This window comes from Drosophila suzukii, chromosome 3 (assembly GCF_043229965.1).
Source record: "Drosophila suzukii chromosome 3, CBGP_Dsuzu_IsoJpt1.0, whole genome shotgun sequence".
Lineage (NCBI taxonomy): Eukaryota > Metazoa > Arthropoda > Insecta > Diptera > Drosophilidae > Drosophila > Drosophila suzukii.
Window position 1 is genome coordinate 64,406,429 of NC_092082.1, and position 117,297 is coordinate 64,523,725.

At 40.7% G+C, this 117,297-nt stretch overlaps 5 protein-coding genes across 5 annotated transcripts; 3 read left to right on the plus strand and 2 right to left on the minus strand.

Moving 5' to 3' along the window:
• Window positions 1-36,406: 36,406 nt before the first annotated feature.
• On the plus strand, window positions 36,407-38,095 carry LOC118878027 (uncharacterized). The gene has a single exon (XM_036819153.3). It carries the CDS (start codon window positions 36,461-36,463, stop codon window positions 37,415-37,417), a length of 957 nt encoding a protein of 318 aa, XP_036675048.3. The 5' UTR covers window positions 36,407-36,460; the 3' UTR covers window positions 37,418-38,095.
• A 41-nt stretch (window positions 38,096-38,136) lies between these two features.
• On the minus strand, window positions 38,137-115,217 carry dpr11 (defective proboscis extension response 11). The gene is made up of 8 exons (XM_017082645.4): window positions 114,765-115,217; window positions 85,319-86,050; window positions 63,302-63,600; window positions 59,927-59,997; window positions 47,735-47,895; window positions 42,223-42,431; window positions 41,354-41,459; window positions 38,137-40,773 (listed from the first exon to the last, which is right to left on the minus strand). Exons 2-8 carry the CDS (start codon window positions 85,437-85,439, stop codon window positions 40,658-40,660), a joined length of 1,083 nt encoding a protein of 360 aa, XP_016938134.2. The 5' UTR covers window positions 85,440-86,050; window positions 114,765-115,217; the 3' UTR covers window positions 38,137-40,657.
• On the plus strand, window positions 52,314-55,427 carry LOC108016049 (golgin subfamily A member 6-like protein 25). Its single transcript, XM_017082643.4, has one exon. The coding sequence runs from the start codon at window positions 52,319-52,321 to the stop codon at window positions 54,935-54,937; it is 2,619 nt and encodes an 872-aa protein (XP_016938132.4). The 5' UTR covers window positions 52,314-52,318; the 3' UTR covers window positions 54,938-55,427.
• LOC108016053 (dynein regulatory complex protein 10) lies at window positions 77,033-78,980 on the minus strand. Its single transcript, XM_036819005.3, has 4 exons — window positions 78,691-78,980; window positions 77,680-78,277; window positions 77,457-77,606; window positions 77,033-77,394 (listed from the first exon to the last, which is right to left on the minus strand). Exons 1-4 carry the CDS (start codon window positions 78,764-78,766, stop codon window positions 77,076-77,078), a joined length of 1,143 nt encoding a protein of 380 aa, XP_036674900.3. The 5' UTR covers window positions 78,767-78,980; the 3' UTR covers window positions 77,033-77,075.
• Window positions 102,168-103,663, plus strand: LOC108016054 (uncharacterized). Its single transcript, XM_017082647.4, has 3 exons — window positions 102,168-102,295; window positions 102,382-102,396; window positions 102,458-103,663. The coding sequence occupies exons 1-3, from the start codon at window positions 102,288-102,290 to the stop codon at window positions 103,401-103,403; spliced, it is 969 nt and encodes a 322-aa protein (XP_016938136.3). The 5' UTR covers window positions 102,168-102,287; the 3' UTR covers window positions 103,404-103,663.
• Window positions 115,218-117,297: the final 2,080 nt, after the last annotated feature.

Genomic DNA, 117,297 nt, shown 5'->3' on the forward strand with positions numbered 1-117,297 from the left:
CATTGGCAACATTGCATCACGACTTCTAGCCCTTTTCGGTCTCAAGTTTGCCAAAACTCAAAAGTAACTCATTTGGTTTGTGCTGCAAAATTACGGAATACTGTCACGTATGTTTTGCTTTTTAGAATATTACCGCAGCAGAAGCCAGAGGACAAGAAAATGCATATCAAGTCGAAACATAAATTTGGGTCAAAAAGTTTAATTTAAACAAGTGTTGTTGTCGTCTTCGGTCTGCTGTGTTGATACTCTTGCCTTCTTTGTTGTTGCGGGCAGAGGAGCCAACAACATCACGTATACGCAGTGTAACACAAAGTACAAATAAATTAGTTGCACTCAAGGCGGATGGGATTGGCGAGGACGTAGAGATTGCTGGGGCTGGCTTGTTTTGGCTTGGCTTGGTCCTGCTGCGAAAAACTTGGCAAACGAATGCCAGAACGGAAATTTACTAATTTCAAAGTTTCGCACGCATTAACCTCGAAAATCTGTGTGCAACTTGAAGACACTTGCAATTGCAGAGACACCCCGAAAATCGAGGGAGTCTCCATCTTTCGTTTCGCTGTGCTTGTGCAAATAATTTGGGTCACGAGCTGAGCAAGCAACAGGGATAAGGATTTGGATAACCGAGGGGTTTTCAGTAGGGTGACTCGATTTCAAAAGGTCACAAAAAATCTAAAGAGCCCTAACCCAATCTTAACAAATTACTGGAAGCTTAGTTTAGCTTAATGGAGTAAATTGCAAATTATACCATTTACAGAAGTAAATCAGCATATATTTTAAAAAATTATGAGAGGCAATGCCCAGTTAACGACCAAAAATCATTTTTAACCCAAGTTTGAGTCACCCTAGCAAGGAGTGTACACTGTACAGCAGCTGACAAGTTAACGCTGCGTATACGTAACCCCTGAACAGGGCCGGGCTAAAAACGTCTAAGGAGAACAAAGACACGGGTGAGCGGCAGCCGAGTCGAGTTGAATATTGTCAAGTTTTAACCTCGATATGCAGCGATGTAAGATTAGGCGTCGTCTAAGCCGCACCCCTCCGCCGACCCCTTTTCCCACGCCGCCCATGGAATGCAGCGCCCTGGGACAAAACAAAAATAAGTAGCAAAATGCCAGGCGAACTGAGCAGCAGCAGGAGCAGCGGCTCACTGTCATGCCAACGCACGGGAGTTGAGCATGGTCATGTGTGGTGTGGTGAGGGGTTGGGGTGCTCCAGGAGGTGGGCGGTGACGAGGAGCGGCTCGTGTAATCATGCAGCGACGCCGACGACCCCTTGAGTGCATTACAACAATTGAAATTGCCGGGGCTGCGACTCAGACTGCGAATGGGCTGCTGCTAATGTGGGCTTACGTGGGATCAGATGGCGAAAAATATCTCAAATAAAGTGGTCTTTAAATGGGCCTGCAAAAAATATACATATTTGTGAAGGGCTCTTAGAAAGCGCGAAATGACCTTAAACTAGATTTCTACATTACTTTAAAGTTCCTGAATATATTATTATTATTTTATATTTTGCATGAAGCAGAAATATTTCTGTTTATAAGGACGTAATGTTTTTGCCATGTAAAATTAGTAGATACAATTAATGTGTAATAAAAACTGTTTATCAAAATAATACCCTTTCTAAAAAACTTAATTATTAAAATTTAATAATTTATTTATTAGTATAGAAGCAGAAAATGTAAATGAAAATATTCGAAATATGATGGATATAATCCGAGAAATCTCTTCGGATGAATTTCTTACGTTTTTTAACACTTAACATACACATATTTCTTTATCAATTCGAATGTTTAAAACCCTTAGCACTCGTTTCTTTCGGTTTTCCTAGTTGCCTGCCCATTGTCACCCTTTGACTGCAAACCAGGTTGAGGCTGCTGATGGGTGAGAGGTTCGAGGTCGGAGGTCTGAGATGAGGACGACTCGACCCGCTCGCTGGCCTTTTTGTGCGCATTCATCATTATTGTGCGCCCGCTCTTAAGGCGTGGCACCCGCCCAACGCCCATCCATTACAAAGCCCTCGACAAGTGTGTCAGGTCCAAATGGCAGTCGGCGGTTGTTTCGCGGCGTACAAGTTCAAAATCAACTATTCTTGGCTGAGTTTTCAGGCCACACAAGGAACCTGCACATTTTCCCAGCTACTGGGCTTTAATGGAACTAAATTCCAAAACGAATTTCACTTAATTTCTGGCCCAAGCTGCAGCTCAGCTAATGCAACAAATGGCTATAAATAAACTAAACCCATGACCCCATTAAAAAATCAGAACAAAACTCGAGTAAATAAACCGAACAACTTTAGCTGACCAACGAAAAAGTTGGGAATAAACTACGAGCGAACTGCACTCAACTTGTAATGAAGTTTCAATATACAAATCAATAAGGACCAAACCGGCAGGCCAACCTCCTTGAGTCCAGGACCTGCAGGCTGCACACCGCCCGGAAAGTACGGACAAAAAGCAAACAACTTGGACGTCGAGAGGCGGAGCAACAATCTGTGAGATGCACAGATGAGGCCCACTGATGTTTGGGTCAGTTGCAAACTTTTTAGACTCCTTATTCCCGTAGACGGGAAATCAGGGGCGTTGAGAGGGATGGGTCTATGTCTATGTCTATGGTTGCCATCGGCAGGAGAAGTTAATGATGTCACTTCCACTTTTACCCAGAGGCCGGAGGCATCAACCCAACCGCCTTCGATGCGAGCTGAGGCAGACCGAAGTGGAACGTGTGAAAAATACGAAACTATTAAACTGTCGCTGGGCACAGAGACACAGCCACAGAAACCGCCCAAGCCGCAAGGATAAGGGCACCATGATTGGAGGTATCATCTGATTGGGTACACGGAGCCAAAATACGCTTTCCCAACTTTCTCTTTCTATCTGTGCATCAGAGTATTACTAGCCTAGAGTTAAAGTCATTACATAAAAAAAGATTTCATTATTAAAACAAACATATAACAAGAATTTCAAAAGTATTATATTATAACTTTCAATAAAGTAGATTTTATTTTAACTAATTGTTGTATTAAGTAAATAATAAATATGAATATTATGTATTAAATAAATTTGTTTCAATTATTATTACTTTAATTATTATTTTATGTTAGTTAAGAATATATAAATAAATTAAACAATAAATGGCTATACTTATTTTTTTGAACCCAATGTTTTTTCTTTCAAATTCCCCACATTTAAGCCATGTTTCTTAAAGTAAACAAATTGAGCTCTTTAATTTAAAGTAATCAGGAATGCCGATGGAATCACAAGCTTGCAACGATTCAGCTATCTGATATCAGCGATTCTTTGTTACTAAAAAAAATCCCTAACTGCTGGCAGAGCCCTTAACTTCTTTCATATTTGTGAAAATATTCCTGCTAAGTGCTCGACCCTTTTGATGTAATTATAATCTTACTTCAACATTTGGCTAATTCTACGAGTTAAAATACGAAAACAATTACATCACTCAAACTCAAACGGGGGATGGGGAATAAGACCGAGAAGAAACACCAATAATCGCGCAACGCACTTAGCCAAATTTCAAGCAATTAAATCTTTAATTCGCGCTTAAAAGCTGTTTTACCCCACAGATTCCCCCCAGCTACCATTTTCCCTATTTTCCGCGGGGGGCAGCCAACTAATTATAAAACGGATGCGCCGCATTTTCCAACCCGAAGCCCCCCGTCTCCCCCTTTTTTGGGGAGCGCTTTGTTTAAGGCCGCAAGTCCCAACCAGAAAAGGGACAGATAAATGCGACGGTCTGCTCCTAAAATAACAGTATTTTGCATAATTGTTGACCCAGAAAGTCCGAAAAGAAAGCAGCAACAAAACAGGGGAGCGATGCTGCAAAGAATGTAATTTCTTTTTCTTATTTTCCCCAGCATTTTCCCTCGGCGTCGCTGTGGGAACCGCCAGTGATTTGTAATTAGGAAACGGCCGCCAACTGTCGCCTTGGTTTTGGCCAGGCTCGGACGATGCCACGCCCCATTTGCACCGCAAGGGAGGCGGTGGCAGTAGCAGCGGCAGCGGCTGGGGGCATTAGCGAACGTTAAATACCCAAGTGCCATCTGCTAAGGGGAAAGCGGCTACAGAAAAAAAGGTGACCGGGAAAATTAAATGAATGAAAAGTGCTAGAAGAAAAGTGTAAAGCAATGACGGCGACGCCTGGTGCCTGGTGCCCCCTGAACCCCTTCCCCACACTCCCTTTTGGCCATTTTCGCAGTTTGCGGCTTGGCGGAAAAAGAGGGGAGAAAACGCTAAAGGGGTGGTGGAAAACTGTGGCAAAGATTCCACCCATTTGTGTGCGTAGTTGGCGAAAGTTTATTAAACATTTAAATTCACTCATTTCGCTTTGGGACTGCTCCTTTCTTTTTGGCTGGGGAAATGACCAAAAATTGAAATTATTTCATGTCCGGTGTCACCATTTTGGGCTTCCGTTTTGGGTTCGACTTTGGGTCGGGGCCCTCGCCGAGCAGCCTTTTGCTTAAAAATAAATCCATTGATGCAGAACTTCTGAAACTTCATTTTCAACGGAAATTTATAAATTTTGGGCCAGCGGCCTTGGACGGTCCTTGTTTACTCATGTCCTGCATGCTTCCGCTTTCCTCTTTTCCATTTCTCTGCCTTTTGGGCTACCGGAAAGGACCTTTTCTTTCTGCATAATTTCGGGAAATATGTCTGCAGCAGTTGGTGATATTTCGGTAAAAGTTTGGGCCCATGAATTATGGCGGTGAATTCCTTGTGAAACGAGGAAGGGGGAGCCCTTTCTATAGAACATGTTAATACATTCCAAATGATTTTATTATTTATATTTCTTATCAAAAGCCTTTGAAGTAAAGCCAGAAAAAACGCACCTGGTTTATGCAAATTGTAAATATAATTACGAAAAAACCTAAAACAAATAGTGGTAATTTTCAATGAAAATTCTAATTGTTTTCGTTTAACATTGACTTTGTGGAAAAAATAATATGAAACCGATTTAATTTTATTTTGCTTGCACTCATAGTTTATTTAACAAAATAATATTTAATATAAGTTAAAAACTTGCCTTTTTTTTCCCCTCATCACTTTAAAAAGTTAAAATGTATATACATATTTAAAAATTTATTATTTTGACATGTATATTAAACAAAGTAAAATGGGCCTATAAAATGTGTTTATGATGGCCGTTATTAACATATAATTATCCAAAAGTAGATTTTATTCCATACTAAAGCAATAAGCCTATAGTATACAATGAATGCGTTGTGGTAAATGCCTAATGCTAGGAAATGGACAAATTTTAGCTCTCATTTTTACTAATATATCTTAAGCCTAAGACCACCTGAAGGGGACTGAAAGCATCTTAACAAATGTTGGCAAATGACCAACATCCCTGCGGAGGTCGAAGAATACTCTCGATGAGAATATATCCTTTCTGGTAATAAAATCGCTTTTAAACATAATCCTTTGCCAGCGCAAATCCCATTCAAACCGCTCGGCTTGGCTTTGATTCCGAAAGCCCCGAAAACTTTTGAAAGGAGTTTTTGTTGTGCCCGTGTGTGTGGGTGCTCGTGGCTAGGCTCTTTGGCATTAGCCACCCACCTTTGCTCCTTGAGCCACCTTTCAATGGCTCACCTTGCGAGGAGGGCACCCACAATGGGCCCTCACACCCACACTTACACCCACCCAGCCACATTCAGGTGCTCACTTATTAGAGGAAAAGCAGGTGAAACCCATCCTTGAGGCGGTGACGTTGCACTCGGAAGTCAGTCTGAATTTGCGGCCCAGAAAACGGCAATAATGAAATCAAAATGTGAATGCCCTTTGCATTTCCTACTTACAGTTTGACCCTGTTACGGGCCTGGGCCAAAGCAAACGAAAGAGCTCCGGCTTCAGCTGAAACTGAATCTGAGCCTGGTCAGCCTCCAGGCATTTCCTTCGCCTGCCACGCCCCCCGTGAATGAGCACTCATTAGTTCCCTTCCCGAGAATTGTGCGGCTTCTCTGCTCCGCTGCTGCATAAAATTTGCATTTGAATGCTGCGTTCGAAAAGTTGAGACAAATCCTTGGCGGGCATGCCCGTTAAGCTGCGGCTGCCGTTGTGAGGCTTCGTTTTGGGCAGCAGGTCAAAGCTATTTTAAAGAAGCTTATTCAAATTATCAGAATTGAATTTCTGGGGGCTCCTTCAAAACATTCATCTAATAAAAACCAGAGTACCCAGTATAGTATAATTTCCTGAAAAATACTTCAAAATTGTAGTTTAAGACAAATCGAATAAATCTTTTTTTTTAGTAAACAATAAATTAACGGAAAAGTGGTAGCCCAAAAATATTAAAAGGTTTTTACACCCGTTATTCGTAGAGTAAAAGGGTATACTAGATTCGTCGGAAAGTATGTAACAGGTAGACGGAAGAGTTTCCGACCCTATAAAGTATATATATTTTTGATCCTGATATTTTTCTATCGATTCTTTTCAAGGTTTTTCGATGTTTTTGTTGATATTTATGTTAACCGATGCATCGATGTTTGACGAAACATCGGTTTCTTTGATAATTCAGGGTTACCACCACTTGACAATAACTCTTTAGGTCGCGAGTCTGATAGTTCCGAAAATAGTCAAGGATAACACAAATAATTGCCAATTGGAATCTACAATTTTCTGGAAGGGGTTCTTTGTCTATAGACGATTTCCTTTACCGTGTTGAGGCTGTTGCAATGCAAACTTTGAATAGTGACTTCCACTTACTAACTGGCTTTTCTAGTAATTTATTTGACTGAACAGCAAGTAAGTGGTATTGGCGTTACCATGAGAAGGTACGCGGCGTTAAATGGCAGCCCCTAAGCAGAGCTCTAAAGGCTCAGTTTAAGGACTCGAAGGCCGATCGGAATTTACGATCAGAGATTGAACAACGCAAACAGCGATCTATCGCCGCGCTAGCCGATAAAGTTACTGAACAGTTGTCCGAACAGCCCTGGTCGAAATTCTCAGAGCTGAATTCCTTCCAGACATTCAACACGAAGTACTGTATGAGTCAACAAGTACAGTTGTTCTTAAACGAGAAATCTTTATGAAAACTCTACCCAAGTCCCAACCTCACTTTTCTCGCCTTGTTCGTTGGCCTTTGTTAAGGTTGTCTGTTACCAGTAGGTTGCTGTTGATTAAAGAAAGTAAGTCTTACTATTATTTCGTTGAAAAACGCCGATTCTCATAAAACATTGCGCTTAATAGATACATTCTTGGAAGTCGAGTATACTCCTTCACGTTGCTTACGGCCCGATCCCTAAGTCAGAGAAATTTCTGCCCAGATTATCGTCAGTATTTTCATCAGCTTTTCAACATACACCCTAAAACATCAATCTACAAATTTAATCAAAGAAATGAATATAAAGCAGTTAAAATTTCAATCAGTGTTGCCACCTGGCGTCCACGCAGAAAAATCTTGTGAAATTTAACCTAAACATAGCTGTGCAAGTTCATGTTCGTCCGTCCAAGTTAGTGAAAGACTCTATTCTCAGTGCACCCTTTGGCACACATATGTACATACAAACAACATATTGCACTCTTGCACAGACATACAAACAACATAGTGCACCACATTGCAATTTTATAACAAAGTGTACCAGTTCTCTATCTTCTATAGTTTCTGAGATATCCGCGTTCATATTTACGATATTTTGAAGTTTGTGGGCGTTAAAGTGGGCGTTTCAAACTTTTTTTAAAATTAATAATAGGTATTGATGAGGGGTCGGAAAGGCTTCCTTCTGCCTGTTACATACTTTCCGAAGAATATAGTATACCCTTTATGACTAAAATACTTGCTCACTAATTAAATTAAATTTAATACTTGGCAATAATGTTTAAATTCTATTTAGCTTGCTTTATATGATAACCAACTTTGTAACTTTAATGATCACCTTTGTTAGAATTACTTTTCTTATATTCAACATATTATAAACATTTATTGCTACATTTTTTCCAATGAAAGCTTGCATCAAGGAAGGTGATTAGGAGTTAGGCGTGTGTCGAAAAGATCACCAACCTGTGTCAGGTTATGCGGCTACGTTGATCATAATAGGGTGGGCAATGTCGCTGCTGACACCGACACACACTCATCAACTAGTCTGTACTGTAAAACCATCGGCTGCTGGTGCCATCGATTGCTTCTTCTACCATCGATACATCAAGTGGTGGCGCCATCACTATTTAAAGAAGCGTTGTCAACAATAGTAGGAAAAAGAAGAAGATAAAAATGTACAAGTTTCTGGATACAAACCAGTTGCTGCTAGACTGTGTTAGTTATATCCTTTGTATAACTTAAGATTGATAATATCTTTTGTTATTAAGTTTTCTTGAAACATTTTTAATAATTTTTTTTCACAAACTATCTGATTCTTTTAAGCACATTATGTAAAAAAAAACAAAAAACATTTTTTTTTTGCTTTTGTACCATGCGCTGAGGTTGATCTATCGAAGCTACTTTCAACTCCATAGAAATACACGTGTAGGAAAGAGACGGGAAAAAGTCGCTACAACTCGCTGCAGTGGGTAATGGGATCGATTCAGTATTCTAGTGTTTTATTCAGTATTTTTTTGTACGAGTTTCGGGATTTTTTTCAGAACGAAATGCATTTGAACTGCAATGGCTCCGTTTTAAGGAAATTGTTGTTTGTGCAGAATCACGGAACACTCCAACGGTTCGGAACACAGCAAATTATCTCATCTTGAAAATAAATATTGCTATTCTATTGGTAATGGATGAAATCTTAATGGCCCTTCCTGGAAGGGCCTTCCACTCTTGATCACCTTAGGGTTTTTCATGGCGCATAGAGCATAGTGTCATTTTTCGTTTAGAAAAAATTACAGCCTCAGCTCAGTTTTTTTCATATGAATGGAGAAATAAATCGTACTGAACTGACAGGCGTCAAATTTTGCCACTACTCTAAAGGGCTGCTGCGTTCTTCTTGCTCCTGTGGCTTGTTGAGGGTTCTTCGTGGCTGTTTGGAAATGCACTTTCATCCTCACCTACATCCAAATTAATCTCCTTGAGGGTCAGATTTGTTTCTTCTTGCGGTGAGGCGCATGCTCTTCGCGATTTAACGGAGTATCTTTGATTTTTACCTGACGTGGCATTTTTCGATTAGAAAAAATAAAATAAATGTCTACAGCCTCAGATCAGTTTTGTTAATATGCACGGAGAAATAAATCGTTCTTCTGCGTTCTTCTTCTTTTTACATTTGTAGACGGCACTTTCTAGGTGTTTCTTCTAAGGAGGTCGTCGCAAAAGTGATGTATGAAGTATGTTACAAGAGTTGGGGGTATACAGCATGAGGGAGTGAGACAAGCATAGTGTTTCTTAAGAGTAACAGGGTTGACCTAACTTAATGTAGTATGTATGAGTTAAAAGTTTTGATAGTATTTTATTTAAAAAAAATACAAACTTTATTATTTGAGTTCAGATTTACAACTAACTTTTCTTATGTTAATAATTAATAATGTAACCTAGGTGCTGCTGCCGTTTCTGCCGCTGCTGCTGTTGCTGCTCCTGCCTCTGCTGACGTTCTCTGCTATCGTCATTGAACATCGCTGCTGTTGTTGATGTGGTCGGTCCTAACTGGTTGTTTGTCGCTGATATTGCTGCTGCCGCGGTGCAGTTGACCATTTCTTATTCTTATTGGTCAACTTAATTCGGCAATAATTGTTGTTGCCAAATGCACTCGGCGTTGAGTTCAATCACCCAGCGTTGAAGCTTTCCCACGATCGTAAGGTGGGAAGTGCAAGCTCAGCGCACGTGGCTGCTGAACTCAATTGGGGGCCTATTGGGCAACGTTCTGGCCAGTATAGGTTTACTGTTGGGAAATTGGTGCCTATGCTTTTCTCGCGCTTATAACCAATCTGTTTTTGTTTGGGATTTTGCGCGTGTGGCGATACTCTTAATTGAGCATTTAGCATTCTAGGTGTTAACTCCTCCCCCCTTAAACGCGACTGTCCTCGGTCGCAACGTAGAAGAGTACAGATCCGGAAGGGGATGGCTCTTCAGTTGTTTTCGCTGGAGCTGGCAAGCCTTCTGTTGGTTTGCGCCTTCGCATGAATCGTATGATCAGTCCTAGGGTAACTACAAATAGGATGATGGCGGATCCATAATTCAGGGAAGAATCTATAATTCCTTCGCTTCTGAGTTTCTCTAGTACTCTTGTGTTGTTTATGTTAAGTTCCTTGACCATTTGTAGTGACAGTACTTCATCTATTTTCGACTTTTCCGCTGTTAATTGAAAAAGTGGGGGTTCCGGTTCGACCGTGCTGGTTTCTTTTGACTTGTAGATGTTTTCTCCAATTGTTACTGTAGAGTTCCTGTATTGGATTATAAATGAGCCCTGTAGTTTTAAGAGTTTTTCGTCCAACGATACAAGTCCGCTAAAGTCGTTCAGCAGTAGAGTTCCTGGCAATATTTCCTCGACATCGGGAATGTGTTGATTGTTGACCCTTTTGCATACTGGTTCCATAAGGTTGAGCAGAGCATTTACGCAAGTATCGTTACTTAAGTCTAGCAATTTTTCGGAATTACAAATAGTTTTATCGTTATGTGCCTCGCAAGGTTCTGTTATTGCGAATAGCTGTTTCTTACATTCTAGTAGATTTTCATATTTTAGATCGTTAATTATATGGGCTTTTTTTAGTGCTTTTACTTTTAATGTTCTGCAAGTATCTTTATTAATTGTTGGTAGGCTAATAATGTAAATGAGTTCGTGGCCGTTGGTGGCAAGTTTGACTTTAGCAAATTCTAAAAGTTCTTCTATGTCGAAAAATAAACTGTTTCTTCTTTAAAAATGTTTTCTACAATGTTGGTTTCTTTTGCTGAGAAAATGAATGAATTCACTGTGTTAGATTTTGCCCAAGTTATTGCGTACAGAATGTTTGTAATTTCTTCTTTAATTAGTTGTATTTTGTATTTTAAAATATTGGCTTTTTGGTCTATTATTCCTTCCGAGCTTTGAGTAAATTTTATAATTGCATTTGTGGCATTACTGAGTTGATTTATTTTTTCGTTAATTAGCCGGCTTATTACTACTTGTCTGTTATTATTTTCTAGCTGTTCATTTATCTTATTTTCTACGACCTCATAATCATGGTGATCTGGTGATCCTGCCAGCCACTTCCATGCTGTCCCTATTGCTTCTATTGCTCTTTTTGGTCTTTTTTGTGTTTGCAATCTGCGTAAGTCGGATTTGATTTGTTTTAGTTCGTACGACAGATATGGTTGAAGCGGGTGAGATGAAGTAAGTGATTTAAATGATTCCTCTAAAGTTGTAAATGTCTCTTCGTAGCTGGTCAAGTTGAAAATGTGGATGATTTTAAACGTTCCGTCTTGTTTGGCTGCTAGTCCGGTTTCAAGTAAAATGAGTTGGGAGTTTGAATAGTCGAGGACCGTGGTAATACCTAGGCAGGTTGGTAAAAATAGTCTGAAAAATTATGTTTTAATATTATTTTTATGAATTATTTTTCCGCTTTGAGTTTTAATGGTAGTGTTTTTATTTTCTGCTACCTTTTCTTTTTTATACCTAGGTGTTAGTTTTGACCCTAATCTTTTGTCGATTTTAACGTGTACAATTTCGCCTGGCCTGAAATGTTTTGGTAGGTTCTTGTTTTTGTTGTGGTATTCTAAGTCATAAAGTTGTTTCTTTTGAATTTTTTGTATTATTTCCTCTCGTTGATTTCTTATATCTTCTGGTGTATTAGGGATTGTGTTTCTAAAAAAAATGTCTATGGGCTTTTCTTTTGTTACTGAATGTATTGATTTATTGTATTCCTGGACCGCCTGAAAAAGTAAATCTTCAAATACCATGCTCCCGTTGTCTTTTTTTAATCACCTTAAAATTTCGGATAGTGTCGAATGGAACCTTTCTACTTGTCCATTACTTGTTGATGCGTATGGGGCAGTGGTGTGCACTGAGATTTTAAGTTGGTCTTCAAGCATGAATTTTATAGCTGCAGAACTTAAAGAACGTTCGTTATCCATTATTATCCATTTCGGCATACCGAAAGCTATAAGCATTTCTCTTAAGGGGTTTTTAATATCCTCAGCTGCTCTTGACTGTAAAATTTTTACTTGAGCGTATTTGGAAAATTTGTCAATACCTGTTAATACGCTGTTTTTTTCTGTGATATAAATATCTACATGGACTATTTCTCCTGGATATTTGGGGATAGGTGTTGGTTGAATTTCGCCCTTTGGCGGATGCCTATCGTATTTAGATTCTTTACAGGTCTGGCAGAACTGAACTATTGCTTGAATTTTCTTTTGAGCTTGCGGGAAAAAATATTTCTTAAGTATTTGTATTTTATTTTCTTTCGCATCTCTATGCGCTCTCTTGTGTTCTAGAGTTATTAATTCATTTTGTTGTAATTCGGACGTGCCGTCGTCTACTTGTTTTCGCGTGAACCTTACTTTATATGAACTGAAATATGTGGGATAAATATTTTGTATTTTTCCCATTACTTCTTCGGAAGTAAAAATTCCGTTTATTAATCTGGGATCTAATCTGCATGCTAGGATTGCTATTATTTGTTCTTCTGTGTACACTCTTCTTTTTACTATGTGTCTATGGTAGGTCGGGAATGGAATTTCAAAAGTATCTGAGACCGTTTCGTCCATGAGTAGGAATAATTGATTTTTGAAAACATTAATGGGAGCTTCTACAGAAAATATAAGATTGTGAGATGAGCTTTCGTCGCTATATATGGTTGCTGTGGAGCTGAGTGAATTTATTTCGGCCGGGGCCCTAGAAAGTGCGTCAGCTACTACATTAGCTACTCCTGGCTTGTATTTAATTTCGTGATTATATTCGCCAATAAGGTCTCTCCATCGTTTTAGTTTCGCGTTATGGTTATTGACACTATTTGAAAAACTTAGGGGCTGGTGGTCTGTGTATATTACCACTTTCGAATATCCGTAAAGATAATGTCTTAGGCTTTGAAGTGCCCACACGATGGCTAACATTTCCCTTTCGTTTGTTGCGTAATTTACGTGAGATAAATGTTATTGGTCTATGGTTTTGTTCTAAGACTGCGCCTATCGCATAACTTGACGCGTCGGTTGTAAGCTGAAATTCTTTTCCAAAATTTGGGTATGCTACGGTGACGTCTCGGGAGATAAGTGTATTTTTTAATTTTTCGAAAGCATTTATTGCTTCCTTGTCTAAGTTAATAGCTGTCCTGCTTGATTTATTTTTTGATATGCGACCTTCTTCTCCTCTGAGGAGAATGGTTAGTGGTTTTGCAATTTTTGCATAATCTCTAATAAATCTTCTATAATACCTTGTCATGCCTAAGAAAGATCGTAGATCTTTTAACGTTTTCGGAATCGGAAATTTTGCAATTGCTTTTATTTTGTCACTATTTGTCTTAACTCCGTCTTGTGAAAAAATTACATTTCTCTATTTGTACCCTCATGTTGGCATTTTGTAAGGTTGAAAATACTTTTTCGAGGTTCTGACCGTGTTCTACTTCGTTTTTGCTAAAAACGATTATGTCGTCCACGTACACATAGCAAATTTTCCCTATGTATTCCCTCAAAATGTCGTCCAAGGCTCTTTGGAAAATAGATGGCGAGTTTTTTAGACCAAATGGGAGCCTGGTGAATTCATATTTTCCACCGTTTACTGCAAAGGCTGTTTTTTCGATATCCGTGTCCTTTAATGGGATTTGATGAAATCCACTTTTAAGGTCTAACACTGAAAAGTATTTATTATCCCCTAGCTGTGCGATAATTTCGCCAATCTCTGGGATAGGGTACCGATCAGAGATAGTGACGTCGTTGAGTTTCCTGTAATCTATTACTAGTCTATATTTTTTTTCTTCGGACTGACCTGACTTTTTTGGAACTACCCAAACGGGTGCATTATACGGAGAACGTGAAGGTCTAATAATGCCATCTTCGAGCATTTCGTTTATTTGTTTTTCTACTTCCTGTCTTAGTGAAGCTGGGTATGGGTGTGTTTTCCATAGACTGGGGAGTCTGATGAAGTTCTTATTTCTCCTACTACTTTAGTTGTGTATGCTAATTTTGTGTCTGGGTCGGCGAATAAGTTTTTGTGGCTTTGTACAAGGTTTTTTATAATTATTTTTTGTGACTCGGTCATATGACTGACTTGTGGTCCTATTGTGTTAACGGCTTGTGCGGCTAATTGGTGAATTTTAATTTTCCTTTTGTTTTCAAGAATGAGTGTATCGTTTTTGACATCTATAATTGCGCCTAGTATTTTCATTGTATCGTTGCCTAATATGCCATGGAACGTTTTTAGTGTATCTAGTAGAAAAAATTTCATTGGTTTATCTGAGATATTGGGGAGTTTAAGAATCGTGTGTTGTGTAATATTATTGTTGCCTCCCACAGAGCTAACTGAAAAGTTTTTCTCGTTTGGTTTTGGGTTTGGTACCAGTTGTGGTTGGATGTAATTCTGGTTTGAGCCTGTGTCTATTAAAAATTTTAAAATTTTTCCGTTCCCCGTCGTTACTTTAAAATAAGGTAGTGAGGAACGATTTATTCTAAACAAGGAAGAACGCTATAGTCGAGTACCTCGACTATCAGATACCCGTTACTCAGCTAAATGGAGATATGCAAGCAGCAAAGCGAGATTAAAATGCGCCACCTACCGGCGGTATACAGATTTAAGCGTTATGGGCGTTAGAGTGGGCGTGGCAAATTTTTTTTTTGGATCAATCGATAGGTATTGACGAGACCAATACATTTCAGTTAAAATTTTTTATCTAGCATGAAAATTGTGGGCGTCACAGGTTTTCGCGGTTTGTGGGCGTTAAAGTGGGCGTGGCAAACTTTTTTTTTGGATCAATCGATAGGTATTGATGAGAACAATACATTTCAGCTAAAATTTTTATTCTAGTATCAAAACTGTAGGAGCCACAGTTTTGGGCGGTTTGTGGGCGTTAGAGTGGGCGTGGCACTGTGCTGAAACAAACTTGCGCTGCGTAAGAAGCTCAGGAATCTGCACGCCAAATCTCAATAGCCTAGCTCCCATAGTTTCCGAGATCTCAGCGTTCATCCGGACGGACAGACAGACGGACAGACGGACATGGCTAGGTCGACTCGGCTAGTGATCCTGATCAAGAATATATATACTTTATGGGGTCGGAAACGCTTCCTTCTGCCTGTTACATACTTTCCGACGAATCTAGTATACCCTTTTACTCTACGAGTAACGGGTATAAAAATAGAGCTCGGACATGTCAATGTATTCTTGTTGTTCTGTATCAGTTTGCCAAGTAAATTCTTCTTGAAGTTCGCCTATGTTATTATGTTCTGCCATTTCGTAATATTCCTGCTCTGCACTAGTTGTATCTTTTTGCGTTTCCTGTTGTGTAGTAGTTTCGGACTCGGTTTGAATATGAAATTGTCTTGGCATCTTGCTAGTGTTCTGAATATTAAAAGTGCTGAGAGGTCGTTTCCCAGAATAATCGTTGTTCGCCGGCTTATTCATATAGTTAATATGACGCGATCGAATTGATTGATCAACTTCCATAGGTACTGCTTTTGGTTGGGGTCGGGGGGGCGGTGTCGGGGAAATATAGGGTGTTAATTGTCTTGCTTGGTCTGAATTAGCTTGATTGTAATAATTAGGTTGGGTGGTTTGTGTGAAGGGGAATTTCCCGGTTGCGGCTACTACTTGCATCTGTTTAGGGTTGTAGTATAAATGGGGATGAAAATTTTGTTTCGCTCCTACCATTCGGAACGGTTGGTGAGTTCTTGGTGGTAGTGTAGGCGGTTTTCCTGAGTAAATGTTTTTAGGTGTTTGATTGTTTCTAGTGGTCTGGTTCTCAAGCAAACTACATAGGTGTAGTGCGTGCCCTAAGTCGTGCGGTTCTTTGATTGCTAACAGTTGAGCTAGATTTCCGTTTAGGCTTCTAACAAAAGTGTCTAGAGCTTTTTCCCTGTACATAGTTGTTAAAGATTGTATGGTTTCTTGTGAAACGTCCATGTTACTAACTTGGTTCAGGATGAGGGATAGCTGTTGGTAGACTGTTTGGTAGAACTCGACTATAGTATTGTTTCCTTGAGCGAGGGCATAGAGCTGGTATTCTAAAGTTTTAAGGTCTCGTTTGTCGGCAAAATGCGATGTTAGGCATTTCGATATAGCTGTCCAGTCGAGTGGGGTGTTGTATGATTCTAGCACTGCGTCTGCCTGTCCAGTAATTTTATTGCGGATTGCTAAAATAATTCCGTAATATTTTGGTGAACCAATTCTCCCTTCATAGATTTTTAAAACTCGTGCTACACTCTTTTTCCATGAGGAATATTCACTTTTGTTTCCTGAAAATTCCCTAAGCGATCGTACAATGTCCGGTATTTTGTCTAATTCACTAAGGTTGTGTGCTAGTTCTCGTTTAATTGTTTGGTCTGTATATTGCGAAAAATCATTATTGGGTTTAATTATTTCTTTCACCAAGCCACTTAATTTGGTTTCTAAGACACCTTTTATTATTTCTTCGATATCCCTCTCGGTCATAAGTCGCGCATGGGTAGTTGCGGAAGGGCCTGTAAGGTTTCCTAGTCTGTCTGCTAAATCTTGTTCGGGCATTTTAGTTATTTTTTTGTGCTCACGATATTTGAACAGTAGATTAAAAGGATGAATTTATATTTAAAAAAAAAATTTCTGATAGTTACTCAGAATTCGGAATGAAAATAATTAATTATTTCGTGCTGTAAAAATTATAAGGTTTGATTTAGAGCTTGGTATTTAAGTGCTCTGTGTTTTCTTAATTCTTAATATAGATTTTTAATCCTTAAATATTTTTCTTTAAATTTGATAGGTAACGATTATTTTGTAAAAATTTTTGCGATCGATTTAATTTAATTTTAAAATTCTTTGATTCTTTGTTTGTCAATATAATTATTCGTTAGTTATTTACTTTTCCTTTTCACGGAATTTGTTTGTCGCTTGACAATTATTGTTTCCTTTTTTTTTGTTTGGAATATTTGCTTAATTTTATGCTTACAAAATAATCATATCTCGGTGTGCTCTCGTGCCGGTAATCTTGATGTTTTCCTTTTTGTCCCACGTTGCAGCGATTTCTCCAGAATGCGGGTCTACTGGGGCACCTCCTTTACACCTTTGTTTGCACGTTCCCACCGAACGGAACCACAGCGATAAAGTTTGGCCTGATATGTCCACCAGGTACAAGTCCTTTTTGCAGGAGTGTCACTTTGTAGCGTTTTCTGGAACGGCACTTTAATTGTGGCACTTCCGGGCTTCGGTGGTCGGGTTTTTTCGTACGGATTAGGCAGGCATTTAAAAAAAATACAAACTTTATTATTTGAGTTCAGATTTACGTCAGATATGCCAGATTCGTGGGGTTGTACCGAAGTTGACGATGATGACATGCTCATCGCAACATACGCCGACGACACAGCGGTTATGGTCAGGAGTCCAAGCATAGACATTGCAACCTTGGGCCTGCAGGAGTACGTATCACGTTTTGAAAAATGGACAACTGAATGGAATATAGGCATAAACTGCAGCAAATGTGCTTGCGTCACATTCTCCACAAGGCCAAAGAACTGCCCAGGCATTTCCATGTTCGGTTCTGTACTTCGACACGAGTCCTACTATAAGTACCTTGGTGTGATTTTGGATAGAGGACTCACATTCCAGAGGCACACAACCATGATCAAGCAGTCAGTGCTTTCAAAGGCAGCAAGTATGTCCTGGCTTCTCTCGTCAAGAAATAAGCTCTCTTTGTCCCACAAAGTTCGAATTTATAAATCGATTCTCAGTCCAATCTGGAAGTATGCGTTACAAGTCTACGGCATAGCGTCTAAGACGAATCTAAACAAAATACGAGTAGCGCAAAGCAAGATTATAAGATCGATGTGTAATGCCCCCTGGTACATGCGAACCAGAGATATTGAAAGAGATCTCAAAATCCCAAAGATAGGCGATGTTTGTCGTACGCATGCTGAAAACTACTTCAGACGCCTTGGCTCTCATCCTAACTCCCTGGCAAAGAGGCTAATTTGGAGACCAACAAGAAGAAGACTGAAAAGAAACCACCCACATGACCTTCCATTAAGATATATTTAACACCTAGTCTAACTAAATATCAAATGAAAAGAATTAATGTATAATCTTGTATACCAACACTTTGTTATCCCCTATATTTACAACCTGCTCAAGCTGCCACATAGGTAGCAGTATACCTGTTAATCCTGAATAAATATACACTTTTACAAAAAAAAAAAAAAAAAAAAAAAAGATTTACAACTAACTTTTCTTATGTTAATAATTAATAATGTAACCTAGGTGCTGCTGCCGTTTCTGCCGCTGCTGCTGTTGCTGCTGCTGCCTCTGCTGACGTTCTCTGCTATCGTCATTGAACATCGCTGCTGTTGTTGATGTGGTCGGTCCTAACTGGTTGTTTGTCGCTGATATTGCTGCTGCCGCGGTGCAGTTGACCATTTCTTATTCTTATTGGTCAACTTAATTCGGCAATAATTGTTGTTGCCAAATGCACTCGGCGTTGGGTTTAATCACCCAGCGTTGAAGCTTTCCCACGATCGTAAGGTGGGAAGTGCAAGCTCAGCGCACGTGGCTGCTGAACTCAATTGGGGGCCTATTGGGCAACGTTCTGGCCAGTATAGGGTTACTGTTGGGAAATTGGTGCCTATGCTTTTCTCGCGCTTATAACCAATCTGTTTTTGTTTGGGATTTTGCGCGTGTGGCGATACTCTTACTTGAGCATTTAGCATTCTAGGTGTTAACTTATGTATAACAGCACCCTTTGGCACACATATATACATACAAACAACATAGTGCACTCTTGCACAGACATACAAACAATATAGTGCACCGCATTGCAATTTTATAACAAAGTGTACCATTTCTCTATCTTCTATAGTTTCTGAGTTATCCGCGTTCATATTTACGATATTTTGAAGTTTGTGGGCGTTAAAGTGGGCGTTTCAAACTTTTTTTAAAATTAATAATAGGTATTGATGAGGGGTCGGAAACGCTTCCTTCTGCCTGTTACATACTTTCCGAAGAATATAGTATACCCTATATGACTAAAATACTTGCTCACTAATTAAATTAAGTTTAATACTTTGCAATAATGTTTAAATTCTATTTAGCTTGCTTTATATGATAACCAACTTTGTAACTTTAGTGATCACCTTTGTTAGAATTACTTTTCTTATATTCAACATATTATAAACATTTATTGCTAAATTTTTTCCAATGAAAGCTTGCATCAAGGAAGGTGATTAGGAGTTAGGCGTGTGTCGAAAAGATCACAAACCTGTGTCAGGTTATGCGGCTACGTTGATCATAATAGGGTGGGCAATGTCGCTGCTGACACCGACACACACTCATCAACTAGTCTGTACTGTAAAACCATCGGCTGCTGGTGCCATCGATTGCTTCTTCTACCATCGATACATCAAGTGGTGGCGCCATCACTATTTAAAGAAGCGTTGTCAACAATAGTAGGAAAAAGAAGAAGATAAAAATGTACAAGCTTCTGGATACAAACCAGTTGCTGCTGGACTGTGTTAGTTATATCCTTTGTATAACTTAAGATTGATAATATCTTTTGTTATTAAGTTTTCTTGAAACATTTTTAATAATTTTTTTTCACAAACAATCTGATTCTTTTAAGCACATTATGTAAAAAAAAACAAAAAACATTTTTTTTTGCTTTTGTACCATGCGCTGAGGTTGATCTATCGAAGCTACTTTCAACTCCATAGAAATACAGGTGTAGGAAAGAGACGGGAAAAAGTCGCTACAACTCGCTGCAGTGGGTAATGGGATCGATTCAGTATTCTAGTGTTTTATTCAGTATTTTTTTGTACGAGTTTCGGGATTTTTTTCAGAACGAAATGCATTTGAACTGCAATGGCTTCGTTATAAGGAAATTGTTGTTTGTGCAGAATCACGGAACACTCCAACGGTTCGGAACACAGCAAATTATCTCATCTTGAAAATAAATATTGCTATTCTATTGGTAATGGATGAAATCTTAATGGCCCTTCCTGGAAGGGCCTTCCACTCTTGATCACCTTAGGGTTTTTCATGGCGCATAGAGCATAGTGTCATTTTTCGTTTAGAAAAAATTACAGCCTCAGCTCAGTTTTTTTCATATGAATGGAGAAATAAATCGTGAACTGACAGGCGTCAAATTTTGCCACTACTCTAAAGGGCTGCTGCGTTCTTCTTGCTCCTGTGGCTTGTTGAGGGTTCTTCGTGGCTGTTTGGAAATGCACTTTCATCCTCACCTACATCCAAATTAATCTCCTTGAGGGTCAGATTTGTTTCTTCTTGCGGTGAGGCGCATGCTCTTCGCGATTTAACGGAGTATCTTTGATTTTTACCTGACGTGGCATTTTTCGATTAGAAAAAATAAAATAAATGTCTACAGCCTCAGATCAGTTTTGTTAATATGCACGGAGAAATAAATCGTTCTTCTGCGTTCTTCTTCTTTTTACATTTGTAGACGGCACTTTCTAGGTGTTTCTTCTAAGGAGGTCGCCGCATAGGTGATCTTTATTGCACAGATTTGTACAGGCTTAGCCTATGTTACAAGAGTTGGGGGTATACAGCATGAGGGAGTGAGACAAGCATAGTGTTTCTTAAGAGTAACAGGGTTGACCTAACTTAATGTAGTATGTAAGTTATATGACACATTATTTAGGGGCTCTTACCCAATTTATAAACAACTTTGAGCCGAGAGCTAATTTCCAAATAACTCTGACAGACCCGAGATAAACCCGTGGTCAGCTATTTCTGCCAAGCAGGCCTCCAAATCATTCCCACCCAGATCAATTTCACGCAGTCCGAATCAAACGGATGCTGTAAACATCCGAACCGATATTGTAAACAATCGGAGCCCCAAGCGAGCCCTGAGTCCGCTAACGTAAACAAAAGATCCCCAAAGCGGTCCCTAAACTCCGCTAATGTAAACACCAATTTCCGGCCAAGATTGGACTTCGAATTTAATTGGCAAATTGCATCATCCTATTTTCCGACTCTCTTGAGTCATTCTCTTTATCAATTTTTGGGGATAAAATCTCTTAAGCCGAGGTTTGATTATTGATCATTGAACTAGAGAGCAGGCAGTCCGTTTTTGAGATCCGAATCGAGCAGAACAAATATTCGAGAATAAATACAAGAGCAGTGAATTAAATAAGTTCGACCTATTGTAAAATTGTAATAGTGAATAAGTGATTGTAAAAAATAAAAATAAATTTTTTTAATCAATTCACTAGTGAGAAACTTAATTGGCGCCCAACGTGGGGCCGTGTGATTAAAAAATTCTAAAGCAAAGCTTTTAAATAAACCCCAAAAAAGTTTAAAAGTGAAAAAGGAATTTTGCGCGGCCAACAACCCGATACAACCGACGAAAATATAAAGCCTGTGTTGAAAAAAATAAGGTGGAAATTAATAAATGCAATAATCCCCTTAAACTCTATACAACCGGCAAAAAAATAAAAAGTTTGTGTTGATCAAAAAATAATAAGGTGGAAAATAATTAATGGAATAATCCCCTTAAAATCTCACATTACAAAATAGTGTTCGTAACATAAATTCACTGCTCGGACAAAATAAAAAATTTAAAAAGTGACAACAAAATTCATCGAAACAAATAACCATTGTGAAAAACAATTTAACTAAAAAAATATTGCAAACAAATCTTCGAAATCATCAACAAAAAGACATTTAAAGAATAAAGGCTGAAGGGCAATCCCTCGCCAAGAAATAAACACTGAAGAAAGAAGGAAGACACCAATTTAAAAACCCGAAGAAAGAAGGAAGACCCCAAGATACAAAAAAAGGAAGGACGACCCCAAGCAGGATCATCACCCAAGAAAAACAACAACCCCAAAAACAACGACAAGAAAAATAAGGAGGACGATTCGTGAGCGATATAATCCTTTTTTTTTATTATTATTATTATTTAATAAGAAATTTGTAAAAAAAATATAATTATACAAAGTGGAAGAATTAATTTCTGATTTCGAAAATATTCTCAAAATGTCAGAACCTTCAACAAGCCAGAACGGAGCAAATAAAAGACTCCACATAAGTTCGCCTCAAGAACATCATCAGGCGATAACAAACAATACCATGTTAAATGTAGGAGATTTAATTAAACAAATTGTAAATTTTGAATTGAATCCATTAAAGGAAGAGATCGTTAACTTAAGATCGCAGCTTTCTCATAAAATTAAAACGGTTGAAGATTATCAGATAGAGATTATAGATCCAAATATAAAGTGCGACACATCTTATGAGATCATCAAATCTGTTATAGAATATAAAGGAGAAGAAGATAAATATGTAAGCTGGAGAGAATCGGCTGAAATAGCCATGGGGCAATATGCCAGAGGGAGTGAAAGATTTTATTCCGCCCTATCGATATTAAGAAACAAAATAACGGGAATGGCAAACGATGCCTTAACCCATAACGGTACGGTATTAAATTTCGATGCCATAATGGCCAGACTTGACTTTGTCTTTAGCGACAAACGTCCTATTCATATTATTGAACAGGAACTAAGTGTTTTGAGTCAGGGAAAATTATCAATTATGGATTATTATGGTACAGTTAATAGAAAGTTAACTCTACTCATTAATAAAACAATTATGACCTACGGGAGAAACAAACCGATAACAGCAGAAATGAATGAAAAACATAGGAAGACTGCTCTTAGAGTTTTCATTACCGGCCTAAACGGCCAAATTTCAGACACAATTTTCTCAATGAATCCACCTGACCTACCGAATGCAATGGTCATAGTTCAGGAATTGGAAAGCAACAACATGAGGGCGCATTTCGCAAATAGTTTCTCAACCACTCAGAGAAAAAATAGTGAGCCAAACTCTGGTGGAAATGGCCAAACACATTTCAACCAAAAGCAAAGACAACAAAACAACAATTACAATAACCATCGAAATAGTAATAATTTAAGGTTTAGTCATGACAACAACCAGAACAAAAATAATTATGGTTATTATAATCAGAATAAAAATAATTCCTGGAACCAGGGTAGATTTAATAATAACCAACAAAATCAGTGGAACACCTATAGGCAGCCACAAAATAAGCCAGAACCAATGGAGGTAGACGAGTCTATCCAGGTTCAGAATAGGGCTAACAACGGCTATAATCAAACCTATAATAAATATCAAAATAACAATTATAGCCAGAACAAGTGGGATCAAACAAAAAAGTTTGAGACCCAGAATACTCAGCAAGGACAAGCCCAAAATAAAAGGGTACCAACTGGAACTGTTAACCAACCGGCTAACAAGACAATGAGACTAAACAACATTGAGGAGAACCATTTTTTAGACAAAAGTCAGGAGTAGGCTTACCCTACTTATTTAGAAATGACCCGAAAATAAATAAAAAATTAAAAATATTAATTGACACTGGGGCAACCTCGTGTTATATTAGAACTGGAGTTTACAAAAATAAGAATGAGCTTCCAATATACAAAAGAGTATCCACAGTGAATGGATATTCAATAATTAAATATTATCATATAATAACTATTTTGGATACACGGTATACTTTTTATGAAATAGAAGGGCTAGACTCAGATCTACTGATCGGCTATAACCTATTGAAAAAAATAGGAGCGGTGATTGATACAGCTAAGGGAGTTATCAAATATAACGGAATAGAAGAGAAATTAAATTATGACAACGGAAACAATTTAAACCAACATTCTTTAACAGAAGAAAACACCATTCTTCCATTAAAAGAATTTATATTAAAAAAATACTTTGATGAAAAGGCTCAAATCAGATCCGAATCTGAAATGGGTAATCAAAGCGAATTTAGTTTGGGATGTACAAATCCTGAACACGCCGTCGTTGAAATATCCGACAAAAATAAAAGTTTGGAATTTAAAAATTCCGAACACGCCGTCGTTGAAATATCCGACAAAAATAAAAGTTTGGAATTGAAAAATTCTGAACACGCCGTCGTTGAAATATCCGACAAAAATAAAAGTTTGGAATTGAAAAATTCTGAACACGCCGTCGTTGAACTATCCGACAATCAAAAAATAAACAACATAAAAATATCATCTGCAGATCAAAGAAAAGATCTGGAGAATGAAATATTAAATATTATAAATGAAGAGCATTCAAAAATAAATATGCAGATTCCTTTTAGGACAGATATACGCGGTGAAATAAACACCGTAAATGATAGGGCCATTTACAGCAAACAATACCCTTATGCTTTATCAGCTTCAGATTTTGTAAATTCTGAAATAAGTCGAATGCTAAAAGAAGAAATTATAAGGCCAAGTAGAAGTCCTTATAATTCCCCAGTACTAGTGGTACCAAAAAAGGGTTTCAATGAAGATGGAACTCCAAAACTAAGACTCGTAATTGACTATAAAAAACTAAATGAAAATACTATACCTGATAGGTATCCAATGCAGGACCCTTCAGTGATTTTATCAAATCTCGGAAAAGCCAAATACTTTTCAACAATTGATTTGGAATCTGGATTTCATCAGATTCTCATGAACGAACCTGACATACAAAAAACCTCATTTTCAATAAATAATGGGAAATACGAATTCCTAAGAATGCCTTTCGGTTTGATAAACGCTCCTAGAATATTCCAACGAGCGATGGACGATATTTTGAGAGAACAAGTGGGTAAAACATGTCATGTTTATATGGATGACATAATCATATTTTCAAAAACAATTGAGCAACATTACAAAGACCTAATTGTCATTATTAAAATTTTGCTGAACGCAAACATGAAAATTTCGATTGAAAAATCAAAGTTCTTTAAATTAGAAACAAACTTTCTCGGTTACGTTGTTTCTCACAATGTGATCAAAACCGATCCCGAAAAAATTTCAACAATTGTAAAATATCCGATCCCTAAAAATATTCGAGAGCTTAGAAGCTTCCTAGGCCTTACAGGATATTACAGGAAATTTGTGCAAAATTACGCAAAGATAGCTAAACCATTAACAAAATATTAAGAAGGCCAAAACGGCAAAGTATCTAAAAAAGCATCACGTAAAACTTTAATACAGTTTGATGATTCAGCTGTAAGAGCTTTTAACGAGCTCAAAGAAAATTTAATTGCACAAGTAGAACTAGTACAACCGGACTATAATAAAAAATTTACCCTAACAACTGACGCGTCTGACTTAGCAATTGGTGCGGTTCTTTCTCAGGAAGGAAAACCAATCACATTTATTTCAAAAACTCTAACCAAAACTGAACAATTATACGCGACAAATTAAAAGGAACTTTTAGCCATAGTATGGGCTTTTAAAAACCTTCGTAATTACTTATATGGGGTTAACAACATCGAGATCTATACCGATCACCAACCTCTTTCATTTTCCATTTCTCAAAAAAATCCAAATATCGAAATGAAAAGATGGTATTCTTTTATTGAAAGCTATTCACCCAAAATAATTTATAAGCCAGGAGCAACAAATGTTGTTGCGGACGCTTTATCAAGGATACAAATTAATAACTTAACGGTAAGTAATGAATCGGTCTCAGATCAAAATACTCAGCATTCAGCAGAGAGTAGTTTTGAGAATGTTATACAAGAAACCCGAAAACCCTTAAACCAATTTAAGCAACAATTGCTAATAGCAACGGGGAGGTATACAATACATGAGTCGATTAAAGTATTCGGAAATACTAGACATATAATAGAGTATGATACTCCAGAAAATTTAATATCAATATTAAGAGAATATATTCCACCCAATATAACAATAGGAGTTCACTGTACTCTAGAAGATTTTTATAGAATTCAAAAACCACTTAAAGACAATTTTATAAATACATTTTTATACACTAAGACATTTGTCCAGGATGTCGAAGACGCTGAAGACAGATCCGTGATTATCACAGAAACTCATTGTAGAGCTCATAGAGGACTTGATGAAAATTATAAGCAAATAACTAGACTCTATTATTGGCCTAATTTATACAAAAAGCTTAAGGAATTTATAAAGAATTGCACAATCTGCAATCAAAACAAATACAACAGACACCCAGTACAGATTCCTATCGGTCAAGCGCCTATTCCAGAAAGAGAAGGTGAAAATTTGCATCTTGACATATATTACGCCCAAAATCTTATATTCATTACTTGTATAGATTCCTATTCGAAATATTTGGTCGTAAAAGAAATCCCTAACAAACTAAATATAGAAAATAAAGTTTCAGAAATTTTACAACAATTTCCATTAGCCAAATCTTTGATGATAGATAACGAACCAAGTTTCTCTTCATCCCAATTCAAATCCTTTGCTCAAAGAAATGGGATATCTCTATTCTTTGCAGATCCTCGACATAGTACGTCCAACGGACAAATAGAAAGGGCACACTCTACTTTAACAGAAATTGCTCGCTGCATTAAAGATGAGCTTAATTTAGTTGATTATTCCGAAATTATTATTAAAGCAGCACAAAAATATAATTTAACAATTCACTCAATAACCAACCAACGACCTTTTGACATACTATTTAATAAAATCAAACACGAAGATATGCCTAAATTATTGCAACAAGCTCAAGAGAAAATGTTGCATTCCCACAATAAAGATAGACAAAATAAGAATTATCACGTAGGAGAGGTAATTTACGAAAAGAAACATGGGGAAAGAAACAAGCTAAATTCTAGATATAAAAAACAAGTAGTTAAGGAAAATCTCCCTAATAAAGTTATTGTAAATAACAGAAACCGTACGATTCATAAAGATAATATAAAATAATTTGTTTCAAATTACAGATAATGATTTCAATAATGTACTTATTACTGCTGGTAGCTATTGTACAACCAAATCCGAAATTATGGATTACACGAACCATGATTTCCTTCTTTACAAGGATACCAAAGATGTTCTTATTTATGAATCATACGCAGATTTATTTCATATAACTAATATAAGTCTTTATAGAGATATAATTAATCTTGAAACAGAATTTCTGAAGAGTCACGACAGCAACAATTTTCTTTGGGAAATATCCCACGATTTAAAAATTATCCAAATACTTATCTCCCAAATTATACCCAGTAGATCGAAAAGAGGCATTAATGAAATAGGCACTATTTGGAAATGGATAGCGGGAACACCAGATCATGATGATTTCATAACTGTTCAAAATAAAATCGATGATTTAATACAAAATAATAACGATCAATACGTTATTAATTCTAAAATATTTAAAGAGATAAAATCTTTATCTGAAGAATTCAAAACAGCCTTTAAAGATCAAGAAATTCCGCTTAGAAAATATCGTCTGCGTTCGCTTACTTACGATCTTATGAATTTAATGGACACAATTACACTCGCCAAAATCGATGTATTTAATACTAAAATTCTAAACAACGACGATATACAAGAAATTTATAAACACGAAAATAGACCTGTAGTTATAACAGACCTTTTAGATATATCTGAATTTAAAATCGCTTTGCATCAAGATCTTATTATAATTTACATAAAATACCCTATTATTACCGATCGCTGTGACGTTTACAATTCAAGATCCATTTCACATGATGATGGAAAATTATTAATTGATAATCACGTCGCAAAATGTAGAAATAAGTACTATGTAATGTCTAATTTTAAGACAGAAATATTTAACAATTATTGCACACTTAACCCAGAAGGTTCTTGTTTCACCAGATTACTAAATGAAGAAAAATCTTTTTGTAACAAAATCAGAGAAAAAAATAAAAAAGTAGATGTAATCCAAGATGGAGCCATTTTTGTAAATGGAGAAAATACGGTTAATGACACTCATTTAAATGGGTCATATTTAATTACTTTTAATGGCACCTCTATAATTAATAATATTTCCTACCCCAATGTAGACAATAAGATATTTGAATACATCACAGCTCGAAAACATACAGATTTTTTAATATCCGAATATATTATATCTAATGATTCGGAACTCTCATTTGATAATATTAACGTACTAAATCCATTTATTCAAATTAAACAAACTCAAATACCAGTTACGTTAATATTAATCATATTAGCATTAATATATTTAATTATTATGATTATAATCAAATTCAGAAAATTTTTAATATTCAAACCATGGCAAATTCGTATAGAAATCGAACCAGAAAGCAATATTTCCGATATTGAGATAAATAATACACCCGACAATGAAAATACCCTAGAAGAAAATATCATTGTCGAATTAACCAATCAATTACATTCAATATACCCAACAGTTCCAATGAATCGGGACGATTCAATTTAGAATGGGGGGAGTTATATGACACATTATTTAGGGGCTCTTACCCAATTTATAAACAACTTTGAGCCGAGAGCTAATTTCCAAATAACTCTGACAGACCCGAGATAAACCCGTGGTCAGCTATTTCTGCCAAGCAGGCCTCCAAATCATTCCCACCCAGATCAATTTCACGCAGTCCGAATCAAACGGATGCTGTAAACATCCGAACCGATATTGTAAACAATCGGAGCCCCAAGCGAGCCCTGAGTCCGCTAACGTAAACAAAAGATCCCCAAAGCGAGTCCCGAGTCCGCTAACGTAAACAAAAAGATCCCCAAAGCGGTCCCTAAACTCCGCTAATGTAAACACCAATTTCCGGCCAAGATTGGACTTCGAATTTAATTGGCAAATTGCATCATCCTATTTTCCGACTCTCTTGAGTCATTCTCTTTATCAATTTTTGGGGATAAAATCTCTTAAGCCGAGGTTTGATTATTGATCATTGAACTAGAGAGCAGGCAGTCCGTTTTTGAGATCCGAATCGAGCAGAACAAATATTCGAGAATAAATACAAGAGCAGTGAATTAAATAAGTTCGACCTATTGTAAAATTGTAATAGTGAATAAGTGATTGTAAAAAATAAAAATAACTTTTTTTAATCAATTCACTAGTGAGAAACTTAATTTGTATGTATAACAGCACCCTTTGGCACACACATGTACATACAAACAACATCGTGCACTCTTGCACAGACATACAAACAACATAGTGCACAACATTGCAATTTTATAACAAAGTGTACCAGTTCTCTATCTTCTATAGTTTCTGAGATATCCGCGTTCATATTTACGATATTTTGAAGTTTGTGGGCGTTAAAGTGGGCGTTTCAAACTTTTTTTAAAATTAATAATAGGTATTGATGAGGGGTCGGAAAGGCTTCCTTCTGCCTGTTACATACTTTCCGAAGAATATAGTATACCCTTTATGACTAAAATACTTGCTCACTAATTAAATTAAATTTAATACTTTGCAATAATGTTTAAATTCTATTTAGCTTGCTTTATATGATAACCAACTTTGTAACTTTAGTGATCACCTTTGTTAGAATTACTTTTCTTATATTCAACATATTATAAACATTTATTGCTAAATTTTTTCCAATGAAAGCTTGCATCAAGGAAGGTGATTAGGAGTTAGGCGTGTGTCGAAAAGATCACAAACCTGTGTCAGGTTATGCGGCTACGTTGATCATAATAGGGTGGGCAATGTCGCTGCTGACACCGACACACACTCATCAACTAGTCTGTACTGTAAAACCATCGGCTGCTGGTGCCATCGATTGCTTCTTCTACCATCGATACATCAAGTGGTGGCGCCATCACTATTTAAAGAAGCGTTGTCAACAATAGTAGGAAAAAGAAGAAGATAAAAATGTACAAGTTTCTGGATACAAACCAGTTGCTGCTGGACTGTGTTAGTTATATCCTTTGTATAACTTAAGATTGATAATATCTTTTGTTATTAAGTTTTCTTGAAACATTTTTAATAATTTTTTTTCACAAACAATCTGATTCTTTTAGGCACATTATGTAAAAAAAAACAAAACACATTTTTTTTTGCTTATGTACCATGCGCTGAGGTTGATCTATCGAAGCTACTTTCAACTCCATAGAAATACAGGTGTAGGAAAGAGACGGGAAAAAGTCGCTACAACTCGCTGCAGTGGGTAATGGGATCGATTCAGTATTCTAGTGTTTTATTCAGTATTTTTTTGTACGAGTTTCGGGATTTTTTTCAGAACGAAGTGCATTTGAACTGCAATGGCTCCGTTTTAAGGAAATTGTTGTTTGTGCAGAATCACGGAACACTCCAACGGTTCGGAACACAGCAAATTATCTCATCTTGAAAATAAATATTGCTGTTCTATTGGTAATGGATGAAATCTTAATGGCCCTTCCTGGAAGGGCCTTCCACTCTTGATCACCTTAGGGTTTTTCATGGCGCATAGAGCGTAGTGTCATTATTCGTTTAGAAAAAATTAATTAAGGGCAAATGTTTACAGCCTCAGCTCAGTTTTTTTCATATGAATGGAGAAATAAATCGTACTGAACTGACAGGCGTCAAATTTTGCCACTACTCTAAAGGGCTGCTGCGTTCTTCTTGCTCCTGTGGCTTGTTGAGGGTTCTTCGTGGCTGTTTGGAAATGCACTTTCATCCTCACCTACATCCAAATTAATCTCCTTGAGGGTCAGATTTGTTTCTTCTTGCGGTGAGGCGCATGCTCTTCGCGATTTAACGGAGTATCTTTGATTTTTACCTGACGTGGCATTTTTCGATTAGAAAAAATAAAATAAATGTCTACAGCCTCAGATCAGTTTTGTTTATATGCACGGAGAAATATATCGTTCTTCTGCGTTCTTCTTCTTTTTACATTTGTAGACGGCACTTTCTAGGTGTTTCTTCTAAGGAGGTCGCCGCAAAAGTGATCTTTATTGCACAGATTTGTACAGGCTTAGCCTATGTTACAAGAGTTGGGGGTATACAGCATGAGGGAGTGAGACAAGCATAGTGTTTCTTAAGAGTAACAGGGTTGACCTAACTTAATGTAGTATGTATGTATAACAGCTGTTATCATCTAGATGCTTAGGGATATGTATGTGTGTGTGTCTGCTTGCTACACATTTTTTACTTGCTCTTCGTGAGCTTCATGTTCCGGTGCCTTGTTGAGGGTTCTTCGTGGCCGTTTGGTAATGCACTTTCATCCTCACCGTCATCCGAATTGATCTTCTTGAGCAAATGTTTCATGATCTTCTCATGGTCTTCCTCAACTGAATTTGAGTCAGATGAATTCATGAGAGAATCTTTGATTTGATATAGACAAGTGTCTATAGGCTCAAATCAGTTTTATTAATATAAACAGAGAACTATATCGTACTGAATTAAAACATGAAGAGCAATTGTAATGCTGTGATGCAACTAAAGTTGGTGGTCAGTGGATGTTTCTTTTAAGCAGGTATTGTTAGGGCTGCCACTCTCATCTGAAGTGCATTGGCCCTGAAAATAAGATTGTCTTGGCGTCCAAAATCTGGGGATTCCTTTGGGAGTATGATGTCCTTCACCGGAGTTCCCTATACAAACGTCCTTTCGTCCCGCCAAGGTGATCAAGAGCGGAAGGGTCATTATGATTACACAGGTACACGCCAAAATTTTCCACGAACGATTTCCAGTTTTCGATGAAAATTGGATCATCCTGAGTAAAAGTCCCATACGAACTTGTTCCATCACCTACAGGTTCAGGCTGGACAAAAGGGAGAAATTGATTAAAATAAACTAGACGAGCACTCTACTCTCTCCTAGCACCGGCAGCGCTTTTTGTTTTGCCGCGCAGTATTTACACACACACATGCATAAATACATTTGTTATTGTCTGGCTCTGACGTCATTGCTTTTCTTCTTGGGAGGCGTTAGAGTGGGCGCGGCACATCAGCGCAATAAACTTGAGCTGGGTACGAAGTACCAACCCAATATCTTTGATAGTTTCCGAGATATCAGCGATCATATTGATTTTTTTAAGCTTGTGGGCGTGGCAACATTTTTTTGGTCAATCGATGGGTATTGACGGGAAAAATACATTTCAGTTACATTTTTTTTCTAGCACTTAAACTGTAGGAGCCACAATGTTAGGCGTTAGAGTGGGAGTGGCACATCGCTGAAATAAACTTGCGCTGCGTAATAATCTCTAGAATATGATAAGCATGCCTAATCCCAACTTTTGTAGTTTCCGAGATCACAGCGTTCATACGGACGGTTCGATCGACTTGGCTAGTGATCCTTGTCAAGAATATGTATATACTTTATGGGGCCGGAAACGCTTTCTTCTACCCGTTACATCTAGTGTTCCCTTTTACTCTATGAGTAACGGGTGTAATAACGGTATAATTATTTTAGCGGCCTCTCAACGTGAACTAAGTGCCAATGGTTTTTGCGAGGACAAAATGGCGGGATCTGATTGGCAATGCTTTCATTTATACCACCCCTGAACGAATTGACGAAAAATAAAAGATTTAAATGGAAGGTAAACATAAAGATATTCAGATTTAATGTTAAAAATGACAAGTGTACCGCTTATGTGTCTGTTTTAATTTTCGATTGCATTAAGTTGATAAGTCTAACGAAAGAGCTGTTTATTTTAGAGTTTTACACAACATACACTTTTACTCTTTAAGCGACGTAAATTAAAATAACAAGATAAATCAAAGAAAAAAACTAAATTAAAAGTTAAGTGTTCTCTTTATAAATGAAAATTTGAAATTTTATAACGAACATGTATATCGGTCTTCTCAAGATGAATGCTTTACCTTGGTTCCATTTAATTAATGTCCTCAGATTTCAAGTCTTGAACCAACGCCGAGTTTTCATTTATTACGATTTTCTCGATGCTCCCCGCTTTGATTTAGTGGCCAGACACAATTCGGCCTGGTAACAATGGTTGGACATCGGCCCTAATGGAAATTCGCAAGTAAAACCTTCAATTCTTTCAATCACGTTCGTCCTTGATGCTTAGCCTGAAATTAGACAACAAGTTGACCTTGACCCGATGACCATTGGCTGGATTAATTTGGTGCTCCTGTACTCTTTGACCAACAGAAGTTTGCAGTTAAAAGAAATGTCAATTTTCAATGTTCGAGTATTTCTTTCATTTTATTTTTCAATTTCTGAGAGCGTGCAGCTATACTTCGACCGAGCTTTTTTGCTACCCCAAAATTGGCAGGTAGAAGCACTTCAAGCATGTTCGGATCGGCTTCGTCTAAGCGCGATTTGGCGTTGCTATTTCTGGATAATTGAAGATATACGCGGAATTCTGAAAAATTATGGATGGATTTGCCGAAATGCGGGTGAAATCGTAACATTTTTTTTATTAATCCGAAGTTCAAAATTATTAAAAAAAAGAATAGCCAAAATGTTTTTAGTTTTTGTTATATTACGTCGCAAAGGACTTATAGCCTCTGCACACAGCTTGTTATACACTCATGGACAATATAATAGGTGTGAAGATTTTTTTTTTTAATATCGATTTAAATCAATAGAAACATAACATTTAATATGGAAGCGATACTTTTTAATATGGTGACACTGTTTCGGTACGAATTTGGTGAGTTCCCGGAATTTATAAGCTTCTGGGAAAAATTGTGGAATGTTTTATTGCTGAGACTGCAATCTCGGCTGGTCAATGAAATAGGTGTATTAACCAAATCATTAACCTGTTACTTATTAGTACAATTATTTGGTTGCACAAGGTAAGGTATTAGGAAAATATACCTAAATAGTGCAGTGCGGAGGAGAGAAGGCTTATTCGACGACTCCGAGATGAAGGAAAAACGTATAAATCCATTGCCATGCTAAAGAAACGTTCTCAAAACTTCGTAACCAATGCCTTAAAACCGGAAAAAATAGGTGAAAGTCGGGGAGCACCTAGAAAATCATCATCTAAGACCGACGATCGCATTGTTCAATTGGTTAAACGCGACCCGTTCAAGTCTTCCAGGACGATTGCCAATGAAATTGGGAATGCTGCTTTTCATGGTATGGTGTTGGTCCGATTCATCGCATTGACGGAATAATGGACAGATATGTTTACAAAGATATACATATTGGAGACGGTGATGCTACCATATGCCGAGGATGATATGCCACTTTTATGGAAGTTCCAGCAGGATAATGACCCGAAGCACGCCTCTCGAGTAGTAAAGGATTGTTTCCGAGAGCAAAATGTGGATGTTCTTGAGTGGCCAAGTCAATCCCCGGACCTCAATCCCATCGAGAATCTCTGGGGTGAACTCAAAAGAGAGGTGGGAAGACTTTATGTCAAAATAAAAGTCAACTTTGGGATATCGTCCAAAGAGCATGGTACAATATTTCAATTGGAACATGTCGCAAGCTAATATCCTCCATGCCAAGACGAATGGATTAATTCCTGCAAAATAATGGCGGATATACCGGCTATTAGCTGCCAGATACTTAGTTTAATATAAAAAAAGACCAAACATAGTGAAATATTGATTTAATTTAAACATTTATCTTTGTACACCTATTATTGTGTCCAGCCAAAATTGGAGGATTTAAGGAAATATTTAATTTAGTTGTTTATGAAAGGGTTTGTGAAACCTTTGTTACTTCTTGTTTAAAGACAATTAATATAAGTTTTGAAAAAAGTTTGTTTTGTTGAGATTAGAGATGATAAGAATTAGAAATAAAAAGTTAAAATGAAAAAAAACACACCTATTATATTGTCCATGAGTGTATGTAATATATATTGTATATTAAGGGCGTAAAGTGGTGACGTGCAAATAACTTATCTTTGTATAATGTGAGGTGGCAACGCCAAGCTGAAATAAAAACTTTAAAATTAAGCGAAATTAAAGGATGGTGTTGGTCAGATGCCGAGGAAACCAAGCTGCTTCCGCCTAAATCAGAAGAATCGGGCTTTAACTTCAATTAGCACGGTTAAGATTTCAATTCTTTTATTAAAATGGCTGTTACTCTAAATAAAAAATGAAAATTGTGTTCCAATTTTAAACTACCACTTAAGCTGGAACAGAAAAGTAATCAAAATCAAATAGCCGCACGTTTTCGACCCTATAATATACAGTGGTAACACAAGTTTAGCTCACCATTCATGCTACATTTTCTCTTAGGATATCTCCTTTACCTCTTGCCTTTTCGTCTCTCTCTCTTCACATAAATTTGATCTATAAATAGAACAACTTGCTCAGTTAATCTCGCCGCTCTAGCTTTTACCATTCCTTCTTGGCACTCCTCTTAGTGAAATTAAATGCAAATTAGTTTAGTCACAAGTTTAGCACACTATTCATTATCTTACCGTTTGCTCCAGACGAATTAGTTTTTGGTTCATTAAATGATCTGACAATTCTTGTTGTAATTGAGAGAGAAGAAAGTGTTGGGCTCACGATGGCTAAAGGACGCATAGAGAGAAGTCGTCCAGATCCTTAAATCATCTGGAAAGACTATAAAGGAGATTTCAAAGGAGTTGCAATGTTCCCGTAAAATGGTTTACAATGCTCTGATAAAAATATAAAAAGTAATGAAACTGTAAAAAATGTCAGAGGATAGAATTATTGAAAAGATTGGTTTATGGACCCTTTTAAGTCCTCCAAGATGGTCAGAGATCAAGTATTACCAAATTTGGCATAAACGTGTCCCCCAGGAATATAAATATAGCGAGTGAAAGGGAATTCCCCAAATGACAATATCATAAGACAGCATATTTTGCAGATTTAGACATCCGATCGGGCACGCGCTGTCACTTTGGTCAAGGTACGTATGTACATATGAATGTATAAAAAAAGACTTAAAAAGATTAATGTTAACAACTTTTACCTTAAATTTTTGCAAGTTTTATCCGATCGTTTCTATGAGAGCTTTACGATAAACATAGACGTCCGATCGGGCCGACTTTAAAACTTGATCTGCATTCACATATTTCAGTATGGCTGTAAAAGTTGTAGATAGCTAGGTTTTAAACTGATCTCGCAAGCGGTATTGAAACGAACGGACAAGGCTATATCGATTTCCTTAGTGATCTTGATCAAGAATATATACATATACTTAATAGGGTCGGGGACGATTTCTTCTCTGCGTTACAAACTTCAGACCAAAATTATTATACTCTCTGCAAGGGAATAGCCAGATTGAAAATAAAAGTACCACTGATTCTTTTATGAACATCTATAGGTTGAGTGCCGCAGTTGTAGTCGGAAAAACTACGTTACCATCGTTTAAATCGCCTCGCTTAATAAACACTACGCGGCTTAGGAAATTAGTATCCTGCTTGCTTTTGACGATTGTACAAAAACAATTAAGGTTTGTCAATCGCGCTTTCTTTTTTCAAATAGTGTGACCAGACTAAATTACCTACTTTTAGAAATCAGTCATCCCTGCTAAATGAAATTAAATCATTTTTGTATCTGTATCGCATAATCGGGGTCTATTTTTATTTTACGTTTTTGAAAATTCGGTACGTTATGTATGCTTAGCCCTTTCTACAGTTTAGAAGTCCACTCTGATGCCAATGTAAGTGCGAAAACAATTATTCCCGAATAACCGTCAGGACAGCTTATCGATAGTTGCAGATAAATAATCGGTTTTGCCATCCCTGTTAATTCCGCGTCTTGGACAATAAGTAAATTTTAACATGTATTCTGCCATGGCTAACAAGTATTATAATAGCGAGAATTTCAAAAACATTACGGGTGACCAAGACGAGAATAATGAAGACCTTCTGGATGTCGATGAGGATCATCTAATAATCGCAGAGGAGGAGACGAGCAACAAAGCTTCTCAGATCGAAGGAGAGGGGTCTCCGGATGAGGATTCCCAAGACACTGGAGGAGGTCTTGCTGTTCTGAAGGCAGCTATTGACTCTTTCAAAACACCAAATGGATGTATTTCCGACGATCCTTTTACCCCAGAGCCCGAAGAACCAGCAGCTGATTATGCGGGAGAGAGTTCATTTGCAGAATCCGGAATTTTTGCACGAGGCAATAACTTCGAACCAAGCTATCCCCCTTACAACGTTATAGCCACTGAACGTTTTTCACATACTTCTGAAGAAGTATCCCTAGTGTCGTGGCTGATCCGGTTTTACAACCAGAATATCGTTTACCAGGCGTACTCGCCGCCCTCGATCCCCGGATTGCATGCCTGCAATTGCTGCCGCCGACACAGCCGCATCCTGCTGAACTACTTCGGGTTCGATTTGGTCGAAGTGGCCTGCATCCTGCTGAACTCGGCAGCTGCTCAAATGGAACCGCCTGTAGTCGTGGACGACGCTACGGTGCAATCCATAGCTAGCGGTCTGTTCGCGGCCATGGACTTCACGGCCGAGGAGGGGACTCCCCTGATCGGACGCCAGGGCGTCGGTCGCCTGGTGACCTCCATTATCTTGGACAGGGAATCGGGCGTTCTTTTGGCCTACGCCGTGGCCCAGTTGGTGCCCCAGGCTTTGGTCGATGACAACACCGGGGACATTGTTGGCATGATGCTCCATCAGGTAACTCGCGGATTCGGCATCAACGAAAACTGCCGTATGATCATCACCGAAAACACTGGACCCGTTCTCTTGGAGGTGAACCAAATTCCAAACGAATAGCTTCCTTAAAACGCGTTAGACAGATTTTAACTGTCTGCTTACTTAAATAATTATTGAAAGCCAATATGGTTCAGATTAGCTTTGCCTTCTGCTTTAAAACTCATTAGTGAAGAATGTTTGTAAAATAGGTCCTATAAGAAAGATTTTGGTATTTGATAAGTATTGGATCGACTAAAAGTTTTTAGCTTTGGTATTCTTTATTTTTAATGTAATAAGCTTTATTCCAGCCAAAAGTTTTCCAGTGACAATGGATACTATTGTATTTAAAAGACGAAATACTTGTTACATAAATGTAAATTTTACAAGTTTTAATTCAGATTATTACCAGAATTTTATAAAAATAGACCAAAAAAAGCATTGTATACCATATGAATTTCGCCGACTGAGTCGTTGAAAGGTCCTATTGAAGTCATTAAATTATATTATGTTATTTCAAGCTGTAGTTTCAATAACTTATTGGATAAACGTGCTGCAGGACATAATTTAAAAAGTGGATGAAGAAAAAAATAATATTGATACGACAATGTTAAAGTATTCTGAGTGATAATGCCAATCGTTAATAGTATTTTACAAACTAAAAGTTGGCATAGTACCTAATTAACCAACTTATCTATAAAGAAGAAAAGGACAAATATAATTTGTCTCATTTTATACTTACCGTAAACCCCAAAATGATTTTCCCAACAGGGCCCACAGGTTTAGTCGTGGAAAAGACCTCATTAAGTTATTCAATTTTATTATTTTATTGTATGTAATGCAATAAATTTGTCAGTTAAAGTTTCACATAGTTCTTAGTTTCGTTTACATATGTATGTGTAAGTATTTCCTTTCGTTATTAGTCGGTACTTAACAATAAACTTTGCTATATCATGAGTACACGTGAGTTCGAGTGTCTGTCTTTAAAAAGTAATGTCCACACCTCGCTGCGATTCCGGGACGTTTGCGTGTAATGCGATTTATTTACAATTATTCGGGGTGTTGATAATTACACGTATGGCGTCTATACGTTAATCGATTTAATGAAAAACACTTAAGAGCTTAGAAATGTATTTTGATTTCGATTTGTATAGTACTTGCTATGGTCATATACGCCGCTTAAGTCTAACAAAGTTTCATTGTTTCCACACTCAGTTTTATGGGGTGTCCAATGGGTTGTTGGTGGCTTTTTGGCGGGCAAATAAAAGGCTGAAAGTTAAGTGTCAGGGGATGGGTGGAAGTGTGGGTGGAGGGCTCAAAGGCGGTTAGCCGCAGACCGCGAGCGTTTGATGCATGCAAGCCGGAATGTGTTAATTGTCCACACCCGTGAAAAGAATCCCTGTTAAATTAACCCCCTCCTGCCCTCCCCCGCTGTAATATTGACCGCAGAAATTTATTTCCGTGGCTTTTTTCTCGCCCATCTGCAGAGAGTGTTTGCGTTTGCATTTGCTCACAGCTGCTTGCGGTCTACTTGGCCCAGGATCAATTCGTTAAACGCTCAAAGGCGGGCGCATCAAGTATACGCAGGGTGTGACAAACGGCGCCTTGGGAGATTCGCACACATAATTAATGCCGCTTTGAGGGCATTGTTTGGGCGGGAGGATGGGTGTGTGCGGCCTGCACCTAATTGCAATTAAGTTGACGCTGCAGCCTCAATTTCCACGTCGCAGCAGAGGGAGCAGGGACAACTTTAATTAATTTCAGACGATTTTTATGGGATTTGCCGTGGATCGGGAGTGTGTGTAATTAAAAAGGACGTTAAGTGGATAAATAAATACGAGCCGGGCCTGCGGGTTCGCGATGCACACGATGTTTACATTTTGTCCGTTTGATTTCGTTTTATTTATTTCTTTGGCCGCCTTCCGCCTTTGTCTCCTGCCCGCCTGCTATTTGTTTATTTATTTTATATATTTATTTGTATCGTTTAAATGCAATTCATTAGTGTTTGGAATACGTCTCTGGTTGGATTCTGCCATTTATATTATTTGTATATTCAATTAATTTACATTTTGTTGAACGATTTCGCAATAGAGTTATATACAGTTCGCGATTCAGTCCGCTCAATTCAATAAATTTACTTTCGTTATCAATTAAATTGTTTTTGTTTGCATTTCTGTTGTTTTCTGCTGGATGTCCGTTCCGATCAATGCATGTATTTGCTATAATTTTTTGTTCCTTACGCAATTATTTACTTTATGAATTTTGGTTTTTCCCGCATGTTTCGAGCTTGTTCGTGAGATAAGAGCACATAAAATAGAGTTCCATAAATTGGCTATGCAAATGTTTGCGATGTCGCCCATACATACATCGGAAAGTTCATATTTGTGGGTGTTCTGTTTGCCAAAGATAATGTTAAATAAACTCCTTGGAAATCATACAGAACTTCTCCGAATCCGGGGACGGCCTATTCGGGGGTATACAAATTTTGGGCGAACTCATCGGCAAAGGAAGTTGGATGTTCCTCGACCAGAAACGAGGTCACCGACCAGAGTCCAGTATTTGCTAAAAATAATAAATATTCAAAATCGTCCGGCATCCGTGAGTGAGAGAGAGGGGAGAAAGTGTGCGAGGAGTGCGGAGATATGGCTAATTGAAAAGTTCAGGATGTCGCCACATAGGAAGGAGACTGCAAATGTTGTCCCAGACTCAAATTGCCATGCAAATGCATTCGAGTTGAATTTTTCCAAAAACGCATTCGTTTGATGGCAGGAATTTCCCAGACCCCGTCGGTTCCCTCTTCCTTCCCGGGTCGCACATGCGGTCCGAATGGATTCAGGATATCGACGCAATTTCACATCGGACTGCATAAATATTTACGGTTATGCATTTATGCAAACTTACTCGGTATTTTCCACAAAACAGAGCCCCGCATCCAAAACGAAAATCCCAAACAAAAACTACATAACAAAGTCAGTTAGGAGTCTGCCTAAGACTAGGGGCTTACTATCTAGTTCGCTTAGAGCCGGTAGAGCTTACGATTAGCTGGGGTTCGGGGTTCTCGAAACTGACAGCGGTAATCCGGGGATTACGGAATCATCCTCTATATGTATTGGTTATTAGTTAGTGGATAAAATCAACTAGCTTACAACATGCACTCAATTATTACGTTTATCTCTCTGTTCATCTCGCATTTGCTATTGGGGTCTATCAAATTAATTTGGTTTTATACTTTTACGTTGGCAGAGTGTTGGGTTTCCCATCTTCTCACTTTCTAGTAGCTGCTGTGGCGCCTGTCCTTCAGTTCGGCTTGGTGGCAGTGACATGTCATGTGCGGTGGCCCACTCCGATGATGATGACGCTGAGTAGGAGAGCCAGGATGCTGAGGGCGTAGGCCCGGGTGGTGGCTGCCGATGAGGTGACAGCCGAGGCCGACGATTCGCCTACGAAAATTCAGACAAAAAATCAAACATTGTGGCGAGTGGTCTCCCCTACACAGTAAGAAACTAAATTCATAATAAAAGGATATAAAGGAAAATCTAAAAGTAACACTTTATATTTAACACAAAATATTTCGCGAATATTTGGACAGAAAAAAGAGCGATATTTGATTTATCTATCATTATTTCAACCCTCTCAAAGTGTTGAAAAGCATAGAGCTAAGAAAAAATTAATTGGAGGGATGTATTACAAATAAGTTTTATGCCACAGCAATTTTGTAATGAAAAACTCAATATGTTTAAGTGTCGAAAAGCATAGAGCTAAAAAAAATAATTAGGGTTATCTAACCTTAATAAGTAATGAAAAACTCAATTTGATTAACATTAGAGAATAGTTTCGATGTAATTTATTATTATCTTATCGCCATTTCTAAATGGTAAATGTCCATAGTTATAAATACCATGATCAATTCATAATTATATAAACTAATTTCGACTTAGTTAAAATGCGAAAGTAACACGGCTTAAATTTCTTTAATATTTGTATATTTTTTTGCGTGGAAATTCCCGCTCTGCTACTCACCATTTATTATGTTCAGCGTTACGGTCGCACTGGGGCTATTCGACGGGCTACATGTGTAATTGCCAGTATCGCGCTTCTTGGCCGACTCGATGATTAATGAGCCAATCTGCAGAAGAAGAAAAACACAGGCTCGTACAGTCGGACATGGACACACGTATTCCAAATATTGGGCATGTGCCGGAACTGACTTTTTGCGGCGTTTCAGGGGAACAAAGTTATGGAGGCAATTAGCCGAAATGCGACAAAACTGAAACTTTTGGGAAGCAATATTATAATATATCTTGCTTGCCTGCAGCAGTCAAGGACCCATTGGAAACTGAGAGTAATTAAATAAAAATCAACAAGGGAGTTTTTGGTCTTGGCTAAGTAAAAGAAGCTCTGAGATACAGAAAAAGGAAATGTTTTTAGCTTAGAAGTAGTATTAGTACTAGTATTTATGACAAGATTTAAAATAAAACAAAGATCAATTTGACCATTATGATTTTTAAAGACTAAAAGTTTTGTAAATTGTATGTGTTATAAAATTAACAACCCAAAAGTTTTGCCACTAAAAAAGTTTGGCAAGTCTCCAACAAAAAAAAACAACATTGGTTGATTTTATTTATATTCAATGTTATCTATAAAAATATTAATATTTAAAATATATTTTGAAAACAAATGAGCACAAAATTAAAAATTTAGTTTATTGGCAAGAAGTGCTCTGCGAAATTCAATGTCTTATGTTATGAAAGAGATAATTTCGTTTCAAGTTCTGCTTTTTAATGCATATCAATACACACTTAAATGGAAAACGAACTATCTTTAAATTTAACTTGATAAATCAAATAGATAACTCCTTAATTACTGCGAATTTTTCGCTGTGCACTTACCGTGCTCTGGCCTTCTCCGGAGGCCTCCGGCAGGTTGGGATCCAGTTGCGTGCGGTGGCGGCGGGAGTCGGCCGCCAGTTGCTCGGCGCCGTGGTACCACATGATGAACGTGGGTGGCTCCAAGGCGCCGCGCACGATGCAGCGGAGCACCACGTTGCTGCCCGCCTTCACGTAGCGGTCCGGTTCTCCCAGGATCTCCGTGCGGGGAACTACAGGATGCGGAGGGGAGCAGAAGAGGGAAACGGAGGATACATAAGTGGAAGTGGCGAATTCGGCGCTACGAAATTGTGTCATTTCGCTAATCTATTGAATTAACAGCTGCGAGTCACGTCGCACACGTAAATCTGGCAGTGGCAGAGCGGCACTCCGCCTCCGAAGAAAATCCACTTTTCAATTTTTCACTTACTGATTCCAGCATGAACTACCCCCCAGACGTTCCGCCGACCCGGGCCCGGGTGATTTTTTGGCCAGCAGACACGCACATGCATAACAAACTAAGAGTTGTGTCAAACAAAAATGGAAGAAAGCAGCAAAAAAGCGCCGAATAGAAAGCACACACAACGAACAAGTTGGAAATGTTGGCGCATACATTTTCACACGACCTTCCTCCGGAAAAGTGGGGAAAGCCGGGCGTCTTCATTTGCTAGGGCGACGTGGAGCGACGTGAGCTTTGAAATTTGACAAAATCACGTATACGGCGAGTTTTCACTGCTGTTACACAAAAATGTGCAAAATGAGTGCGCCGAGAATTTACACAAAATGCCCGACTATGCCCCAGAGTATCTGTGTGGGCCTCCAGTTGTGTAGTAGTACTGCAACTGTGGAACACGCGCCACGTTTTGGTTTGACACCAAACTGTGTCAGCTTGTCAAAATCGTCATGTTGTTGCATGTTAGTTTTCCAGCTGCTTGACTGGAGATTCGCGACACAGCAGCAAAAAATATGCAAAAAGAAAAAAGTGGCAAAAATACATATAGCAGCTGAAGCAGCAGCAAGTGCAATGTTATTAGCAACCGTTCTACTTTATCACCCACGCAACTTGGCTCTGGGGATATCACCGCCCGGTGAGAGAATAATTTTCCAGTCAGCAAATTGTGACACGCATACGGTTCTAATTAAGTCTACGAGGGGTGAAAATGGTCTAAAAGTATGCAACGTTAAATTTTAAGCTCAGAAGTACGGTGAATTCTTTCAAAAAAGACGATTATGTTTTTTTACTGCATACTTTTAGGCACTAAATGTGACATTTAAAAGTATTTTTAAAACTCACGTAATTGGTGTGATTCTCTACTACATTTTGCTCTTTAAAATATATAACTAAATAAAAAAAAGTATATTTAAAATGCGCTTCCTGATTAATCGCCTATGCTTTGTTCACTGCATACTTAAAAGTAATTTCAAAACACAAGTGATTTGTGTGACACCCTAGTAAACTTTGCTCTATAAAATACTCAATTTAATTAGAAAGTTACATTTAAAAGGCGCTTCCTGATTAACCGCAGCCTTTAGCAATAATTTACCTTCGCCATTCGGAAACCAAACCCCAGTAAAAACCTCAATTCGGTATCAAATAGGCAATCGCAGGGACGCATTTTCAAATTAATTTAATTAACAACATCGATTCCCGAACTATTATGCTTGGACCTTAGAAATAATTCTGAAAAGAAAGCAGCTGAATGAAAACCGCAGAAACAGAAACCCCAAAACTTTGCGAGAAAACTAAAGTTGACCACACTTTCAGCTAATTCGCCGAGCACAAAGGGGAATGGCATTGGTTAAGAGTGTCAAGCGAATTGCAGCAACTTAAATTAATTGAGTTTATGGCGAAATGCTTTTAGGGAAATTAGTTGAGGGGAGGTGCGCAGACATCACAGGGAATATTGTCACTTTTGATGGTGAGATAAAGTGCGATCCCAAAAAAAATAATAAAACCAGAAGAAAACCCCAAAATTGGCTTTGGCCAACAAGATTAGCAGCAAATTAAATAAGCAGACCGAGCCATCCGAGAACGAATACGAAAGCAGGCAGGGAATGAAAGGCCCAAGCCCAGGAGATGAGATGAGATGAGCTGAACAGAAAGCGAGTCTCATAAAACCAAATCTAGTTTGTCGTTCAATGATGCAGAAAAAAATATATTCATTCATTCGGCATTCATGTGTGCGTGGCCACCGTGGGTGTGAATGCCTCTTTTCGGCGCGAAAAGCTCCCCCATTCAAGTAATAAATATAAATCTGCCCAGTTGCCCGGGAAAAGTTTAAAAGATCATTGCATAAGTTTGCAGCTAAGCAGACTTGATGTTTTTCGGGGCATTAACAACGATTTGGCTCCATTGTTCTGCCCATTTCGGTGACCTAGAAACTTGAGTAAATGAACCAAAACCAAAGGAACTGACATTTTAACCAGCAACAAAGCAAACAAGAATCTCCATCCCGGTTCCCAGTTCCCCAGCCTCTCCATCGCCCCGCCGCCCCTGTTAACATAACAAATTGACCGAAAACTACGAGCCTATTACCCCATCTTTGGCTCTGCACCCGAATATGGCCCAGAAATCAAGCAGCAGGCAGGCAAAGGCCAAAGCCTCAACATAAAATCCATTGCCAAAGACTCGGAATCGAATTCATTCAGTGCCAACGGGTGGTGGTGGGTCAAGGCGGGTGATTTGGGTGGTTTCGGGGGTGATTTTGGGGGCCTAGAAGTGGGTGGTGCAAAAATCGACAACATGCAAAGGGAGTTTAGCCGTTTGCACAGACAAAACGATGCAATAAATACAAATTACATGGCAAAGGCACAAAATCAGCCAAGCAGCGAGACACCAAAAGGGGAGTGGGAAAACTGGCAGGAAAAACTGCTGGGAAAAACTGGCAGGAAAAACTGCAAAGGGGTGGTCAGGGGCGGGGGCGAATAGGTGCTGCCGATAATGGTTATGGTCAGCTGAATTGGGAGAAAAGGAGCAAAGGAACCGGAAGGACCACGCACACCCGAATTCAACTTCAAACAAACAAAGGCCGATTGGACCACGACGGGGAAATGGAAATGGCAATGGATGAAGGCCAAACGACTGCAAATAATGGTTATGCAGAAGCAGTTGGGGCACCGGGCGAGAAAGAGACGGATCGCCGAATCCCTGCCGGGCATGAATAGAAAGCCTTTTCGCTTAAACTTGTCGTTAGATTAACGCAAATGTGGCCGCGCATACGAAATTCAACTGGGCGAATATTTTTGGCTCCAGATGGATACCTGTTGGCTGCCACGTCCTCCGCCCATTCCCGGTTTCTCCAAGGAAACACTCAAAAAATTAGGTTTTGAAACAAAGAGTCAATTAGATGTATAACAAGAAAGGAAGCTAGCTTTGCCAAGGCGAAGTTTCTGACCCCTTGCAGGCCGTTCCTCTGGGAGAATTGTTTAAACATAGCTTTCAGATTTTTAGAAATCTAAAAAAAAATATTTACAGAAATATTAATATTAATATTAATAATAGAACATTGTCTATTTCAATTTTCTACCGTATATGTTTTAATTAAAACTAAATAAAACGGTCTTTGTATTAACTTGACATTAATGTTCCGATCCTTCCTATAGCCGCTATATGATATAGTTGTCCTATTTTTATTACAGAAAATTCGTAATAATTCGTAATTATTATTATTAATTATTCGTAAATATTCTATATAACGAATATGATCGAGAATAACGAAACTATAACTATTTTCCTATTATTTAATTATTAATTATACAATTGTTCCTATTTCCGCTAAATGTTATAGTTGGCCGATTATTTTACAATTTTATTTGACATACTATAAGTATGGCATTTCTAAGAGTAGAAGTTAATATGTCAAAAAGCACCCTAGTTATAATTTTATTAATAAAACAACATTTTTTTTGTTCCCTCCTATGAAAGTTATAGAATATAGTTGTCCTGTCCTACCTCCAAAAGAAATACGAAAGGTTTCATCGCGATAGCTTTATAACTGAGAGACATGTTCCCGTTGAAATAGACGGACGGAGATGGCTAGATCGACTCGTCTGGGGTCGAAAAGGGTCACAAAAGCTCATTAAAACGAGACCCTATAATCCCTGGTTAATAAACACTCGGACTTAGTTCTGATTTTAATATTTAATTGGCAACCTTAATATTTTTGTACACCTATGTAACCATTTTCTTCTTTCGAAGCATCTACATTTTCTGTTCCCTCGTACTGTGATTATAATTGACTGTAGAATACAAATTTCGTACAAGAAAACAGATTATATTAACATATTTGAAATTTTAAAATCATTTTAGTTTAGAACTGAGTTAAACAAGCTAATAACGATTTTTATTCCCAGTGCACACGCACACATGAGGTTTTGGCACACATGCGCAAGTGTTTAGCATACAAATTAGCTGAGCCGGAAATGCGAAAATCACTTTTTGGCAACACCATTATCCAGTCTATTGCCCTCGCCCTCTTTTTTCCCTGTCTTTCCCCAGCTCGGCATGATGTGTCCTTTTTGCCAGCAGCTCCTTTGGCTGGATCTCCATAAAACCAAAGTGTTAGTTGGATAAAAGAAAATTCAATTTGTTGGCTTCAAATGCAAATTGACTTTTTACTTTCACTGCCTGGCGCTCTCCTTTTCGTTGCTATCTGGGCCGGGCTAAATTGACCTTAAATTGTCAAAGAATTCGAAATGATGGTGTAATTCCCGGCCCGAACTGTTTGCCCGGCCCGAGGGCAGTGTTTTTTGCCGAGCGGGATTCGCTGTAAAACCAACCTCAACCGCAAAACGGACAGATATGCTGGTGAAGTTGCAACTGCAATCGTTTCAAATGAATGCATCCGTGTCATAGATAAAATCCGAAATCCAATACCCGTGGCCAAAAAATATTCGCACTGATTTCTGTGTCGTAGCCCCAAGCAATGCGGTTGTTATTGTGCCGGCCAGATAAATAATGTGAGCCAGAGCCAGGGAAATTTCATATCAATTACAGGGCCCAGAACATCCTCCGATGCCCTCGACTGACATTTACATTGTTCATTTGGCCTGCTGCTGCTGTTTCTTCCGGTATGCAAACATGAAATTTAATTAACTTTTTACTCGGTGCTCGGTGTGTGTCTGTGAAACCAAAACGAAACCAGAACCCAGCACGTAAAAGTTTTCTCGTTAAAAAACTTGACCGACCAAAGAAATTTTCCGTCTGTTGGTGCAAGTGTGTGCTCTCCTTCTTTTTTTTTTTGAGTTTTCGAGCAATTCAATGGGCAATGGTCAGCAGCCGCAATTTGAATGCAATTTAGTGAGTAATTTGAAATGCAGTAGCCGCATGAAAGATGCAAAGATGCCGGCCCATGTGTGGCCCTGCCCTTTGTGAGAGTGCTGGAAAGTTTTCGCATTTGCTGCCGCTTGACCTTTGCCCTCTGCCGCCCGGAAATTACACGCTCCAACACATTTGGAGGCGAGTGTCTGAGTGCAAACTCATATTCATAAGCCCAGGCATTCCATGTTCACGGTCTTGGTCTTGGCCCTGACTTACCCACAACTTGCAGCTGGACACGCGCGCTGACTTTGGGCTCCGTGGAGACCTGGCACTCGTAGGACCCGGCATCCCGGGCCTGCACATACTTGATCTGCAGGGTCCAGTACTTGTCCGGCTGCTTTATGGCCAGGAATCGCTGGTCGGCTATGAAGACAGCCCTGCAAATGGAGAACAAAATGCCATTAGTTACAAATTATAACCTTTAATTTGATTTAAGCGATGCGAGATAGAATGGGAAACTTATATATGTTTGCCCTGCCTGAACTTTTTAAATTTTTGAATGGGACCATTGTGAGCGTTTATATACTACGGAGGTATGATATGAATCTGGACAATATTTCCAAATTCGATTTTATTACCCAATATTTTTGAATATTTGATAATCAACCCTCTGTTAGCTTATAGTTTTAGCTTTAACATAGCATTAGGTAATAATAATAATAATAATTTGATTGTTTGAGCAGTGGCCAACTATTCCATAAGTTTAATAAACACTACATTTAGCATAGCTAGAAGAGGTGCTTAACTAATATTTAAGATGCTCTTGCGGAATATATTGGAGTATTCACCGTTACTATGCGTTAGAACTAGGGTAAAGAATCTGACAAGTTTATCCCAGAGAACTGGTCCATTATTACTCGTTTGAATACTTCAGGTAGCTAAACTCCGCTAACCACAGGCCATTCGGACTGACTTAAAGCGCACAAGCTACACAAGCTATATAGCATGAATTCTAAACAAACGAACAATGGCGGCAGACCCACTTAGTGGAGTCCTCGCTAAGCCCGCTACTAATGGCCACTCAAAAGACACTCAAAGTTATTTAGTTGCGGCATTTAAGCGGCAACTAGAGGGGGAAAGAGTTGACAACAAAGTTGCGTGTTTGGGGCAGGCGGCATGCAAATGTTTTTGTTGGCAAGACGAAGGGAAGGGGCAAAGTCAGTAGTAAAATAAGTTGCGTTTAATGTCATTGTTGCGATATTTTTGTTCCTTCTTCCTAGTTGTTCCCTTCCACCACTCCACTCCACTCCTGGTCCCCCAAATTGCCCTCTGCACTTTGCCTAAAGTGCAAAAATGTTTCCGTCATTTGGCTAAAATGCAGCGGAATGGCCACGCCCACTGCACACATGCGTTGACATTGCTTATTATGTGCCCTAAAGCCGCCTCTTGGCTTGGACCCTCCCCTCCCCACTGCCACCCCCCTCACTAACAAGTTTTGATGCTAAACCCAGATTAGACCCTTGCGTTTTGCACTCGTAAAACTCGACATTTTATGACTTTTGCCATTTCCTCGGTGCCCCGTTTTTCCTCCACCTAAACTGTACACCCCCAGCTCTATTCCTTATCAAGATTTTGTAGTTACTTTATAATTTTCATTTCATTTTAAAGTTTTCCCAGCGCGCTTGACTCTTCCTCGATTCTTTTTCCCGCTTCCCGAGTGCTCCGTTGTCCCTTATTTGCCATATATTTCTGCTTTTGGCTTGCTCCTAGTTTGTGGCTTTCTGCGGTCTCTCCGCTCGATTCTCAAGTACTGGGAAGTGACCCGATCCGGCATAAGTTTCCGTCTGCAATTTATTGTTGTGGAAGAAAATTCTGTGTGCCGGCCCTCCTCGCTTTTCTGTGATATTAGCCACTGGGTTGGTACGCCCTAACCGAGCAAAAAATATTCCTCGAGTGGGATAATCAAATAAGTTTTCCGTCATTTTGAACGGAGCATTAGGGCTTACATAAAAATATATTTTTACATAACGCGTACAAAATTTGATATTTAAATACTTAAAATAATTTGCGTTTATTAATTAATTAAGTAATTTAGTTATTCTTTGTTGAAAATTATTTGTGACGTCCCGTAAAAATTCCAAATAATCGTGGTCGATTTCTCTTATCGTGCCGACAATGTATTTACAATAATATTATTAAGACTTCGCGTAGTTTGTTCGTGAGATAATTTCACTAAAAAGATGGACCAAAAATTGAAAATCTATTCCATTAAATCTATTCCATTAAAGGTGCCAGAGCTAAGATTTGTGGAAAACCAAGTCAGATAAATATACACCACTATTAATAAAATAAATTAGCAATAGTTCCTGGTACTTTATGTTTTTTTTTTTTTGCGCCTTATTGAAGTGCCCCCATCATATTTCCAACTGTACTTTGTCGGGTATTGTGACGAACATTTCATCAAATCCTCTCTTTACCCTTCAACTTTTAAAAGTGAAAGGGTATTGGTTTACGTCAAGGGCTGTAGTATTTAACGCTGCTGGAATTTTACTATAGAACATTTACAGGAAAGGGCTCAATAGATGTCAGCAACTTTCTAATATTCAACTTTAAAAATATATTAATTTTTGGGAAAGTGACATTTTAAAAAAGGTTCGTTCGTTACTATCATCTTCTTCTTAAAATGTAACTAAATCTATGTGATGACATCTAAACTGTGCTTCATGACTTAATAAAATGGACTCCCGACGAGAAGTCTATATTTACATTTGTTGGCATCTTTTAGTCTCAGTTTTTTTGGCTAACAGGTTTTATACTAAGAAATGCCATTTATTTCTTATTGCATAAACCATCTAACTTCTTTTACATTTGACCACTACAATGCTCATGAAATCAACGAGGTCAGGCAGTTAGCCAATATCTTCCTTATTTTTCGTCTTTTTACGCAAACTAGTCTCTCAGTTTTAAAGCTATCGGGAATTTTGGGATTAAGCAAGCAGATTCTTAAGCTTCCTGCGCAGCGTAAGTTTGTTTCATCGAAGTGCCACGCTCACTCTAAAGCCCTCAGGCAGGTAGTATATAAGTCGGTAGCAGCCGGATCGGACAACTATATCTTATAGCTCCCATACGAATAACCGGAAAAAAAAATTTAAAAAAATTATATCTTTGGTGTTTTTCAACATAAGCTTGGAAATAAAATTTTTAATTAGTTTTGAATTTCGAATTAAACTTTATCAAAATCGGACGACTTATCGTATAGCTGCCAAAGAAACGATCGGAAAATTGGTGGGAAAATAATATGAAACAAATTATAGCTTCGGTGTTTCTTGACATATTATATTTGACTATTGGGAATATAATTTATTGTATTTTTAAATGTAATAATTAAAACTGCAAGGGTATACAAACTTCGGCTTGCCGAAGTTAACTTCCTTTCTTGATAAAGATTTTTTTGGCGTACACTACACTACTACACTGGCGTACCATTAATCAAAAACAATCGCAAAATGATTTAAAAAGTTTTGAATTACTTAGATAAAACAAAAGAGAGAACGCTATAGTCGAGAGTCACGACTATCAGACACCCGTTACTCAACTTTTAAATTGAAAATTGATACTCGGTATGTTAAAATGTTAAGATGACCGCTTTAAAATTGTAACACACTTCGAAGAGTTAGTCGTAGACTAATGGGAAAACAGAAATATTTACAGCGCTGTCAACGTGTTTATTGGAGAGAACTGCCGCGCAGTTTGGGCTGCAACTATTTACTCACACACAAGCATAAATACATAAGTTATTGTCTGGCTCTAACGTCATTGCTTTTCTTCTTGGGAGGTTTGTGGACGTTAGGGTGGGCTTGAAAAACTTTTTTTATGTCAATCGCTTGGTATTGACGAGACCAACACTTTTCAGTTAATTTTGTTCTTTTAGCATCAAAACTGTTGGCGCCACAGTATTGCGTGGATTGTGTGCGTTAGAGTGGGCGTGGCAACATTATTTTGGGGTTTATCGTTCGGTATTGGCGGGAATAATACATTTCAGTTAAAATTTTTTTCCTAGCACTTAAACTGTAGGAACCACAGTTTCGGCGTTAGAGAGAGCGTGGCACATTGCTGAAATAAACTTATGCTGCGTAATAATATCTAAAATCTGCATGCCTAAACCAAACTTTCTAGCTTTTGTAGTTCACTGCGTTTATACGGACGGACTTGTTACATTCTTTCCGACGAATCTAGTATACCCTTTTACTCTACAAGTAACGGGTATAAAAAGGCCTGTAGTACCATATCAATACGCTGGGTGGCTGCTCCAAAAGATAAGCCATGGAAAATTATTTTAAAATTGGTCAACAGCTTGAAGTTAGTTAGCTGAGTAACGGGTATGCACTTAACTATAGCGTTCTATCTTGTTATCTCAGGTTTTTATGATTAAGCATTTTCAATGATTGCCGGGTTGTAGCTCATAATGTACTCAATGTAGTATACTCATTTAATTAAAGGGTAACCTTACAGTTGTAATTTAAATCATATATCATCTAAATTGGTTAATTGCAATTCGAAAAAAGAGCAAAACACGAAGATATCAAAAAGTTTTGTTGACTTATTTGCACATCTCCTTCGCACTCGGTAAAGCTGAGTAACGGGTATCTAATAGTCGTGGCCGTCGAGTATAGCGATTCCTCTTGCTTTAAACAAAAGTTTACATCATTTATGACCATATGACATTAGAAAATGTAAAAAAAACAATGGGTAAAGCGATTGTTCCGGCAAATTAGCCCTTAATGAGATATGCCAAACGATATTGGGAATCTTGGCTACGTCAGCAAGAAAACTAGAATCAGTTCGATATACAAACTTAACATGTTCAAGTACGCCGCACATTTTGTGTGCGCGTTACTTTCATGGGGTGTTTGTAGAGTCATAGCTGAAAGCGAGAATCCTCAGTGTCCCGAAATTCCAACGTACGACCCACTAAAGGATCGCGAAGAAGTGTGTCTGGTGGAACTATCTCCAGTGCTGGAACATATTGCCAATCAGAAGAAGCTGAAGGGGAGCACCATCGACTCCCGCATATTCAATGAAACGCAGGCAATGCTGGACAGGATTGAGAGTCACCAAGGAGTCAGAGATAAGCATTTGAAAGCCCTGCAGAGTAATATGGAAGGTCAGTTAAAGGTGCTACAGGCTAAGATAGCTCAGAATGTTAGTATAATATCCCTGGAAAAATCATTGCTACAAGCACAGAATGCACTTCAATGTTCTCTGGATTCCAAAAAGCCTCCACCATCGGGTCACACGTTGATAATCAATGTGAAATTTGAGAAGATGGGTAAAAAGTTAATTTACATCGAGAAGCATATTAAGCAGAATTGGTTTAGTGCAGCAAGCAAATGTCGTGAGATGGGTGGTAAGCTGCTGTCACCCCAAAATGAGACTGAACTGTCTCTCATCCGACAGAAACTTGATGCCAGTTGGTATTGGCTGGACTATTGCAATCTGGTCGATGTGAATAAGTGGGTTTCTTTGGCCACCGGAAAAGAAGCATCATTTTTGAAATGGGACAAGGGCGAGCCCAAAAAGGAAGCTAATGCGCACTGCGTTTACTTATACGCCGGGCTGTACCACGCATTTCCGTGCGACGACAGAAACTATTTCATTTGCGAAGTTGACGAGAACAACGCCTTAAACTTTACTAACATTCAAGTTCAAAATAACACGAATATTAATGTAAATCTTACCATAAATATTAATGTAAAGGAAGACGAAAAAGCCAAAGAGAAGAGGAAAGAAGAAGAGGCAAGGAGAAAAGAAGAGGAAAAGAAAAGGGAGGAAGAATGGAAGAAAGAAGAGGAGAGGAGGAAAGAGGAAGACAGAAAAAGAGAAGAGGAATGGCGGAAAGAGCAGGAAAGAAGAAGACAAGAGGAGGCAATAAGGAAAGAAGAGGAAAGGAAAAAAGATGAGGAGAGAAGAAGACTAGAAGAGGAATTAAGAAAACATGAAGCGGAAAGAAGAAGGCACGAAGAAGAACGGAGAAAAAAAGAAGAGGCAAGGAAACAAGAAGAAGAAAGGAGAAGACAAGAAGAGGAAAAGAGAAAAGAAGAAGAGAGGCGAAGGCAAGAAGAGGAAAAGAAACGGCAAGAGGAGCAGAGAAGAAGGCAAGAGGAGGCTAGGAGAAAGGAAAAGGAAAGGAAACGACAAGAGGAGGAAAGGAGAAAGGCAGAAAAAAAGAGGAAAGAAGAAGAAAAAAAAAGACAAGAAGAAGAAAGGAGAAGACAAGAGGAGCACAGAAGAAGGCAAGAGGAGGCTAGGAGAAAGGAAGAGGAAAGGAAACGACAAGAGCAGGAAAGGAGAAAGGCAGAAGAAAAGAGGAAAGAAGAAGAAAGAAAAAGACAAGAAGAAGAAAGGAGAAGACAAGAGGAGCAAAAAAGAAGACAAGAGGAGGCTAGGAGAAAGGAAGAGGAAAGGAAACGACAAGAGGAGGAAAGGAGAAAGGCAGAAGAAAAGAGGAAGGAAGAAGAAAGAAAAAGACAAGAAGAAGAAAGGAGAAGACAAGAGGAGCAAAAAAGAAGACAAGAGGAGGCTAGGAGAAAGGAAGAGGAAAGGAAACGACAAGAGGAGGAAAGGAGAAAGGCAGAAGAAAAGAGGAAGGAAGAAGAAAGAAAAAGACAAGAAGAAGAAAGGAGAAGACAAGAGGAGGAAAGAAGAAGACGAGAGGAGGCTAGGAGAAAGGAAGAGGAAAGGAAACGACAAGAGGAGGAAAGGAGAAAGGCAGAAGAAAAGAGGAAAGAAGAAGAAAGAAAAAGACAAGAAGAAGAAAGGAGAAGACAAGAGGAGGAAAGAAGAAGGCGAGAGGAGGCTAGGAGACAGGAAGAGGAAAGGAAACGAAAAGAGGAGGAAAGGAGAAAAGAAGAAGAAAGAAAAAGACAAGAAGAAGAAAGGAGAAGACAAGAGGAGGAAAGAAGAAGGCGAGAGGAGGCTAGGAGAAAGGAAGAGGAAAGGAAACGACAAGAGGAGGAAAGGAGAAAGGCAGAAGAAAAGAGGAAAGAAGAAGAAAGAAAAAGACAAGAAGAAGAAAGGAGAAGGCAAGAGGAGAAAAGGAGGAAGGAAGAAGAAAGAAAAAGACAAGAAGAAGAAAGGAGAAGACAAGAGGAGGAAAGAAGAAGACAAGAGGAGGCTAGGAGAAAGGAAGAGGAAAGGAAACGACAAGAGGAGGAAAGAAGAAAAGAAGAGGAACGAAAGAAAGCAGAAGAAAAAAGAAAAGAAGAGGAACGAAAGAAAGCAGAAGAAAAAAGAAAAGAAGAGGAACGAAAGAAAGCAGAAGAAAAAAGAAAAGAAGAGGAACGAAAGAAAGCAGAAGAAGAAAAGAAGAAAAAAAGCGTTTCTTCTAATAGTTATTATTATTCTTATAACACATACTATAGACCTAAACGATTTAGATGGAGTCTAGGCTGGTATTACTTTTACTATTGGTGGGAATAAGATAATTTAAAGCAAAATATGGAGCAAGATCATTTAAACTAAAGTCAACTTTTGTAAATAAAATTGTAACTAATACTTTTTTTGATCAAAAATTTGACGACACAAGTATTCTGGCTGGGAATATCTTATTTTAAAATAAATTATTGAAATGTATATATAATGCTTTTTTTCTGAAATGCCTTCTCTGAATTAAAAAAACTTTTTCGCAGCTTCGTGGCGGTGGATTGCCTGAACACATGAATTCGTTCATCATAATAACCTTTGTATGATCAGATATAGTCATACTAAATTCAATTTATTGAAGCCTATGACAAACAAGTTACATTTTTTCGATGTACTTCCCTAATAGCCTCTGCACACAGTCGCTCTTGTTCACACAGAGCTGATCGGGAAACCGTAACCGAGTGGAGAGGTTGTGCAATTTAGTTGCTCTGAAAAAAATTGATCAAGGATGAGATACCCATTCAGGCAAGCGTAGTGAAAATTGAAAAGGGACGAGAATTCCCGCTAGTTAGAACTGCTTGGACAATTTAAGTATTTATAAAACCTATTTTAAGCAACAATTTAAGAAATGTACGTTTTGGTGGGACATTTCCTTAAAAAACGGATAGGAATAAATATTTTCAAGATAAGATCTGTTGCTAAGTTCCGAGGCGTTGGAAGGCTCCAGAGTCCTACACCAACAACAATTTCTTCCTGAAACGCCAGGTAGAAGGAAGCGTTTCTGACCTCTGAATTATTCTTGATTAGGGTCACTAGCCGAGTCGATCTAGCCATGTCAGTCTGTCTGTACGTCCGTATGATCTCGGAATCTATAAAAGCTAGAAATTTGGGATTTGGCACGAAGACTCGTAAGCTTCTTGCGCAGCGCAAGTTTGTTTCAGCAGGGTGCCACGAACACTCTAACGCCCACAAGCCGCAAAAAACACTTTCGTACCAGAAACAAAATTCAGATACTCGTCACTTAGATAAAAGGAGCGCAAGAGAGATAAAGATTGCAGGGCGCCACCTAGCGGGGATACTATATTTGGTCATAACATCTTAATAAATAAAAAAAAAACTAAACTTCATTTATACTTTAGATTTTTAGAGTCATGGACGTTTGTTGGCTTAAGAGTGGGCCTGGCTGACAAGCACTTGCGCTGCGCAAGAATCTCTTGATTCTGGATGCTTATTTCCAACGTTGTTGCTATTTTAGTTTCCGAGATCCATTCCGTCATACGGACAGTCGGACATGGCTAGTGATCCTGATCAAAAACATATAGACCTTATAGCGACAGATGCGGTTCCTTTTACCTGATACATACTTTCTTCCGAATAAAGCACCCTACGATTAACGGGTATAATAATGGCACTAAATGAATATACACTCACCTAAATAAATACTCTTTTTGAAATGTTTCTGTTCGGCTCGCTACAGGAAACTACATCAGCTTAAAACCAGGAAGAACGCTATAGTCGAGTACCTCGACTATCAGATACCCGTTACTCAGCTAAAGGGACCAAAGCGATATGGAGATATGTAAGCAGCAAAGCGAGATTGTAATGCGCCACCTACCCGCTATCTCAATATATGGTTATGTGGGCGGCAGACAAATTTAAGCGGTATGGGCGTTAGAGTGGGCGTGTTAAATAGGTATTGACGATTCTAATACTTTACAGTTACATTTTTTTTCTAGCATGAAAATTGCGGGAGCCACAGGCTTGTGCGGTTCGTGGGCGTTAGAGTGGGCGTGGCAAACTTCTTTTTAAGTCAATCAATAGGCATTGACGAGATCAATACAGTTCAGCTAAAGAATTTTTTCTAGCACAAAAACTGGAGGCACCACAGTTTTCGGCGGCTTGTGGGCGTTAAAGCTCAGGAATCTACATACTTAACCCCAACTTTCTAGCTTTTGTAGTTCCCTATATGTTAGCGTTCATCTGGACGGACAGACAGACGGACATGGCTAGATCGACTCGGCTAGTGATCCTGATCGAGAATATATATACTTTACGGAAACGCTTCCTTCTTCCTGTTACATATTTTCCGACGAGTCTAGTATACCCTTTTACTCTACGAGTACAAGACTACTTGTCTGTCAGAAGTCTTTGGATAAATTTGATAAAAAAGGACGGCGAGGGACGAATTATTCTATATCATAACCAAATAAAAACAGTATGTGAACTCCAGTCCTCAGTGATTAAAGAGAGCTCCTTAAATTATTTTTAGGGATTGTGCTCCCGCAAAAGGGGCACAATTTCCGGAGGGACAGCTTGTGAATATGAAAAGTATTCTTTCGCAGGATAGTTGGTGCAGAGTCTTTTACTTGAACCTCAGACGTATGTAAGTGCCAGGATTTTCTCCCCTCGCCGGAGAATGTCATTTCCTTCGCTTCGTTTATCGCATCAGAGCTTTTTCTCCAGCTTGTTGCGGTTGCCACTCGGAGAATCCCATTAAGAGGAAGCTCATCTCCTGCTGCACATGCAGCTCCTGCTATGTGGCACACATCGCCTGTGTGTGTGCGCAGATAAGAGATAACAAAGTAGCCGACACCTGGTTGGGTAATTACCTCGACCGCTGCCCAAGGACTCCCGACTCCTTTGGCCTCCCATTTTGGGCAAGTAATCCTTTATGGGGACGGGGATGGGGACTAGAGGCCATAAATTGAGGAAAGCATGTGTCCAGCGGCAAACAAAGGACGCCATTGCACGTGACATTTATATGATAGTGTAAACACATCATTTGCGCCATTATACAACACACTAGCAGTGTCGCTGGCTAAAAGTTTTTGAAATCTATTCCCATTATGCTTGATATGCCGGGGAACTGCTGGCGAAGGACAAACAGTTGGGGTTTTCTTTTGAGCGGGCAAAAAGAAGCAAACTTTCTAGATAAATGTGACAGAAGACATTGGAGCAGGAAAGAACTCGACGCACACAATCAACTGGCGGCGGAAGCAGCAAATGCAGGAAGACCGACTTGGCCCGAAAAGGAGGGGCGGTGGCCAAAAAGGGGAGTGGCCCTGGAACCGAGGGCACTGGATCCGAGGACACTCCTCTGGTGGGCACTGCAGGAAGCAATCAGTAAGGACACTATCTCAGCTAAATTTCAATGCTCTCCGCCCAGTAATGTTTGCCTTCAGCCAGTCATTCATTCATGCTCAGCCATTCATCCTGGCCCACACAGATACTCACTCACACTGCGCCACCGGCATCCCAGCCCCACACAGACACTCACATATGGAAGCTACTCCGCCAGGAGGACAAACAGGCTGGCTGTCTTATCTAATGTGAAAGGTTCATTGGTTTTACTTTTCTATCAAAGTAATAAGCTGGAAATGTTTGCCTGCCCCCTGCAGCTCAACACGCCCCAAAAGGCAAACGTGGCTAAAACAGAGGAAGGCGGAGATGCACAGAGAGATCAATTGAGGTCCTAAAGATGAGCACTCTTCGGCTATAAATTATAGATTTCTTAGTTTCATTTTATTTTGTATTACATTTAACCGAATGATAATATTTACTTAAATACATTCACTTGCTTAAAAAAACATGGGAATATTTTCTATCAAAGTTTTTTATTAAAACCAAATCTTTATAAATGATAAATAAAAATCCGAGTCACACATTTTTTTTAAATTGCCTAGAGCGTAACGCATATTTTTTCAAGTGCTGAAATAAAAGACAGAGGGAAACAACAACAACCGGAGTCGGAGACAGTTTGAAGTAAAGTTTTGCTGCGTTTGAAGGGGAGGGGGCGGAAAAAATGCAATGAAATTGCACACTTGCGTTTCCGCTTGGCCTGTCATACAGGAAAAACAGAAAAAAGGACATATCCACCATCCAGCATCCACAAGCTCGAATCATTGATGACACACCTGCATCTCCTCCTGCATCGGGACACACAGATTGAAATTGAAAAGGCTCTTCGGAAGCTTCAAAGTTTGTGCTCTTAATTCATTTTGTTGTAAATTGTTTTCGTCTCAATTGAATTTACAAAAACATCGGAGGGAATGAAATGGGCAATCTCTATGGAGCTCTCTGAAAAGGATGTTGAAAGAACTAAAACGAATAAGCGAAACAGTCTTTCATCTAGGGAGTTGATAATCTCCAGAGTTAGAAGTAAGCAATTGAATTGGCTTGAATAAAAATAGCAAATGGTTTTTTGATTATTTAAGACTCAAACAAAGGCGTTGGAGCGTAAAAGATTTGCGATGCGTACACAGCTAAGGAATGGAAATCTGTTAACTCTCTAGCTTTGATATTTCTTTGATTTCCGAGATATCAGCGTTCATATAGACGATTTTTAAAGTTTGTGGGCGTTAGAGTGGGCGTGGCAATCGATAAGTATTCACGATAGCAATACATTGCAGTTAAAATTTTTTCTAGATTTAAAAATGTAGTAGCCATTGTCCAAAATCTCAACTTTCTAGCTTTACAGGGTCGGAAACGTTTCCATCAACCTGTTACATACTCTCGATAAATCTTTTACTGTTCGAGTAACGGGTATAAAATGTTATTGGTAACCTAAAACCTTCTATCGTAGGACTATTAATGGTCCACGATTAAATATGATGTCATCCATTTCAGACTTGTGAAGCCATTTTCGCAACTCATAATATTTTAATTGGCAAATATCATTACTGCTGACGGCCATTCATTATTTTCATGCATATGCCCGGAATGTCTGAGACAGGGCAATCAGTAAATCACTAACAAAAAGAAATACTTATGTATATTCGTGCGTTTGTACGAAAGCAAGAATAGCAGTTGAAATCGAGCCAGTGTCTCCGTAATTACGCAAATATTTATGCTCGTCTGTGAATTATTACGTTTATAGCACTTGCGCTGTCAATTACGCAAAATAACAGCTCGCTGTCCCCAAGGCAGTCGAGAATATCCAACGATATTAACGACGCTGAATGGGGAGGCTGAAAATTGATTTGTAATTGTCAGCAGATACTGGCCCAGCCACGAATTCAAATGCCTGGAAATGAGTTTGTTAATTACCTGTCAACGGTCAAGATGTGTCCATCTCGCAGGCGAATCCAGGACACAGATTTGTTGCCCAGCTGTTTGACCTGTGGGAACAAAACAAAGAGAAGCTTTGAGAGGGAGAATGTACAAAAATATTCAAAGTATAAATAAAAAAGGAATAGATCTTACAGCTATAAATATTTCAGATCTTTATATCACATCATTTTTATGAGTGCTCTTATTTTATTTTTCTTTTTAGAATCAGAATTTGTTACTAGTTCTCACAGATGAATATACCACAATTGTTGCATACTGTATTATTTTGTACCCATAACACTATTCAATGCCAAATTTAAAGCAATTAGGATAACTTAAAACGAAATTTCTTATTCTATAAATGGCCTTTGCAAATACTGATTTCCATCTGCAGCTGGAGTAGTACCAAGACAAGATTAACCCCAAACTACAGTATAGGGACCCTCCGCTCCATTAACTATAAGGACAACCTCTGGTGATTAGATGGTCTACATGGGAATTGCTCAACAAGTGGAAGAGAAACGTCAAAGTGCCGCCACACACACGAGAGTAAATTACTGCAACCAAATGCAGATGGGGTCAGGAAGTGGTACGTGGGTCTAGTGGCTGCCCACAGAAACTACATTGAAATGTAATTAAATACCGAAATGAACATGAAACCCGGCCGGCAGATAGACAAACAGGGAGGCTCAGGAGCAGAGGCATCCGCATGTTTCAGATATTATCGAAATGTGTCGTAGTTAGTAAATCTAAAATGCATTTATAGGCGCACACACAGTAGGATCTCTGTTTGCACTGAAACGATTTTGTCCATTCAACACTTTGGTTCTGGGTTCTGGGTTGGTTTGAGATTAGGGTTTGGTGGTAGGTAGTTCTGCATAGGTAGAAGCCCTCGGACTCCTGCCGGGGATCCATTAAATGTTTAGGCGCTGTCACCGCCCTGTAATTCCGATGTAATGGTCTCATTAGGAGCTCGTTGCATGTGTCGCATTTAATTGGGCCTCGGCCTGGTCGCAGGCGGATTACTAATTTAGTTTTGTGGAAAATTCCAGTTCCGAGATTACTTTTGATTGCAACGACATCGAGAATCAGGACACCTCCGCCTCCACTTATTCGAAGGGCGCATTCTTTGGCCGGAACAGAAGTTAAGCTTCGACAATTACAAATAAGCTGCTGCTTGAAATATTTCAAATAAGCCATTGCAAAAGGATGTACTACTCCACCTGATGTCATCGAATGCCCGGACAAGTGAGGCCAATTTGAAAAGAAGCGGACCGAAGAGCCACCTCTGTCCGCCCACGACTCCTGTTCATGTCCTTGTCCCCGTCCCAGTATCCTTACCGCTCCGACGTCCCTCCTGGCTAAGAGGACTCACTCAACTGTGGCACTTAATGCAGCATTTGAACAGAGAATGGAATGAAAGGCTCCCGGAGAATGGGCCACGGAGAATGGAGAACGGCCAAAGGAGCATCGAGCAAACTGGGCGTGTCATCCTGGACGGGCATAAAGTGTAAAGCCAACGACGAGTAATTGACGAAAATTGAGATGCGAGCCTTATACTTTTCATTCCTGGATCGGGCAATGATGGCTGGTCTGGAGGTGATGGGAGGCTGGGTGTTTGAGGACGGAGGTCGGAGGTCGGGTGGCTGTCTAGGCTGTCGCTGGCGAACTCTGCGGAGGAGCACTTAATTGACCATGACAACAAGAAATTAACATTGCTCGGCTGGAAAATTACAGAACACAGGCCGCACGGCCACCCCATCATGTATTAAATATTTCAGCCGCGATTAATGCGAGTTTTCCAATGCTTTGTTCTTTGCCAGGAAATTTGAGCTCTCGAATTGTTGGGCTGTCGGAATAAATTTGTCTTTAAATTTGTTGGAAATCCTGTAAGACGGTATTCTTTTACCTAGAATTTAATCCTTGTGTTAAGGAAAATAAAGTATATTATTCCCCTTTAAGCCTTAACCTCAAGCTAAATCCGAGGGCTATTACACAGCTACTGATAACAATAATGTTAGCAAAGCTGGCAACCTAAATATTTGCTGTTTGTTTTTGCCCCAATCATGGAACCAATGGCTGAGGGACTGGTGAATACTTTAATCCCCGGATGAAGGCCTAAATTAAATAAATATTAAATAATTAGCTAGCCTTTCCCATTGGCAAAAGAGTCACGTAACGTGGCAGACCTGGACACCAAACACTTGCCACCGATTGCGACGCCATAAAACTAATTTGTTGCAATTTAATTTTCAGTTTTCGTTTATGCTAAATAAAATATTTACAACTTGTAAGCAAACAATTTGCCTGGCTGCGTGCCCCGGGCGCTCTTCATTCCCCACGCCCCTGACCCTGACTTTTCCCCCTGATCTTCCCGTTGGCCTTTAAACACCTGCGCAAACAATGGAAAAGCGTGTGAGAAATCGCCCCAGAGAGTCTTGGCCACGTTTGTTGGGCATTTGTTTTTGGGCCTTGCGTTAAATACACAGGCTGCGGTCACACCTCGGCGTCCTCGTCCCGGACATCCCACAAATATTTGCGCAATAAAATTTAATGTGTTTTCTATTAGGACCCCGGCCAGGTTACGCAGATGGGGATGAGGGCAGCCCAACAACAATAAAAGTAATAATTACAAATAACAACTCTCACGCACCTCCACTAAACAGCACGCAACTTTGGTTACGAGCGTACAGGTGGAATTCCTTAGCTCGAACAAAGTGTGTGCGAACAGGAAAATAAACTATTGGTGGCTTCTGAAACATTATATCCTATAAAATTCTACAAATTTGTCTGCTCAGATCTGTTGAATAATTCTTTAAGATAATGTATCTCAAGAAATATATAACAAATTAGATATGTGAAAATAAGTGCATATGCTTTAAAAGTTGAATAATTTTTTAGGAAACTTTATCTCAAGAAGTAGAAAGAGGTTAGTTCTGATTGACCTTTAGTTGGTGTTATAATTGGTTTTCCAAATTTGAAAAAATCTTAATATTGTATTTGTATCTTTTGTATGTGTTTGTATCTGCATCAGTAAATTTTTTTTTTTAATAAAACGAAAATATTTTCTTAACAAAAATATAGGATTCTTCTTTCGTTAACTTTTTAAAAATTTTTAAAATATTTTATCTAGTTTTGTTGATACAAATAATAATTCTGCGATATTTCTAATGCTCGACGACGCAGAAAACTATAACGCTCAATTTAGTTCAAGTTTGGGTTACATACATAAGTTAAGCTGTACGCGCAATAAAAACGGAAATAAAGCAGGAATTATGAATTTATTTTTCTGCTAGTTTAGCTTGTTTGGCTCGTGAAGTCGAGATGGACTCTGGGCTTGGGGTTTGAGATGGAGATGGAGATGGCACTTACCCGACAGGGCAGATACGCGTGTGTCCCGATCTGGGTGGTCACATTGGAGGTGGCGTAGCCGTCCAGATAGGGCTCCTTGAGTCCCGATGTCGCCGACAGGGCGGATGCCTCCGGCAGAAGCGAGGACACTTGGGCCAGGCTGGAGAATGCGGTCGCCGATGATGGGTCGCCGCTCTCGTCGGAGCTGATGGCGGTGGAGGCTGCCGATGACGACGCTGTCCCTGCTCCTGCTCCTGCACCTTCTCCGGAGCCCGATCCTTTCCCGCCTGCCGCCTCCGCCGAGGTCTGTGTGTGGGATGCTGAAATTGATTTGGGGCAGCCCAGAGAAACGGGAGAAAAAGTAAGAGAAAAGTGGATTTCTTGTTAATCGAAATGACAATTTTGGGCTTCGATTTCACCAAAGCACATGTCACGTACATGGCGCTACTGATGCGGGTATTTGAGTTCGGGAGGGGGATTTCGGGGGCTGTGTTAGTTGATTGGGCATTAAAGCTGCAGGCGAACAGCCAGCTTTAATTTGCATACACTTGTGTCAACATGGGAGCAGGAAAATATAATTTAATTCCACGGTGAAATACCTTGTTTGCATTTAAGTGTTTCGGGGGTTTACTCAAAATGAGTGGTTGAAAAAATTTAAATTTGGTTAGTATGAGAGATGATATAATAAAAGAAATCAGCGTAAGACACATATTTTTGTTAAATTAAAATGAAATTCGTTTGATAAAAGGGTTTGCTTCGTTATTTATTTAAAGGGTTTTCTTTAACTTCAAATGCCTTACATTCTAATATACTTTTTATCGATCCCAACCCCGCTTTGTTGAGTTCGGTAAAACTGGAAGGAGGAGCAAATTATTCATATTTAATAGGCCATTGCCAGAATCCTTGTGTATCTAAGATTTCTCCTCGATTTCACTCACTAAATTATTTCTCCCAACCGCATTCACATGCCCCACAAAAGCAGCAGCGGCGACAAGTTAACAACATTAAACGGGCAACGTGGCAAATGAGTGTAGGGCGTTTAAGCCAGATCCACACAAAACCGCCAAGTCAGGGGCAGGCGAAGAAGGAGGTCCGACCACACTGGCTGGCCAAGTGGGTGGTGACCACCTCTGCAGCTGATGGGCCATCCTGCGGCTTCCTTTCACATCCGAGCCCCAGATACACACACGAACTTGTCTGTTTGCCAAATGCCAGTTTTTCGGTTTCAAATGAATCAATGGCGTTTAAGTGGCTTTCGGGCGACAGCGATGCCATCATGATTTTCGCACCGCTGCAAAGTTTTTTAATGAATGCCGTTCATTAAAATTGATTGTTGTTTGGTGGGGCCATCAGACGACCCTGGTTCTCCGCCCCCCGCCCCTGGGAGCAAATATTGTCCAGCGACCAAGGGACGCAGCAATGTCGATGAGTTGGCAGATTGCGGAAGGTCCGCTAAAACGCATGCTATTTGCTGAATTGCCAATTAACTGGCAATTTGGGCTAAAGCGAACAGACCCTCGAATCCCCCCTCCCGAAACCAAAGCAATTGATTTTATCCGTCTGGGCCCTTATTTCTGCCCCACGACTGAACAGCATTTTCGGTATTATATTAATTTTTGGTGGAGTTTGGCAGCAAGAACACGGCTTTCGAGTTTTGACTTTGACATAATTGCGCCTGTCGCTGACATTTTGATATTCTTTTCGGTCTATCGCAGGTTTCTTTGAATTTCTTACAAATCGATGGTTAAATTTGATAGATGGGCGGCTTTTCAAACTAAAGGTGGGATTTAAAATGTATTTAATTTAAAATCAATGTCGTCTTTACAGAAAATATAATTCACATTTAAAAACTTTTTGAAAAAATTCTGGTTGAATTCGAATTGGCTCTGTATAGGTAATTTTGATGTTTTTTTCTAATATCTCAACAGGGCGGAATTAAATTCAGTATTAAAGAAAATTTCATATATTCCTATTTTTCAGAATAACTCTGAAACGACTATGTTAATATACAATATGAGAACTCAGATTGATCCCAATATAATATAATCTTTTCATGAGTAGGACAGCGGAATAAACTTGTTAGCCAATCAGTTGAAAATTGAAAGTAAAAAAGCCTCACAAGTTGAATAGTCACAATGGACTGATAACCAAAATAGAAGCCATGGCAAATGGAATGACAAGGATATGTGCTTACGTAAGTCGAACAAAAAGGTACCGGATCCGACATAACCATGGATGAATTTGTGCTCGATTTAAAAGGACGAATGTAGCGTAAAATGATTTCGAGTTTGACAACTTGCACGTCAGTTTAATTGGTGCGAGCTCTTGATGGCCAAAAAGGTGCCACTGACAGTGGCAGTGAGTTCCTGGCGTATGCATAGTTGAAATCAGCAATCATTTCATCTATGCCTATTTTTTGCCTTTCAGGATGGCACTTCCGCCCCCTTGGCCCCGAACCCCCTGATCACCACCTCTGACAAGGGGCAGAGCCACGGCAACAGCAGGAAAAAAGGAAAACAGTCAGGGAGCCGGGGAAAATTGGGAGTTGGGGGTGGAGGCGTAATTGACAAAAGGTTTCATGCATTCAATGCCACTGCCAGGCTCGTTGTCGTCCTCTGACAAATACAGCGCCCGACTGACGGCTCGACACTCCCGGCCAAGTTGTAGGACCGGGCCAGAAGGACATGCCCGCTGGCAGCCACACCCACACCCAACACTCTCACACACACAATCAGCGCAATCGACACGCAAAAATTGGAGAGAAGCGCGCTGAAAAGATCAAAGCCGTTCAATTGTCAGTGACGACAGCCGGAGAGGTTCCTCGGATGTGGATGTGGATGTGGATGGGAATGGGGATGGGGACGGGGCTGCGGATGTGGATGTGGCGGGGCTCTTTCGGGGTGGTGATTTGTCAAAGCAGGACCCTCAAGGCTACCACCTCCCAGTTGCCGCCCAAATGTTTAGCTCAACTTTCACCAAATAAAACACATGCCAGAAATTTGCTTAGTTTGCATTTCCACACGAAGCTGTTGATTAACGTGTGTGGCGAAGACGGGGGCTTGGATCCCAATCAGGGAAATTGGGAATAAAAATGAAAACAAAGACGAACGCGATTAAAGTCGACTTTTGCTGAGGAAGTCCTGTATAGGTATATTAAACTCTTTAAGGAATCTATCAATTTCAAGTTGAAATTCTCAATTGAAAAATAAATACGAAGCCAAGAAAGTTAAGGGTGAAGTCTTTTTTTTAACAAAAAAACTAATGGAAAACCTAAGGGATATCATACAAATTTATTACATAAAATGCGTGTGATTTGACGACATATATAAAGCTGTTTTGCTTATTTATTGAAGAAACTTTACCAAATGTATAAATTTGGGAAGTTCAATAAAGGTGCGTGCTAATTTTCATGGGATATAAACACATTCACAAAATTCTGTACATCATTTTTAAAATTTTTTTGTGCGGACCTAAAATATTTGCTTTCATATTAAAATCTTGAAACAGCTGATTAGTCTTAATTTTTTTTTAATTCTTTGTTATTACTCTGTGATGGGGCTTTTTAAGAAGGTGCTATACCACGATTATCTTCCTCGTTCTTTAACTGATCTTTGTTATTTCGAAAAGCTCCAACATTTTGCCTTAAACCTCAGAAAGAAATGTCAGGAGAAACTCATTTTTTAGGGAAATAGTCACACGGTTCACACAAAACAAATTTCCACCCCGGGCTAGAGATCTCTGACGGGTTCAAGGTGAGTGGACTTCTGCCGCGAAGTGGGCTATATCCCAGCTAACCGATTTTCCCATTAGCAGCACGAATCGAAGATGTGCAGCCCCTGCTGTGGATCCTGCTGCGGACCTTGCTGCGGCCCCTGCTGCAGCCCCTGTTACCCACCGTGCTGCAATGACTGCTGCGGGTCCTGCTGCAGTCCCTGCTGCAGCCCCTGTTGCAGCCCCTGCTGCGGACCCTGCTGCAGCCCTTGCTGCACTCCTTGCTGCACCCCCTGCTGCGCGCCTTGCTGCACGCCCTGCTGCAAGTGCTGTACGCCCTGCTGCTGCACCCCCTGCTGCACGCCGTGCTGCACCCCTTGCTGCACGCCCTGCTGCACCCCCTGCTGCACCCCGTGCTGCAGTCCGTGCTGCGGCCCCTGCTGCTCCCCCTGCGGCGGGTCAAAGTGCAAGTGATCCACGGAAGCGAGATTGGATTCAGGGGCGGGAGCCAATCGCAAATGTCACCACAAGTTCGTCGAGCTCGTTGGAGGACCGTCGAAGCCCACCTGCCATTACCAGCTAAGGCAATCAAATACACGGAAAGTCAACAGCATACCAAAGTTTTCGGTCCCTCCAGGAATGGGTATATGGGGATGTGAGGATATGGGGACATGGGGGAACTTAAACCATCTGTTCCCGGGGCCATGTTAATGAAGACACAGATTAGACAGCGGGGCCCGAGCAAAAGTTGGCCATCCCCATCTTATGCCAGTTAGAGCTGTGTAAACTTTCTGGCCTCTTCCAAAAATTAATTAAAATCAGTTTCAACTTATGTGACACGAGCAGGCTCACAAAAGAAATTACATTACAAGACAAGATGAGTCAACTACATGGCAACGCAATCTGTTCGCAAACTTACAGGACAGACAAAATTATCCTGTAGGTTTTCTTATGTTTTTGGTACCTTTAATATTCTACTTGAAAGGAAATATTATCAGGCAGTTTCCGGACTTAACATTTTTGGTTCTCTTTACATCAGTTTAAGATATTTTCTTACGTCCTCTTAATATTTTAATTACATTTAGTGGAAATCATATAACATTTTTTATTTGAATAATTAGATCAATAAAAGGCAAATTAAATGTAATGATTGATGTTTCAGAGTAGATATGAAACCATAATTATAATATATGAATATAGTAATAAGATATTTCTCTGAAATAACCTTATATTTTGATACGTTTCAGAGCAAATATAATTAAATCGTTGAGGCAATATCATTTCATTCGAATCGCCAAAGCCTTATCAAAAACGATTCCCTACCAGAAGTTATTTACACACAGATGCCGACAGCTGGCACAACTTTGCATACTTTAATTAAACATTTTACAACACATTCGTGCAGGCACAGAGGACTCTCGTTGAAAGTCTCAGAACGTAGCCTGCAGTCCTGGGCTACGAGTAAAAATAACTTGTGACATGCTGCTGCGGCAGTTGTTTAATCATTTCACTCGAAATGTTTTCAGGCCCGCCGGCCATCGCCACGCCCCCTGCTCCTCGCTTTCCATCTGTAGTTTTCCTGGGCGATGTGAACTTAATTAGGGTTAATTAATATTAGAAAAACACACAGACACACAGAGGGACATATTGACAAAGGGCAAATTGGAGTGCTCAAGAAGTAGCCTCCCGCAGAAACGTATGTGGGACGGGGTGACCCGGGTCCTTGGCCCAAAAAGGATGCCTGAGCCTGCGACAGGAAATGAGTTTTCAAAGGCCGGAAGGCAGCAATTATGGCAGTCGCTTTGTGTGGACTGTTAATTGGTCTGGGAATCGACGAGGCCGACGACTTTACGATATTTCATAAATTGCAATTTTACGATGCCCTCAAATTGAAACCAAATTGCAGGCTCAACCTTGAGATTTGCATATCCTGGGCGTCCTTTTCGATCTTATCCCTGAGCCATACAACCCCCATTCCCCTTCTCCACCGACTGTTTGTGTACTTTGTGAGTGTCGACGTCATGTAACGTGGCAAATCCAATTTGGCCACGCCCAAGGGGCGGAAAGGAGCTGGAGTTCGAGGCCGCCCCCAACCCACCCGACTGCTCACCCAATCTCAATGGGGCAAAATAAATTTTCTCTCAGGGGAGCCAAAAAAAAGTGCCTTTGGCAAATTTGTTATTGGCCTGGTTGATGCAGCATTCTTTGAGGCGCAGCCAGAGAAATTGGATGAGGCCAGGTGCCAGCAGAGATTCATCCTGTATGCAGGTAAATATTTGCCGTAGATGACTCCGGGCTTAGTGAGGCGCCTTCTTTGCCCACAGCTTATGCGGATTTAGTGCGGCTTCGAGGCCTTGAACTGCATTAGATGCCTTGCAGATAAATTTAAATTCGCTTTTGCAGCAAAAGCCATATCAAAATGCGAAACCAAAGCCAATTTCGTGATTGCACTTAATGAAAGTCGGAAATCTTTCTCGTTTACATTTTATCTCCACCTCTCGCCGACCTGTCAGTAAATATTTGATATGCGAGCTGTGCCATTTTTAATTATGCTTCAAATAAACATGACGACCGATATTTGGTCTGCGCGCTGCAATAATATTTAGCCAGTTGCCCTGATTTTGACTGCGACGCACTTGTTTTAATGCATAAATAAATATTTGCGTTAAAATGAAAAAACCGCAGGCCCAACACACGAACGTCATTTGATGCATGCATCCTGTGCTTCATGTGCTATATGCATGTGCCGCAAAAAACTGACAGGCATTAGATGTCGCTTAATAAACCCTAATAGTCTGTGGTATCGTGTCGGAGTGTCTATCAAAAACACACTTTTCGGACCGCCCGCTTTCCGTTGTTCTGTTGTTCCGTTGTTCTATTTTCCAATTTTCCATTTTTCCATCTATCAATTATGCACCGAGGTCTCTGGGCGAGGGGCAGGGAAATTCGCTTTTATATTATTATTTGCTTTGAAACGAAAACTGTCAGAAATGACCGCAAATGTAAGCGGCGTTGGCTGGTGGAAAATGCTTTTGCGGCCGTTTCAGTTGCATTTATCGGTTTGACATTTCCAGTTTGCTAACTCACCAGTAATAAAAGGAATTTTATGAAACATAATAGAATAACAAGCATTGTAGTTTTTTTTCATCTCTCTAATTGAAATTTACTGGCGGACTCGGAATCAAAACTAATATTATCTCGCTGAAGAAATACAATATAATTGTGATGAAATGGCTTTTGACATTTCAAACGCTAGCTAATTGATATGTGCTCTCAGCAGATCATTTTGACAGGGCTTATAAGTTGTGCGGCTTGCAAAATTAATTGACGGTTTTTAACATTCCACTGATTTCCACAGGTTACTAAAAGTATTAGAATTGTTTTAACGCTCAGATGAACTCCATGGAAATAAAAATTGCGACCGAAAAAAAACTCTTATGTATATAAATTGTGGCTAAAAGTTGTGTTTAATTTATTTAAGCTCGAATGACTATTAGTACTGAATATTGTCTATGATACACTATTTTTAAAAAAGGTTTACGTCAGCTATTATCGGTGAGCAAAGAAGATGTGAGATAATATAATACACATGTTCACGTAATCTCTGAAAAACCTAATTCCAATTACTAAATAAATGAAATGCATGAAAATGTTCGCTCGTAATGTATTATAGTTTTTCGATTTAGCTCCCAATTAGTCATATTAAAAACCTACATATGTGAAAAGATAACAGAGCTAATTCGCGGGCAAAACAGCATTTTCAATTTGTTAAACAAAATCCCGCATAAAATATGGCAACAGAGTGTTCCCGTATTCTGTGGGTAATAATTAATGTAATGTTCTGCGGACCCCGCTCGGATGGAGTCATTACGGGCCCAGGCCACGAATCAGGAATAAATCCAGGAGGAGTGGCGGTATGTGGGTCATGAAACAGCTTGATATCTTTACTGCGCTCTCTACCTGTGGCTATGGTTCATCCATCATTAGTTGGACACAAAAAGAAGGATTTTATGACGTGGTAATGGCAGCATAAAGGACTCCACGGGAGTGGGAGTGGGAGTGTGTGTGCGTGGCAGTATTTTTTATGTTTTATGCCTTTTGAGCAAACAAGTTGGCGTATGTTTGAGCTAAGCTCGCAGACATAAACTGTCGGCTGGCCCCCCACTCGCCCACAAACTAAGCCACAACTTCCGCAACGTGTCATTCAAGCCACCCACATCATTACGACCCCCCCCCCCCCCCACTCACTCACACACTCAGCCGCACTCCTGCACACACACCCACTAACACACGTCCAGGGAAGGACTACTACTGGCTGTACGTGCTAAGTTGTTATGGCGCTGCTCTACGTAACTCTCTGCTCTGTCGCATAACTTAGTTTTCCACGCTTAATACAGTTTTACGGGCCTCACTTCGCCCCGCCGCCTGGCCCATGGAAATACTTTAAAACGCATAAAAATTCCGACACGTCGTAACCTCAGTGCTTTTAACAGCTTCTCCCTGCTCATCGCGAACCAGAGCCCAGAGATCCAGATGGAGAACCCCCCTACGTATATATAAAACCAAACCCAGAGTCAGCAATCAACTGCACTTCCCTGGGACTCTCGCTTTGTTGCAAGTCATGCACATCAAGTGAAGTTCCTGCCGGTTGTTTTTCCTGCAATAAGCGGAATTTCTGAAATACAGGGGTATACTGGATTCCTGCATATATATCTTGTTTCACATCTCACAAAATCGTCTTTGGCTTGAAAAGACTTTGGCGTTTAAAAGCTTAAATTAAAAAGGTTGTGCATTCCTACTCGGAAAATGTAGAAACTATTAGGCGCCCTCTGCACGAGATTACCTATACCATCCGTATATTAAATATATATAATGGATTTCTCTCTCGAAAGTATACTATATAAAAAAAAACAGTGAGAAAACACTTAATTTCTTTGATCATTGTTCAACTTTAGTAACAGGTATCAAAGAGTTGGGACACTTGATTACTGATATCAAACTTGTTGTTTCTAGCGTGATGTTGCTGTCTACCGGACGCGGTCGCTCCGTCTGTTCGCTGCAGTTAACCTGCAAAGTAGCGCAATTTGTTGATAGCAGGTTAAATTTCATTTTCCCGCGCAGTTTTTATATATACTTTGCCCCATGCTTGCTCCTTTTTGTGTGCCCTCTAATGATGTTGGCAGCAGGATAAGGCCGAGGATGGGGGAAAATAAGATGCATGTGGAAAATGTGGCGCATCCTAAACACGTTTTGCATGAGGAATAAACGTAATTGTTTTTTCTGTGTCACAGTCGTTTGTATAAATAAGGTGCGAGCGAAAATGATGCCGAATTAAATTTTAAATTGAATTGCTGCCAAGGGAGCGATAAATATAACACTTTTTTACACGATGAGAGATCCTTTAAATCATACAAAAAACGTTGCTTTGAAAATTGTATTGCTTTATTTGCAACAAGCGCTTAAAAGGGATACGTTTTAACTGAGTGAAGGCAAATACACAATTTTTAAAATATTTATGAATCAATTTGAAGTTGGAACTCTCCCAAGAGGCACACAAGTATTCGCCGGCCAGGAATTTTATTGCCCGACAAAATTCATTAGCTTTATGCCCACAAAACTAACCAGGCAGTATAAACTTTTGCGCAATTATATAAATTTGAATATCCTGCCCCCAACGACCTCGCCTTAACTGTCGTTGACATTAATATCACTTTACCCCAATCTGTCCAATTTACCAATAAAACTCTTGAATCTCGGCTCGAAGTGCTTTAAACTGCAATGGGCCAGGTGAAAGCGAGTGGGTGAGTCCTCGAGTGTGTGTTCCTGTGCTCTCGTGTGTTTGTTTGTGCGGCTGGGCTTGTGCCTTTTAACTTTTGCATAAAAACAACGAACGCAGCCGGCAGCAGTTAGTGGATGGATGGATGCTGGCTGCTGGATGCTGGATGGTAGATGCAGGATGCAGGCCAGATCCAAGCCAAGGATGCAACTTTCAGCTGCTAAACGAAAATATAAAACACTTAACTCGACTGCAGGGGCGACAATCCCCTGCATTTGTCCCCCGAAGCCAGCCAGATCCTCGCTGCCATGCGACACATTCAACTGCACCCTGGATCCCAGGAACTGGCAACAATTTGATGGCACTGCGGTGGTGGGCAGGGGCAGCCCCTCCCTTTGGGCCGGGCCAACAAACCCAGACACAGCCAGCCATCCCCTGGCTGGAAATTTAGGTCACTTTTTGGCAGCCAACAACAGTGAACCGGAAGTGCAGAAAATTTGGCCTAAAAATAACATTTATGTGTGTGCAGTTCACTGGCGTTAAGTTTTACGAACTCGATTACGATTACGATTATGGAGGCACTTTAATGAAAAAATTAACCCAATGAGTTTCTTGTTCGCTGCCAAGTAAATAGTTTGAAGCGAGGGAATACTAAGTGAATTTAACAGGGATCCGGTTGCGGTATTAAACAAATGTGTCAAGATTAGCTAAGATTATTTAGAATAATATTTCTGGAATTTTTATATGAGTTTCTTGGAATACCTTACCATATTTAGGATTGCAAGTATAATAATAATGTCTATACCAGTATATAATAATATTTATTGTACACTTAGGTCTAGATTGTCATTCACAAGAATGTTATTTTTATTAAGGGAAGCATCTAAAAAATGTTGTTCTTACAGAAATGTTTGAAACATTTTGAGTAGCTGCCAGAATTGCCCCACTGTGCCTGCGTCATGGGTTCGGTTTAGTGGGGCATTGAAAGCGCGGCTTACAATGACCGACCACCAAAAAGCTGGGAGGACGGAGTGAAAGGACTTCAAGTGGCTTTAATAAATAACAGCTGAAGTTTAAATTGCCGTTAGCATAAATTATGAGCAGTTAGAGACGTTGCCTGCATTCAGGGAACGACGCCTTTTTGGCTGCGAACTTCTTTCAACAGCTCGTTTCCCTTTCTGGTGGCTTTTTTGGCAAGCATCCTGCTGAATGGAGGAGCTGGTGCCACTTCTTATGCATTCGACTATGCATAAATACATATATATACGTATATTTCTGGGCCAGCCAAAAAACACAAGATGAAAAGTTAGCGGCGCAAAGTGAGATTTCAATTTGGCTGGCTCGCGTTTTATGGCGGGGAGGAAACATTGCCGGACTCATAAAGCATTTCCGGCACTCATGAATCGGTTGGGGCCCTCGAGGCTTTTGTCCCCGCTCCTAGAGCGGCTGACTACCCCGATATTGTGATGTTTGAAGCTAAAGTTGTTTGCTTTCTTTTCGCCCAAAAGCCGAAAGCCTTAGAAAATGGAACGCCGTCTGGTGGCTTCCTGCTTCCTGCATCCATTACACCCACCTTCAAGAATACACTGAAGAAAGGGGCTTTATAATTTTAAGATTATATACCTTTCATATATCTATGTCTATGAAATATAATAATACGAATTTTCTGGGGTACTTTGCAAATTCTAAACATTTTCCACAATTTTTCCCGGGTAAAGCCCCTTCAGATTTCTTATACACTGCACGTAGGAATTGGTTTCCGTGTAAGAGAAAGCCCAGTCTCCAGCTGGGAAGCTCATTCGCTGCATACTTTCCGTTCGCCCGGTTTTGTCTCACTTTCCCAGCAGCGAGTACACATTACATTTCCCTCACAATTGTTTGGCAGCGAATAAAAGAAAGCCCCAGCCATACTACCCATATCCGTAGCCAAAACCCGAGTCCAAAGTGGGTCTGTTTGTTGTGGGCTGGGAAGGAAGCGAGTTGGGTCCATGGATTCCATGGAATGCAACGACCATGACAGGGCACATGGCTCAGCATGGGTTAAGGCATTCGAGTCAAGGGAATGGCTGGCATACTTGTGTGTGCATTCCGCCAAAACATTTGAATGCCAAGTATTCAAGCAACGAAAACAGGGCTAACTGCAGGGGTATCAGCCATTCATCATTCAACGTTTGCAGCCCGACACAATCGACTGAATGGCAAACACTTAATTTAATGAATATTGAACCAGTTATACTATCAACGAGATTTAGTTGAATGTCGATGTGGATGCCGAAATGGAATTCTATACGAATGCATCTAGTCCACAATCTACACATATCCTGTACACAATGTCAACTGGCTGACAGGACACAGAATCAAGGCAAAACAATATAAAAGGTCAGGCTTAAGTGGAGATTTTGTTACCCTAATCTGGGGGAATTAATACCTCTATCCATGTCTATTTTTAAATCGAGATATTACAACACAGAATAGTGATAAGACCCTTAAAATAACAAATCTACGTATAGTATTTGAACTCTACTATGGCTTTTGTAAGAATATATATATCGGAAATATAATAATAATAATCACAAACCTTTAAACTATTAGAGAAAACCTTCCAAGTTTTGTAAAAAATGCTAACTTTAGTAAGAGTATCTAAGGAAAATGCAGATCCGCGGATGCTTTTTGTTTCGATTGCAATCATCGGCAGGAACAGTGGCACAATAAATATAACAATTGAAACAACAAATACTCTGAAAACGGATTCCTATATATGCACGAAATGAAAATCTCTAATAAAAAAAGACATTTCCATTACTGCGATTAAATCGTCAGGACAAAGCACCCACACAGAGCCAGTCGGATACACACAGATACGAACGGCAGGAGATAGAGGTGGAAAGCAATTCTGCTGCGGTCTTTGCCGAGCTGTAAGGATGAGTCCTGTGATAGGATTTCAGTTGCCTGCCATTATTTCAATTGTTGTTGTTTATATTCATTGGATTCTTTGGCTCCTGCCCTTTTCTCCCCCTCTCCCCTTCGCCCGTGCAGTGTTATTATGAGCGTTTTATGTGCATTGCACAATCGGCCTGAAGGTTGACCATAAAATATTTTCCACCACCCATCCGATGATATCAATTTTTACGGCTGACAATATTAGCCCGACATAATTATCAATCTTTATGGGCCGAACTGAAATGGTCAGCAATAAAATGCCAAACGTAGATCGCCGATAACGAATGTCCTCGGCCGCAGAAAGGATGTCCTCCTAGCGCAGAAAATGTTGTAGCACATGTGTGCACGTGCTGATAAAATTAGCAATTCGAAACCATTTGTGGGTATGTGGGTGGTGTGGGCGGTGTGGTTTTCGGGGGCGGAAGGAAACCTGATATTAGCAGCAGATATATTCATGTCGACTGCTGTCGGGCGTAAAGTCATGGTGCAGCCAACGGGGCGGATGAGTGTTGCCGCCAACGGGGCGGATGAGTGCCAGTGCCGCTGCACCCGGTGGGGCCCTCCGCCTGTTTGTGGTCTATCCACCTCATGGTTTGGGGAGGGGGTGGCTCCTTTCCCTTCCATTCCCATTCCCATTGCCACGCCTCAATTCCCCAGCCGCCCACACAGCGCGTGTCGAAGCATCTCAGTTGGAAAATGGGTGACAATTCATGACAGGGCATGAGCAGTGCGCGTAATTTGCATATACGGTCGCTCGTTCGTTCGTTTCGATGGTCGAATTTGGTTGCCTGGTTGCCCAGCTGGCCCGCTCTTTACATTTTATTTTGCCCCCTACCCTGAGCCACAAAACACCCAGCCGTATTGGGCAGGCAGTTTTTGGCATTGACTTGATTGCACTTAGCCCCATGGCATTACGAAATGTCCCCTCATTCTGGCTGCATATTCTGATAAAAATGCCCCTTTCTATGCATTTTCCACAGCGAAAACGGCCGAAAAAGGGCTGCCAAAATGGAAACCTCTCTCACACATTTTAAATGCAAATGGCACCCCATGGAGGGCAGATAGTAGGAAGACGCGTTGAAGGTGCCTTTGTGGCTTGCCAGCCCGCAGATTAAAAGCGAAATTAGTTTTCCCTCTAATAAGCCAATCTAGCCTGGGCGAAAGCAGTTGGTGACAGGATGAATTTCAATTTGGATGCAAGTATTATTCGGGTATTTTGGAGATAAGACTGCCGAGTGTTAATAGCTGGAGCTATTTTTCATCCGACTTTTCATTAAAAATGGTCTGATAGTTAAGTTTAAGATTTAAATTTTAATATATATAAGAGTTCACTGACAATTTAGATAGTTTTTGTAGGTGTTACACGGACTATCCCTTCTTGTTTCGCCTGTTCTTCCTGCGCATGTGCTTCTTCCACTTCCTCCAGTATTTCTGGATCTTGGTGGCTGCGCGGTTCATGGCGAATACGAGGATGCGGTGCTGCCGGCGTCTGGCCTCCTCCTCCTCCCGTTTTACCACGATCTGCTTATAGACCCGCTCGACCTTCCGGAACCCCACCATGTATTCGTCGAGGGCCTTCTTGGCCTTTTGGTGCTCGTCAGTCAGCTGCATGTTCTCGATCATCTTCTCACCAATGCTATGGTCGTACTTCTTGATGATGGCTTGTAATTGCAGGATCAGTTTATTTCTGAGGGATTTGGGGAATTGGATAGGAGGGAAGAGTCGCTCTAGAAAGCCATTGGGACTCACTTTTCCTCGCGGAACACTTTCTCCTGTTTTAAGTAGGTTTTTGTTGATGTCTCGTAGTTAGTACGCGTCTTTTGCAGCTGTTCTTCCAAATCGGCCTGACGCTCCATACTTGACTTTTTGTTAGCGCGGACCAAGCGAGTGCATCGATCGCTGGGAGAGGGGAGATCATTATAACCTATTCTATCAGGAAGCATTTCCCGATTTTTCGATCAGCCCCACTCACATTTCCGTCTGTATGCGTTCGTTTTTCTCCCGCTTCTTTTTCAGGAGAAGGTCCTCGTAGTTCTGCAGGTAGGCCTCCTTGGCGGCCATTCGAGTCCTGATGGCCACCTTCTGCTCCTCGATCTTCTGGCGCATCACCTCCACCTGCTCCTTGACCACCTCGTTTCGCTTGTACATGGCATGCAGCTGCCGCTCCTGGGCGATGGCATCGGTGGATGTCCTGTACAAGCGGTCCTTGGCCAGGTCGAAGAGCATTTGGAAGGCAGTCAGCAGCTTCTTCTCGTTGTCGCTCATGTGGTTGTAGTAGCTCGGGAACAGATGGTACATCTTGTTGTTCCGCTGGAAGAAGTCGATGATCTGGATGATCCCGTGGTCCATCAACGGCGGTCGCTTCTCCCGCAAGATGAACTCCCTTCGACGGACAAAGGACTCCACCAGGTGAACGGCCTTTTCGAATTTGGTGCCATTCAGAACTTGTGCCATGTGCGTGGGATGTTCCAGCAATTTGGGCAGGATTAGCGAGATCTTAACCCGTTCAATTGCCTCGGCCAGGACATCCAACACACAGCCGATTTGCACCATTCGTACGTTGGCAAAGTCTATTTAGGAATGGGTTAATTCACGAATGAATAATAAGATCTGGTAGCACCAGAAAGTGTGATAGTGTGTTGGACCATATTGTATACTCAAACGACCCCGAAATAGCACTTGTTTTCCAGTCGGAAAAGTTCTTATTTGAAAAGTTTGTTTTAAAAAGTAAAAGGAACATTTTGAACTTTCCATTTAATTTAACCAACAAATTAATTATAAACGTATGTGGGAACTCTTAAACTCTTCATTTAGTTGAAAATAAGTGCCGAGCGTCACAAACTTTGATACTTTTTGAATGAATGAAATCGGTGTTGTGGCATGCAAGCATGACTGAGTTTAGAAATGCAACCCGAAATTTAGAATTTTTAATTCATATTATCTGCACATTCATGAGGTTTAGCTAGGAATTTAAGTATCTTACCGTGCTGGGCCAATTTGATGTCATTCTTCTTATCCGCCGGCATCGATTTGCCCCGCATCATCTCTGTCATACTCATCTTGGTGTTTTTGGTTCTTAACTAGTCTCTTGTGAATTATTCATTTAATATTTATTTTTTTTTTTGTTAGTATGAATAGCTGCGCCAGCAGCATTTGCTCTGAGGTGCCTATTTTTATTTGATTTCTGCTTTTAATATTTTTTTTGTTTTTGACAGCAGTGTACGTGTGAGTCTGTGTGGATTTGCTCCAGCTCTGAGTTAAAATTCGGGGCTGATGCTTGATGGAAGCCAGCCCTGTTACCATGTTACCCTGATCCCCTGAACGATGTCGCCAATTTATGTACACAAATTCCCATATTTACAAAAGCGGATCCCCGACACATCTATCTGCGCTGGGTTCGCTCCGCTGAGCTGCAAACTTGCTCAAGTGGAAGCTCTTGTTTGGACCCGAATCAAGTTGACATTACATGGCGTGTTTCAGTCGCGGACTGCGGACAAAGTTTCTAAACAAATGCCCCGGAATTTGTGACTACAAATGCAGCGCTTCCTGCTCGATGTTGGATGCACTTTTTTGCAGCCCTTTGTGCGCTCCTCTGTTCCGCTGTGTTGCCAAAAATTTATGGCTAACAATATTTTTGCCTGGCAAAAGACGCACACAGCTCACAGCAAATGGCAAACAACTTGCAGCGAGTCACAGGCGAGGCACCTAAATAAACCAATGAGTGGGGGGGAGTGCTGGCAGTTTTCCAGAGGGGTTTTTCGGGGGAGTGTCCAGGGGAGTTTTCGGGGGAGTTTTCAGGGGCGTGGAACAGTTCTGGGGCGTAATTTGTATGCACTATGCGAACAGCCTCCTCCGCCTGTGAATGCGAATCCGAATCGGGCTGTATGCGCCAGTGAACTCTTTGGGGTTTATCTTTTTTCCCAAGTTGCTTGTGTTTTGAATACCCTATAACCCGAAAGTGAAGTCTTCTTTTCTAAATGTTATATGGAATTTAAATTTATTTGGAGGTAACACATGTTCGTGTCATACTAATACATTCTGCCTACACTGTAACTATATTTTACCATTTCAACATCAAATGAAAAGGGTTGAAATCGATTTTTCACAAAAAATATAAATATAACTCAACATTCTAAGCTAAATTAGTTACAACTCATAAAACTTTTATCGTTGCGGACCAAATGATTTATTATATTTGGTTTTAAAGCTATTATAAGTAATTGGTTTTTGATTCAAAAACCAAACAATGGAATATTTTTGATCCCTGGATTTATGTGTTAGGGAAGTTAGAATAATTTTTGAAGTTCAAACTATTGACTTGTCTATATGAAAGTGTATAACCAATTCGTTGGTGGGAAGAACTTAGCAGGTCCCATTTTTTCTGTCGCATTTTCTATAGCCGTTGTAGTTGCTGTGCGCTTATTGCATTTGTCTCGATTCGTTTGGCTCGCACAAAAACAAATTGCCGGAAGTATGCAAATGTATGATGCAGCTTATCAGATATTGTTTGAGAGCCTGTACTCGTTGTCTGTTGGGTGGGAAATTGGGGGTTGGAAAATCGTGGGGTGGGTCATGGTGTGGGGGTGGTTGGGCGATTCAGGGCGTGGCATTTGGCACGGCACTCATTTGCCTTGCAAAAGACGCGCCTCCAGTGAGCAACCAGCAAACAAGAGCCAAGCGACAGCAAATAACTTTCAGAGACACTTGCACCCGAATACAAATAAAAACCAGAAAAGTATCGGGAATTGAACTGTCAGCTGCAGCTGCACGCTGGGGAAATCGAAATTGAATTACATTTGCACTTTATGCTAAAGATCCATCAGATGACAGCAGCAGCAAATCGAGGGAGATAAAAACTAATTAAAATGTTTCGAAACAATTTAGATGCGGAGAAGGGAACCCACTTCTAGGAAGAAAACTTACTTTAGATGAGGGATGAGCAGGAATGTAGGCCAGGAATAAAGTATTCCTAACAATGTCGATGCGAGAGAAAATATGGTATTTTCACCATTTTAAAATTATTCTGGAAGTTCTACCCACTGACTACATTTATTTTATAAAAGTCATGATAAAGTCTCGCCAGCTGAATGAGATTTTTTGGGGGTGTTGTGACGCCGAGATTCGGTTGGAAGCAGTGGCAGATACATAATTGGGTTTGTGTATCTTAATGAATCTAAAAGTCGATTTGTCCATTTTGTCGTTTCTACTTCAGAGGGTTGGAAGACTATTTTCTGAAAAAATAATAATATAACCCAAAAGACTCGATTATTTCAGAGCCAAATAAATTAAAAGTAATAAAATCTTGATCTTATTAAAGATCACTGCGACACCGCAGATTATTCTTACTTTGACATAATTTTATTGCGTTGCCTTGAAGTACTTGAGAACTAGTTAAGCAATATAGAACCTTTGTATTAGGCATTTATATCAACAAAAAATTGCTCACATTGTTTGTTATTATGATACATGTCCCAAACTTGGACAGCTATGAGGTTTATGTTCAGGTGTTGGCTGTTTGTTCTTTTTCTGTGGACTTTGGCCTTTTCGGCGAAGTCGTTGTCTTGGTTCAAATTAATACATTGGCGAGTGGCTCTCGATGTCATTTATCAACTCCGAACTTTCTGACATTTATGCTCTGTGACAAGCAGGTCCAGGGCGACAATCACTGGAGTCTAGTATTTGGGCCCGACCAACTTTCTTTCGACAGATGACACATTTTCCTCCATCCCTCCTACATGACTACTTCATATTTCCATATTTCCTTAGACACCCTGCGCTGCCCCCGTTGAAAAAGCACCCCCATTGATAAATGATGCTGATGGATTTTTATTGCCCGGTCTTCTTAGATGGACAAGGGAGGAGATAGCCGGACCTGGTTTTTCCAGGGGTGGGCGTTGGGTGGTTTGGGCCATGTATGACACGCTGTTGGCCGGCTGCTTATCAACGGTTTAGCGCGGCTTGTGTGCCTGACAGGTGAATAAAAGCAGCTGTCAACACTTTTTTATCCCTGTCTTTTCGAGGTGTGTGCGAGTGGGGGCAAACTGGGTCCATTAATATTGATATAGAATATATTGATTTTGCGTCTTGTTTTTTTGCTGCCAAGGAGCATGCGAGGCGAAAGATTAATGCCTCTGCGAGGCTGGCAAACAACTGTTTGAATAGGCTTCCTGGGGAAATCTTGAAGGCCTGAGTTCTTGAAACCGACAATTAGCTGTCGGTCTTTGCTGGCCAAGTAGAGCACTTGCCAATGATTTGCTTGCCGGTAAGCATATTAAATATAAATTGCCAGGCCATCCATCAAAATGCTCAAAGGAACAGACGGACGTCGTGTGGGAGGTGCGGGTAGGTCAGAGGTCGGATTGAGAAACAACTTCAATGCCAATTGGCCAAATCCGAATGCATTTTATGGCCACAAAATCAATTCAATGGCTCAACAAGACGCTCTGTTTATGTTGGCAGTCGGGAGGTGGTCGTGGCCGCTGCACTTCTCGCCTTCCGCCGGCTGAAAACTTTATGTTTAATTTATTGATACACTCAGCTTGCAATAAAAATTGATGGCAAAAACACATTTACACACACCGGATGGGGGCGGGTCGGAAAGGGGGCCGAAGGACGAGGGGCGTTGGCCATAATTTTTCATTTCACTGTTTTGTTTCGCAGCAGTCGTGGGAAAATACGCCGCGGATAAACCCGAAACAAAAAGCTGGCAAAGTAGCAAGCGGCAAGCGGCAAGAAAAAAAATGAGAGCAAAAGAAAATCGGGGGAAAATTCTTTTCTATGCGAGAGAAATTCATGAAAACGCCCGACGGAACTGGAAGCGAATTTTTGTGATATTTATTTGCTGGGCCAGGAAAAAAGTGGAAAAGAATCCGAGTTGCGGGAACTGCAATAAAACCAACCAGACAAAACAGACGGAAATGAAAGCAGAGAAATAATGTCCCCGGCTCCAGTTTCTGTTTCAGATCCAAGGAAAGCAGAAAGGAAAGTGAAAAGTTGCCCCAAAAGAGCGAGGAACTAAGCCGAAGACGAGACCAGAGACGCAGCACTGTTGATTTTATTTTTATTGCCATAATTTATATATGCACAGATCCGACGCTGCGTATACGCAACGCAGTTCTTGGCAGCTGCACATTATGCCAAGGCCTTGATAGTACTTAAGTTGTGGCCATGGATTTATTTTACTTAAAGCCGAATCGAGCGAGCGGACAGCTGCAAATCATTTTTAAATGCTTACAAATTTCCAACACAATTTACAACTTAAATAAATTTACTGCAGGCGAGTGGGAAGCACAGAAAAAGTTATGAAAAATGTGGAGCAGCAGAAAGCAAAGCACAGCAAATGGAAAATAAATCAATCTTACACTCGAAGTTGGGCGTGGGCGGGTGGTTAGAGCAACCACATCTCTCCCAGAGACCGGCAAATTCAATAAAGTTTAAGAATGTTGAAAATATTATAGCATACCTGCGGGCAATTGCAGATGCAGCTGTATATGTGTGCAGGAGAAATTCTAATATTTGTATAGTTGGCCAAGCTGAACATGGAATTTCGCAGAGCCCTTAATGGCTTCACTAGCTTACCGCCCTGCCCCCCTTTTTCCGCACCCCCTCCAGTCATTTTTCCACATTTTTCCTCTGCCTGCACCGTTGCCTGATCATTTACAATTCAACATTTTGCAGCACCAGAGAATTATGCTTTTCATGTTGGCCTTTTCCCCAGTTTTGCCGCCGCTCGTTTTCCACGGTTTCCGGGCATTCGCGGTCTATGGCCCATTTGTGTGTTTTGAGGCTTTGGGCGACGGCAGTAAGTACGCTAATAGCTTCTTATGACAGCAATGAGGCAAAATCATGCGAAAATTCAATTGCACAACTTTTCCGGCTCCGCAAAATACCAAGAAAGTGGGTTAGGTGAAGGAAACTATTTCCCGTTTGTAAACTTTGCCTGCATTAAATAATTGATTTTTCAGCTAGAAGATTAAGAATTTTCCGAATGTTGGAAATAAAATTTATTCGCGTAATCTTATGATAATCCGTTCTAAATCATTGCAGAAATACCAATTATTTTATGTTTGGTGGCTTACAAATATCATAAAATATTTATCTAGTGTATATTGAGTTAAAATGGAAAAATCGACATAGATTGCAAAACAAAGAGGCCTCTAAATCAAAAAAGGTTTATTTATGAATAAAAAGCCAATTTGTGGTTATTTGGTTGGGTGGATGAAAGAAAATAAATTCAATAAATTTTAAACGCAACCAGTAAGGCCAATCAGCCGCTCTTGCTAATTGATTCCAAACTCTCTAACTGTTGCCAAATAATACCGACTCGGTTAGAAAATAAATTCAGCTTAAAATACTCCTTTGCCGTAAAACCAATCAACAGAGAAATTCAATTTAGATGAAAAATTCCAGCATAAATTGTACATATTTTTTTGGCCAGACTCTCGATTGTCTTTCATTACGCTGCAATAAATGTGCTGGATGGTCAATCGGTGAATGTCAAACGCAAGGGTCCAGCTGGTTCTGTCACATCGAGTGTAAAATTCGGAATTGTAAGCTTTGATAGACTGTCGCTTCAACTTAATGCAAGCTATTTTTATTTATTTTTTGAGGTAAAACCCAGCTAAGTGAGTTGAATTGTTTTGACATTGAGTGGCAAAAAAACAACCCGACAATTGAAACAAATTAAAGGTTGATGGGGTGCGAGTGGACTGAATCCTCTGTCGTCGGCGTGTTAACAAAACCACTTTATGCAGTTCATTGAAATTACCCCCGTTATTCCATTTTTTACTGCTCCTCCAGAGCAATTAACACGTATACACACACACAGCCAGACCGACGGGGATCATAATTGTTGTCGCTGGCAACTGGAGAGCCAGAAAACAACAGCGATGGCAACAACGGCAGCGATTGTGTATTCGAAAATTGAACGAGGTGGCTGGAAGGTGAAGAACCAAACTGGGGGACATCTGTTTCAGCCAGGCACTCATTCATTTTTAATGTATGCAACTGCAATTGAGCCGCCTCCGGCTGAAAAGCAAATGTCAAGCAGCTTCCCACCGCACAAGCCACCCCCTCGCCTCTTGGGTTCACTGAGGATAAAATGTCAGCACTGGTTTCATGATAGTATTTTAATATTATTATATGTCGTAGTCGCAGTAAAGGTTGATCATTATTCTGAATAGTCTCTTATTTTATAATTCATAGGGTTCCTTTTAACGGGGTTAAAAAATATGTGTTCTTAAAAAGTTTGTATTATATAGGGTAGTGTCTTTTATTAAGATTTATGAGGGTTCTACTAATGGCGGTTAAAAATAATCGATGTTAATAAAACAAAATAGTATGGCTTGAACTACATTCAGATTTAGAATTTCATAAAATGTTGCAAAAATCCGTGAAATCATTTCCTATAACATGCTTTTTTCAGTGGATTTGTGGCTGAACAGCCTTGTTTTTGGGGACACGCCTTTGACATTGCGCAAGGAGCCAAGGAAATTGTCGAGGATATTGGGCCATCGAAACTCTAATTGATTATGCCCTGATTAGTTTGGATGTCGAGATACAATGCGAGGGCCTTGGGTCTTCGGTATTAGGCTAAACATCGGGGCACTTACCGATTGTGAGGCAGAGGATGCCTCCGAGGAGGAGCTGGGCAAGTTGGGCGCCCTGCAGGGGCCGCGTTCTCGTTTCGAGTGTTTGCATTTCGGATCGACTGCGACTTTTCCAGGGGCGCATCCCCTCCCCCGAGGGAGCGAGAGCGATAATGTTCAGTTACGCGGAAATAGTGCACAGCTCGGCACTTTCACTGGCTTTTACTGGCTTCCAGTGGCGGATCCAAAAGGGACGGTGGTCGGGGGAGCTACCGCTCCAGCTGGGATTTGCGAACGCATTTAACACCTCCTGGAAAACTGCGGAACTGCCAACGCGGCGTATACGCAACGTGTGCCAACGTTTGGGGCTCTCCTTGAAAAAAGCGTCCCACCGACTTTCTGCAAACGTTCACAATTTTACTTTCGAGTGACTCCGCTAACAGTTTGTCAAATAATAGTTTTCGTCTTTTACTGTTCGGCACGGTATCAACTGTGTTTTTATGGCCAATTTTATTGCCCCACAATCGCTGCGCTGCTCATAATTTGTTTAATATTTCTTTCCGTCTCAGTTCCTTAGTGCTTCAACAGTGATTTCCACTCTTCGGACCATCAATAACCGTTGGCTCTGGGCCATGTTCACTATTTTCCCGTTCGTGGGGGAACAGCAACATCTGTCTCTGGGGTTAAATCCCACTGGCCCTTTGATTCAGATTGGATTTTGGCCGTTTTCCGTTTTTGTTTGTTTAGCGCATTTATCTGAAATGAAACAAAAGGCAATCGGGGTTTTTAATGTTCCGTTAATAGAGAATCGATTTATTTTAGACTGCTAAATGCCAAGTGATTTACTGTAGGTCCTTTGTGGATTTGTGGGTGTGTGGTGTGTGTTTGCAAGGGCCACAGGGCTAACGAACACACACGGATATGTGTGTGGCTAGTATTGTTATTGTAGATAATTGCTTTTGGCCGGCTCGGTTCGGAATTCGTGTTTAGTTTAGCGCTCAATTAATTATCTCAAGTTTCGCCATTTGCCGGCTTAGTTTGCCGGGAATTGGCCTCGGGCCACATGGCCACCCAATTTGTATTCAATGCGCCAAATTACTCCTCTCGAGCATCTCAAACAGTTGTCAATTAATTTAGTTCTCCCCCGATACACAGACCCTCAACTATTTGGGAATTTAACTTAAATTAGCTGGGCTTGCATACAGATGGATATATGACGCACTTGAACCTGTAATATGAAAATTGTAACATCACTTTCTGAAGCTTATATACATATATCCAAAGTAGTATGCAAATGCGGGTTCGGGGACAATTGAGTAAACTTTAGTGTTATGCTAACGAGTTTCAAAACTACTCGAATCATATTAAATTCAATTTTATATTAAAGTTTAAGTCCCATATCTTCTATGGATAACAAACCCACATAAATTGGTGTTTAATGGGTCTCTACAAGTTTTGTGTTCCTTACTTCATAACATCCAAAACTCATTTTAAGTTCACTCTATTTCTTTCGTGCTCTTCCATTTCCGTTCGCTTTAAGAACTCCATTCTGTTGGAAACTATCGCCTATACCTCACCCGGATTTACTTGGGTAATTTTTCATAGAATTTTTCGTGTCGGCAGCAGCTGGCGCCGCCAAAGTGGCACACGACTGACGCTCTTCGGGCGCTCGCAAAAAACAAAAAAAGACAAACACAAATTTATCTTCATAATTTTCCACACGTTACTGGCAGCTCATCTGCATAAGCACGCACACTCACTGGCACTCTCGCACACAGGCGCACATGTGATGTATGCAACGCTGCAAAATGTCACCGAAAGTGAAAGGCGGAGGCAGTAATGCTGAAAGTACACTCCAAGCCCCGTTTTACCCCCGATTTCCCAGCGCCACCCCCCACCGAATGTAGGCCACTGGCAGCAGAATGTTGACTTTAACGTTGCCGGCGCAAGTGAAATTTATGCAACTGACGGCTTCTGGGGGGATGAAGGGGGCCGCTGGAAAATAGGGGCTTTTCATCTCCGCTAGCGACTTTAAAGGCTTTTCAAAGGTCGAGTGGTGCGTTCATAATATTTTTTCGGGTAAGCCCCGGCTGCAAGATTTATGCGGGCGGTCGTCGCTGCGGGCCTCGTAATTAAAAAGTTTGTCTAAACAATTCTCTAATTAAATATTATTCGTCTGAATCGAGAATTGTTGTTGAAACTCTTTCGCCTCTGCCGGCGTGTGAATATTAATGACTTGACATTTTGGTTAAACTTTGCGAGTGGGAAACTTGCCCACAAATGTTGCTCAATTTCGGTCGAGGGCTTCCGTTTCCCCTTGTGTTGCCAAAACGAAACGCAATTAAAACGCCGCCCCCTGCGAGGAGTCAACCCTTTAATGGCTTAATGACGAAACCACGAAGTACATAGTTGAGCGGCCAAATTGAGCAGCACTTACTTATTCCGAGCGAATGGAGTCCAATACTCCACATCTGCCCGGCAAGTCAGCTCCGCAGCAGCCGAAAGTGACGAGGGTGTTGTGTAGTAATTGAAATTAAATGGCATTTGAAAGTTTATTTAGCTGGCAGTTTGTCATCTCATTAGCCCATTGATCGACTCAAGTTTTCAATTATTGTAATTGGTGCAATCCAATTTAAGTTGGAGCGGTATTCAAAGCCACTTTAGCGACTAACTAGGTATGAAAACTAGATTTGCCACAGGCAGCACACTACTACATCATTCTATCCGCTGCGCCATCCATTTCGGAGTCCCGGGGGAAATTTATCTAAATGTTGTTTCAAAACTTCAACTTGCACGGAGGAGTCTGCTGTCTCTGTCAGCCCTTTAGTTGCTGTCCCTTTCTTTCTGACACTTTTTTCGCACTCTCTCAGATTCAGTTTGGTGCCATGGCAGCTCTAGTTTGGACCCTACCCCCAACGAACTTGTCACAACTAAAGACATTACACAACAGATTACGTATACGCCGGGCGGGCGCTGAAACAAGAGGTGATTGGGCAGAGTTCCCATTAAAGTGTGCCTCCTCCTAGTTGCGAGCAGATTTACAGCAGCAAATTTTTATGTTATTGCCTGGCGTGTGTGCGTGTATTGTTGAGGGGTTGGGGGTTGGGGGTTCGGGTTGGTCGAAACTTCCCTCCCCCGGCTGCTGAATTAATGTCTGTGGCCCCCAGCAGGCGGCATCCCCTTTCATTTGCCGAGATGTTTATCCTTACATCTATAAAAACACATTCTGCGCACAGCCCTACACACATGTGCGCCACTGTCCAGGCCCCCGGCACGTTCAGCCCACTGATGTAGTCTAGTCAAAATAGTTTGCCCGTCTTCATCTGGATGTGTCTTCCCGGCTGTCTCCCGTCCTGTCAACGGTTCTGAGTGGAGCTCCGCTTCTTCGTTGTGCCGTTGCTTTTAAAAGCTTAAGCTGGGCAAACACTTTCCCACATTCTTAATGAGTGCTTGCCTGGTTGCTTGACGCTCCACTTCGAAAACTCGAAATTTCGTTGGCCATTGTCAGAGGAAGACATGGTAAGAACTCAGCCAGGACCCCAAGTTGTTGCCCTAAGTGTAGGCTTTATATATTGTTCCAGTTGTAACCGGTGCAACATATTTATTCTAAGCAGAGAAAACAAAGTAGTCATTGAAAGCAAGATGTACGACTGCTATTTGCTTTACTAAATAATGTACTTTAATCATTGTTTACATTTTTCAATTGGGTGATGTCTCAAGACTCTTGATAAAGTTTTCAAATTTTGCTAGACAGTTATTATTTAATCTTCGATGGATATCTTTACTTTTGTGTTAGCTTAACTTTGGTACCAAGCGTTGCTCATAAAACTCACTCAGCTCGCCTTCATTAGTAATAAATCTTTGATGGATATCTCTCTTTTGTGCTGCCATAACTTAAGTATTGATTAAAGACGGAAAAGTACACCGACAAACCACAGAACCCATAAGTTCCCTTATGAACTAAGTCAAAGCTAGGAAAGGACTTTTTATGTGTTTTTTACACACACATAAAAGCAGCATTTTCGACCACTGGAAGTCATTTCTGCTTTGTTTTGCAGCCAAAATAATATCTGAAGGGTCACTCGAGCACATACAACCGACACGGGTAGAAACGGAAACTATTACGACGGGCAGCGAAAAGTCTATAAAAGCAAATGCTGCCTTCTCCAACGCCTTGAGATCCCCACCCTCGAACGCCCCCAAAAAAGGAGCAAAAGCTAGACCGGAGCACGGAAGGCAGAAAATAAAGTCGACTATAAAAATCACAGGTTTATATACATTTTTTGAGGGCGGCCAGTTGCTGGCGTCGTTATTTTTATACCCGTTACTCGTAGAGTAAAAGGGTATACTAGATTCGTCGGAAAGTATGTAACAGGCAGAAGGAAGCGTTTCCGACCCCATAAAGTATATATATTCTTGATCAGGATCACTAGCCGAGTCGATCTAGCCATGTCCGTCTGTCCGTCTGTCCGTCTGTCCGTCTGTCCGTCTGTCTGTCCGGATGAACGCTGAGATCTCGGAAACTATGAGAGCTAGGCTATTGAGATTTGGCGTACAGATTCCTGAGCTTCTTACGCAGCGCAAGTTTGTTTCAGTAGACTGCCACGCCCACTCTAACGCCCACAAACCGCCCAAAACTGTAACTCCTACAGTTTTGATGCTAGATAGAAAATTTTAACTGAAATGTATTGTTCTCAACAATACCTATCGATTGACCTAAAAAAAAGTTTGCCACGCCCACTAAAACGCCCACAAACCGCGAAAACCTGTGACGCCCACAATTTGCATGCTAGATAAGAAATTTTAACTGAAATGTATTGGTGTCGTCAATACCTATCGATTGATCCAAAAATAAATTTTCCACGCCCACTCTAACGCCCATAACGCTTAAATCTGTCTACCGCCGGTAGGTGGCGCATTTTAATCTCGCTTTGCTGCTTGCATGTCTCCATTTCCCTTTGAGTAACGGGTATCTGATAGTCGAGGTACTCGACTATAGCGTTCTTCCTTGTTGTTGCTGCAGTGTTTGTTCTACATCAGAGTTCAAAGTTGTTTTTGGAAGCACTTTCCCCGCTTTAAACAGCGATTGACTGGCTGCCTTTTCCGAAAAAGTTCCCGTTTCGGGGGCGAAAGCAGCCGGGGAAGTCCAAACGATTACGTCAGCCGAGAATTTGGCATCTTGTCACTGGAAAGTTAATCAGGAAAAGTGGCAAAGCCAGTTTCTGGCTTAATCTTCAATTGAAACTTTGGACATTCCCCGAATAAGCTCAACGATCGGCGGGAATAAACAAAATTATAAATACGGGCGGGAGGCGAAAAGTTGAAGAAATTGCTCCGCCAAGGGTCTTGGCTCGTGGCATCTAAGATGGCCATCCATAAATCAGTTTTCACACACACACGACTGCCATAAACTTTGATCTGTTAATAAATTGCCTGCACTTAATCATCCCAGGTAGGAAGAAAGTTTCGGTATATAAACTCGCACATAAGTTGGAAAAATATCTGCCTCATTTATTCATATGCCAATCTGGGAGAAACTTAAGCAAACAGTCGGTTCCGAGAATTATTACTGCCGACTTGGTAAAAATTTAATTTATTGCTCATACGCCGCGTGGGCCGCCGAGTGTCCCCAGAGTTTTAAAGTGGATTCCCGCCCGTTTTTGGCCAATTCATGTACATAGACACCGAGGCCCAAACGCAATTAACCCACACACACCAGCACAAGCCACTTAGCGAAGTTTGGGTGAAAGCTAATCGTTTCGGCGGCCGAAATTCAAAACCCCCTGCGTTTGCCCCATTTCCGATACAGGCTGCATTCTGGGCCAAATTGGGTAAACTAATCAATGCAAGTGCATTTGTTCTTGGCGGCTGCATTAAATGTAATGCCACTTTTTGGCCGGTTTGCCAGTTTTGCACCCACCTGCCCGTTACTTTGCTCATTTGTGTGCGTTACCTGCTCGCCCCAGCCGTGTTTGCCCAGATGCAACTAAGCTTTATTTGCCTGTTTACCCTGGCATGGCAAACAGAGATCAAGTCAACGGCAGCAACAATGGCAGTGGAGCCACAATTCCAATGGCTCGTTAAGCCAATACCAACGACAATGTGTGCCGATGCAGCAAATTTTCGCATTAATAAATCTTTTGTTTGCTAATAAATTTCTAAGCAGCATACGTCTCTTTCCTGGGACTCAGTTCGCAGCTTGTTTATTCATATGTTTGCTTGCCATCCTGGAGAATTTTGCTTGCGTCACCCCAAAAATAGGCAAACATAACCCGTACTTGTATATGGTTATAGTAAAATGCCATATTAACTAGAACTTAAGTTCAAGGCTTTGGCGCACTTGTAATCAGCCAATTCCCTAGGTATTGCAATTACCTGAATCGAATTACTAGGGGAAGAGTTTTCTTGGGTTTCGGGAAATTTGAATATCTGTCCGGCAAACCATAGATGTCTCTAATTGCCTCATGCGAGAGCAACAGGATATTTACATGCAAATCAACCCAGAAACGCACTTCAGGGGAATATATGGGTGGGGAAAAAAGTTCAATCATGTAAATGGTTCGTCAAGCAAATTGGGGCGGCGAAGGTAAATCACAGCACACGCAATCACTTTTGGGGAGGGCATGGCTGTCCATCTAACCAACTACGTTTGTCCTTGACCTCAGGTGGAGGACATGTGTCAACCCACTCACTGAACACGTGCAATTTCAGCCTAGCGAAAACTCCGAAAAACCCCATAGCTTGATTTGTATTAAAGGTGAAAGTGAAAGCCTGACATGTTCTTGGTGTATGAAATATTTATTATGCGTTGACCTTTCCTAATGACGTATGTCTGCAATAAGGCTTAGCTGCTAAATAAATAAGAAAGTATCCTTACTTAACAGTTTGTATATCCATACAATAGCTTGACTATAAACGGAATTATTTAAACTTGGGATCCCAAAAAGTAAAAGATATCTTTGTGATTATAAACACCTTAATTTTCTATAGAAAATACATAAGTTTATAATACTATCAGCATTTCAGACACCCCAAGACCTTGTCAGTACTTCCTTTTATTAGGTTACTTACCACTTATACCGCTAATACTAAGGTATTACCATGTCGATAACGGTTTGTTGTGAGCTAGAATCAAATCAATTGGCCAGCCAGGGGCTGAAACAAATCCCAATCGAAATTTGTGTCAATTTTGTGAACCTGAATTTGTGCGTTTATGTTTGTGTTTGCATATTTACACAGATGTATCCTTATGCGTTGAATGTGGGTTTCATTTCGTCATTGTGTGTGCTCAGTCATATATATATTTTTGAATATTTCATGACGCAACCGAGCGCGTTGTCATTGCTGTTTAGCCCTCGTCACTGGCATCCAACCCCTTTTATATCCAACCCTAACTCAATAAGTTCGGGGCACTTTGTTGTAGAAAATAAAAGTTTAGCTTTTCACACGTGCCCCAAACGCCTCTTTTTTTCCAGCGTCCCAGTTGTCAACTCTTTACACAAATTATTAAAACATTTTCCCACGAGTGTCAACACTTTCGGCGGTCGTCATTTGGGCCGCCAGGGAGTCGCCAGATAGATAAGGGGCGTGGCAAGTTGGGGGCGCTGGGACTGGCGTGGCAGGACCGCAATGAGACCTCTTTAATATTTAAGGCAAGTTGAAAAATGCAGAAGACAAAGGGATTTTTGGAGACTGGCGCAGAGCGCAGGGCACAAAGTTCAGCCGTTTCGCGGTTAAGTGTGACAATATTTTATGGCGAGTGTTGAGGGTGCTCCAGGGGTGGCTAAATCTCTTCCGCCGATGGAATGTATATAGCCCGGATTAACCCGGCAGAGCGTAATAAAAGTGAAAGACAACCGAGTAGCGACTACCGACTGCCGAAAAGGGGCAATGTGTGTATTTAGGTCGCTCCTGGGGGCAGACGGCTTCATTAAGATAAACCAATAGCTGCTAAATTGTTAACATTAGGCATACATAATGAATTACGGCACGAGGTCCCCTGAAAATTTAAGTGAGCTACCCACGAAACAGGAGCTGCGAGTACGAGGACCCGAGTCCTGGTGGTCCTGGTTATCTATGGGCTTGTGGGGCGCTTCTGGGCGGGTTCCTTGTCTGCTGTTTAGTCATTCGTTTCGCTTGTTAACAATTTCTTTGAACCAGACAGGCGACAGCAGCGAAGACTTAGGCATTTCACTCAGCTGCACCTTTTCGCCTGTCTTTTGAAGGCTGAGTGGTGGGGATGCGGATGACTGGCAGATTCCCTCTGCCATCGCAGCCCGGGTATTCATAATTTAATGCCAACTTACACGACACTTGGCGTCATTTCGCATCGTTTAGCTCAATTTTCGAAGCGCTTGCACAAACGGGGTTTTAATGAATTTGTCTCGCTTTATCAGGCTGTCTACCTTTGCCTTCTTCTCTTGGATATGGCAGTTTTGGCCATCACTTATCGTCTTGTGTAATTTGTTAACGGTTACACATTCAGGTGTTGTTTTTAGAAAATAATACTTTGACAACAGCAAGCTGAATCTCTTTATCTTTGAATAAATAATGAAAAGTGAGCAAATATCTTTTGAATAATTAATAAATGAATACGTGTGAGTTTACGTCAAAATTAAAATATGTTCTCAAAATTCTAGTGACGGAAAGGTAAAGTGCTGGGCTTACAAATAATAAAGCGAAAAATTTGCCCTCTTACAGGAATTTACTTTTCATTGGAACCACTTAAATTCAAGATCTTGACAAGCTGAAAGCCACCTCAAGCTGCAAAGGAAGCTCCAGGAATTTGGCGGAAGTGGCAGTGGTTTCGTCTTCCATTTCTTGCGGTGTAGGCGCCTTGGCTTTCGTCTTGTTGTGTTGTCGCATGTTCATTTGCAGTTTTCGGTTTCCCTTGTCTGAGCCGCCTTCAACTTTGCCTCCTTGTGGCCTCCAGAGGTCATGTGCTCCCCCCCTTTCACTTTCACTTTGTCTCCGCTTAGACAATTTGTGGGGCTTGGCCCGGGCACCCGCTTTTCCGCCCGCTTTCCCGCCCACCTTCCGCTTTCCTTTGGCCAGGCAGCTCTGCTGTTTTGCTGGCTGACTTTTTACATAATTTTGTCGCTCGGCTGGCTTTGTCCTCCTTTCGGCTGTCGCCCCCCTGCCCCGCCCACTTTCCCGGCCCCGAAACCCACTGTCATCCTGTTTGTGTTATCCTATGTGTTATTTTCATTGTTGTTGGCGGCATTCTGTGAATTCGTTGTGGCCATTTCAGCTTGTAATTCACTTAAAACCGCACACAATGACAAAATGTGGCATTTGTTTCTGCCTCAGCATCCCTGCGAGCCAAAAACAGAGGCTTTAAATTATGTTATTAAATTTGTTTACCAAGGAATTTGGGAACCCCGCCCACCTCGACTCAAGTTTGACAAAGTTTCCTCCGCCGGCACTTGACGCACAAATCCGACGGCGTCCCCGGCATAGTTCTGTCCTATTTTAATTAAAGCCAAGTTTCAAGTAAGTCCCGGGCCTAATCGAATTGCCAAGTTTAAGAGGGGCTGCCACGCCCCCGCCTCCGCTCCCGCCAAGAAGTAATACCTTAATCCACCCCAAAATCCCGAGCACGCGTTCCGGTGGCGATGATTTCGCTTGATTGCTTCGATTGTTCGCAATTTGCCCGGGCTCTTCGCGACTAAGTGCTCCAAAAACTTGGATCGCGACTCTGCCGAAACGGAATGGTATGGTAGAATAACATGGGAACTCACGGCTCGGTTGAACTTTAATTGGCGGGAGCCGCGAGCTGCTAGCCCGAAAAATGTCTCATTTTGCGCGACATGAAAGCGTCACATTATTTAATAAAAACTTGCTCCTTCCGCCCGGGGAACAATGCCTGTTCGCAGAGTGGAGAACGGAGAATGTAGAATGCAGGATGGCTCTGAAACGAGGCTCGGGGCGCTATTAAATATTGACGCGGCACACAAAGGCGGCTAAATGCCACAAAAGAACTCATAATGGCGACTTTGTGCCACTCTAATGCCATTTTATGTGCTTTATTAAGGCCCAGAACTGAAGAGGCCGGGGCCTGGAGTGCGGGGGAGACATTCATTTAAGGCGATTCCCCAAGTTGTACAACATCAAACGCAAATTTGTGTCAGGTGAAGCATTAAAATTACCAATTACCGCACAATACCAACTCATTTGCCCACAAAGAAGGCATTAACTACGGCCAAAAGGCGACTCTACACAGGGCTTAGGAAATCTCAATTAGGATTAGGCAAACTAGTTATTTCAATTATGCGGAGACTATTGCGGAAAGTCGGCTTAATCAAGCTCAAGTGGCGAAAAGTGAACATTTTGAAGGAATAACTAAACCAATGCCAGTACGAACTGCAGAAGATATATATGGATTAATTATCGTTTTTCTAAGCAAAAGATGTTTGATGCCAATACTAACTGCAGAGGATATATATGGATTAATTATCAGTTTTCTAAGCAATAGATGTTTGATGGCCTTGAAGACGGACTTAAAAGGTGAATTCCCATAAATCCTCGGTGTTTTCGCTTCTTAAGCTGTATAAAAATGGACATAAAACAGGAGGAATCCCAGTCCGAAAAAGCGTCAGGAAAAGCCAACTTTATGACTCACTCTAGATTCCATCCCGCTTCTCCTCCACCTCGACCCCAACTTCAACCCCATAGAAAGTTTCTCGGCGACCCCAGCTTCCTGGGGCGGGACTACAGATACGGATGTATGGACATTATGGTGCGCACGGTCAATTTATTGCGTTCGCGCTTTAGCTGCTCATGCATGGCTGCACATTAAAAAGCAGATTTAATTAACTTTGGCCAAACTTTTATTAATATTGAACGCGTTTATGGTGGGCGGGCCAGCTGCCGGAGCCCCACCATTCGGCACCCGATGGGAAAAAAGGCAAAGGGCGTTAAATGCGCTAAGCAAGTTTAAGCCGTAATAATAAAAAGTAGCGCACAAGAAAATAAATAAATAAAAGACATACCATCAGCACGCATTACGTACACAATTTACTTTATTGCATAAACTGATTATAGTTTTAATGCCGCACAGGGCGAGACTGGGAAAAGCCCGGCCACGGGCTGGGAAAAGGGGCACTTTGGGGGCGGAGACGTTCGACATTCAGGCTGGCGGGCAGGAAAACTTTAATATCCTGACGTTATTATCATTATTAAACTGTGAATGGCATAATAAACGAACAGGGTAACCACGGCGAGTCGCGCACAGCGCGCATTCCCAAGTTTCTTCAAGTACGGTGGACTGTAGGAGCAAAAAGTGCAGGGAATTCTGATTGTGTAATGTCATAATAACTTTCTGGAGACTCACTATTTAAGCAAATTATTTGAAAACAAAATTATTGCTAAGTAAGTAAGCTAACCCGAAAGACAGTAATGAAGGTTTTGCATAGGAATACTATGTAACAAAAGATATGTTAATGCTGAGATGTATTTATATCTTTAAAATGTTGTCACTTTATTTTCTCTAACTAGAATTTAAGTAAAATAAGCCCCTCGGTTTCGAACTACACTCCACTGTGCGCTAAGTGAAGCTGCAGAATGTTGTGTTTACCGTCAACATCCGGCTGAAGTGCACCCGCCCTGGGCCAAGAGACAATACGCCCGTTATCGATGTGCGGCTTGAAGTTATGGCCGCGTAATAATCTATTGAGATGCGTTTTATTGCGCATACGCCGCGTGCGCCAGCCAAAGCAGTCGACTGCGGGTCGTAAGCACTTCCACGGCCCTGAGCTGCACTTAAGATCCACGGGCAATGCATTAAGAGCCCCTATGGCTTTCGCTTAATGGCGAAGAGATTTGGGGCTGGAGAACGCCAGACCGGGGCGCATGGAAACGGAAAACTGTTGCTAATTTCGAATTGCAGACGGAATCGGGATTGGAAAGTCTGAGCGGCCGCAATTCCTTCGGCATTGATTTCGCTTGGCAGCCCATTTCGTTCGCCCAACATGCGGGACGGTCGCTAATTAGTCGTTAATGATGCATTTTCCCAGATTGCATGTCTCGATTATTTCGTTTCACTTCGCTTGGCTTGGGTTACCCACGGAGCACGCACATACTTCCCGAGTTAATCTTGTATCTGGAATCCCGGCAGACACGCAATATGGAAGCCCTGCGGAAAGTCAACAGCGAACGGCGGATAAAAAGTCCTCTTACTCACGCCATGAGTCGGAGTTTTCCCGCTCCGTGATTCCTTTATCCTTATTTACCTGTAAGGAGATAACGGCAACGGATGCTACGGACTGAAGAGGGGCAAAAATTTGTACTTGGCATTTCAATTTGCTTTGCATATAATTATTATTGTATTACGCATACGCCCCATGGGCCGCGCTCTTACTCGCACACCCAGGGAATTATTCTGGCTGGCGTGCATGATACAACTTTCCGAACTTCAGCCACCGCATTTCCATGTGAGTACACAGGGAGAAATTTGCATAAATCCAGGAAAAATATTTGCATTGCTCGGCTACCCGCACCCGCTCCCCATTTTTCTGCAGCATTTAAGCCATTAATTTGCATTCATGGAATATTGCCCGATCCTGATTTTAATTTCCAACCAAAAATATGTATCCTCAAGCATTCGGCAGACGGGCAGAAGTTTCCTTAGAATTTTTAGCTGCTGCCTGTTTGCATTGTTCGAGCCATATGCGGATGGGAAAACCACATTTGCCTCGTTCAAGTGGCCCGTGCGGAATTCGCCGATGTGCGGGCTTTAAATTTAAAAATATATCAGAGGAAAAACTCATCAATTCGTGGAAAATTTATGGCGCTTCATTTCTGATTATTCACCGAGAATTCCCGCCTGACCGAGGAAATTGACATCTGGACTTGGCTGTCATTAATTTGCTTCGTTAATGTGAAAGCAAACAATGTGAAAACGGCGCGGAGTCATTATTTTACATTGTAATTAAAATTATGCCACTCCACACACAAGTATTCTCGATAATGCTTATGCAGGACTCAATTTGTTGTTACATAATTACAAGAAATAACACCGCGGGCCATTATGAGTGCAAACAAAGGCCACAATTAAAATTATTAATGCCGCCATAAAAAGTCAAAGTCAATGGGATTTGCACTAAAATCACTCCCACCAATTATCACAGCCACCGGCCCAATCCAGCATTATCCCGAAGATATTATCTGGCCGTCATTCACTTGGAAACTCGGCCCATTTCCGCCCCACTCCATTTAGAAGCTACAAATGATGAGTTACCAGTTACCATACACCAGTTACCAGTATCTTTTGCCGGGATCTATGCACCTGCCTGTGAAACTCATTCGTTGCCCAGTGAGCACCGAGCTAATTGATTACAACAAACTCAATTCGTGTTTAATTAAATTAAAATTTTGATTTTATCACACTCCGCCCCGCAGCATATGTTAATGCCCGGGGGGCTGTGGCCGGCTTTGGATGGGAATTTAAATGGAATTCCAGCCAGAAGCGGAAGTGGGCGGCGGGCCGTGCAATTACCCCACCTAATTAATGATCTGCTAGGCCGCAAGTACGTGCTTGATTAAAATTTGTGTGTAGCTAACGCGTTAATTAAAGTTTCATAAGAAGAGGCAAGCGAAACCAGAAAGAAGGCGAAACGGGGACTGCTATTTAAATATTTATTTCAGTCATTTGTATTGTGGCAGAGCCCGAGACCTGGAGACAGGAATTACCTTCGGCACACAAATTGCATTTGCGTGTCAGCCGCAGTGCGTCAAAGGGGGCGGGAATGTCCTGGGGCGCCCCAATTGAGAGTGTGTGAGTGTGTCTCTGGAACATGCGAAGCGTGCGTAAGTCGGCAACATGTAAACGCGTATTAATTAAGCCAAAACAAAGCGCCGCCGCTCAAGAACCAGACGAACTGCGAAGACGACGCCGAGGACGACGAGGACACGCAAAAGGAGTGGCACATGGCAGGGGGCGTGGCAGTCAAGAGCCTGTTCACTGTTCACTGTTCACTGCCACCGCCCCCCGTCAAGGCCTCAATGTCTCCGTAGAAAATGGAAATGTCCTTATAATACCCCAGACGTGGTACATTTAATTTCTTTTTGTGTGTGTGCGGCCTTCTTTGACTGATTCTTTTGATTCCATTTATACATTTTAATTACACAACCGTCTCACATATTATTCGCATATCTCACTGTGCCTAACAGGCGTTTTATTTAAATAGTCCCATAATGAACCAGCCATCGGGTGGGGGCAGGTGAATGGCCCTCGAAGTCGTCGCCCTGCCGGCGACACTTTTCCGGCATTGTCGCACCTGTCAGCAGCAGTCGGTCCGAGCTGCCACAAATGTCAATCCCCGCTTTAAATGGAGACTGAGTGAGTAAGCTCCAAATGTATTTGCATCTGCTACAAACCAATTAGGGCAAAATACATTTAAACACTCAACAAAATTCTTAAAAACAGATCTCAGGGATCGGTCAAATTAGTTGAACAAGATTTTCCTGAGTAAAGAAATAATTTACTAAAAAAATCTAACAAAAAAGTGAAGAACACCAAAAAGCTTTAAATTGGTCAAATCCACCAGTTTTCTAGTATAGAACTCTTGCAAAAATTATCTATAATGATAACTGGTTAGTTTTATTTTAAAACATATAAAAAGTATATTTTGTTGTTTTTAAGCTAGACAATGGTCATTTCTCCTTTTTCCTCCTTTTTATAATTTTTTTTTTGTGTAAAAAGAAAAAAAGAATTTTTGAACATTCGATTTTAAGATTTCGGGCACATCTTAGCCTGAAGAATTCGCGAATCAACTTTTGTGATTATAATGGCTTATTGATTTTGATTTATTTCGATCGAACTATTATATTTTTTGGGATGTAGATAAATTTGCAGAAAGTGAGTGTTTTTTAATATATTAGAAGAACAACATTTTTTTTATTGTATGATAAGATCTTTTGGGCGTAATAAGCAAGTTACCAATAATAAAATTCATACTTTTTTATTAGGGCCAAACCATTTTAGGCTTTTTAAATTTTTTAAATTGTTTTTTTTTTTACATTAACGTTTATAATAAGAAAGATCTATGACTTTCGCTCAGGTAAACGATTTTCGGTTGAGTGCATTGGACAGCGCGGGAATGGCCTGTCATGCGGACTCCAATTCAATTTTCGTGCCCACTTTAATTGCAATTCGTGTTAATTTGGCCGGCGAAACTTGGGTTAACAGCCACTTGAGGCGGCCAGCTGCCACTTCATCGGTCATTATGGTCAGCCATAAACAAATCAGCAAACAAAGTGGCCGCCACCTGCCGCCTTTCGATGGCCACGTCGCCACTTTACACACCCATTTTTCGCACAAATTGCACGTTGGACGCCACAAAAAGTTGCGACCCCAAGGAAAAGAAGGCGGAAAGCCGGAAAACCCGAGCGAAGAAAGCGAAGGGAAACAAAGGAGAGAGCGAAAGAAAATCATTCATTATCATGTCACGTCAATCGAAAAACAATCTAATGACTGCACATGATTTCTATCTCAAATAGGTTGGACAGGAGGCTGGAAAAGGGGGAGAACAGCCGGAAAATAGCCCCACATACGCAGCCAGCTCACTCACACATGCCCACAGAAGTGGTTGAAAAGTTTGCGGCCGAACGTTTATTATGCATTAGCCATGCTTAAACGGTTAAATCAACTGTAAATCTCTCTGCCCACAATAAGGTCGTTTGGGGCGGCCTTCGATGGGCGGTCAACTGCACAAGTCAAGTGTGAACTGTGTGTGGGTGAGTGTGATTTGATAAATCACTGCGATACTAGGCCGTCGGAGTGGGAGTGGGTGTGGGTGGGGTGCTTATCGGAAACTAAGACAATACCATGGTTTGGGCTTTTCCAGTTGATTAGGGAGTAAGAGTTTGCCAGGTTCTGGTTTTAGTTTCATCCAGATTTTTAGAGTTCTTTGGATTAAAGCAGATGTCTGGGCAATAAGTAACATGTTGTTAGCCAGAATCATTTATTTTCCAGTCAATCCACAGAGAACATGAAAACTTCGGCGACTCGAAGTTTGTATACCCTTGCTTGTTTAAAATCTAAACCAATTAAACATTACAAAAATTCCATTTTTTAACCGATTTATTTAAAGTAAAACATTGCCTCTACTTATGAATTTAACATCTCACAATTTGTTCACACTATTGTTATATAATTTATACATTTTAAGGCAGTTAGCTAAACAAACTATTTACTGGTCTAGAACTATGTAGGGAAGCTAGTAAAATTTGGATTAGGTTACCATCTTACTCTGGAATAGGACCTACACAAACTTTATTATTTCTTATCCAACTTAATTTGACGGATATGTGGAGTTTGGAAATCTGTGTTCTGCTGAGTGTTCTGATTCTTTTTACTCCTATTAACGGCCAAAACTTGAAACAAATCGATTGAACAGCCAATGAAACTCAGACAAGACGTCCTAAATTTTGTCCTGAAACATGCGACTACAACGAAATAGAATGTGCGGAGGTCGTTGAGAATGTAAGCCAGTATATTTAATTAATGAATTTATACCAGATTGTGTCCTACGTTCAAATTGCCCGAAAGAGGTAATTCAAAAGGATAGATTAATCAGTAAAATTGATCAAGTCACAAGCTTTTGTAGAAAACGTGACGGTTTTAAGAAATTTCTTAAGAACAAAAACAAAATGTTTAAATTTTATATCATTGTAAATAATATTATATTCCTTAACTATGCAATACTAACATAACAAAAATGTGAAGATGTTGATCCCTTACCACTTTTCAAAAAGATCTGCGCGGTTTTATTTTATTTTAGAGCTTTAAGTCGATATTTTTTAACTGGGATAACCTTTAGTGAAGGTAAAACGCCTCATTTCGTACGTTACAAACTTTTATCCAAATTTTGAATACCGTATGCAAAGGTATGAAAATTAACTTAATAGACTTGCCGAGTAAAGTCAAGTTTGTCATCAAAACAAAAATATAGAATTTTAGTATAGTTTCCTACATTTTCATTTGTTGCTAATTATGTACAAGTATGTGATATTTATAAGTTCTTCAGCGTTATTGTGATTTTATATACAAATAATTTTTTCTTATTGCATTTGATTGCCACTCCCAGTCGTAGAGCTACCACGTAAGTATCATTAGTTAATCCTTAAATATATAGAGTTTTGACATTGTCCTTCCCTGAGCAGTAGCATTTTTGAAGAAGCGGTGAAATATGTTTACCAGTATCCGCTGCTGCCGATTCCACTGATCGATTATGACTTTATCTACAATTTGAGCTGCAAGAAACCGCGGGATGTGAGTCTGCCGTTGGTCCTCGAAGTGGAGTCGGAGTACAAGTCCAAGGCCAGTGCTTCCGAGAAGCCAAAGAAGGTAGCCCGGCTCTCATATCACTCGAAAGCGAGCTCAACAAGTGATGAGGAGACGGAACCGGAAGTGGAGATCAAATACCGCTGGAACTCGCCCCGTCTGATGATCCTCTGCGAAGATGGGGATATCAACTGTGCCTTGCACTATCTTATTGAGTCCCTTCACGATCCTTTTGCCTGCAATGCAGTGGCCACTCTTTTTTTGCAGGAATCCATTCTAGAGGAGTTCTTGGATCGAATGAAGGATCGTTTTGAGCCGCTGAGCTCTGACATCTTCGGACATCCTGTTTACGTTAAAACACTGGAAAGACTGGAGCAACTGCAAGCTAAGACCATAGTGGGAGATCCCAAGACTGTGCCCGCGAATGCGAGTCCCATTCTGGTTTACGACCTGGGACATCGATACTTGGCCGATGGCCCCACCGGGGTCATAACCCTCCACACCTTCAGAACCATGAAGGAGGTCATCGAACTGCAGGCCAAGGAACCACTTGCCTTCACCTCCGTCTGCATTTGGAACGAGAAGCTGGGAGCCTCCTACGAACTGGTGGCCCGACTCAGTCCCCTGATCTTTTTGCTCAACTGTTACTACGTGGATCTGGGCCAAATCAGCCTCTCGTTCATATGCAACTTTAACTCTGCCAAGATCATAGACGGCTACCACTACGAGTCGTTGACCTTCAAGGAAAAGCGTAAGATAGTAGTGCACCCCGTTGGAACCATCTGGGGAAAGGTGGCGCGTGAGGCGGCTCTCGTGCAGTACTGATTCCTCACACTTAAGTTCAAGCCCTTCGTCTGGCAGCTAATTTAAATTACTAGTCATTGATCGGGGGCACTGACTAATTGACTTTCCGGCTGGGCAACTCAATTACCAATTTAATTGCTCAAACAAGTCTGCCCGTCCTGGGAGCTTTGTTCTACAATTTTCTGTGCAAACTCAACAGGCCTCTTCCCCGGGGATAATCAATGGAAATTTCGAGTGACTTTGAATTGTGAAATTAAAAATTCCTTCTGCGAAGTAATTCACCTAACGTGCCAATAATTTCAAAAATTTACTTTCCCCATTGCCACTTCCCCCGGTTTCCCCGCTGCCCACAAGAGCACAACAAAGGCAACAAAGGAGGTTCGTGTTGGCAACAAAATGTTGAGGCTGCCAGGTGGGTGGATGGTGTAGGTGGGCGGTGGTTGGGTGGTTGGGTGGTTTGCAGGCAAGTGGAATTCCGAAAATGCCATAATTACTCCACTTGCTGCCTGCTAAGAGATGGAAGAGGAAGGGGGTGTGGGGCTGGTGGTAACGAGGGGCAGGGCGGTCATATTAGTGGCACATTTCGGCTTGTTGGTTGGCCAAATAATACGGGAATGACTTCGGGCCAACGGGGGCCGGGCAACTTTATAATGTACTTCCGTTTGCTTTCATTCACATGGCAGCGGAATATCAAAATATTTGACATTTGCATAAATAACACCGGCAACGGCGCAGATCTCGGGCAAGTTGAAAGGCAAATATGGCTCGTACTTTCGCCCCACCCCCAAACCACACACATATCATGCCTGGAATTGGGCAAATTTAAAAAACCAGCACATGCCAGCGCCGAAGAGCCGGGGGATGGAATGGAGGGAAGTATGCAGCGCAGGCAGCGGAAACAAAACCGTGGAATTTCTGCCCACCAGAGGCCGGACTCCTGGCTACGGACTCCGGCGGATGGGTGAGTCCGGTGGCCATGGGCAAATAAGATTTGCGCGGAATTCAGCCGAATTCAGCCAGCTACAAGGGCCCAGGCCCTCTGTGTGGTGGGTACGGTATGGTATAGTATGGTGTAGCATGTCGGCAAAGCACGGCCTGCTCACTAAATAAACAAATTCATAAACAAACAAGTGCGAAAAATATGGGACTTTGCTTAGGGCCCCGTTTGATACCCTGATGGAGCCATTCCAATGAATTGTTCAATATGGGAGACCAAGTTGTGGACCGGGGGAAAAAAATTTGAAATATGACGAAGCTGCGTAAGCTTGTTTTGGACTCCAATCATAATATCGGATGTGTACTGTTCGCTCTCCCTTAGAGCAAATATCCGTTAAATAAAAAAATATTCATATACATTCATAGCAGACCCACTTTTTGAAGGCAGCTCATGGATTTTTTTGGAAAACTACATAAGGCATACTAAATTGTAAAATATTAATTTTAAAATTTGTGGTATTTTTAGCATTAAAAGTCTTGTTATCAACAATTTTTCTTGTTCCACTTCAATCTTAAGTTAAGACTACCCCACGGTAGGGCATATCGAAACACAACGGAAAAAAGCCAAATGCGGAAAAACCCCAGCGCGAAATGAAGTTTATTTATCCAGCGAATGGGCAAAAATTAGACGCGGCTGCATGCAAATTGGCAATTAGGAAATCCTTTATTTTATGAATTTTTCGCTAGAGTGCCGATTTCATTTTCTTCATGTTGGCCCGTTCGCTCCGGTTGGGTTTGAAATGCAAATAAATGACTCCACCTCCGCTTCCACTTCCACATCCACTCCACTTCCATCTCACGGCGTTGAAGCCCCATTTAGGGCTTTTACCCGGGTGTGTGTGGGGTTCGAGTGGGTGAGGAGTTCCATTTTTCACGCTTTTACTTGGCATTTTATTTTGGTAACGTATTTAATTTCATTGCAGGTTTTGCCGGGGGTAATTTCGACCATATGAATGGAAATGAATTCTGTTGAGTGGAAGGTTTACTTCCGCAACTTGTGATGTATACAATTCAAATGGATTATTATGGGCAAGTTCTGAGTGGGGTTTTTATGGGATTATCTTTTTGTGAGCAGTGGCAACTTCTCGCCCAATTGCTGCAATCAGAGATTTAATGAGTTCCTAAGAGCCTCGCTGTTTGTTTCTGCTCAAATATCAAAATAAACTGTCCTGGTTGTTTGGGTGTTCCTTCTCTTTTTCTCTTTTGGCTCCCCAAAAGCAATAACAGACTGGCCAGGATCAAAAGCGGATATCTCTTGAAAAATAAATCCACAAGCGATAAATTTTGGCGTGCGGAGCACTCTCGAGGTTGGCCTGGAAACCGTACACTTCACTTCAATCCCATTCGATTTTCGACCGTTGGTAATTGCAAAGGTGAGGGCCACAAAAGGAAATATCTGGGCAAACGGCACAAAACAAAACAAAGCAAGGGAAAGCTGAAAAACCCATGGAGAGCAGAGTGGAAATCTCAGTTAAGTTGAAAGATTACATCCTGTGCGGAGGGACGTGGGTTTCCAACCTTAACTAAAAGTCAATTCCCAAATCAGCAGAGCCAAATGACTGCGAAAGTAGCTTATTTCAATCGAACGTTTGCGGGGCTCTGTTTAAATTGTGCAAATCCTTTTATTTTAACGACTTTAAACTTTTCTATTGTCTGCCTGCCTTCCATTTCCCACTTTTCTGTTTTCAGGCTCTGTTTTCCGTTTGCTCCTTTTTTGGCCCCGATTGTTTGGCATTGTTTCATGCAAGTTTGATTTTCAAATCAACTGCAGGTTGCCCCCACCTTAATCCTGTCCCTGTCCCCACTTAGTTGCTGTTCTTGCCGTTGTTGTTGCTCCGCCCCATTCAGTTGTCAAAATAAAAACCTGGCAACCTGTTGCCACGGAGGATTACTCGTGCGTTGAATGCCCCCATCTCGAGAGTCCCGCCCATCCCGGATCCTTCGTCCCCATGCCTCGTATAGAGGAAAAGTTTCCGCTTTGATATTTGATTTCTGTGCTGGCCTGCAATGGCAGGAGTCACCGAAACGGAAAAAGGTTCAAATTACCGCGGGTTTTTAGCCGTTTTCCGTCGCCAACATTCTCGTCCTTCTGTTTCTGTTCTGACGTTTTTCGCTTTCGTGTTGTTTAGTGTTGTGTGCACTTTACTTTTCGGCTTTGACTTTTCTGCCATGCTGGTCTAAGTTTCGGCCCAATCACGACCTGCAAGGACTCTAGCCACTCCGGAGGTGAAGAGGGATTGGAAGTTTTGACAAATATGCCGGCCAGCAGAGGCCATTCAGTGGGTTCAAGCCAATTGGATTACGGTCGGAATATCGGATGGGCACATGGCAAAAATATAACAACAGAACGTCGGTTGTTTTAAGGAATTTAATGAAAAAGTATTCCTAAGATACTTGCAACATTTAAAATATGGAAATATTTATTGATAATTTCTTTCTTGATAAGCTTTGAACTTGGAGTATGGACATTCTTTCTCTTATTTCTATACTATCAAATGTTACAATTCCTTGTCAATATGCACTTTAAATATTTGTTTTATTTTCCCATAGAGTCCTTAATTGTAGAAAATTTAACACACAATAAATAAATTATTTTAAATAATAAATTATATGAAAATTATGATTTTAAATTATTAAAATATTTTCAAGACACTACTGCTGCTAGCTTAAGATTTTTCAAGTTGTTTATACTTGAGACCTAATTATACTTGCTGACTTATTAAACATATTTAAACGACACACACAAATGAGCTGGCTTGAATATTTTATGTCGAGCACAGACAATTTACTTCAAACATATTCCTTTTAAAAACCGCACGCCACTTGAACATCCGTTCAATATCGATTTAATTAATTTGAGAAACGTTGGGGCCGATTAAATATTAACGGAGCGGCCGTATTTGTGCATGTCGAATGTCGATGAGTGCCAGCCCCTTTGGGGGATCCTGGGGATCCTGCGGTGGGCTGTATCGCCTGACAGCCATTAGGAATATTGATTTCCATATCGCAACATTAACCAGCGTCAGAAGGCAACAAAAAGTCGCATTCCCGAGCTGCAAAAAGAAAGTACAGACGGGATACAGGACACCAAGACTCGCACACTCTCCACACTCACACACATCTAAATGCGCTGACGTAATGCGAAAATTATGCGTTGTAATTTGCGCCATCAGAAGGAAACGGAAAGGCGGAAGACGACGCACTCAAACAAACAGAGGAGAAAGAGAACGGAATGGGAATGGAACAAGGACAGGGCGTCGGGCGAAGAAAGGAAAACAAACGCAGACGAAACACGCAGGATATTCCGAGCAAGAAGAAGACGGCATAGGCGGGCAAACAGACACACTTACATATGCTTAGCTGTGTGTGTATGCAGATGCGGACATGAAAAATTGGAACACTTTAGCAGTCAAAGCTGATTCACAGTTCCTATCTCCCCAGCCCCCAGATTTCCATGTTGCTGTTGCCCTTGTTGTTTTTTGGCACTTTTTCACCATCGTCCTCTTCATCTCACTTTTTTTGCTTTTGGCCCGAAAGGAAGTTGTAAAAATAAAACATAGCACGTTCACAAGTCCCCAGAAACACCAGATAGAATGCCACGATTAGGAGGGTTCCGACCTAGGAATACCCGGTGTATGGGAAGATAAATAAATATCTGCTAGGCACAACTGTTGCTTGATCTTCTATCGCTGCAAAACATAATATTGCTTGAATTTCAAATACTTTAAATTGTTAGCTACAAAGAAAAATATAACCAGCAAATTTTGTCATCGATTTGTAATAACATTGAATGAGAATATGAAAAGGTGGGATTTTAAGTAGGCTGATATAATCACAAACCACTTATTCCTTAAAAAATGTTTCTTACTTAACTATTATAATATAAAACCGAAAAATATTTCAAAGGCCCTTAACAGGAACAGGAAAATAAAGAGATTTAAAGTATAAATTATGAATCGTATCCTGTAAAACCAAAAACTGACAATATAAATGTCTGGTTGTGTAAAAACTTGCTTCAGAAGTGGGGAAAACCAATGCAAATAGATCGATTTTGGCTCTCCAACCTTGGGTCCCATGTTACAAGCACTCCCAACAGCACATCCCTTTCTGTCCCTCGTAAAACAAAAAGATGGGAGGGGATTTTGGGAGGGGAACGCCCGGAGGCGAAGAAAAATAACTACATGAAAATTTGTGGTCGCTGAAGAATGTGGCAAGCGAAACCCAGCGGAGGAGCTCAAATTTGCGGGCACTAAACGTGGCATGTGGCGAACTCAGCATCAGCATCTCGGGACCCCAGCATCCCTACTTTTCAGCATCCCTGTTTTCCAGCCCAGCTCCATTGGTATCCAACCTGCGTGTGTAAATGCTGCGAAATAAATTTGTGTCGCTTGCAGCGTTGGCAAAAAGAAATGGAAATAAAAATGTGTAACAACGGCAAGAACAAGCAAAGCCTCATAAATGTTTACACCTTGTCTGGGTGGAAATTCAGGCTCAGGTGGGCGGAGGGTGGTGGTTGATGGGTGGTTGCCGCACGCACAAAACGTGTCAATGACGCAGGTGGAAGGGGGTGGTGTGAGGTGGGAGCTGCTGCGAGTGCCGCTGATAAACGTCGTTCTAATAATGATAATGGCTGACGTTGCATCCTGTTGCACAGTGGAGCGGAAAGGTGCGGCACCTAAGGAGCTAATGAACTCAGTGCGGGGTGCTTTACGACCACACCGAACTCAACTTCCGGCCTACTCAACCTAACCCTTAAATACAGATGGGCCAAAATCAACGATGCTGAGTATTATTTATTCCAGTTAAATCGAAACTACTTCAATACATATCAAAAATGTATAAAAATTTGGTTATAATTAATAAATTAAAATCTTTTTAGTTATATATGAATGCTATATAAGGTTTGGTGGGGTTAGGTAGGGAACTTTTTCAACCTCAAGAACAGACTTACAAGCATCTCTCGCATCTTTTTAGAACTTGTCTTAGTCCCTGATTGACCCACTGTGCCCATATTTTTCCCACACGTTTGAATCATTGTTTTTTCCACCCTATTCCGCAACTTTCTGCTGTTTTATGCTGTGCAGATACAATGGACAGCGAGAGACATTTAAAATTTTCGTCGAGCTGAGTACATAATTTGTTTAATGGTGATTTATTGTCTGGCTGCTGGCGCCTCGCTCTAACAAATGGTAAAAATTTGCAAATTCTTTTTCTTGCTTTTCGGCTAGGATAAATGTGCATTATTCTTTATGGCCCACATTTATACACTCGGTGTGTGTGCCAGATATTCCTTTCACTTGGCTCAGTTTTTTGTGCTGCCACTTTCCAATTGGCTCGCTTTCGCCTCGTTTGCCACAACTTTGGCTAATTTTTTAAGGTTTTCATTGTTCAGGTTTTCGGCGATGTATCCATTTTACCATGGCACACTTCGCAACGCTTTTCCGGTTGCATATATTTAATTAAAATAGTTTTTGCTGACATTTAATGAGCTTAACTAATTTTCGGTTTGGTTCGACAGTTAAATATGCTGCAGCTTTTTATGCCTGAGAGAATTGCAGTGGGCCGAAGCCCTAATGAGCATGGGTAATTAATGTGAAAATTTAAATGACGCATATTTTCCATAATCAGTGCAAAAATGTGACAAATAGAATTTACGGCATATCTAAATATTTCATAGATACCTAATTTTAAATTTGCTCTTCTTTAATATGGTTTTGAAAGAGGGTTTTAAATTTAATTTACAGCCTCTCATAAAATGTTGGCAGAGCAATTCATAATGAGCCAACAAATAATGTGACGCCCCGCCTCTTGACTTGTTAACAAAAAAAACAAATAAATAAATAATGCCGGAGGGCACACATATTGAAATAAAAATTGTTTGACTTCTGAGTGGGATCTGCGCCGCAATTAAAGTAAGGGCAACAGCTTGAAAATGAATATTCGTTATCGCGGTGTCGGAGCGTACTGAAAATGAAATTAATATTAAACAATGCGTGACATTTTTTGCAACAAAGCAGAGGCAACGAGCGGGCTCGCAGGATATGTGGAACCAGCAACCGCACCTCGTTAAAATTGTATGCCGAAATGGCTAAAACAAACAGCCAGCAAGGAGCCGCTTCGAAAAAGTTAAACAAGCAAACATGGCACAAAAATATACACAAAAAGAAACACAATATAACGAAACAAAGGAACCGAAGGCGAAACCCCGAAGAGAGTTAAAAATTCAATTCGGGTACAGCCTTGGGATCAACTTTGTTTTAGCCTTCATTGGGAGAAAGTTAATACCACGAAACATGATGCATACGTACATCGTGGCTAATTATAGCCCCTGAATATTAATATTAATCAATGCCACATATGCCAAACCGCCCACCCAGCACTAAATGTGTGACAAATGAAATATTTAAATAAATTTCAGACCCACAAACATTTTGACATTTTTCGCACTGACAAAGTGCCGCAAAAAGTTGCAAATTGTGGTTATTGTGGGGACAATACAAAAGCTGCAAAAAGACGAATAATTTCAAACGAACGGGCGCCCAACTCGATGACTTGCACTGGGGAATGCGTTAAAGTTTTAAATTCGGAAAAAGTTGTTACCCAACATGAGAGTACGAAAAACTTTCCAATCATTATCATCGTCATGGCGATGATGATGGGCCCACATCGGGGACAGCGGGTGCTCGGCCTTTTTTGCAGCATTTGAAACGGAAGTGATTTCATCAAATATTCATATTAACTAATTGGATTTGATGTCAGTTTGCATATTTTGTGTGTGTCCTTCGCAGCGGATATTGCCCGTCGAGCTCATCAGGCCGCCCTTCCGTTACGGACAGTCGTAATTTAATACACACTGTTTATTTTAAATTAAAAATTTATTTATACACATGTCACCGAAGGACGGGCCTATCGAAAGCCGAGTGTGTTTTCCGCCGCTTTTCTCCCACGGAATTGCTTACCTAAAAAGAGCAGAAGTAAACACAGCCGTGTTAATAGGAGAAGTTTGCTTGTGTATTTTTAATGTTAACGATGCCTTTTCAGTATAATTATGACAAATATAAAGTCCACAAGATACAAGAGAAACAAAGAACATAACTTAGACCTCGACAAAAATAAAATGATATTAGATATTCTTTGAAAGTCTATACAAAAGTCTTGCGATATATATATTAGGCTTATAAGCTAGTGTTAATGATAAGTAGAAACTTTACTGAAACTTTTCATATTTCAAGGAACAGCTCCAAGGCCTGTGCTCCTAATCAAACTACCCCACCTTCCACCCTCCTGTTTCGACCAACTTACTAAGAGACCAACTTTAATTCCAGTCTTTTCATTAGCATTCAAGGCGGGCAGCGCTTTCCCAGCAGAGGCGATGAATAAAATAACAAACATGGCGAGCGGCAAAGAAAAATAAACCTTCAAAAGGCGGGTTGGGGAAAACAAGGCGAAAATGTGTCAGTTAAAGTGGCGTATACACAACATGTGGGCGAAAGCAATGAACTCCGCGGAAAACTTGGCTCGGCTCTCGACTCAACTCTTTTGGGCCAACACTTCGCCTCTTTCCATCACGTGCACGCGCCAAAAAAGCGAAGAAAACGTGGCAAATATTACAAAATATGAAAAAAAGGGGGGAAAATAAAGAAAACTCTGCTGTGCCAGTAGCAGGAAAAGCGGAAGAGGATGAGGTGGCGAAGAGGGGCGGCAAAAAGAGCTACAAAATAGCATAGAAAATTAATAATCGCGCAATTTTTGCGCCAGTAAACAATGAGAAAGTCTTGGCTCGTTAGTTTCCTCATTATTCTGAATTTTCAACTTGCTCTGTCTCCCTCCGCGGGAATTTTCCCCGCTCCTCGGTGAACTTTTCTTTGTGCCCGCCGCTTGCAGTTCCAGTCCAAATCCCTGAAAAGGACAAAACGCAATGCTTAACTGAAAATGGAACGTCGGCAAACGAGCCTTGAGGTTGTGGGCTGGGCTCCGAACTGGGTCTCGCTGGGCTGGCTGAGACAACTGTCTGACAAGATGAAGAACGCGATTTTACCGGAAAAATAATAATGAAAAATGCGATTTAATATCATTTTTCATAGCAACAAATTTTGCCAGGCTTCTCTGCCACTTCTCGTTCCCTTTTCGCCCCTTGAAGTGGAGTGCAAATGAAGTGTTGTAGCTAAAAAGTCTGTGGAACCCTAATGGATTTCAGTTTTGTCATATTTTCGAGCCATGCAATTCGCGGGGAAAAAACTCGCCGGGAAATTAACGACGATGAAATCTCGGTGATAAGTTGTTGAATTTTCGGGTGAGAAATTTTAAGGGCAACTAATAAATTGTTTTTTGGCATGGCACATTGCCAGGAATAAACCAAAAATGGTGTAGCTGACATTTTGGTTAATAGGAATCATTGTATGTTGACAAAGACATTATAAAGAAATATTTTGTACACACATAAGTTCTCGAAAAAATATTGCTCGCAGCTAAATGTTAGGCTAAAATATTTGTATGGTTTAGGAAACTTTTAAACTTTTAGGAAAGACTTTGCTTAAGCTGGGAGCTTAAACTATTTAATCCGGGTTTTTGTTTGATTGGTGTTTAATGTGCATACAATCACTTGTATTTATGAAAATGTTTCTAGGCAATTACGAGTTCCGTAATAATTTCTATAAAATGTAATTCAAGAAGACTGTCTAATATTAACATCAAGCACCTTTCTAAACCTGTTTTCCAACTCACAAAGAACCAACAACAGATGGCCAAGTTTATTTAATCAGACAAGCTATTGTCGGGGTAAGCAGACGAGGACGAGTGAATCAAGTTTAAAGGGCAGCCATGCAAATGATACAGGGCTGATAGAGCAGCCGCAATTCCCATCGAAGCTGCTGACCAGCAGAGTACAACTGAAAACAGGGAAACAAAATCAAATTACAAGAGGGCAAAAAGGAAAGCGAGCCAAAGGCAGGCGAACAACAAGTTTTCCTGGGTGTCGACTGGCATTCGCATCGGAGGCGAAACGACAACTAAATTATTAATGCACAATGAACTTGAAGCGAGAGCAGCCGGCAAGCGGCAAACCAGAAAATATGGCCAGTGGAAAGTTGAGAAATATATGTACGGCACATGAAAGTGGGTATATGGGCGAATGCAAATGACATTAACTTGGTCGAGAGTAGGGCAAGGACAAGGGCGACCGACGGTGAAGAGTAACCAAAAAAAGGTGGGGTAAAATTATAATACGTGGACAAATTGCGTACAGACAGCAGGTCCTTTCGCTCCGTCTCTTTGTTCTTTTTGCTGTCATTTCATTTTGCATTTTAAATCAACATTTGTTTTTTAGTCACATTCCTGCCGAGCTTCTCATGTTTTTTTTATTTTGATATGCATTAAAAACTTTTCAACTTATTTATATAATTTTTCATGGGAAATTCACCTTTTGAAGTTGGGATATGAAATGCGTAATGGTTTTTTCATTGCTGTTAAATAAACAATTGAGCGGGGGGAGTTGCCGAACTTTTCCAGCTGGGATTGATACCCAGCCTCGAGAGCCCCTCATTTATTATACACTCAGCAGGATGGGAAGGCTCAAAGCCGCTTGCGTGTATGGCACTAATCAAATTCTGCCATTTAATTTGGGCAACTTGCAGGGCATAAAGGTTAAATGTTGGTAATACGAAGGGGCTTCGAAGCCACTGGGGTGACCATTAGCAATTTAATTTATGGTCGAGAGCAGCCTCGTTGGAGGTAAAAATCCCCCTAAATCATTGCCTAATTTGATGTTAGTGTGATCCTTCTTTTAATGATCCTTTAACAATCGAATCTTATTCCTATCAGCTTTTAAAATATTATAGTAATTTGTGTTTATATTCTTGTTTGCGTATATTCTAATTTGCATTCATCTTATTCTTAGCATTCTCATTTCATTTCTAATTTTATTTATTTACAAGGCAAGCAGCTTTCCCAAAAAACATTTTATTCATCCTGAATAATTATAAATTATTTATTTACCTACCCAAAAAAAAATTGTATTCAATAACCCCTATCGCTTTCAAACCAGTCATCCTTGTAAAACGAAATTCCGTTTCTTTATAACAACTTCCTGAATAATCTTCAATTTATTTTAACTTTGTTAGTTTTACTGCCTGCCCGCCTATACAGGATAAAAACCCATTTCGATTCCCAGACCCTTCCGCACAAATAACCAATTTATATTCAATTATCAATATTCCGTGAGGGCTAACTTTGTCGGTCGAGCATCCGCATAGTTATGTCCTCGTGGCCCTTAAGCTGCTTAACTATTTTAATTTTCAACGTGATAGGGTCATTTTTTGCCATTTCATTTCATGAACCATATGCTGCGGGAATCGGGCTTTGGGGACTGGGGATTGGGGATTGGCTCACCTTTGTGCGATTTTTCAATAAATTCCCGGGCTTCGTTGGCGGCCTCAGAAAAAGATATCCAAAACACGTGACAGATTTGCTTGGATTACATACGCATTACACACACACGGGCACAACCTCACTACCACACAAGCCACCGCACCACACAACAGCGTGTGTGTGAGAATATCTGTGGGTTAACTTCAAAAGGAGCCGCACAATTCGATGTGGTTTTTTTCTGTTGTTACTTCTGTTGATATCCTTGAGGATGCACTGCGAGAACTTCGCCTAACGGCGTATTAAAAATCAAGCATACGCCAGGGCGCCACACAAATCAAGCATACGCCACCGGACGCACAACAACCGACGCACGGGAGTCACGGCTGGAGTCACAGTCACTTTTGAGTCACACCCACTGGCAGCAACGGTACACACTGAGCGGTTGGCACAACTGAAGCCCACGACAACGGCATTCGAAGTGGCGACGGGTGACTTCAGCAGTCACGACGACCCCCAAAAGCTCGGCCAACTCGCGGGAAAAGCCGAGCCAGCCTGCTCGGAAAACGGCCATCTAAGAGACTCAAACTCTCTTCCCGAAGAGAGTCCTTTGGGTGCGTCTGCCGGCGGACATGCGCAGGGAGCCTTTCACCAACGGACTGCTGAGGACGGGCTCTTCCAGTGCCTTACTTTATCGCGTGGATACGTCCCAAAAACAAACAGCAACAGCTGTTCCGCGAGGCGGGGAAGACCCCAAAAAGCTGTCCTGGTTGTTGTCGGTTTTCTCTGACGCACTCTCCCGATACTCCCCGACTTCTGGCTATATGCGTGCTCTGTGCCGTGTCTTAGGTCAGAAACGTCGGCATCCGAAACCGGGTAATGGGTAATGGGAGATGGAGATGGAGATGGGAGATGGGTGGTATGCGATGGAGAACCTTCGCCGGTGTTGGTAGAATTTTTAATTATGATAAATGCCCATTCATAAAAATGAGTGGCATACATTTGCGTTGCGTGTTTATTTTTATATCTCGTATATTTGGTGTATTCTGCATAATTATTATTGCCATTATTATTTCTCCTTTTTATATCGCCACTGTCTTCCTCTGCGCACTTTTTTGTTTTGCTGTCAGTAATTTGTTAGCTCCATCTTTGATGGCTTCCCCCCCTCTGTTTGCACTTGACAGGCCAAGATTTATGCGACTGCAGTTGGTGGTGATTGCTGGGAATTGGGGGTGCGGATGGTAAGTGGTGAGCGGTAAGTGGTAAGGAATGGGGTTGGGCGCCTGATGATCGACTGCCGGCTGCAGGTGTTGATGGGCCAGATGTGCCTCAATCACCATCAGAGTCAGTTAATAAAATCACAGCACGACGTTTGATGAATGGCTGCGATTTTTGCCACTGACGTTTTTGAGGGCAGACCGTTTATCCGACTATTAAACAATCATAGGCCGTCAATTACGAAGGGGATGAGGTCTAATCAAATTGGGAAACATCAATATAGACATACTTGAAGTGAGATTAGGCTGATGGGTTCGATCAATTGATTTTATAGGTTTACCATTGGGCAACTCAAATCTTCTGGATTATGATGGCTACCTCCCTTATACGTTTTGTTTAGGTCTTCAGAGGAGCTCCTCAAAAAAGACCAAGGAATTGCGCCTATAACCCATTGTTACGAATATGGTCGCAGGATGTGGAGTCCGGCAGCAACCATCTCAACGGAGTGTCCGAGCACTCGACAAGAACCAAATTGACCAAAGTTAATTTAACCACTGTAAACAAGCCGGGACTCAAGTACCCGAGCACTTGAAACGCTTCGCTGGCCACGAGCAGAAAATAAGGTGCAAAAAAAGACAGATCGGGGGTGAAGTCGGATGAAAATCTGGAGGGGTGCTTGCAGCATACGTATATGTACGGGCTGTTGTGAAAATCAATTGAAGCGCCAACAAACGCTTCAATCAATTTTACTTTGGCAAACATTGAGTGCAAAATAAATCACAGCACCGACTCGAGACGATGCTGGATGCTTCTCCCCGAGATCCTGGATTTTAGACCCCGGAAACGGGCTACTGGGATCCTGCCGCCCACCGAGCTCATCCTTGTGTTTATCTTATTTATGCAAAGCTGTGGCAAACACCAACAATAACAAGCCAGGGTGTGAGGCAAGGAGCTAAAAAATGAATGAATTCAATGAAATGTGGGTAAAAGCTGGGGGAAACCGAAAGATGCACCGAAAGAGGGAACGAGTGCAAAAAATGCAACAAACCGATTGGCGATGTGCGAGTGAGCTTGTGTGGGGACATCATGCTACTTGGAGGCACATCAAACATCTCAAACGGAATGAATAATTTATAGAGGCAAAGAACGGAGGAAGAGCCATTCGCGTAAGCCAACTGCACTGAGTTCCTTTCGCACAGCCAGGGGCGCGGGCAATGGGATTTTCGGGGGTCTATTCCACCCTTAACATTTTGCTTAATAAATCTTTAAAAATGCAATATTGGGGGAGAGTGGTACGTCTAAGCCGACCACAAAAGCTTTGTACAAATTAACACATGTT

What these genes read in the sequence shown, in the direction of transcription:
- LOC108016049 (XM_017082643.4), top strand. Translation starts at nt 52,319, where the DNA reads ATGTTCAAGTACGCCGCACATTTTGTGTGCGCGTTACTTTCATGGGGT.
- LOC118878027 (XM_036819153.3), top strand. Translation starts at nt 36,461, where the DNA reads ATGTATTCTGCCATGGCTAACAAGTATTATAATAGCGAGAATTTCAAA.
- dpr11 (XM_017082645.4), bottom strand. Translation starts at nt 85,439, where the DNA reads ATGCGCCCCTGGAAAAGTCGCAGTCGATCCGAAATGCAAACACTCGAA. An exon ending in TGTCCAGCTGCAAGTTGTGG is followed by an intron (nt 42,432 to 47,734) that starts GTAAGTCAGGGC and finishes CGCATCCTGTAG; the next exon opens with TTCCCCGCACGGAGATCCTG. An exon ending in CCGGAGAAGGCCAGAGCACG is followed by an intron (nt 41,460 to 42,222) that starts GTAAGTGCACAG and finishes CTTCTTCTGCAG; the next exon opens with ATTGGCTCATTAATCATCGA.
- LOC108016053 (XM_036819005.3), bottom strand. Translation starts at nt 78,766, where the DNA reads ATGAGTATGACAGAGATGATGCGGGGCAAATCGATGCCGGCGGATAAG. An exon ending in GAACGCATACAGACGGAAAT is followed by an intron (nt 77,607 to 77,679) that starts GTGAGTGGGGCT and finishes CCCCTCTCCCAG; the next exon opens with CGATCGATGCACTCGCTTGG. An exon ending in AAAGTGTTCCGCGAGGAAAA is followed by an intron (nt 77,395 to 77,456) that starts GTGAGTCCCAAT and finishes CAAATCCCTCAG; the next exon opens with AAATAAACTGATCCTGCAAT.